The 141,530-nt window shown below is 49.7% G+C and overlaps 4 protein-coding genes across 5 annotated transcripts in view; 3 read left to right on the top strand and 1 right to left on the bottom strand.

The window, feature by feature from the left end:
- C17H13orf46 (chromosome 17 C13orf46 homolog) overlaps positions 1–6,721 on the top strand; it is an 11,396-nt gene extending 4,675 nt beyond the window's left edge. Inside the window, exons 5-9 of one of the 2 annotated variants that reach the window (XR_005093071.1) lie at positions 41–91; positions 1,519–1,586; positions 3,379–3,457; positions 5,425–5,610; positions 6,242–6,721. Coding sequence is in view for 1 of the 2 variants with exons in the window: in XM_037211608.1 (XP_037067503.1) it covers positions 41–91; positions 1,519–1,586; positions 3,379–3,457; positions 5,543–5,610; positions 6,242–6,314 (339 nt within the window). In the remaining variant the exon portion in view is untranslated. The remainder of the gene's footprint in view (positions 1–40; positions 92–1,518; positions 1,587–3,378; positions 3,458–5,424; positions 5,611–6,241) is intronic. The other variant, XM_037211608.1, reaches the window with a different exon arrangement.
- Positions 6,722–73,859: 67,138 nt separating this feature from the next.
- On the top strand, positions 73,860–106,300 carry Gas6 (growth arrest specific 6). The gene is made up of 15 exons (XM_028881250.2): positions 73,860–74,129; positions 74,380–74,546; positions 84,364–84,388; positions 86,221–86,283; positions 91,617–91,739; positions 92,423–92,545; positions 93,696–93,818; positions 94,669–94,790; positions 96,052–96,170; positions 96,378–96,567; positions 99,577–99,741; positions 101,330–101,498; positions 103,344–103,516; positions 104,870–105,098; positions 105,759–106,300. Exons 1-15 carry the CDS (start codon positions 74,051–74,053, stop codon positions 105,911–105,913), a joined length of 2,025 nt encoding a protein of 674 aa, XP_028737083.1. The 5' UTR covers positions 73,860–74,050; the 3' UTR covers positions 105,914–106,300.
- Positions 106,301–110,363: 4,063 nt separating this feature from the next.
- Tmem255b (transmembrane protein 255B) lies at positions 110,364–137,452 on the bottom strand. The gene is made up of 9 exons (XM_028881251.2): positions 137,213–137,452; positions 132,264–132,406; positions 129,491–129,553; positions 121,259–121,348; positions 118,009–118,089; positions 117,117–117,202; positions 115,658–115,817; positions 114,651–114,794; positions 110,364–110,605 (listed from the first exon to the last, which is right to left on the bottom strand). The coding sequence occupies exons 1-9, from the start codon at positions 137,265–137,267 to the stop codon at positions 110,438–110,440; spliced, it is 990 nt and encodes a 329-aa protein (XP_028737084.1). The 5' UTR covers positions 137,268–137,452; the 3' UTR covers positions 110,364–110,437.
- Positions 137,453–137,894: 442 nt separating this feature from the next.
- On the top strand, positions 137,895–139,195 carry LOC114701213 (nucleophosmin-like). The gene has a single exon (XM_037211607.1). The coding sequence runs from the start codon at positions 138,002–138,004 to the stop codon at positions 138,869–138,871; it is 870 nt and encodes a 289-aa protein (XP_037067502.1). The 5' UTR covers positions 137,895–138,001; the 3' UTR covers positions 138,872–139,195.
- Positions 139,196–141,530: the final 2,335 nt, after the last annotated feature.

Raw genomic sequence — 141,530 nt, 5'->3', positions numbered from 1 at the left:
CCTTCCAAGCTCACTCATGAATTATTGCTTCCATCTATAGAAACCATCTGTGTTTGTGGAGATCGACCTGGGAGACCATATTGAAGAGGAGGTACAGCAAACCCTCCAGACCAGAGGTCCAGGCTACCCCCTGGGAGAGCACCCACACTGTGGGGGGTGGGTATAACAGACGCAAGAAGGGTGAGGCAGAGACCCAAGGCCAGAAGTTCCAGAGACTCTCCACGGTGCTAGTGCTGAGGACTGACTGTGGGTGTAGAAGGAAAACACCTGTGTCTCCTCTCCCTCTGCTTTAGCACAAACCTGGGTCCTTGGGTACCCAGAGCTGCTGAGGGAGTCTCAGGAGGAGGCTGAGAGAATGGGAGACCGATGGCTTTCTCAGCAACAGCTCAAAACACTCATGAACCTCTTGTGGTTGAGTTGTCCATCATGGAACCATATACCCACATCTCCAGGTGGTTTCCTGACGCTCTCACAACAGTGGCCTTGGAATTAAGTGTCACCATTATGCCAACACTGCTGTCATCACCATCTCCAACAGTACCCACCACCATCCTCACCACTGGTCACACTGCCATCATTACCGTCAACGTTATCCCTGCCATAACAACCATTGCTGTTATTGTTACCACTGTCTCCATCCTCGATATCATTGTCACCATCACCATCATTGTCGTATCACCACCATCACCACCATCACCACCACCACCACCACCACCATCACCACCACCACCACCACCATCACCACCACCACCACCACCATCACCACCATTACCAATATCACTGCCATCATCATCAATATCACCACCACCACCACCACCATCACCACCACCACCAGTATCACTGCCATCACCACCACCACCATCATCACCATCACCACCACCACCACCACCACCACCACCACCATCACCACTATCACTGCCATCATCATCAATATCACCATCACATAATCACCATCATTGTCATTATCACCATCAACATCATCATTACATCACCAACATCATTATCCATAAAATGATGAGATTTTTATCAGTGGCTCATCAACAGAATTATTTGGAGTCTTCCTCCAATTCTCTGCTGTAATGAGCGGATGTCTTTTTGGATGGTTCCTGAAGTTCTCGGTTGACAAGATTAAGGGGTACCTGAGGGTTGGTTCCTTTCCAGATTACACCTGTTACACCTTCAGCTTCTGAATCACACTATATATGGTTAAAAAAAGACTGGTCACTAAGTCTCTATGAGGCTACTCATGGGGCCCCGAGTTCTAAGGACTCCAGAAAGGTCAGCCAATAGCAGAAGCAGACCGAGAGGCCAGTTCTCTCCATCTGTAGCCCAGGAGCCATGGATACTCACACGGGGAGCCATGGAGGCTCACACAAGGACCCAGAGTCCCTTGTTGGACATTCCCACTCGACAGAGTACTGTCTGGAAGGAGGACATTCAGGGCCACAGTGGGCTGGCTTTCTCTGTCCCTATCTGACCTTGCGTGGATCCCATAGGTTGTTGTACCCCCTCCCACAGGTGGTCACCTGTGCCGTAAGAGAAGAGAAGAGGCTTCCAATGGACACAGGGGACTTGTCAGAGGATGAGTGAGTATTGCTCAGGGGATAACTTGGATGGGGGTGCTTATCAGAGTGACATTCCTACCACAGACTCCTATGGTGGCAGCGCTGTGCCTTCCTGCCTTTCCTCCATCCCCCTGAGCCATGCATAAGCCAAGTGATTATGGGGACCAGTGGGGCCAAGAAACAGGCCACAATATGGTAAACTTTCTCAGAGCTTGGGAGCAAATTTACCAGGAGCCACATCTCACTCCGCCACCAAACCACGTCTCCTCATCCCATCAGCCAGCAAAGTGACAAGAAGCAGAAGGTGTCAGCGTCCCCCATTGGGAAGACCCTGCACACATGGATGCCATCAGGGAGAGAGCCTCTCAGAGCTGGGCTTAGGCCAACGGGGTTTTGCATACTGGTACTAGGACTCATGCCCCTGAGGGGACCAGCAAAATGTTGAGACTTCCTGAAGTTCAGAGGCATCAGCCACAAAGGATGTTGGGATCCAGGCAGATACTTGCCTCTGGCCCACGGATCTGTTTTACTTCATTTCTGACAATACAGAGAAATACAAAGAACACAATAGCAGTTACTCAAATGCCCACCCCCTCAGAATTAGTGTCTTTGTTAGTATTTTGGTTGATTTACTTAGGTTTTCAAGATAAAATTTTTCTATTGGATTTGTAAAACTGGCATGTGGTCTTCAAGGAACGGAATGTGGACCATGTGGAACAGCAGAGAAAAGGGGTAAAGAATCACCCCTAACCCTACCTTATAGACCCAGGACACTGCTAGGCTGCATGATCATTGACGTCATACTCAGACATAAGCTGGGTTTGTGCAGGGGGATGGGTGCCCCTTAGCCCTCTATTCGGTGGGCAGTTGAGAATTATTGTTACGGTGATTTCCATATTTGCTTCAAGCTTCTGTCTTGGGGGAAGGGATTCAGTGATGTTTTGTTCATCCACACTGCGAAGTTTCCCTGACTGACCTCCACATGACCAGGCTGTGACAGGTGACCATATCAAGCTTTACCAAGATATCAGGACACTCTTTTCATACTCCCTGGTCCAGACCTGATGGATGCAAGTCTTCTCCAAGTGATTCCTTTTCTCGCTGGTCCTTGGATGAATTTAACCAGAGGCAAAAGGCTGGTTGGCTTTACACTTTATCTTGAGAGATGGACAGTTAAGTCTGTTGTCTGCGTCTGGGTTCTAATCCCTAAGACCCACTACCCTAGGTAAAGTAGGGTGCCAGAGTAGCCCTGAGAGCTGGCACTTACTTGGTAGGGATGAGGGTCCTACATGTAACCTGATTGGGACAGGTGCCAGGACACCCATCTGTGCCTCTCGCCTTGTTGATTTCCAATTTTATGCCCAGGACCCCTCAGTGAGGTAGGCCAACCATCAGCCAACAGCCCCATTGCTGCCCAGTTGGGCAGCTTTGGTCATGAGCTGGGTGATGGCTTCACAGTAGAGTGGGAAGCACTACCTCCTATGGGAGGAAAATAAATGGAGGTTACCTTTCTCCACCTCCAGTCTTTGCTGCCTGGAGGTTATGACTAGGTTCAGTTGGTCTCTTGTATTTAAAGAGTCCCTCTAGCCAGGGAATACGAGACTTGGGTACCGGAAGGACAAAAATAAGCAGCTAGCTTTGGAAGACTGGTTTGGAAGAGAGATGAGCTGGCTGGGGGAAAGCCCTGCCTCCCTGGGTCTTTGTGGAGTGAGAGCAGTGAGGTTTGAGGGTGTGGTGTGGGGGCTGCCGTCCATGGGGCTGGTGTGTTACAGGGCAGGGAGCACATTTCTATTCCCATGTTCTTGGCGTCCAGGACAAGGACCAGCTGGGTATGCTGCATCCCATATTCCACAAAGAAGAAGGTAAAGGAAGCTACCAGTGCTTTGGAGAAGGTATTCAAAACCTGGAGGGCAGGGAAGGGTGGGACTCTGAATGGCTAGGGGCACAGGGGTGGTGTGCTCACTCCAGTGCCCCTCTGACCAGATCCTGGGGGTTCCATTTCCATCTTGCAAGGCCAGCCATTGCTGGGAGAAAGGACAGTGATGCCGTTATGTAGAGACCCCTAATCCACTGTAGCCTAAGAATGCTCAGGGGGGGCGTGGACCACCCAGGTGTGTACCCTGGCCTCCAGAGACATGATGATATGATGTTTGTAGATCATGTTCTTCCTCCATGGGATGTGGACAGAGGCAGGAAGGTGGCTATGTCCTCCTTAGACACCTGTCAGTAATGGTGGGTGATGCTGATAGTCCTACCGTGAAGATCTTGGAAACATCTAGAAGTAGCTATGGGCCTGAGCTCCTTGGGGAGAATGCTCAGAGCTGATTCACAGGGTCCAGAAGGGAACCAGGACAGCCAGGTGAGAGTAGAAGGCTGATAATGCATGCACACTTTCTACCTTGCTTAGCCAGTTGAATGAGAGATAGACATGCTTGACATTCACATAGGTATGTTCCAATGTACATAGGACACACATGCACACACCCATACACACATGAGTGTGCAGGGCTATGCCCCTCAGCTCCTCATACACATACCACACACACACATGCCCCCTTGTACAGCCACATGTATAATGCACAGTGCACACATTCGCATTTACATTTACATACCTCATACGCATTCCCTTACATAGTACATAGTACATTTGCATTTACATACCTCGTACATACATTCCCTTACATAGATAACTGAAACTTCGACCTCTTGGGGCGAGAGTCTTGAGGAATTTACTTTCCAGGCAGGCCCTTGCCCAGGTAGAGAGGGGAGAGAGGACCACCCATCAGTTTCCACCCAGACCCCTGCCTGCGAGGGCAAGCCTTTCCCATATCATTACTCATGGGACACAAACGGGCCCAGATGGTCCTCTGAGGGGGTCTACATGGTAAAGCGAGGCACCCCCTTGGGCCCACTATGTGGTTTTGAACCAGTCCCATCCTCCAGCTGCCATCAGAAAGGTTCTCTAGAGACACACTTCAGAACAGACAGCTGCTGGCACCTTCGCCAGGGTGGAAGAAGAGGCCTTGGCCATGGCTCCTGGACTCTTGCCACAGAGCAGGCGTCAGTGTGAATCTGTCTACCTGTCCATCCTTTGTCACCATGTCTGGATGGCAGTTTCGTGATGGCCAAGGCCAGGCCTCTGGATACAACCTTAGCTTAAGTCTCGATGATATCGTTCTTTCTGTGTGTCTTTGTCGAGGGTCACAGCATCTGCCAGGTCCAGAGGTAGATATCATATTTAGAAATCATATTATGAAGGGCTCAAGGAATATTTTGAACCTTGGTTCTGAGCATTCCTGCATGCCTGAGACCTGGGTCTCACTGCCCTGCCTATGTGTCCATCTATCTGTGGATTCTGAGCCATATGGCTTCTTAGCATCATTTGCCCCATCAGAGAAGAGAGGTCCTGGCAGGGAGAGAAAAGGGTGACCACCATGTGCTGAAGGCTCAGCGTCAGGGCGGGAGCTCAACTATACTTGGGCAGCAGCTGGCAGCAGCCAGTTTTACTGGGAGGATGAGACAGGCCTGGGGCTTGAGGAACAAGAGGTTTCTGCATTCTGTCCGCATGTCCATGGCTGGTAAAGATACGGAACCACCCATCCGCAGGGTCTTTCTTGCTGCTGCTTCTGGTGGCCAGAGGCTGTTGAAGAACACCTACTGTTTGCATCCAGCACAGCCACTGGCTCCTCAGATCCAAGTGATGCTGGGATTCAGGGAGGATTGACAGCTTAGCTTCTGGGGTCCCAACTCCCACTGCCTGGTGGTCACCAGGAGCCCTTGTGACTCAGACCCCGAGAAGTCCATCCTCCTCGGGCCGCACCTTCCCAACCAGGCACTGACACAGGCTTGGCTTTGTTAGAACCACCAGTGGTCTCAGGACAGGACCTATCTGACTCAGCCACTGGTAGAGCTCTCTGGGGACTAAGGGAAGACAGCCCAGGCCTGGGACAGCTTCATGATCCCCCCTCCATGGGCAGGGTCAGAGTGACAGCAGCCGACGGAGACCCACTGCAGGGACCCTCCTCCAACCCAAGGCCAATCACAGGTAAGGTCGAAAATGACAGTGAACTCCTGACCTTCTGGTAGCTGGTCACTGCAGAGCGAGGGCACATGGACCTCGTCTCAGGTCAAGGGTAGACTGTGTTACAAGTTGGGGTCACATTGCCCCTGAGTTTATAAAACACTGAGTTTTCAGTGTATAACGAGCATGGTCACTGAACTGTTTTCAGGTGCCATTCAGTACCTGAGACAAGGGACTCCCATGGACCAAGTCCATGCCCCCATGGGCCGGCCCTGCCTGTAGCGGGATAGACAATAACTCTTGATACTTCTTATTTTAGCCACGAAGAGTTTCATAAAGATTAGTCTTTGGGTAAATATTAGTCAAGCTACTGAAGACATGAGGGCAGGAGACGTATGGAGGTGGGTGGTAGGTCCAGGGTGTTGGGGGAAGGGCGCCCTGTTAGCTGTGCGGGCTCGTGATCATCAGTCTCTCCCATCACCTCTGCAGAGCCTGCTTCTGCAGCCCGCCGACCTCCCATCAATTCCTGCTCTGTCTTCCCCGCACAAGGCTGCTGCTCCTGCAGGCTTCTTAGTGAAAACACCAGGACTAGGGCTTTAGCCTGTCTGATGGCGCCCCCTGGTGACCCGGCTTCTCCAATCCTCTTCCCTCTCAGTCCTAGGCACCAACTATGCAGGACCAACGGGCATGCCACCCCACCGGTGTCACAGAACGTAAGCTCCAGCTAATTGCTCACTAAAGGAAAACAACACCGTGTGAATGCCTCGCTGGAGTTACGATGTCATACGTAGGCAACCTCCAGGCCGCAGCTGGAGAGGAGAAAGGCCAAAGTCACCTCTGAACTGTCCCCTCCCTGCACCCATATCCTTGCACACACACACATACCCCAAGCCTTGGGCCACAGCCTTCCTTAGTACCTCTACCTGGAAGCCTGGTTCTCTAAGGATGCTTGGGGATGTGAACTCCCCCAATGACTTTCCCATGTGTGACCCCCCCATACACACACACACCAAAAAAAAAACCCCAAAAAACAAAGCAAAACAATTCCTCAAACATGTAACTCTGAAGCCCTGAGTACCTGCACTCATCAAGGACATGGTGAGTTCATGGAAGACAGAGGTTAGCAGAAGCTTGATCCCATACTGGGCTTCTGGTGTTGTCATGGTCACTAGTAGGGATGGAGGCAAAGTGGGAGGGTCCGCCGCCTCCATCCCAGAGCAAGAAGACCCCATTAGACCCATAACTGACAGCAGCCCAGCATATGTGCAGACCACAGAACCCAAGCTGGGATGGGGAGGACAAGAAGTGGTGGTTCAAGGTGATCTGTGGGGGTCTCGTGGAGTTGGGGCTCCTATTTGAAAGGTTTGAAAGAGTCCTCAGGCCACTGATGCGCTGACCATGTCCTTTGCGGGAAGAAGTTGGTTAGAAGCGTTCTTGGTGCGTGTACAGACAGGGATGACAGCATGGGCCAGTGCTCTGGAAGGAGTTCGGGCCCAAATGCCCGACTTCGTCAGGCAGGCATGCCGGAGGCTCTAATAAGCACCCAAGCCCATGAGGCAGAGTGGGGGTGGGTCCCCTCTGACAGGTATCGGGAATGGCAAGGTTCCCTGTAGTCAGGCCCTCTCTTCTTCCCTAGCGAGAGACTGGGGCAGTGGAGAGTGCAACTTTAAGGATGCGGGGAGGTGTGCCTATTATAGTCCATGTGGCCGTCCTGGAGTCTGACAACCTGTGAGCTTCCTTGGGGCAGTAAGGCTGCCACCTGTCATTCTCCTGGGGTCGGGGCACCTGGAGAGTTTGTTAGGGGGTTAGAGATTGACAGGTTCTGAGTGGGGAGCTTGCAAGTGAGCCCCAGCGTGGTCTGAATCCTGCCGATATTCTTGGCATCCTCCCTGTGTGAGCTTAGCTTTGGGGGCACATTTTCAGAGCTCATGCAGTGTGAACACAGCTGAAAAAAAAAGTGACCCGTGGTTTCCAGACCCTCCCAGGGGTGGACAAACGCTCTTCAAGGGGGAGGGGGGCTGGAGGCTGTCTCGGTGGAGGAGCCCCTGGTTTCAGTCATCTTGTTTGGTTCTGACACAGCTCAAGGCATCTTAAAGGATGATCCTTGCTTTACAGAGCAGGGAACTGAGGTGCAGGGAGCAGGCAGGAGGATGGGGCAGAGCCCAGAGACTGAGCAGCAGTGAGGTGGAGCCCACATCCTCATGGGCTACCCCACAAGCTTGCTCCACCCCTTCTCCCAAGCTGATGACCTCTCACTTCAGCTCTGGCCCCTCTCATCACACATCCAGCCCTGTGGAAGGACCTGACCCTACTCTCAGTGCCCATGATGAGGAAGACTTCATTCTCCAAGAGCCTGTTTGCCACATTCAAGGACCCTTGTCTCCCAAAGAGCCCTATCCCACCCAAGTAGTGCCCGCTTCTGATCCAAGACCTCTGTTTCCCAAGGAGTTCCCGTCTACTCCACCATTTCACTTTCTAGGAGTGGCAGTCGTGGCCATCAGATTCTAATCTGTGGCTTCAACTAGACTGGGGCTAAAGAGTTCAGGCTCAGTGTAGCCCCAGGGCTGCATAGGGTGAATAAGAAAGCATAAGCCGCTGGGTGAGTACCAGGTGCTCAGGGCTGATGTCAACTCCCCCATCCCAAGACCGTTTCTTGTCCTTGGTCAGTCCTGTGTACTCGGCCTCCCACTGCCCAGCTTCCCACCCCACCCCTGGCATCTAGGCAGTTGAGGAGCAAAGGCCCTGCAGTCCGGCATCTGCCACTGAGGGAGAGGAGCCGTAGGAATTGGCACCACAGGGAACGTCCCCCGTCAGCTGCTCTGCAGAACCAGGTTGCAGGGCAGGCCCAGGCATGTGGAGACATGCCTGCAGCCTTCCCTAAGCTTCCAAGCCTGCCTCCCACTCAGGTCCTCTGAGGACTGGCTGGCAAGGAACCCAGTGACATCCTCCTGAGTTCGCTGCCAAGTTTCCTGCCTGAGGTGGGGACAGCCGCAGATTCCAGGAACCAGTGGGGGATCTGGCACGCTAGGTAGACCTGGAAAGGACAGGAGTTGAGAAGTCAGAGCCCCAGGATTCACCACTCTGCGGGGCTGAGGGGCATGACCTTTGAGGCTCTCCCGTCAGCCTGACTCAGCATCTGCTTGGCACGGCTCAAGGTTTCCCAAGTAATTGGGAGAAAGTCATTTCCATTCCAGATGTGTAGGGGTGTCTCTCATAGCTGGCTTTGTAAAATGCAACCACCACCTCCCAGACTGCAGCTCAGACACCTCAGGACTTCAGAACCACTCACGCCTCTGACTGGGGAACACCTTGGTTCAGTGTCTTCAGCCAAGGATACCATTAATGTCATAGGCCCAACATTGACATGATGGACACAATGAGCAGGATGATTAGACAGGGATGTCACTCCATGCCCGGCCTCGGGGCTCAGGAGGTACTAAGGTCCTTCCCTGGTCCACTGTCTCCTGCTGGCTGAAGAGCATGCACCAAGCATGCGTGGAGCCCAGCAGCTGTGACTCTAGGTGGCGCTGTCCTCCAGGGCGGAAAGGGGTTCCTTCGGACTCACCACCTGTCACGAGTGTGCCACATCAGGAACACAGTGAATGGTCTCAGTTTGGGGATTCAAGGGGGACACTGGCATAGAATGTTCTGTTGGGCAAGAGATTTACTAGAATTAACACCATGGACATGGACAAGAGGGGCTCAAGGAACGTTCAGGCCCCAATTACTACAGATAGGCAGCATGGCGGGGACTCTGAGGAGAGGCATCGAGGCAGGGGTCCCTTCTAAGTGTTATAGGAAAGGGGGGAAGACTTCTACAAGCCTAAATAAAGCTAGGTTGTCCCTGACTCTTGAGCGGCAGGGGAAAATAGGTGTAGGATGTGTGGGGTTAGAGGCAACTTTCAGGGGTCCTGAGAAGTCTGAAAACTTGTAAGCTTCCTTGGAAAGTAAGGATGGTGCTGACCATCTCTGGAATCTGGACACCTGAGGAGTGTGTGTACAAACCCCTGACAGGCCCTGGGGTGTCGGTCTCTCCTTGTAGCAGTAGGAATCCCAGGATCAACTATGAGACTGGAGAGCGCGTCACAGATGGGCATAACTGAGAAGCATCTGGTCTGGGATTCGAACACACCAATAGACACGTTTGTGTCCACACTGTCAGATTTCATTGACAAGTCACCAACTACTAGTTTTGTTGGTTACAGTTTGGCAAGTAATCCAGTTTTCCTTTAATAGCTAACCATTGGCAAAACAAGTGAGTCTATTCCAACCTGTTTTTTTGTTTTGTTTTGTCTTTTTTGTTTTTCGAGACGGGGTTTCTCTGTGTAGCTTTGCGCCTTTCCTGGAACTCACTTGGTAGCCCAGGCTGGCCTCGAACTCACAGAGATCCGCCTGGCTCTGCCTCCCAAGTGTTGGGATTAAAGGTGTGTGCCACCACCGCCCGGCCCAACCTATTTTTATATGTAAAAATATGTCTGTGTATGGGTTTGTGCATGTGAATGCCCATGCCCTCAAGGTCGGTGTCAGGACCCCACCCCCTCCCCATCCCCCACCCTGCTCTCCCACCCCTCTACCCCCCAACCCTGGGAGTTACCAGCTCTTGACACTCATCCCACATGACTGCTGGCCACGAACTCAGCTCCTCTGCCAGGATCCTCTGTATGTGTTCCTAATGGCTGAGCCATCTTTCCAGCCTTGATTCCAAACATTCTTAAATTACACATTCCACATCACACAGTGACTGTTTATAATGTATACGTGTAGGCCACAGGAAGTCTGCAAAGGGTTAAAGACTTGAAGCAGTTCAAAGAGACCTCACTGAGAGGCAGCGCCCCCAGTGGTTCCCAACCTTCCTAATGCTGCGACCCTTTAACACAGCTCCTCATGTGGTGACCCTCAACCATCAAATTATTTCCTGACGACTTAACTGTAATTTCACCACTGTTATGAATCATAATGTAGGTCTCTGGTATGTGACCCCTGTGACAGGGTTATTGGACCCCGGCAGGGGCCTCAAGTCACAGGTTGAGAACCTGGGCAGCTGCAGATACAGAGTCTCTGCAGGAGTTAGATGCCAAACCCTGTGGAGGTCTGACTGTTGGAGGCACTGCATGGAGACAAGCTTCTGGGCAGATTCAGCTGTCTGACCGGGTGTGGGACTAGACGCTATTGAGACAAAGCATAGAACTGGCTCCAGACACTGAATGAGTAGACAGAAGGCAATTTGGGTACTCCGTATCACCTGTGCACACCAAGGCAATTTGGGTACTCCGTATCACCTGTGCACACCAAGCTGCGATGAAGCTCCTGAGTCCGCCTGGCGTGCTCAGCCTCTCAGTCCTTCTTCAGGAGGCTCAGATGACAAGGAGATGACCATCTCACTGCCCCATTGCTGACTTAGGTATCCGCTATAGGTCCAGGTAAAGACGTTGAATTGATTTTAACACACTCTGTACGCCTACAATGCCAATTTGAGTTTATAGGGTGGCATCTTTACTTAGGAATAAATATCAGACTATGTGTCTCATGGAAGTATGGGACAGATGGTTTTAAATGCCAAACAAGGTACAGGACACCCCAACTCTGCATTTGGACTGAAAATGGAGCTTCAGGGTGTCTGCCTAGTTTTGTATCAACTTGACACAAACGAGAGTCCCTGGAAAGGAGGGAACCTCAATTGAGAAATGCCACCGTAAGATCGGCTGTAAGGCATTTTCTTAATTAGTGATTGATAGGGGAGGGCCCAGTCCATGGTGGATGGTGCCATCCGTAAGCTGGTGGTCCTGGGTTCAATAAGAGAGCAGGCTGAGCAAGCTGTGAGGAGCAAGCCAGTAAGCAGCACCCCTCCATGGCCTCTGCATCAGCTCCTGCCTCCAGGTTCCTGCTGCTTGAGTTTCTGCAGTGGTGGATTACAGTGTGGAAGTGTAAGCCAAATTAACCCTTTCCTCCCCAACTTGTTCTTGGTCATGGTGTTTCATCATAGCAATAGTAACACTAAGACAAGTTGGCACCAGGGAAGTGGGGTATTGCTGTTACAGACCTGACCACGTTGTTTTGGGGAGGATTATGGAATCCTTTGGAACTTTTGACTAGAAACGAGTGTTGAGAGCTCAGTGGCTGTTCTGTAGGAGCTGAAAGCAGTGAAGACAATAGCTTCAGAGGAAGGAGAAACTCTACCAGGACTTTTGAGTTAAGAATCTGAGGTTCTGGTCATCTGGGGCTGAAGAATCAGCTGTGATTAACAAGGACCAGAACCACTGAAGTAAAACCCATGCTTTACTGGGACAGCTGATGCTGGTCAGCTGGAGCTGAGTGATTATTGTGATTAAGAAGAGACCAGCGGCTGGGCGGTGGTGGCGCATGCCTTTAATCCTGGCGCTCGGGAGGCAGAGCCAGGAGGACCTCTGTGAGTTCAAGGCCAGCCTGGGCTACAGAGTGAGTTCCAGGAAAGGTGCAAAGCTACACAGAGAAACCCTGTCTCAAAAAACAAATAACACAACAAAAAAGACCAGCGTCATTGAGGTAAAATCTGGGAAGTGTTTCTTCAGAGTCCACACATAGAAGCCATGTTCCAGAGGCAGCCAAGGTTGTACCTTGTGCTGGCAGCCAAACTTGATAGTTAAAGAGTCTCTCGGGTGGTGCTGGTTTTGAAGGCCTGAGGGGGTCATGAAAAGCAGCTGAGGCTTGACCCTGTGAAAGGATAGGCCATTGGGGAAGGTGCAGCCTCCATAGCAGTTGAAGCCCCAGGACTGAAGGGTCACAGAGAGACCTAGGAGAGGCTATTGGGCTGGGTGGTGCTGGTGCACGCCTTTAATTCCAGCACTCAGAAGGCAGAGGCAGGTGGATCTCTGTGAGTTTCGAGGCCAGCCTGGGCTACCAAGTGAGTTCCAGGACAGGCACCAAAACTACAGAGAAACCTGTCTCGAAAAACCGAGGTGGTGGTGGTTATTGGTGAAAGTTCAGCCCAGTTGCAGCAGAGGAAACCAGCATTTTGGAGAGGCCAGTACCATGGAATGACCACCAAGAACAGAATCCATAGAGTGGAGCCAGTTGGAGCCCATGAGACAAGCTGTGTGTGCTGCAGAGGGCAGAGCCAGAGAAGTGACCAAAGCCCCTTGGAGGGGTCCAGAAGATGGTGAGTGAATCCTTGATAATTGGACATTGACTTTTTACACTTCTGGAGTTTTGTTTGTTTGTGACTGTGCCCTGGTTCTTCTCTCTTGATCTTTTGAATGATGAACTTGCCTCAGAACCTCCTTCATTGTGCCCCCAACGTTTGGGTATGCTGTGTGTTCATTTCCACTCAATTCTAGTAAGTCTTTAATTTCTTGTCTTGAACCATTTTTCATTCAGTAGAGAGTTGTTCATTTTCCATGAGTTTGTAAACTTTCTGTTCCTGTTGTTGCTCTCCAACTTTAATCCGTGGTGGTCTGATAGGATGCAGGGTGTGACTTCAATTTCCCTTTACCTCTTGAGACTTGCTTTGTGTGTGAGTATGTGGTCAGTTTTGGAGAAGGTTCCATGGGGTGCAAGGAGAGGGTATAATCTTCTGTGTTGGGGTGAAATTTTTGAAGATAATTATTAGATCTGTTTGGTTTATAACATCTGCGAGCTCTAGTATTTCTCTTTTGCAGAATATTATTTTAAGGTGTGTTACATTTGTTTATGCTGTGGAACATTTCTTTAATGGTGCAAAGATGTCTTGCATTCTTTTATGTTGCATTTGTTTCACTCTGTGAAGCTGTGTTACTGTGCCTGTCTAAAACACCTGATGATCTAATAAAGAACTGAACGGCCAATAGTGAGGCAGGAGAAAGGATAGGCAGGGCTGGTGGGCAGAGAGAATAAATAGGAGAAATCTGGAAAGAAGAAAGTGCAAGAGAACAAGGAGAGGATGACACTAGGGGTCAGCCACCCAGCCACCCAGCCACCCAGCCACCCAGCCACCCAGCCACCCAGCCACCCAGCCACCCAGCCACCCAGCCACCCAGCCACACAGCCACACAGCCACACAGCCACACAGCCACACAGCCACACAGCCACACAGCCACACAGCCACACAGCCACACAGCCACACAGCCACACAGCCACACAGCCAACCATGGAGTAAGGGTGAAAGTAAGATATACAGCAGTATGAAAAGGGAAAAGCCCAGAGGCAAAAGGTAGACAGGATAATTTAAGGAAAGCTGGGGAGCAACAAGTCAAGCCAAGGCCAGGCATTTATAAGTAATAATGAGCCTCCATGTGTGATTTATTTGGGAGTTGGGTGGCAGACCCCCCCAAAGAATAATAAGAGTAAGAAACATTTCTCTGTTTAGTTTTTGTCTGAATGACTTGTATATTGGTGAGAGTGGAGTATTGAAGTCTCCCACCGTCAGTGTGTGAGGGTCAATACATGATTTAAGCTGCAATAGTGTTTCTTGTGTTTGGGGCATAAATGTTAAGAATTGAAATGTCCTCTTGATGGATTTTTTTTCCCTTTGAGTACATAATGCCCTTCCCTGTAACTCAAATCTTAAAAGGTCTTATAATAAAAACCTGGAACCAAGCCGGGCGTTGGTGGCGCACGCCTTTAATCCCAGCACTCGGGAGGCAGAGGCAGGCGGATCTCTGTGAGTTCGAGGCCAGCCTGGGCTACCAAGTGAGCTCCAGGAAAGGCGCAAAGCTACACAGAGAAACCCTGTCTCGAAAAACAAAAACAAAAACAAACAAACAAAAAAAAAAACCTGGAACCAGATATTGGGGAAAATGCTGAAAGATCAAAGAGACAAAGGAACAAGCCACTGCCACATCTTACCTCTAGGACTCCTCAGCCTGAAAAAAACTTCAGTTCCTGTCTCCTCACGCCTTGTATACCTTTCTCCGCCCAGCCATCACTTCCTTCCCAGTGCTGGGATTAATGGCGTGTGTGCTTCCCAAATACTGGGATTAAAGATGTCACCTGCCTGGCTCTGTTTCTCTCCTAGACTGAGTTGATCTCATGCAGTCCAGGGTGGCTTTGAACTCAGAGAGATCCAGACAGATTTCTGCTTCCTGAGTGCTAGGATTAAAGGTGTGTGCCACCACTGCCTGGCCTCTATGTTTAATAGAGTGGATTGTTCTGTCCTCTGATCCTCAGGCAAATTTTATTAGGCTACACAATATATCACCACACTTACCTATCTCTTCTGATTAGTTTTGGTTTGAGGTCTATTTTGTTGGATATTTATTAAAATGACTATACCAGCTTGTTTCTTGGGTCCATTTGCTTGGAATATCTTTTTCCAACCCTTTCCCCTGAGGTGATGTCTCTCCTTGATATTCAGATGTGTTTCTTGGATGCAGCAGAAAGATAGATCCTGTTTTCCCATACATTGTTAGTCTGTGTCTTTTTATTGGGGAATTGAGACCATTGCTCATAAGAGATGTTAATGACCAAATGATTGTTGCTTACTATTTTGTTTGTTGGTGGTGTTTGGTGGTGGTTGTTGGTGTTGTTGGTGGTGATGGTGTGTGTATTTCCTTCCTTTTGACTTTGCTGGTCTGAGATTATTTATTCCCTGTGTTTTCTTGAGTTTGGTTAACCCCTTTAGGTTGGAATTTTCCTTCTAGCACCTTCTCTAGGGCTGGATTTGTGTATAGTGTTTCAATTTGACTTTCTCATGGAATATCTTGTTTTCTCCATCTGTGGTTATTGAACGTTTTTCTGGGTATAGTCTGTGCTGGCATCTGTGGTCTCCTAGAGTCTGAAGTACATCTGCCCAGGCCCTTCTGGCTTTTAGAGTCTCCATTGAGAAGTCAGGATGTTTGGTATTTTGATTTTCTAGTCCAATCTATTTGGTGTTCTGTATGCTTTTCTACCTTGACAGGCATCTCCTTCTTTAGGTTAGGGAAATTTCCTTATATGATTTTGTTGAAACTATTTTCTAGGCCTTTGATCTAGGTTTCTCTCTCCTTCCTCTATTCCTATAATTCTTAGGTTTGGTCTTTTCAGAGTGTCCCAGATTTCCTGGATGTTTTGTGTCAGGAGTTTTATAGATTTAACATTTTCTTCGACCTACATATCCATTTCTTCTAACATGTCTTTAATACCTGAGGTTCTCTTCCGTCTCCTGTATTCTGTTGGTGAACCTTGTCTCTGTAGTTCCTGTCGGAACTCCTAAAATTTTCATTTCCAGATTTCCCTCAGTTTGAGTGTTCTTTATTGATTCTGTTTCCATCTTTCAGGTTCTGAACAGTTTTGGTCATTCCCCTCCACTGTTTGTGCTGTCGATCATATTTGTCTATCATATCATAATGGCTGTTTGTCTATCATATTTGTCTATCATATCATAATGGCTGTTTGAAGGCCCTTTTCTCATACTTCAGCTAGGAGGGAATACTGAGGGCCTGTTGTGGTCAGGTTGATGGGCTCTAGTGGAGACGTACTGTTCTGGCTGTTACTGGTTGTGGTTTGTTTGTTTTTTGTTTGTTTGTTTGTTTGCTTTGTGGCATCTAGACTCCTGGGCTTGGGAGGATTATACTTCTAGGTAATGGTATTTTGTTCCTTGGTTTCTGTTTCCTCTCTGGCTCTTGGGAGGGTGTGGTGGCTATGTGTTGCCTGGTAGAAATTTTTCTGTGGACCTGAGAGGTATGGTTACTGGGGATTCCAGGTAACCTGTGTTTCTGGGTATTAGGAGCTGACACTCAGGTTATAGGAATAGGCCAGGGATTTGAGGGGGTTCACAGGAGGGAGACAAACGGAGTGTTCCACCACAATCTGCTTATTTTGTCTCTTTGGAATGGGGCAGAGAGTGAGGTGAGGTCCCTCCAGAAGGTCTGCTACAGAGCTGGGGATGAGACTGGGGGATTGGGTCTGCAGGCCCTGAAGGAGAAGTGAAGATATGCAGTGGGCCTACTTGGTTTCCTGGGAGTGACCTGTGGGTTAGCAGGGGGTGCCCGCTGGAATTGGGGCCTGGAACAAAGCAACAAGTCAGGGAGGGGGTTAGGAGGGGAAGATCTGTAGGATCCACAGGAGATGTCGAGGGGCGCCATTAGTTGTTTTTACTCTTTACTCTTTGGGCTTTTGGGAGGGCCACCACCCAGCTCCCAAATAAATCACACAGAGGCTTATTCTTAATTATGAATGCTCGGCTTTAACTTGGCTTGTTTCTTGCCAGCTTTTTTAAACTTTTCTTAATTATCCCATCTACCTTTTGCCTCTGGGCATTTACCTTTTTCTATTTCTTTATATCTTTTCTTTCCTCCTTGTTCTGTGTCTTGCTGTGTTGCTGGGTGGCTGGCCCCTGGTGTCCTCCTCTCCTCCTCCTCTTCTCGCTCCTTGATCCTGCTCTTCCCACATTTCTCCTTCTATATCTTCTCTCTACCTGCCAGCCCCACCTATCCTTTCTCCTGCCTTGCTATTGGCCATTCAGCTCTTTATTAGCCCAATCAGGTGTTTTAGACAGGCACAGTAACACAGCTTCACAGAGTTGCATCATTAAAACGAATGTTCCCCAACATAAACAAATGTAACACATCTTAAAATAATATTCTACAACAGAGTGGAGAGAAGGCTGCAGCAGGTGTTCTGTTGTAGAGATGGGGATGAGAAGGGGCATTGGATTTGGAGGAGGAGGAAGTGGGCGAAGGTCTTCAGTTAGCTTACCTGTTCCCCTGGACTGCTCAGCTGGTGTGTCCCCAGGGAATGCCTGCTGGAGTTGGAGGCTGAGATACTGGCATGGGTTGGGAGAGAAGGTCTTCCTGATCCACTGGAGATGGGGTCAGAGAGCAAAGGGGGCAGCATGTATTCTGCTACAGAGCTGGGCATGAGGCGGGGGCGGGGGCGGGGGGAGATGGGATTCGGAGGAGCAGAAGGAGAGGTGAAGATCTGCAGTCTGCCTACCTGCTTCCCTGGCAGGAGTGGCCTGTGAGTTCCGAGGGAGTGCCCACTGAAGTTGGAGCAAGACTGATTTTTTAAGAGAATTTTTAAAGACTGTGAGACTTTTAAAATTTGGAATGTTTTATATTGTGATGTTCAGGTTAATGTGAGATCTTGGGGATGAATGAGTGAGAAAGGAGGTTTGCGACTTAATAATGATGTTTGTGCATCAAGTTGACAAGGAGTCAGTTGTGCTGGCTAATTTTATGTCAACTTGACACAAGCTAGAGTCACTGGAAAGGAGGGAAACTCAACTGAGAAAATGCCACCATAAGATTTTCGGCATTTTCTCAATTAGTGATTGATGGGGGAGGGCCCATCCCATGGTGGGTGTTACCATCCCTGGCCTGGTGGTCCTGGGTTCTATAAGAAATCAGGCTGAACAAGCCGTGAGGCGCAAGCCAGTAAGCAGCACTCCTCTATGGCCTCTGCATCAGTTCCTGCCTCCAGGTTCCTGCCCTGCTTGAGTTCCTGTCCTGACTTCCTTTGATGAGGAACAGTGATGTGGAAGTGTGAGCTGAATAAACCCTTTCCTCCCCAATTTGCTTTTAGTCATGGGGTTTCATCACAGCAATAGCCACCCTAACTTGCCTAAGACACAGGCAAGGCACAGCCTGAAGAAAAAAAAAAAAATTTTATATGCTATGGATTACCTTGGGGCAGAACACAGTTGATTTCAACACCATCCCTTCATTCTCTTGGGGAAGGGTTGGGTCCTGCAGGTCCCCAGACGGTGGACACGGGATGCTCCTTGCATTACCCTGCTCTGTCCTCAGGCTTTTTAAACTGAGTTCCATAGAACTTGCCAACTATAGGGCTCATCCCTCCGCAAGTCTGTGGTTGGACCAAAAGGCAGACCAAGGAGAGAAAAACTATTTGCTTGTGTGCACTGGACATGGGCGACATGAAGCAGTGAGGAACTATGGGAGTTTGCCATCTCCAGCAAAGAGCTGTGGCTTCCAGAGACGGATGAATGCACTCTACCAGAAATAAATGGATGCGTGTGTGTCTCCACAGTGTCAGAATTTACTGAATGAAAACAAATCCACAAACTCAGAGGATGCACTTTTCCTAGTGGCATGGTTCTTTTCTTGTTGCTGAACTAAGACAATCTGGAGAAAGAGTCTCTTCTGGCTCACATTTCAAGTGTGCATTCCATCATGGTGGGAAGTAAAGACAGCAGGTGCTTGAAGCAGCTGGGCACACATCACACAGAACTGAGTAGCAAAGAGGGATCCACCAGTGCACACGACCACTTCACTCTTTCCTGTAGCATGAATCTGAAAAGTTCTTACTAATAAAATCAAACCTGTGAGCCAGGTATTGGGGTGAAGCTGGAAGACCAGAGATACAGAACAGGCCACAGCTAACCTCACCTGGCCAACTTCTCAGCTGGTCTTGTTTCCTCAGACTGGAAGCTTCTGTGTCCTCTTCCCAATGGCTCTCAGCTGAACTGTGCTGTTAGAAAGCCTGAAAGCTTAACCAGCCAAATGCTTAACCAGCCAAATGCTTCTAGTTCCTGGTCCTCACACCTTATATACCTTTCTGCTTTCTACCATCACTCCCTGGGATTAAAGGCGAGTCACCATGCTTGGCTGTATCCTTGAACAGATGGATTTCTGCCTCTGGAATGCTAGGATTAAAGGCATGTGCCACCACTGCCTATCCTTTATGTTTAATATTGTGGCTGCTCTGTCTCTGGCCCCAGATAAATTTATTAGCATGCACAATATTTTGGGGAACACAGTACCACACTTTCCCCACTTAAACTGTCCAGGATCCCAGCCAAGGAATGGTGTTTCACCTCAGTTACTTAAGATGGTCACCCACAGGTCTGCTCACAGGCCCATCTCCCAGGTGATTCTAGATCTCAAATGGACAGCTGAGTGTCACGTCATATCAAGTAATGCTGATTGCCCTTTGTACCATGGTCGTTGGCAATCAAAGGATCTTTTATTCCAACCTTAATTAGTAATACTCTCACACATGTATCACACAGTAAGACACGCACGCACGTTAGAGTATATTAAAAAGGTTAAATAGGACACAGCTTAAAGAGGCTTGCTGAAGGCAGACACAGAAAATAGATACATTCAAGGGCAGATATGACAAGTTGTTAGATAAGCTGATAGTGAAACCCAGCTGGAGACCTGCTAGACGGCACAGAGATACAAGACTGATCCAGACAGACGGACAGATTTGAATGAGCCATGGCAAAGAGTGGCGACTGTGCTGAGCTGAATCCCAGGGGACAGTCAGGGTTTTTTTCCTATTGGTCCCTTGATGCACACACCAGACTGAGGTAGAAAGAGAAACCAGGGTATATGGGAAGAAAAGAAGCCCCTCGCCCTGGAGCTGAAGCCTCTCACTGACTGAGAGTTGAGATCCCAGCACAATTCATATTTGTTGTGAAGATTGCGGACAGAATGCTTTCTTAAACAGATATATATCAAATAATGTTAAAATACCAACAAACCGTACTCAGGACCTAGGCATATATCCGAGAATGGCCCTTTTCCTTTCTCAGATGTTTTCTGGGAATTTCACAAACGACAATAAACATCTCTTTGCAGTAAAAAGCATCTTAGCTTCCCATGCAACCCTCCTGATTTCGGGCCTCCTGGTCAGCCGTGATTTCACCCATTGTACTATGATCTCATTTAAATTCCTTAGCCACTCTTTGCAATGAATCTTGAGACACTCACGTGCACACTTTGAGTGCGTTATAAGCTTTACCTGAGTGACTCTCTACTAACTACTATGCTTAAGTCTGTTAAACCCTTTCCTTTTAAAAGGGATTTTTATTGCTTTTTTGAGAAGTCCGTACAATATGTTTTGATCATATTTAACCCCACTCCTCTTCCTAACTCCTCCTAGGCCCACCCCACCTTTTTTCCTGCCCCCACAATCTTGTGGGTTTTTAAAAAATTTTTTATCGTTTTTGAGAATTACATGTGTAATTACTATGTTTACTTCATTTCCTCCTCCTCCCTCTAATGTGTCTTAAGCCCCGACTCAATTCATGGTTTCTTTATTATTATTAAACATGTGCATATGCACATGCATGTTTCTTATTCTTTATTATTATTAAACATGTGCACACGCATGCGCATGTGCAAAATGCAGTCACATGCACATGTGTGTGTGTGCCGTGTCTATAAAGCCTGAGTTCATTTAGTGTTGCTTGTAAGTATATGTTTACTTTCTATGCAGTTTTAGCCTGCCTATGAGCAGTCAATCATCTTTCAGACCCTTCAGCGAATCTGGGGGCATGTTGCGGGTCCCCAAGCGTCAGCAACCAGAGCCCTGGAACCCGAGCTTCCTGGAGCATCACTAACATTGAAGCAGAAGTGGCTGACTTGTGACAGAATTCACAGACAAGCTGCTGCCTCATCAGTGCTTGTCCCTGAACAACCAGATGGGCTCCTGGACGCCAAGCATAATGCACGTGCTTGTAATCTCAGCACTTGGGAGGTGGAGATGAGAGGCTTAGGGGTTCAAGGTCAGCCTGGACTACATGAGACTCTGTCTCAAGAAAGAAAGAAAAAGAAAGAAAAAGCCCTCACCTAGGCCCAGCATGAGCTGTACCTTGTTAGCAACTAACCACACCCAGCCTTGTAGTTGTGTGTGTGTGTGTGTGTGTGTGTGTGTGTGTGTGTGTGTGTGTTTTACTCTTTATTCTTTGCTCTTTTGGGGGGCCCACCAACCAGCTCCCAAATAAATCACACACCGAGGCTTATTCTTTCTTATGCCTTAGCTTGGCTAGTTTCTCGCCAGCTTTTCTTAAATTATCCCTGTCTATCTTTTGCCTCTGGGCTTTTACCTTTCTCTTATTTCTGTATATCTTTCATTTCCTTCTTATTCCGAGTCTGGCTATGTAGCTGGGTGTCTGGTCCCTGGAGTCTTCCTCTCCTCTTTCTCTCTCCTAGATATCTCTCTCTCTCTCTCTCTCTCTCTCTCTCTCTCTCCAGATTTCTCCTCCTATTTATCCTCTCTGCCTGCCAGCCCTGCCTATCCTTTCTCCTGCCTTGCTATTGGCCGTTCAGCTCTTTATTAGCCCAATCAGGTGTTTTAGACAGGCACAGTAACACAGCTTCACAGAGTTAAACAAATGCAACATTAAAGAATGCAACACAGCTTTGAATCATCAAATGTTCCACAGCATAAACAAATGTAACACATATTCCATAAAACAGCCTACCGCAGGAGGTTGAGATCCAGACTTCAGACTGTGTAAGCTCTTCCTCACAGCCAAAGGGACTGGTCTCTGGAGGCCATTGTCAACCCCCAAACTGAACTGAGTACCGAGTCATATATTGCCCATCTTTGGCTCCTAAGGTATTATGCCTGTCTTTCTCACTCTGGACACCATGACCAATGCAAATCTTTTTTTTTTTTTTTTTTTTTTTTTTTTTTTTTTTTTTTTTTTTTTTTTTTTTTTGCTTTGACTTTTCGAGACAGAGTTTCTCTGTGTAGCCCTGGCTGTCCTGGAACTCGCTCTGTAGACCAGGCTGGCCTCAAATTCACATAGATCTACCTGTGTCTGCCTCCTGAGTGCTGGAATTAAAGGGCAAATCTTAAAACATTTAGTTGGGGGCTTGCTTAGCAGTTTGAGGTGGTTAGTCTATGATTGTCATGGGGGGAAGCAGCTAGGCATGAGGTGGAGCAGTGACTGAGTGCTTTACATCTTGATCCACAGCTCAATTCTGGATTCTAAGCCAGTGTTTTACTTGCTGGTATCCACATCACATGACACGGGCTTACTTATAGAAGTGTGTGTTGTATGGGGTGTTGGGGCGCGTAGGGTGTGTGGTGAGTCTATGTGGCATGTTTTGAGATGGAGTCTAGGCCTATGCAGCCTAAGCCAGCTCTGAACTGTGGATCCTGTAATTTATCCTTTCCCACTGCACACTAAGATTACAGGTGTGAGGCATTGTGCCCGGTCATAAAAGTTGTTTTTGAGCAGGCGCTTGGTGGCCACTTGGTTCCCATACAAGCTGCAGGACCCCCCTCTGCTCGGCTTGGCTTGGCTGCAGGCTGGTGACCAGGAGCAGGCCGAAGCGAGAGGATGTAAACATGAAAGGGCTTCCAGGAGAAAGCTCTCACCCTGCCAGCTGGAGGGCTTGGACACAGTTTACCCAAACAGTCGTTGCCATGGAGACAAGGAGGCCTGACGTGCTGCTGCCAGCTGCGTCCTGCAGGGCTTTAGTGCAGGCCTGGGGGGTGGGGGTAGAGGAGTCGGGGGTGGGTGGGCTTGGCTTCATGGATCCTTAGAGGGAACAATCTGAAATGCACCAAGAGTGTGGGCCAAGGGGCTGGCAGGCTCTCTCAGCCCAAGCACAGCCAAGCCTCGTGCAGCTGCCCCTCTCTGGATCCCAAGACTAGCCTCTCACAGCAGGGGGTAGAGAGGCCAAGCATTTTTGGTTAGGCTGCCTACAGCCAAGTTGCTCATTTAAAAAAAAAAAAAGAAAGAAAAAGCCAGGGCCAAAGACCTCTCTGCCTGGTGTGCTCAATCCTAAAAATGGCCTTTCAGAGCTGGTTTTCACTTCTCTTAGCTATTAGGTCCTTGGGGGAGTCAAGGTATGGCTAAAGCATGATGCCAGTTGGACACGGATTCCTGTTACATCAAAAACCAAACAGAGGGTCTTCCTGGAGACAGAAGAGGGTGTCGTTTCTTGGAGCTGGTGACAGATCAGAAATCCTGGGTGTCCCCAGCAAGGTTCTATCATCATCAGAGTGGCTAGGGTCACATGCTGGATCCTGGCAGCCCTAACAAGTTAGATGATGCAGCTACCCATCCTCAGCATCGCAACTTAGGAAACAAATGATAGCAAAAGCCATAAAAAGAGGTTTGGTCAAGGTGACTGTACCAGAGAGAGGAACAAAGAGGAGACCCGGCGGCCCCGAGTCCATCTTCCGAGTTCTGACATGAGCTTTCAGACTGGAGTAGAGGGCAGGAAGTATGTGCATAATCGCCCATCACCAACCGCCATTGTCTGGGCTCCCATCTCCTTCAAAGCGGTCTGACAAGTTGTCAGCGCTCTGAGTTCTCCTTTTGGGAGGCGATTTCCCCTCTGGCTGCCACCAGAGAGTTGTCTTTTCTACTGAGATTGGACTGTGCCTTGCCCAAAGTTACTTTATGTTGCATGAAACACTTTTTTTGTTTTTTGTTTTGTTTTCCATACTGTGCCTTGCCTCCAGAGACTCCATTTTACAAGCAGCTCTTTCAGGATGGAAGCAGATGTGACAGAAGAGTAGACAGGTGAATGCTACTACCTACCTGGCCTTACCCACGTAGCATAAACTGGTAAATGACTTTTCCTGGGGGTAGAGAGGGTATACCACCCTCTAAACTCATCAGGGTGAGCTGGGGCTGTGAGAACACATGTGTGTGTCAAAACCATATCAAGAAAGACAGAGAACTCAGCAGACATACTCAGCTGAGGAAAACGCCACCATAAAGAAGACGACACCCAACACTGTGAGGACACAGTGTCCTCCAGCACCCTGCCATCTTGGTCTCTTTAACCCTTTGTATCTATTCTGAAACCCTTCCTATATAAACCAAGGCTGTACTCATGCGGTCACACGAGTCACAGCAGAGATTCCCTCCAAACCCTTGTTCTCATGTCTCAAAGGTTCAACTGAACCCCTATGGTTCTCCAAAACCAACACACTTTAACTTTCCCTATCATGGCAGATAGCCAAATAGTTCAACATAACTAAAAATTTGCTCAAAAAAAAAAAAATCTTCCAAATTGACAAAGCCAGTCACATAAACTGTGGAGTGCCCAAATGGCTCAATACAACCCCAGTGGTTCAGCTCAGCACAAACCAAAAGACAAAATCACCAAGTGACAGTCGTCAGCATGATCCAAAGCGAACAACAGATCAAAAGATCTCTGAGCTAAAAGGAAGACCAAGTTCACTCAGATTGTGTGGTCACAGGGACACTCGACGAGGTCACAGGGTCACTCACTGGGGTCACAGGGTCACTCACTGGGGTCACAGGGTCACTCACTGGGGTCACAGGGTCACTCACCAGGGTCAGACTCTCTTAGGAGTCCAAGACAAAACCCTCCTCATCTCTCTGCTTTACCAGGCCTGCTGGGGCACATCTGCAATCTCAACACCAGTGTACAGATTACCAAATGGTGGCCATTTGGAGCTCATGATATTGTCTGTCACAGGCAGAGCCTCATGTACACATCCTGGTATAAACGGGTGTGTGTTCTTTTGGGGCTATCATGTAGATGTTGAAGTATTGGATTGTAGAGCAGTAATGCTTCAGATGTAGCTAGTTTTCCAAAGCAAGCTGTGCATGAGGCACCTGTTGCCACATCCCAAGCTTGGTATGATGTGTCTTGTGTAATCAGATGGTTCTGTTGGCGGTAATGGCGGCACACATCTTTCTGGGCACATTGACCACCATGTGTCTTCCTATGTGAGCACCTGTACAAATCTGAACAAAACAGAGTTCCTTGCTCACTGTGGATACAATGCCCATGCTGCAGGCTTTGCTCACACCGTGATGAGCCTTGGATTCTTTCGCTCGGCAATTTCTAAAGTGCAGTTTTTAGTTGTAAGAAATCCAACTGACTCTCATGGTTTTGTTCTCTAGAAATCTTCACCCGCCCCAAGTAAAAGGTGTTATCCTGTGTTTCCTTATATGATTTTCATAGCTTTAGAATTTGTATTTTATTAACCATTTTGAGATTTGTGTATGTTGTGTTAGATAAAGGCCAAGGTTTTAGAATTTAATTTTTAGAATTTTTTCTTTTGTAACTTAGAATTTGTACTTTATACATCATTTTGAGTTTTATTTGTGTATGCTGTGTTAGATAAAGGCCAGTGTTTTAAAAGTAAGTCTGAATCTAACTGTTGGAAAGACTTTTTTTTTTCCTAATTGAATTATTATTGCACCCTACTAAAAGTTAATTTACCAAGAAAACAAGCCTGGTGATATGCCTGTAATTCTAGCTACTCAGAAGTCGGGCATGAGAGAATCTTGAGTCAAATGCCAGCCTAGACAACTTAGGGAGAATTTATCAAAAAACAGGCATGGTGCGGGGCGGTGGTGGCGCACACCTTTAATCCCAGCACTCAGGAGGCAGAGCCAGGCGGATCTCTGTGAGTTTGAGGTCAGCCTGGTCTACAGAGTGAGATCCAGGACAGGCACCAAAACTACACAGAGAAACCCTGTTTTGGAAAACTGGAAAAACAAACAAACAGGCATGGAAAGAGGGGCAGAGCAGTAAAAGGGAGGGAGAATAATCTACCAAATGTATGTGACCTATTTGTTTCTAAAGTGTTTTTTTTTTTTTTTTTTTTTTTTTAATTGCAAGATGTTTTCCTCTATTTAGGGCCCCTGCCCTGATGCGTTCTGTCTGACTGGCATTGCACATAAATAAATAGTAACATACTTTATGACCCAGCCCAGGCATTGATCCTCTGGAAATAAGGCTTTACTGACATGCTCCCAGATTTACTTTTACTACTTTGTTTTATAACACCCGGAGTTGGCCACACAGGTGGGCGGTGCATCAACACCAAAGGACACCCCTGATAGTAATAGGACCTAGCCCGTGACTTGGAACCTTCAGAGAATCGTGCTGAGGCAAACCTGGTCACATACTGTATCACCTAATGTTCCTGAAATGATGAGTTATGGCCATGGAGAATAAGGCTTTGGCTCTGAAGGCTGCAGAGGAGCCCAGGAGATATAAGGTCTGTGCAAATGGCAATTAAAATAAGTTTAAGGTAGGCCTACAACCCATTAGAATGGCCACTCTGAGGGCTGATGGTGACATGGAGCAAATAGCTTTCAGAGACTGTTGGCCGGGATAGACAGCAGTAAACCAATGGAGACTGACTTGTTGGTTCCTTAACAAGGTCGAGATGCCATCTCACATTCCTTTTCTCTGTGTGTGTGTGTGCAATGATTGGAATACAGATGTTTGTAACAGCTTATCTTTCTGTGATTGCTCAGTCCAGAAGAAACCCAGATGCCCTTCAAAATGATAGGAGGTGAACACATTCCAAGAGACTCACAAAATAGCATTAACCGTTACTGGGTAAAACTATGTTGCATAAACAAATAATGGGCAATAAAAGTGTTTTCCCATTTCCATCAGATTCCGAAGCCTGCAAGATACAATACTAGGAAGACAAATGTTATCTAGGGAGAGAGGTGGGAAGGAAGAACGTTTTGGGGTGACCAGTGTGTTCACGGTCTTAACGGTGACTGGGCAGCCATGCACAAAACTTAAAAGACCCTTAGGTACATCCTAGATGTAGATGTTCCACTGGGTGCCAAAAATACATGAACAGACATGGAAATGGCTCTAAAATGCATGAAAAATGGCATCCTAGTGAAATGGGCTGAGGCCAGTGAGCAATAGAGAATCATCACCAGAGGCCATGGGTCTCTGAGGAGCTGTGGTACTGCTTAGGTATGTTTAAACTTTAGGACAAGTGAGGACCTTAAAATGTAGTCTGCTGCTGGGTGGTGGTGGTGCACACCTTTAATCTCAGAACTCGGGGGGGGGGCAGAGCCAGGCAGATCTCTGAGTTCAAAGCCAGGACAGGTGCCAAAACTACACAGAGAAACCTGTCTTGAAAAACAAAAACAAAAAAAAGAAAAGAAAAAAGTAGTCTGCTAAGCATGCTAGCTAACATGCTGTTTTGTATCACCTGTGGAAAAGATGGAAGTAAGTGGCCAACTTTAAAGTCTGTAACAGTCACATACACAGTAGCTGGAGGATTCCCGGGTGAGGCAGGCACCCACTACTCGGTTCTTCACCGCATCACCCTCTCCCTGGATTCAAGGCCACATCCCATCTCACTGAGCTACTTCAAGAGTTGACACACTGGGGAAGGGTGTGCTTCCACTGGAAACCTTCCCAGGGACCTCGGAGAAGCTCATGGTCATGGTGTCCAGCAAAGGCGGCAGACAGAGGGTGTGCTGTGGTTTTCTTTATCTCACCATCTAGAACAGGCTTAGGAGTCTGAGTGAGCCAGGAGTTGAGTTTGCCTCTGAGATAGCCCAGAGGAAACCTGGAGCCTGACTACACGTGTGTGTCTATCAGGAGAACCTGTCTATGTGGAGACGTCTTAGAGACACTGGGTAAAGATATGCATGGGCACATGAAAGCGGCTGGGCTGCCCGCTTTTCCCAAGTCGTCCAAATATCTCAGCCAGCTTGAGTCCTCCATTCCCAGGCCAGCCTTGCACCCACTACAGTCCTGGGGTCAGGAATCGGCTCCTCCCAGACCCCAGTGCCCAGGAAACCTCTGCTTCGGCCACTATAACCTGGTCAGCTGGTGTGCTCTCATTGTCTCTCAGGGACGTGGTCATCTTCATGGTTGAGCCTGTTGTCAAAGCCAATGACTGCAGCCACCTTTAACCCCACCCCTTTCAGGTGAGCCTTGGTGGCTTCCACTCTGTAACCAAGCCCAAGTCCTTGACAGGAAACAGCATCTCAAAATCCCAGCAACAGGGCTGGAGAGATGGTTCAGAGGTTAAGAGCACCGACTGCTCTTCCAGGGGTCCTGAGTTCAATTCCCAACACCCACATGGTGGTTCACAACCATCTGTAATGAGATCTAGTGCCCTCTTCTGTATACATAATAAATAAATAAATAAATCTTTAAAAAAAATCCCAGCACCACTGAAATTCACAAGGAATACAAGTTCTCAGACTCTGTTGTCAGACGAGGACCTATGGGGCAGTCAGGGACACTGAGCCCTCACACACGGGCATCTTGACATGGAGGTCAGGATGTTCTAAGGGCTGATTGGACATCATACTGGAAATTCAAAGGAGATGACTTAGAAACTGCTCCCCTTGCTTGTCTGCCTGATCAGAGGGGTGGGTTTTTCATGCCTTACGTAATCTCACAGAGGTCCGGCAGCCACCCGACTCATGGCCAGTGACACCTTTGAGAATGGACCATGGAGCGGAAGCAGGAGCTCAGGCCCTCTGCTCCTGAGCCTGGGCTGGACTCCAGATTCCCCCGGAACTTGCCTGCCCTCGCCCCATGCTTTATCAGGCAAAGAGAAGGCAATGTCACATTGGCAGCCTTGGTGGCTGAAGCTCCACATAGACGGCCAGTGAACGGGTGGACATAAAACCAAAACACCTCCTCCTGAGCCCAGGACTCCACTGTGGCCCAACATTCTGTACCTGTAAGTCCAGCACAGGTACAGACCACAGGGACTAATCACCCTGATTCCCCTCCCCGGGGGGGGGGGGGGGGACGGGACATCCAGGATGGCCCCAGGGCTGTCTCAGGACGAATCACGGTTTTCTATTAGAGAGCCAGCAATCTACTGGGTAAGGAGGAGAGGATGCTGGGACTGCGTGGCACTCAGCTACCCAAAGAGAAAGAATGCTAGAAACTCCAGTGACATCCAGAGATGATGCCTTGGCAGTGTCACCGGGGTGTGAGGGCCATTGGGGTGCGGCCATCATTTAAAGTAGAGTCCTCCTGAGTGGCCGTGCATACCTGCACTTGTGATGCAGCTCACCCCAACCTCTCATACATACATTGAGCTCGCAGTGACCGGCGATGCACAGCGCTGCCTCGGTCTCCACAAGTCCACTCTCTGCCAATAGGTGGAGAAACAAGAGCAGGACACAACCAGGCCGGAGCACCCCTGTAAGCAGTGGTGATCTCGCCATGTCTCCCTTACCGCCCGGCTCAGGAAGCTGCGTGTGAGCCTGTGGCAGGGACCTCCATCTAGAACTAGCCATCCTGGGACAGTGGCGGACCAGGACTCGAATGGTTGGCCATGGTGATTTCCTAGTCATTTGTGGGAGCTGGACATCCCTGGGGGTACAATATACAGACAGGGGAACAGCACATCCCCCAAGCCCCCACAATGCAGACCCCCAAGATCAATTGGCCCTTACTTTTATTACCCTTGGCGTCTGGAGGTGACGGAGGGCAGGACAGAGTGGCTGCAGGGCCTCCAAGTGCAGGACAGGAGCTTCTCAAGTCTGTGGCAGATAGAGTGCCTCTCTTGGCTGTCGGCCTGGTAGTTGGATCCTGTGGATTCTGGCAAGGACAGTCAGGGCTTGGCTCCCCCTGGCCTTGGCTTAAGTCCCAGCCTCCAAAACCTCAACTCCGAGTTTCCGCCTAACCAAGAGCACAGTAAGCCCCACACTGGGCCAGACAGAGGGACACAGTGACAGGAACAAGGCACTTAACGTCAACACGACCAGTGTCAACGAAATTGGGAACAGGTTTTCATGGGCACTGAGGGTGTGAAACCCTTGGAAAGGGGAAGACATTCATCTGCAAGAAGCCGAGGACAGGGGAGAGAAAGGTGCTCCCAGGCCAGGCACACATCTGTGTGTTTGCACGTGGGGTAAACGTACTTTTCATTTCCACAGATGGGGAACCTGAGGGTGACTTCTAGCCTGCTTTCTTCTACCAGCCTTGGTGAAATCGCCTAGGAGTGTGGAGCGCTGGCATTGTAGACACTGGGCCAGCCACTGGCCGAGGCGCTACCACCTCTCAGGTTCAGCCGCCTCCTCTCTGGACTTCTGAGCTACACTTGCTTCCTCTGTCCATCCATGAGCTGACTCACATCCAGGGTCCAGGGAGGCTCCAGCTAGTCTGAGAGCTGAGGAGGCCATGGGTGAAGCTTCTCCCCTGTGCAAGGCCGAAGTCCCAACGCAAGTCAGTCCAGCCCGCTCCTCTGGCAGACCAGGCAGTACCCACAAGAACATTCTTCCTGGCCACAGTGTCTCCACAGAGCCCATAAAAACAACACTCTTGACAGCCTCACACCTCAGGAATGCAGCTGTCTTCCCAGACAACAGAATCTCGGACTCTGCGGTGGTCAGGCCAGAACCCTGTGCCTCACGTGTTCTGGAGCTGACAAGATAAATAACCGCCAATTCCAAGGAAAAACAAAAATTCCACTTTCTTTAAACACCCTGGCTACATTTGGAGTTAATGGCTCTGAATCTGGAAGAACATGGAGTTTCTCTTCCAGGAATCTCCTTGAGCTCTGTGGGCTGCCGCAGCGTCTACACCACATTCCTTCACCAGCAGAAATGGGTCTGAGTTCACATCACTCACATGGACAGACAGCTCTTCTCAGGGCTCTGGGCATGTGTGATTGAAGCTTATTGGAAAGGGTCTGGGGTCTCAGCAGAGCCGTAGAGTGCAGCCAAGACCCACTGAGTCTGCACCAGGAGGAAGACGGTTCCTAAGCTGCTAGTGAGGAGACCTGCACTTGGCCAAGCTGGGAGTTCTGGCAGATTCAGACCTAGTAAACCTGAGTCGTGATTATTAACCATTCAGCTCTTACTGAAGCAAGGACGCCGATGTGCGTGTGTACAGCGCAAGCCGCCCACCCCAGGATGGTAAACACTGGGCAGACTGGGGATAAGCAGGTCTCTGGGGTGAAGGAAGCATCAGCCGTGAAATGAGGGATACGCATCTCCGCAGAAGACCCACAGGCCTTGACGGGCCAGGAGAGGGGGGGGGGGTGATTGAGGTACTTGTGACTGCAGCACTGAGCCTGGAGCCGTGGAACAGCCATGCAGCACACCTATGGCGAGATGTCCAGCCACTGCCCCACGGAGGGCTCAGTAACGAGCACTCCTGCACCGTCCCCAGCCTCAGGACAGGAACCAAGGGGCCCCTCCAGGAATTGCTATGGTCTTGCTGAGTGAGGCCCACTGGGGAGGTACTTTCCTCTACCAGCAAGGGGAGCTGTGTTTCGGGGTGTGTGTGTGTGTGTGTGTGTGTGTGTGTGTGTGTGTGTGTGTGTGTGTGTGTTTTGCAGGCAGCAGGTTGCAAACCCCACACAGTCAGTAGTGACAGACATGAAGGCTGGAGGTTCAGAGAAGATGGTGGCCTCTCTGCAGAGTCCTTGGTATGAATGGGACAGGTGAGATCTTCCACAGCTCTGGACAGTGGTGAGATCACCCCCAGCAGACTGGAGAATAAGAACACACACAGCAGGAGAGGGAGCCCACTGTCTGTCTCAGCGACTTTCATCTGTAACTGCCATTCAGAATCACTCTCTTTTGTTGACACTTATTCTTACTAAGGGGACAGTCACATCACCTAGCAACCTTCAAGGGCATCTCAGTGTTCTACCACATCCTTTCTTGAGTTTCAAAACATTTTGATCACTCCAGACAGGCATCATTGTACCCCTTTAAGTAAGTGCCCTCCGTTCACTTCCCTGGCGACTCACACACTGTCTCTTATTTCTATGGACTTGGCTTCTGTCTTAGTCTGTGCTTTATTGCTGCGAAGAGACACCATGGCAACCCTTATAAAAAGTATTTAACTGGGGCTGGCTTAACAGGTCCAGAAGTTTAGTCCATTATCATCATGGCGGGAAGCATGGCAGCACACAGGTAGACATGATGCTGGAGGGGTAGCTGAGAGTTCTACATCCGGATCCACAAGTAGCAGGAAGAGAGAGTGACCCTGGGCCTGGCTTGGGCCCTTGAAACCTCAAAGCCCACCCCCAGGGACGCACTTCCTCCAACAAGGCCACACCTACTCCAACAAGGCCACGCCTCCTAATCCTTTCCAATAGTACTGCTTCCTGCTGACCAAGCATTCAAACCTATGAACCTGTGGGGGCCGTTCTTATTCAAACCACCGCAGCCGCTCTGGACATCCCACAAGAAAGGAACCCAGCAACGCATGAACTCATATGTCACTTCTCTCCGTGAATACAATGTTCTCACCCCAGTTCTGTTCATCAGGCCTCGAGTCCTTTTCATAGACGAATAACATTCCTTGTACAATATAGCACAGTCTCTATCCGTTCCTCCATGGCTGGACATGTGATATCTCCTCCAGGGGCAGTAGTGCAGCTGTGAACACAGAAGTTTCCTCGGGACATGTTTTCATTTCTCTTGGGTATATGCATAAGGGTCGAATTGCTGGGTTTGATAATTTTATATTTGAGTTTTGAGGGCCCATTAAGCGTTTACACAGCAGAGGTACCATGTTACACTTCTGCTAACACAGTATGAGGCGTCCGTGTCTTTCTACCCTCATCTTTCATGCTTAAAAAAAAAAAACACAGCCATCACCACGACATGAGTCAGTATTTTACCGCGGCTTTGGTTTGCATTTTTTTTTTTTTTTGATTTTTCGAGACAGGGTTTCTCTGTGTAGCTTTGTGCCTTTCCTGGAGCTCACTTGGTAGCCCAGGCTGGCCTCAAACTCACAGAGATCCGCCTGGCTCTGCCTCCCGAGTGCTGAGATTAAAGGCGTGCGCCACCAATGCCCGGCCATTGGTTTGCATTCTTTAAATGGTAAATAATGCCAACTGTCTTTCCATGTTCTGGTTGGACATCTGTAGATCTTCAAAGGAACGTCTGTTTAAACTTTTTATCTATTTTTGAATTGGGTTTTGTCTTTCATGTAAGAATCATGTGTCTATATGTACATATATGTGTAAATGCACATATATAAAACACACACACACACACATATAGTGATAGTTAATATCAATGGTCAACTTGACAGAATCACCTGAGACATGAACCTCTGGGCAGGTCTGTGAGGGATTTGGTTAATTGACATAAGGAGACTCACCGTGAGTGTGGGCAGCACCACTTCATGGTCCGGGATCCTAGACAGAATAAAAGGGAACTGAATCCCGCCTGGTGTTCACGCCTCTCTGCATCCTGACTGGAGTGCTGTGACCAGTCTCCTCCCACGCTGATGATTATGATTCCCTACTGTGATGATGAACTGAGCCCTGCAGCTGTGAGCCGAAGACACCTGCCTTAGGAAGTTTTGTCAAATATTTCAGCACAGCAATGAAAGTGTGTGTGTGTGTGTGTGTGTGTGTGTGTGAGTGATGTGTGTATGTATGTGTGTGTGAAATATGTGATGTGTGTGTGAGCATGTGTGTGTCATGTATGTCGTGTGTGATGTGTGGTGTATGTGTGTGATGTGTGTGTGTGTTGTGTGTATGATGTGTGTGTGGTGTGTGTATGTATGCGTATTGTGTGTATGGTATATGTGTATTACTGAGGACTAAATCCAGAGCCTCACAAATTCTAGATAAGTGTTTTAAAAATTGCTAAGCTATATCCACAGCCTGATTTATACTAAGCCCCTATCAGAAGTTTTACAAGTATTTTCTTGCATCCTGTAGTTCTTTTTTTGTTTGTTTGTTTTCTTAATAATGCCATTGATATGCATTATTAAGCCTTCATTTTGTTGCAGTCCAATGCATGTCTTTTTCGCTGTGTCTGCCTTTTGGGGTCAGATCTAAGAGTCTGTTGACAAACCTAACATGTATATTTATCCTTATTCTCTTTTAAGTTTTAAGGAGTTTTAGCTTCCATATTTGGGTCACTGATCCGTTTTGAGTTGACTTTTATATGTGAAATGAGAGGACTCTAAATCCGTCCCTTTGCACTGGCTGCCCAGTTGTCTCCGAGCTATTGACTCAGTTGCTCTTCTGACTGTATGGCCTTCGTGCCCCCATAACGCTGGTGTTTGTCTCCTCTGGACCCCCAGTTCTGTGGCATCTATCTACATGTCTGTCCTTGGGGGACCCTTCACAGTTGTCATGAAGGGGGATGTGTGAGTCACCTTCTCTGGTCTGAAAGCCTTGTCTTCCTGAATTCGTATACTGAAAGCTAACACTCGTGGTGACGTGGTGGAGGTGGGGCATTGAGAGATGACTGGGTCACGGGGGCTCTGCTTATTCCTGAGGAGCCCTTGGTTCTTCTGCTTGAAGACACACGGCAGGCAGCATTAGGAGGGGAGTTTCTCACCAGACACCAGATCTGTTGATGCCTCCACTGGGTTTTGTGCCTCTAGAACTGTGTGTGGTAAGTTCCCTTGTTTCTAAACTGCCCAGACTAAGGCACATCTGATGAATGAAAGCACTGTTTAATTTTGTTTTTTAAAATATTGCTTGGTGATTCAGGATCCCCTACAGTTCCTCCTGAAGCCCAGCACTGGCTTTGCCATACCTGTGTTTGAAAGGCATCGGAATTTTAGCGAGGTGTTGAATCAGGCGTTGTTACCCTTAGAGTAAAGGGCAGCCCGGGACCATGACCCTCTCTGCTCCCAGCACATCCTCCCGTGCCGTCCGGGCCAACACTGAATGCTTTTTGATTGAGCCGTAGCTTGCTAACCTCAGCACTCAGTCTGAGGTCTCTCCCCTCTGAGCCCAAGCAAGGTCAGCTTTCTCGGGTACTGAGCACAGCACACAGTGTCCGCTGGGCAGGAGAAGGACATTTGCAAGGTGACAGTACTGCCAGCTCCTGGTGATGCCAGCTCCTGGTGATGCCAGCTCCTGGTGATGCCAGCTCCTGGTGATGCCAGCTCCTGGTGACACCTGCTTTTGTAGCACGGCCTCTTCTCTGGAGACAGGGGTGCAGGATGCCTGCTGTGACTCATTTGCTCCCTAGAACTGGGTGAGCAAGTGGGGAGCCGAGACTGGGCATCAGGCCACTTGTTTCGGTGCCCTGGCCCTCAGGACTGCACAGTACACAGAGTGTGGGTGACATGCTCCCTTCCGTAGGGCTAAGCCTCGGGGAGTCAAAGATGACAGGATGGATTTCACTGATGAAGGATTTAGTATGGAAAAGGTCCTAAGAAGGGGACGCCAGCAGCCTGCAGACCAATCTCCTCCTGGCGGGCGGAGCCAGTCATATGCAACCATGAAAGAGCACCTTTGTTTTTCAAAGCTAATAACTGCTTGTAGAGAGTCAGTTACTGATCATCAGAGCAAGTCAGATAACACACACAGGCCTTGCTAGAGAATGAAGGCTGAAATTACATCCCGATCCTGTAAGAGCCTTAAGGAAATCCTGGAGCCCAGCTTAAGAGGTTTTTTCGTGTGTGTGAGTGAGGAAGAGATTTATACTCTCGATCTCTCCACGCAAGGCAGAGCCAGGGGTGACACAGTTTAGGTCATGATGGCAGTCTCTGTATGGCCTGGACGTCACAGGCCATAAACAGCAATAAAGGTTTCGCGAACACAGGGAACTGGGTCTGCTCAATGTGCCACTGCAGTGGTGTGCAGGTCCCGCATGCGGTGCTCACTGAAGCCTGCTGGGTAACAGAATAGTTCACTCTGAGCAAGACTCGTGGTCCGAGTAGTTGTAAGAAGCAGTGGCTAAAAACTGCTCTGGGAACCAACAGTGGGCAAAAGAATAAAAGAGAACGATGTGGGATACTTGCCGCTGTGGCTGAACTTCACCCATCCCCACTCACAGAGGTCCTGACCCTCGTTTTCATTGTACGTAGAGATGGGGGCCTTCCCATGATAATTAGGTAAGGAGGAAGGACATTGTGACACTACCAAGTCCTACAGTGCAAGTGCACACCATGACTCATCACGGGGGGTGGGGGGGGGTGCAGGGGCGCAGCTCGGCGGCGGTGGCATGCTAGAGAAGAGCTGTGCACTCAAGGTCTACAGGCATCTAGGACAGCATGGAGGGATGCCAGAGAAACTCCCGCCCCCCAGCCCCTGAGCCTTGGGAGGCCGTGAGGAGCAGAGCCAGGTGCCTGCAATCGTGTGCAGGGGATTGGAAGCCCAGCAGCTTTGTGGCTCCCTTCACGCTCCCACCGTGTGCAGAGACAGGAGGATGGACATCGCGCAGCAGCCCGCCAGGCTGGCCAGCCACACTGAAGAGTTTTCCTTTGTTGCTCAATACTCTGCCGTTGCCCTTTGGAAAGTCTTTTTTAGAAGATTTAATTATTTGTGTCTGTGAGTTGCATGCGTGCCCATGCGTGTGCGAGTGTGCGCGCGCCCATCTATCCGTGTGTCCAGTGCTGGTGCCTGTGGAAGTCAGCAGCCTTAGATCCCCAGGAGCTGAGTAACAAGCGTTTGTAAGCACCCCGATGTGGGTGCTGGGAACCAAGTGCCTCTGCAAGGCAGTCCAGGCTTTTAACCACTGAGCCATCTCTCCAGTCCCGCCCACGACCCCCCAAATTCTTAATAATCAAGAACAAGCATCCTCACACCACAGGTCCCGCACATCCTGCTGGTGCTGCGTCTGCACCATGCTTCAGCCTTTAGGGCCAAGAAGTGCCACCTCCTGCCCACAGGTGTCTGCCCTCTGCCCTTGCCCCTGGGTGCACACTGCCTTGCTCCACCTTCGTCATAGGGCCAATGTGCTGGCATAGAAACAAAGGTCAGCCTCATAACGTTCAGAGAGTCTTTGAAGTCACATGCATGGACTACCATGGTCCTTGTCATGGTCCCTCATTCCATCAGGGCACTGCTGGTCTCTGAAATGATTCTGCTGAGTGAAGGGAGAGAAGGAGCAGGTTCTGGGTCTCTGATTTGATGTCTCTTCCTGCTGTGTCACGGGCTTCTCTTAGCTCGGCACAGTGGGGTCAAAGTGGCGTCTCTGGTGGAGGGAGGGAAATCCACACAGTCCCATTGCTTCTGCCTGTGACTACTACCCAGACTCCCTCCTGTTCCTCATCCTGGCCCCCTGAGGGCATGCCACCACTGTTAGGGGTGGCTAATGTCCTCATCCTATTTGAGTATGACTGACTCTGTTTGGAAATAAATTCCTTGCAGATAATGGAATTAACAGAGTCCACCCTGGAATAAGGCAAGTCCTGACCTAAGGAGACAAGAAAACCTAGCTGAGAAACCGTGGGACCAAGAACAGATCTACAACATCAGCCCACAGACAGGCGAAAACCTTGACTTTGCTCATCTGGCATCCAGGACTGCAAAATGGGTTTCTGAAGGCTGGGGGCAGGAGGATTGAAAGTTCAAGGCCAGTGTCAGCTACATAATAAGATCCTATCTTTTAAAATATAAAAAGAAATTTCTACACAAAATAATAGCAAGCAGTGTTCAAGTTTCATAGTAGAACCGTCCACAAGACCAATCCACGTTTACCTTAAGTTTGCTAGACCAGGTCAATGTTGGACGACGCCATGATCCATTCACACATCCAAAGGAAAGGGTCAGAGAAGAAAACTGGAAGGTTTATTTTGTTGTCGTTAATACTGAAAATATGTGGATAAAATTTTATGACTTTACCTGAATAACTTTTCTTGTGACTTTATGTAATGGTGAGATTGGTTTTTTTTCTCCTGTAAGCTGGTGGGAAACGATCCTCAATGTGCCGACGTGCCAGCGTTAACCACCTCTCCTGGCAGAACATCCAGAGAAAAGCTGTAAATCCCTGCACGATGACAGCTGTTCTGCCTGGAAATACTCCCCGGCTGGCTTGGCCCAGCGCATTTCAACATTATTTTAAACTTTAAGACAAGTGGGGGCGGGGCACAAGAAGAGAGCATGCGAGGAGGTCTCTGTGAGGCCTTTTCTCTCTCGGGGTGGCCGGCAGGTAGAAGGGCTGAGGCAGAGCCCCCACAGGGGGATCGCTGAGGGAACATAGACCCCCTAGACTTAGTCAGGCAAATCCTGCAAGGCCCTGAGATCCCAGTGCCTGGCCATTCCAAGGGCTCAGACCCCAGGGCCCAGTCTACCTCGGGCACCTTGGCTCTAGTGTGTAGTCCGTCCAAAGCACGTAGACCCCACGCTCAGATTTATCGGTTATTTGGTCACATTATTTTTTAAAAAGTAACTAATATTAATACCAAAAGCGGCAGCAGAAGACTGACAGGTGGTAAGTCTGAGGACAGGAGAAAAACATGTGACTGGATGGAGAGCCATAGCACCGCATGCTCAGGAGTGTGTGTGTGTGTGTGTGTGTGTGTGTGTGTAATATTTAGTTAAATAAGTGAAAAATGGGCTCTGGCGGGGGATTAGCAATGATAACGTAGGAATCTTGATGCTTCATCATAACTTAGTATGTAATATTAAAGTGACTCACCATTCTTGGGTGACCGTTTCTGAATTCTTTGCATGTCTGCCTCTGCTTGGTGAAAGTATAAATTCTGTAGGAATTCTGAACCCAGCACTTGTGACTTCAGGTTTGATTTATCTGTCCTTGCACTGGGGCAGACTCGGACGCTTTCACGGTAACGCAAATGACAGATCCTTTGGAATCTTTGGTTTTCTTCCATTTGGGCTTTTTTTTGGAATACTCTTAGTTTTATTGCATTGGGAGACATTTTGCCAGTATCAGTCCAGCAAGTCGCTCTCACGGAGGCTGAGTTTTGTTGTAGAGAAATGACAGAAGCCTGGGACAGACAGACTGACTCCCACTGAGCCCTCAGCTCAGCCACAGCCCAGGGAAGCTTAGTCTTCACGGCCTTGGGTTGGGTGGAGAGAAAAGCAGAATTAGGCTAACCAGGTCAAACACAGAACCTGGGAGCACCCTGGATAGGGCAGTATGGGGGCCCATTAAGTCACGCAGGGACTGGCTCAGGGGCAGGGTGCTTACTCGGCATTTCCCAGGCCTGGTTTGATCCCCTAGCACCCAAACAACACCCAAATTGGAAAGTTTCAAACTGTTCACCTTGGTTACTGTTGAAGTATTTGTTAGTCTGGCTGGGTGGTGGTGGCGCACACCTTTAATCCCAGCACTCAGGAGGCAGAGCCAGGTGGATGTCTGTGAGTTTGAGGCCAGCCTGGGCTACAGAGCAAGATCCAGGACAGGCACCAAAACTACACGGAGAAACCCTGTCTCAAAAAAACCAAAAAAGAAAGAAGTATTTGTTAGTCTTCCTTTTTTTTTCTGCATAAGTCCAGATTTCTCCCCTCCCTCATCCCATAGACGAGCTTCGTCTGTTTTAGCAAGAATCCAATAACATCTCCCAATCCTGCCTGTCTTCAAATGGAGAATTCCCTAGACAGGCATCAACCTTTCCCCTCTACAGTGGCCAGCAGTGGCCCTCGTTTGTCCTCTCGGTGTGGCCTGTCTTCTGGGGAAGCTGCATGCCTGTAGCCCGTGGGTAAGATGCTTCCGGCGGCACTCAGGTATCCCCTAACATTTCTAACTCCCATTGGTGATCTGTAGGAAAACAGTGGAGCAGGCCCATGCTTCTCCGGTGTCACCAAGTGCAATTAGATGCTGAGACACGAGTCTACTAAGATGAGCTTAATCACAAGGTGAAATACAACAGCTATTCTCAACCTGTGGGTCGCGACCCCATTGAGGGTTAACTGACCCTTTCACGGGGGTTGCCTAAAATCATCAGAAAATGCAGATGTCTACATTACAATTGATAATAGGAGCAAAATCACAGTTATAAAGTAGCAACGAAATAATTTCATGATTGGGGTCACCACAACACGAAGAACTGTATTCAGGGGTCAAAGCATTAGGAAGGTTGAGAACCACTGACCTAGATGGTCTGTCATGTATAACTTCCACAACAGCACACAAGAGGGTGATGTGTGGAAAACACTGAAGGGACAGCCACACTCGGGACGCACTGCAGAGGGCCCATGCACTATCCTGTGACATGAATCTTAAAAGGTCTTATTAATAAAAAAAAAAAACAGAGCCAGATATTGGGGTGAAAGCTGGAAGATCAGAGAAACAGAACAAGCCAGCCACGTTCTTACCTCTACGAAGTCCTCAGCCTCCAGAGAGTGAGTTCCTCAGCCTTATTTACCTTTCTCTGTCCTGCCATCTTACTTCCTGGGATTAAAGGCGTGTGTGCTTCCCAAGCAAAGGCATGGGATTTCAAATGCTGAGATTAAAGGTGTGTGCCACCACTGCCTGGCTGTGTTCCCAGTGTGGCCTTGAACTCACAGAAATCCAGAGGGATCTCTGTCTCCCAGTGATAGGATTAAGGGTGTGTGCCATCACTGTCTGGCCTCTATATCTAATCTGGTGGCTGGCTCTGTCCTCTGATCCCCAGATCAGTTTTATTGGGGTGCACAATATATCACCACACTGTCTTGTCTTCACTGCTCTAAGTTCTGTTCCAATTGCTTAATTAGAAATGCCACTCTGCCTTGACTTACAGAAGATGATAATCTTGGTACCCTTAAATTTTAAAAAAAAATTCATTTCTCCTCTTATCTTAATGTTATTGTGATGGGATGCATTTGAGTTTTTGTTTGGTAGTTTTTTGGGTTTTTTTTGTGTGTGTGGGGGGGGGTGTTATGTGTTTTGTGTGTGTGGTATGCAGTGTGTTTGTTTTGTGTGTGTAGTGTGTGGTGTGTGTGTATGGTATGTATGTGGTGTGTGTGTGCGGTGTTTTGTGTGTATGGGGTATAGTGTTTGTGTGTGTGTGTAGTGTATATGAGAGTGAGTGAGAGAAAAGGGGTATGTGTATGCGTGTGTGTGTTTTAAATGTGAGACTAATCTCTATAAATGCTGTATGTCCTGACCAGCCTGGACATTGTGTAAACGAGGCTAGCCTCAAATTTCAAGCAATCCTCCTGCCTCTGCCTCCTGAATGCTGAGATTACAGGTGTGCGCTGCCATGCCCAGCTTCACACAGACGTGTTACAGACTTGACTAAAGACATCTTTCGTTTCTCCAGTGTTACAGTGTTATTGTTGTTCAGCGTTAGTGAGTCAGGGTACAGACAGTTCCATAGTCCACCCCAATGTCGGGCAGCATCCAAGGGATTCTTTTCAGTAACCTCTACTCAGAGGAGGCTGACACTTTTTTCTTTTGTTTTTAAAGATTTATTCAGCTGGGCATGGTGGTGCACGCCTTTAATTCCGGCACTCAGCAGGCAGAGGCATGCAAATCACTGAGTTTGAGGCCAGTGTGGTTTCAGGTCAGTCAGAGCTACATAGTGAGACCTTGTGTGTGTGTGTGTGTGTGTGTGTGTGTGTGTGTGTGTGTGTGTGTGTGTGTGCGCACATGCACAATGTGTGTGCAGGTCTCTGGGAAGGTCGCCTGGAACTGGGATTACAGGTAGCTGTGATTGTGTCCTCTGGAAGGGCTCTTAACTGATGAGCCATCTCCCTGACCCTAGCGCTTCTTGGACTCTTGACTTCATCTCAGAAAAGAATTTTAGGATGAGCCAACGTCACACGGAGTTTGAGTTCTTATTAAGAAGAGATTTTAAGGCGGGTGGTGGTGGTGGTGGTGGTGCATGCCCTTAATCCCAAGCACTCTGGAGGCAGAACTCTCTGTGAGTTCGAGGCCAGCCTGGTCTAAGAGTGAGTTCCAAGACAGTCTACAAGGCTACACAGAGAAACTCTGTCTTGAAAAAACAAAACAAAAAGAAAAAAAAAAAAAACATTAGCAGGGCACCCTTCAAGGCACCTGGTCTAATCTGAAGTCACTTTGAAGTCTTAAATCAGCTAATAGTGTGAAAGCTGTCTTAGAGCTGGGGAAATACAGCCATTTTCCTGTGTCAGCCTGAGCTGTGATATAAAACAGTTCTCAGGGACTATATAATGCCTGACTCGTGTAATATTTCTTTGTATTCAAAAACTCTGTGCAAGCTAACGTCATTGGTATCAAGTGCACAATACAGCTTAAGGGGAGTCCTCTTCTAGACGGCCCACAGACCTAAGTGCCCATTAGATTGAGATGTGATTATGAGATGGATAACAGGACAGGTAGTGGGAATTCCCACAGCCGCTTTTGCACATGTGAACTCCAGACAGAGGCAAACAATGTTTCGGAGTCTGAAGTCTCACGGTCCATGCCTAATGAGGTCCACCCATCAGGGAATTATTCATCTGGTGGCTTGACAGCTTGGATATTAGTTGCCATCTGCTGTATTATGCCATGGCCCTTGGCAGATCTCTGAGTGTGAAGCCTGAGTTTGAACTCATTCTGGCCTACAGAGTGAGTTTCAGGACAGCCAGAGTTACATAGTGATACCCAGTCTCCAAAAAAAAAAAAAAAGAAAAAAAAAAAAGGATTTTAAAATAGATTTAATCACAAGGTTAATAAAAGGAGCTCAGGGAAAGGACAGTACATACAAGCATGAGTGTGAGCATCCTAAGAGAGTCATGCTTAAAGGTCTCAGCAGTAAGCAGTAGCCATATGACTTGGTGTATGTGTGCATGTATGTTGTGTGTGTGTGTGTGTCTATGTGTGTCTGTGTGTGTCTGTGTGTGTATGTGCTCATGTGGAAGTCACAGCATACCTTTCAGGAATTACTTCTGTCTGTGTGTCTGTCATGACCACTGACCTCTGGCGACCAGGCTGGGTGTGAAGCCTCCTGCTCAATCTCACTGTCCCATAGAGAAGCTTCTGGTCGATCTCCAGCGACATTTCACAGGACTGCCGAGCGACCCTTCTTCTTGCCTTTTGATCATTGAGACAGTAGCGTGGTTCCCGAGGCACCGTGAGGAGCAGAGTGCTGTTGACTAAGACAATGTGATAGATCACGTGGGCTGCAGAAGCAGGCTGAGACAGGACTTTTATGATAAGAGGGTTTCCTGTGAAACTCTAGGAAGTTGTCAGTTCACGGCTGGGGAAGAAGAAAGGCCACATTTGGTCACACATGCTTAGGCCTTAAGAACGGTTGATTGCTGTCTTAACATTCTTATTTGAAATATCTGTATGAAAGCAATATTGTCTCTGTGAAGGCAACTTTTACAGCTAGAATTCTTTTTTATTTTTATTAATATTTATTTTTTATTTTTATTTCAACCAACTTGAAAAAGAGTCAAGGAGTCAGTTCTTTTCTCCCACCGTACAGGTGTGAGGTATCAAACACACATTGCCATGCTTGGAGGCAGACTTTATGCACTGAGTCAACATCTCAGTGGCTGGCTAGAATTCTCTAATGCCCATTGTTTGAGAGACCCCCCAACCAGACTCCGGAGTGAGAGGCTCATTTGCCATTCTGTGTCCCTTAAGTTTTGACACATTTCTATCAATACATATGTGATCTCAGTACCCAGACAGCCGGGTGGGACTCTGCGCCTGAGGAGGCCTGACTAGCAGGCTGGTTGAGCACTCGGCAGCCATATCCACTCTGTGCCCATTGATGCCACTCTCTGCTCTGGTTTGAACTTAGCTGGGGTGATTCGGGGTTATTGGATGCCTAGGAAGCACGGGCTGTCTGAGGGACTCCAGACTCTCCTGGGCAATGAGCCTGGGAGAAAGTCGGATGCAGGGGACCCTTCAGGCATAGTGGGTTCAGGAAGCGGAGAAGAGGAGGAAGCTACTGTCCCGCGGCTCCACAGAGGGGTTGGTGCTGGTTTGAGGAACAACAGCCAAGTCGATTGGCTTGCCTTGAAATACCCACTGGGCTCTGTTACAGATGCATGACAAGCTGTCGCCTATGCCCAAAGAGGCCCATCTCCAGGGAACAAATTCCAAGTTGTTCAGCACCTGTATTAGTTGCCTCTTTGTAGCTGTGGTGGAACACCCAGACGAAAAGCACCTTGGAAGAGAGAGTATGTTAATTTGGGCTTACAGCTCCGAAGGGAAAATAGTCCATCATGGTGGGGATGGCAGGAGCATGAAGCCGACGGCAGTCAGGGATCAAGTGATCACATTTCATCTGCACATGGGAAGGGAGAGAGAGAGAGAGAGAGAGAGAGAGAGAGAGAGAGAGAGAGAGAGAGAGAACGAACAGGAAGTAAGTCCACACTATAAAACCTCGAAGCCCAACCTGGGTGATGCTCTTCCTCCAGCAAGGCTCCATGTTCTAAAGGTTTTGTAATCTTCTCAAATATTACAACCAACTGGGGACTGAGTGTTCAAATAGACGAGCCTATGGGGGACATTTCTTAATCAAATACCACCGCCGCCATTTTCCTGTTTCCATAGCTTTCCACGGGCTGCTTTTTGGTTAGCAGGTACCAAGTAGGTGGGCTCCCTGCAGAGCTGCTCTGGGTGAACTGCCGTCTGCATGTCTGCTGCAAGGATGCCAGGACTCCCTGATGGTCCGGGAACTTTCTGGAAGTCACTGTTGGGTAATGCCTACAGTAAGGTCTTGGAAGTTGGATCTGGATTGTGAACGTGTCCCAGCTTACCAACTGGGCCAACGTATGCTTGGAAATCATGAAAACTTTGCTTGCAACACAGTTGTCTCAGGAGGGAGTGAGACCAGACCAGTGGAGGTGTTTGGGAAGGACTCAGGCTGTTTCCAAGAAGCCCGTCTACAAGCCACAAAGAGGACCAATGTCCTAACACCCTGACTCCACCACGCTGTGCCGTGCGCACATCCTCCCGCTCTGCCCGTTTTCTTAACTGTGTGGCTATGTACAGGTAAGTTGCCCCACTGTTCTGATCAGCCACAGCTCTGCAGCCCAAAGAGGCACTGTGGCGTCCAGGGCTCTAGAGCAACTCATTTGTTCAGGAATGTTCAGGGCAGAGTAGGAGAGCACATGCAGTGAGATGTCAGGAGGGCAGAAACCACACAGGCGAAAGCAGAAAGTAATGTGCTGGTGGAAGCCAAGGCTCTCTGGAATTTTCCATTATAATATACTCAGTGCAGGAGAATTGGGAAGGGACAGTGTGGGGGGTAGATCACCAGATCCCAGCAAAAATCATGAACATTTATGACATACTTTCTTTGAGAGCTTTATATTGTCATTAAAACCATAGTTCTTCTGTGTCATACATAAAATTTGACATTTCTTGGAACAAAACTGCCATGCAGAACCTGTTCCCATACACAGGGATAGATGGGTGAGTGTTCACTGGATGACTAACTTTTGTTACTTATGGGCGTCCACTAAGAATTTTCCCCAGTCCATTTACCTCCTGCAGAACATTGAGATTTTTCACTATGATTAAAGAAACATACTATGCTGGAAGTGGGTTTTGGGGGGCATTGAGTTTTTTCCCACACTTTCATTCCCGGAGTAAAACCCCAAGAAGAAGAACACCCCCAGAGACTGTGGTGTCCTGGACTGTGACCTCACACCAGGCCAGCCTCCTAGTTAATGACATGTATTCGTCACAGAGACGTTTTTACTGTGTTGGTGTTTGAGGATGAAGTTTGTTTTCATGCTTTGAAGAATAATGAAAAAGATGCTCAGACATGGTTAGGAAGAGGATGAACGAGTTCTGTGGTTCTTCCCACTCCTTGGCTGTTGGAGCCCACTAGGTTTCCTGGTGGCTGTATCCAGCAGGACTGCATGAGAGGTTGATTGGATCATAGACCTAGGTACTAGGTGTTTGTAAGGTGTAGATATAACCAACCGTCTTATTAAAATAAAAAACACAGAACCAATGTAAAAGAGAAAGCCGAGAGGTCAGAGCTCAGAGCTAAAATCTTACCCTTCCTCCTGCAGTGCTCCTACCTCCCCGAAAGAGAGCTACTTCCTGTGTGTCTGTCTTTAAATATTCTTTCTGTTCTGCCTTCTCATTGGTTGTAAACCCAAACACATGACTGCATCGTCACTGCTTGTAAGTACAGCCCTCCAGGTCTTAAAGGCGTATGTCTCCAATGCTGGCTGTATCCCTGAACACACAGAGATCTACCTAGCTCTTCTATCAAGTGCTGGGAGCCGCCGCCGCCGCCGCCGCCGCCGCCTCCTCCTGAGTCTATCCTGTGTTTTCTCTCTGCTTCTTAACTCTCTAAGTCTCTTATCCCTCAATCCTTAAGAGTTCCTGGGGTAAGTAAATGTGGGAGCTGGTCCCCCACACTTGGTCACACCACATCCCTTCCTGGAGTCCTGTCCAGAGTGAAGGATGTTCTGAGCGTCGGTCCTGGGGTAGAAGTAGTCATGGGGAGCCCTGATTCCTGCCGGAGAGTTCCATCCTGCAGCAGGACACAGCAGCATGTGCTGGCTGAGCATTTGCGCTCTCCCAGTCCACAGGAATAGGAAACAGGACCTAAAGGGAAGCAGGATCATGAAGCTCAAGTCGCATTTTCAGTAATTTATTGCTTTTGGTAGGGTGGTCAAGCACATTCTGTCTCCTGAAATGACCCCACAGGTTCTATAGGAAGCAATCCATCCATCCAAAGGGGTAGATGATGAGGACAAGGAGGGGCCACCCGGGCTTGCTGGGTGAGTGGCTTCTCTCCTACCAGGTCAGATTCTGATCTGCAGGCTGGCAGCCAAGAGTGCTGGGAAGCCGAGCTGTGTGTCCTTGGCCTGTGGTCCAGATCTTACTTTCATCTTCCTCCAGCAAGTGTCTGGGTGGTTCTGATAAAGCGGTCTTTTGCTGCTTTGCTGAGGCTTGGATCCAATTAACTGTGGCATGTTCTTACTCTGGGGCCTTTAAGGTTTGGACAAGAGTCCAAGCCCTCTCCGATGAGCCACAGCCCTGGCTTTGTTGACACCATCTCAGAGCATCAAAAACCCTGGCTTTGCTGGAGGGAAAACAGAGCCTCGGCACAAATCCAACCATAGGCCATGGAAGACAATGCACAGCCTCCTTCAGCCTACACCCTGCCTGGGTGACCCCTCGGCAATGCCAGCCAGCCCACCCTGCAGACCAGCACCTCCACCGCTGTGGCCTCAGGTCAGGACAGGTGCTCATGTGGTCTGCCCATGCTTCCTAGGGCTACTGCTTAACTGTCACTCATCCTAAAGTAACTCCGTGACACGAACTGCCAAAACTACTCTTGGGAAACCAATTTCTTGAAAATAGTTTCCTTCTACACACTCTCCTCTTGTTTTCCTAGAATGATTAGAAGGCACTCTGACACTACCACATGAAGACAGCCCTGGCAGGTGAGAGACTGTGGTCACTTTTGTACCGTGGTCTCATAAAAGCCAGTTCTGTGGTTGGGCCACACGGCCAAGGAGACCAAAGATCTCTTTGCATTGGGCATCCTCAGGTCAACCCATAACTTGTCTATGTTTCAAGCCCTCAGATGTGAGTCAGGGGTGCTGCAGCCTCTGTGAGTCTGACTTGTGTGGGTAGTTTACAGCAGAGATGGGAGGGGAAGTCTGGGGAATCTGAACCGTGGCATTGGAAGTTGTTAGCGGTGTGACCTGGAACCATGTGTGTGACCTGGAACCATGTGTGTGACCTGGAACCATGTGTTTAACTCGATCTCAGATGTGTCACAGGTGATGGGTGTGTGTGTGTGACACCCACATTCTAGGGTGAGCACTGAGGACTCAAGGCAAAAATGTTTAAATGATAAACTAGTCAGTAATCAGTGTCAGGACAACCAGTGTCCACTTGGTGAGCACAAAACTCTTGTTGCATATTTTCATCTCATGTATTAAAATGTCAAAATAAATGCAGGATTAAAATGTGAAAGGAAAGGAGGAAACAGACAGACAGACACAGACACAGACACACACACAGACACAGACACACAGACACACACACACACACACACAGACACAGACACACACACACACACACACACACACACACGAGAGAGAGAGAGAGAGAGAGAGAGAGAGAGAGAGAGAGAGAGAGAGAGAGAGAGAGAGGTGTCCATTCTGTAATCTTGGAATGAAGGTCACTCTAAGGAAAATCTGCACACCTTTCTGAGACAGTGAGGAAGTGGCTGATACAGCAACCATACCTCACTTGTTAAGAGTAGACCCATGGCCAACACAATATATTAAATTTAAAAAGTTTCCAGACAACACAAGAGTGTGGACAAGTATAGAAGAGAGGATCTGCCTTATCTCACAAGTGTTTTAAGAAACCATGTGATCCACAGGATTGTAGAATAAAGGATCCGTTCACAAGGGAATCGTTATAAAGAGGCATTTTGGCAGCTCCAGAGCTAACGTGATTTCATGAGCTAGTGAGTTAGTGGTGTTGTCTGCAGACGGGGCAAGGTGAGAAACACGTTTGCTGCTTTCCTCCACCCTGTCCCGACATCCAAGCAGGGACACAACAGGAATTAAACAAGGCCTTTAATCCAGGCTAAAGCCTGTTCACCTCAGTCCCCGCCCACACAGAGAAGGGAGTAGGAGAGGATGGCCAGGGCTAGAGGAGAGAAGGGGGAAGCCAGCTGCTCAGTGAATAGGTTCTCTGGCTGCTGGAGCTGACAGCCATCACCCACTATCATCCACTCACTATCCATCCCATCCTTGAAGGGATGACATTGTGTGACCTTGAACCCTGAACTCCCCAAAGCCAGGGCAGATTTTCACTCTCAGGAATTTGTATGGAAACAAAGCACTTCTGAACAGAGGCCAGCAAACCATGTCCACACATTTGTGTGCTGCGCCCTCCACCCACATGAATGTCCAGGTTTTCTCATTCTATGCTTTCTGTGGCTGGTTGGATGAACTTCGTTTTGAAACATGTGGTACACTCACCGCTGAATTCCAGCAAACCGTCCTGGGTGAGCATCAGTGGTGCCTGCGCTTGCACCATAGAGATATGCATCTGCTCCCAGAGTGTCAGCAGGACCACATGGTCCTAATGTCCCCCCAGTCCTGGAACCTGGTTGTCACATTACACCATGAAAGAGTCCTAGCAGCGGTAACCGAGTCAGGAACTGAGGTGCAGTTTGTCCAGAAAATCCAACGGGCCCCAAGTAAGCACAGGCCCTTCTGAGAAAAAGACAGACCACCTTTATGCTTTCCTTAAGGACGGAGGGCTGGCCGTGAGGCAGGTATGCAGTCCCCCTAGGAATGGGAACCACTGCAGACATGCCTCCAGAGCCTCTATCAGGCATGTCCAGCCCTTAGCTCATGGGCTACATGTATCCAAAGATGGCTATGAATGTGGTCCAACACAAACTCTTAAACTTACTTAAAACACTGAGGTGTGTGTGTGTGTGTGTGTGTGTGTGTGTGTGTGTGTGTACATGTGTGAGCATGGATGCTCATGTGTACACCTGTGTGTGGAGGCCTGAGGTTAACATCAGGCAGCTTCCTTAATTGCCCTCTGCCTTAGGTTTTGAGACTCTCTTACCAAACCTGGAGCCTGTGGATTAGGCTAGGCTGGCTAGACAGTGTCCCCTCCATCCCTGCCATCCTCCTGCCTCTCCATCCCCAGTACAGGGATTATAGGCCTACGTAGCCAGACTCTATTTCTATGTGAATAGTAGGGAGCAGATGCAGGTCCTTGTGTGCATTCAAAAAAAAAATCCTTTATTGACTGAGTCGTCTTCCCAGCCCTTTGCTATATTTTTGGAATTTGATTCTGTGTTCTATAGTGTGAACTTGTATATAACAATGTTGTATTGAAGTGTCAAGTGGTGGGAAACCCCTGCACGTCTACAGAGTGAAACCTTTGCTTCAGAACTGTGAGATAATAAATGTGTGCTGGGTTTTTGGTTTTTTAGATTTATTTGTCTATGTAGAGGGCTCTGTATGATTGCTCCTCTGCTCGCCAGCAGAGGGCACTAGATCCCATTATAGATGGCTGTGAACCACCATGTGGGTGCTGGGAATTGAACTCAGGGGTTCTGGAAGAGCAGCTAGTACTTTTAACCGAGTCACCTTTCCAGCCCAAATGTGTGCTGTTTTAAGAAAAAAAAAAAGTAATTCTTTCATTCAATAAACATTCGATAAGTATCTGTTCAATGTTGGCCAGATTCCAGGCTCAGCAGGCACCAGGATGCATCTGAGAAGGAAGTGGCTGTGGTCTGCATCATGAGCACATATCACAGTTGTACACATGCATGTGTACATGTGTGTTCTCAGTCCCTTTCCTCCAGGTAAAGAAAGGCATTTCCTCACTGGAGTGGTTTGAAAGAAAATGGTCCCCAAAGTGAGTGGTGCTGTTAGGAGGTGAGTCCTTGTTGGAGGAAGTGTGTCACTCTAGGGGCGGGCTTTGAGGTCTCTTTTGTTCAAGCTTCCCTCAGTGTGACTGTCAGTCAACTTCCTGTTGCCTGTAAGATGTAGCACTCTCAGCTCCAGGACCACATCTGCCTGCATGCTGCCATGCTGCCCATCATGATGATAATGGACTGAACCTCTGAAACTGTAAGGGAGCCACCCCAATTAAATGTTTTCTTTATAAGAGTTGCTGTGGTCATGGTGTCTCTTCACAGCAATAAAAACTCAAACTAAGACAGAAGCTGGTACCAGAAGAGGGGTGTTGTTGTGATAGACCTGACTGTGTTTTTGGGGAGGATTGTAGAAGGACTTTGGAACTTTGAGCTGGAAGAGCCATTGAGTGTTCAGAGCTCAATGGGATGTTCTTTAGGAGCTTGGAAGATAAGAATGTTTAGAGCAATGCAAAAGACAGAGGCCCAGCTTGTGAAATTTCAGAGGGAAGTTTAAGGTCTCTGTTATTTTGAATTAAGATCCTGTGGTTCTGGTCAGCTGGGGCTGAAGAATCAGCTGTGATTAATAAGACACCAGAACTACTAAAGCAAAATTTTCCTTTGCTGGGAGACTTGATGCTGGTCAGCTGGATCTAAGAAATTAGTGGTGATTAAGAAGAGACCAGCATCACTGAAGTGAACCCTTCTGGGAAGTGTTTCCTGAGGGCACAGAGAAGCTGTGTTCCAGAGGCGGCCAAGGTTGTACCTCATGCCAGCAGCCAGACTTGGTCATGTGTAAGTGTCACCAGTTTTGAAAGCATGAAGGGGTCATGGAGGGCAGCTGAGGCTTGGCCCTGTGAGAGGCCAGGAGAGGCCATTGGTGAAGGGGCAGCCCCAGTGGCAGTTGAAGGCCCAGGACTGGGGGTCATGCAAAGAAGTTGAGGCTTGGCACTGTGAAGAGAGCCTATGAGAGGTGAAAGTAGAGCCCAGTTGCAGCAAGGGACCCCAGTATTTTGGAGATGCCAGTATCGTGGGATGACCACCAAGAACAGCAGCAGCAGTGGAGCTAGCCAGATTCAAGAAGATAAACTGTGTGTGCTGCCGAGGACAGATCTGGAGAAGTGACCCAAGCCCTTTGGAGGAGTCCAGAAGATCATGAGTTAAATCCAGATCATTGAATATTGAGTTACTTACACTGTTGGAGTTTGGTTTTGCTTGGTTCAGATTATGACGGTGCTCTGGTTCTTCCCTCTTGAAGAAAGCATTTAATTTCATTTTGATTTTTAAAGGAGACCACGATGAATGACTTGAACTTGTAAAAGAGATTGGATATTTTAAAGAGACTGAAATTTTAAAAACTGAATTTGTAAAGACTGTGGACTTTTGAAATTATGATTTTAATGTGAAATCTTGGGGATGAATAAGAAGGGTGTGGCTTAATAGGATATGTTTGTGTGTCAAGCTGACAAGGGGTCAGTTGTACTGGCTGTGTTTGTGTGTCAACTTGACACAAGCTAGAGGCATCAGAGGAAGGAGTCTCAGTTGAGGAAATGCCTCCATGAGATCCAGCTGTAAGGCATTTTCTCAATTAGTGATTGATAGGGGAGGGCCCAGCCCGTGGTAGGTGGTTCCATCCCTGGGCTGGTGGTTCTGGGTTCTATAAGAAGGTGGGCTGAGTAAGCAAGTAAGCAGCTCCCCTCCATGACCCCTGCATCAGCTCCTGCCTCCAGGATCCTGCCCTGTTTGAGTTCCTGTCCTGACTTCTTCAGTGATGAACAGCAATGAGGAAGTGTAAGCCAAATAAACCCTTTCCTCCCCAACTTGCTTTTTGGTCATGGTGTTTCATCACAGCAATGGAAACCCTAACTAAGACACTCATCCTATATAGTTCCTGGGCCCACACGGAGAATAACATTCTTGCATGGAGCAGATGATATGTAAGCACTGGGCAGATAGGGTCTGGGTGGTCCAAGAGCAGGGGACATGTCAGACTCACCAAAGGACCTTTCCACAGGTGGCTCAAGCTGCCTCCTTCCTCCGAGAGAAGTCCTTGTTTACAGATTCCACAAGAGGGCTTTGGGATCTTTGTCAGCATTCCTGGGGCTCAGGACCCCTGGGTTTCCTAATAAACACTATACCCTGTGCAAGCCTGGCTGTCTCCTCCTGGGTCCAGCCTCAGAGGATGTTAAAGAACCTCTTAGGCATCCCTAGACTCAGCTGCCCATCCTCAACACACCAATTAAACAGATGTGTTACAGTGAAAGGTAGAGAGAGGAGATGTGGTCAGTGTGGCCACACTGGGAAGAGGAACACAGACAGAGACCCAGTGACCCCCTCTATCCCCTAAGTCCGTCTTCAGGGTTCTGACATGAGGCTTAGGTTAAAAGAGAACAAAAAGCACATGTAAGTCAGCAGTTTAGTCAAGGTGTGGTCTTGCCCGTCACTGGCCCATCATTGCCTCAGCTCCATTCTCTCTTGGGTGGTCTGACGTGTGGTCAGGAGTGTGTGAAGCCTTTCCTGAGAGACAAGCTCTGCTTCTCGCTGGCCTCAGACTTCATTCTCTCCCTTCTCCCAGCAGGAGATTCCTGGGGAAATTCCAGCTTCCCGGAAGCCACTGTTTCAGCTGTCTGGTAGTAAAAGGGCAAAAATATCTGCCTTCAAGGAGTCTCTGTTCTGGCAGGAAAAATTTCCCATTCTTCATTTTTACACCTCAGTCTTTCAAAAAATGTTAACATTCATCAATCTATATATTTATTTAGAGTGTGCGTGCACATGCATGTGTGTGTGCCGAGGTGTGTGTATCGGTCAGAGGACATTGTGTAGGAGTCATCGGTTGGCTCTCTCCTACCATGTGGGTTCTGGGGACTGAACTCAAGTGCCAGCCTTGGTGACAAGTGTCCTTACCTGCGGAACCGTCTCAATCTTGAGGGATTCGCTGTGAAATTTCCTGAAATATGCCTGCGTCTGGAAGATCACAAACAATACAAGCAGGAAACAGCGTTCCAGAAGGGGCTCAGTTGCTGTTGGGTGACCGTGTGTAAGAACCATTTCTCCGTGACCTCTCGGATTCAGCTACATTTGGAAGGGCTCGCACAAGGGACAGTTTTTGTTTTTGTTTCATTTTTGAGACAGGGTTTCTCTGTGTAGCTTTGCGCCTTTCCTGGAACTCACTCTGTAGCCCAGGCTGGCCTCGAACTCACAGAGATCCGCCTGGCTCTGCCTCCCAAGTGCTGGGATCAAAGGCGTGCACCACCACCGCCCGGCATGGGGACAGTTTTTGTGGTTGGCTTGGAGATAGAGTGTTGTTGTGAAGCACAGGCTGGCTTCAAGCTTCCCATCCTCCCAGCTCAGCCTCCCAGCTGCTAGAGTCGGGAGCAGGTGTCAGCACGTCCAGTGTGGCTTTGATTCAGAAATTTTCCTGCTGTAGCCCTGAACAGTTTTCTCTGATGACGTTGCTGATCATCTGCCTTGTGGTTTTATATCTGCCTCTTGTCACCAGGATGAGATCAGTTCTGGTTAGTCTGATTTTGTCCTATGGGTGTGTGTGTGTGTGTGTGTGTGTGTGTGTGTGTGTGTGTGTGTGTGTGTGTGTTGAGGGGGGTGACAAAATGTCAAGGAGTTAGTACCAATAAAATTTTTCTGTTTGCCTTTAGTCTCAGTACTGGGGAGTCAGAGGCAGGTGGATCTCTGAGTTTGAGGCCAGCCAGGTCTACAGAGTGAGTTTCAATATAGCCAGGGCAACCCTGTCTCAAAAAACAAAACAAAAAAAAAAACCTTCTGTCCAATATTAAGCAACTAAGAATTATAGATGGGGAGGCTCTTGATTAAAGCCTACCTGGAGTCCATTCTTGTACTTTAATATATTAAACTTTTATTACAGTAAATATAATAATAAGTTAATATATTTTAAAATAATGATTATTATTTTATAGCAATATTATAAAATATTATAAAATAATGATATTATTTAAAATATTAGCCTGGCAATGGTGTTACAGACCTTTAATCCCAGTACTCAGGAGGCAGAGGCTGGTGGATCTTTGTGAGTTCAAGGTCAGCCTGGTCTATGGAGCAAGTTCTAGGACATCCAGAGCTACACAGAGAAACCCTGTCTCAAAAAACAAACAAAAAATATTATATTAATGTATTATAATATATTAGCACTACAAACTTTTGCATGATGCACAAAGTTCAAACACAAATGTCTACACATTTTTAGTCACAGATTCATAGGATTAAATGTAATACAGTCACCTGAAAAGAGTTGTTTATAAAGTGGTCATTTAAAAGCTTTACTATAAACAGATACTTAAAGGAAACTTGACTGTTTAGACACTTTTTATATATATATACATAAATGTATTTATTCATTTTACAGCCCAGCCATAGTTTCCCCTCCCTCCTCTCCTCCCAGTCCCTCCTCCCCCCCACTCAGTTCCCACCCCACAGTCCACTCCCTGTCAGTTTCTGTTCAGGAAAGGGCAGATCTCCCATGAGTGTCAACAAAACATGGCATATAAGTTGCAGTAAGACTAAGCACTTCCTCATGTGTTAAGGCTGGACAAGGTGACCCAGCGTGAGAAGTAGAGTCCCAAAAGCCTGTAAGGGAGTCAGAGACAGCCCTGCTCCCACTGTTAGGAGTCCCACAAGAGGACCAAGCTACACAACTGTCACATATTTGCAGAGTGCCTAGGTCAGTCCCACGAAGGCTCCTTGTAAGACACAATTCTTTAGAAGTTAAAAGCCCAACATAATCAGTGGGAAAAAAATGATTGTCTTAGTAAAACATAAAATCCTGGTAATAAAACTAGGTAATGAAACAGCTAATCTCACAGCATTATTTACAACGAAGTATGCTATCTGTCTGCAGTGAATTAATATTGAATGATAACTATTATCCCAATAGCAAAATTAACCTTTCTCAATATTGACAAAATATATGTATATGTCATATGGGGCAAAGCCTAGGGACCATAAAAGTATTTCTACAAATAAGCCATTCATAAAACTAATCTTTTAAATTAAGTTTGCCTTTGAAAGGCAATTTTAGAAATTTCCTGAGCTTTAACAAAAGCATGATTTAACAATCTAGTTGCTCTTTAAATTTAAGATATAAGTTGCTTATATTGTAATCCTATAACAAAATTTTTCTCAGCCACAGTTTCCAGAATTCATATTGAAAGTACCAGACACAAACCATTCCACCAGTAGCCTCAAAATTAACATTTCAATTAGGGCACATTATGTATACATAAAGTTATATATATAAAGAGATACAATTATAATATAATTACATATATTTATAAGCATAATTGTATAATTAGTTTTTCTTCAGTCCTAAATTCTATAGCTAATTCTTAAATTCCTGTATTTTAATTAACCTCTTTTTTATTTTTTTGGTTTTTCGAGACAGGGTTTCTCTGTGTAGCTTTGCACCTTTTCCTGGAACTCACTTGGTAGCCCAGGCTGGCCTCGAACTCACAGAGATCTGCCTGCCTCTGCCTCCCGAGTGCTGAGATTAAAGGCATGCGCCACCACCGTCTGGCCTAATTAACCTCTTTTTCAGTAGAGAAAACATTAGCAATAACTCCTATATATTAATGTTGTCACAACAACAAAAAGTTGTCCCCCAAACACTCACATTCATACATAAATACACATTTTAAATTATACATGCCACGGATAGTGCTTTCGCCTTGTCATAAGTTAAAAATGTAAATGTGCAGTCAGAGGTTTATTATTTAGTTAACTAGGTGCAGATTGAGTTTTTTCCTCATGCTCTGTCAGATACAAAATGACACAAAAAATAATTACGTTAAGTCATCATACATTTATAAAAGACTAGGCAGCTGGAATTCTCCCTAGGTAGCACCAAGACAGTACAGACCTCACGTTCTCCATGGTTACATGGTCACAACAGAGATTCCTCTTAACTTTATTTCCTGCCTCAAAGATTCAACAAAATCCATGTGGCCAGTCGAACCCCAAAAGACCAACACAATTTAACTTCAGGATGATCAAAAAGTTCAACATAACTCCAGATTCGCTCAAGAAGCTCCCAAATTGACAAAGCCAGTCACATCAATAGTGGAATGCCCAAATGGTTCAAGGGAACCCCAGGAGCTCAGAATAAACCAAAAGACAATCACCAAATGACGGTTGTCAAAGTGATTCAAAGCAAACAATGGCTCCAAAGAGCCTCGCATCAAAAGGAAGGGAAAAGTCAGAGGGCACCAATCCCAGAGAAACTTACCAAATGGAGATGTAAAGCATCTGGAGCTGGCTGGAGTCGGGGATCATAAAGGCGACTCCAGCAGCTGGGGAACTTTTCAGTCTTTCTACTCCGGGTCAGCTGGCTACAACTGACTGATACCCGAAATGTGTCTCCGCTCCTGGCTGGCTCACCGAAAGCTTTCTTGGCATTGTTAGCCTCAGAGACTGGACCCTGAAACCCTAACAAGCTAGACTTGGCCACGCATTCTCAATATACTGATTACACAGACAAGTAACAGTGACACAGAGAAAGGAGAGTAATTCAATGTGGCCACATTAGGAAGAGGAGCAGATAAAGAGTTCAGTGTCCCCCGGCCACCAGAGCCCACTCCCAAGCCCATCTTCAATGTTCTAACATGAGGTTTAGGTGGAAATAAAGGGCAAGAGGAATACACGCCTAAGCAGCCCAGGACGGGAGTGTTCCAGCCCATCCTTGATGCATCGTTGTCTCGGCTCTAGATGCTCCTGCAAGGTGTTCTGAGAACTTGTTAGAATTGTTTGAAATCTGAGAGACAAACGCCTCCTCTAGCTAAACACAAGCTTCCTTCTCCCAGCCTGAGATTTCTGGAGAAATTTTAATTGCATAGGGACCATTGTTTCAATAATCTGATAGACCAACTATTTGTTCATAGCCTTCAAAGGGAGGGGCACATGTGTCTATATTAAGAATATCTGCCAGCCGGCTGTAGAATACACCTTTAATCCCAGCACTCACGAGGCAGAGCCAGGCAGATCTCTGTGAGTTCGAGGCCAGCCTGGGCTACAGATCAAGATCCAGCACAGGCACCAAAACTACACAGAGAAACCCTGTCTCTAAACAAACAAACAAAAAACAAGACTATCTTTGCTCCTGTCCAAACAGGTACAAGGAAAAATGGCAGGGACATCTCTCCCCAGGGCTGTATAAGGCAGACCCCAGCCTGGGGTCCAGTATGTCACCTGGAATGTGCACAGACACAGCCTAGAAGTCCAGGCAGTGATGTGGTAGTGAGAAGATGGTCACAGAGCAAGCATCTGGGTTCTAGACCCGGGAAGTTTTTGAAAAGTAGAAGGACCAGCCTTCACTACCACTGGTTCCAGCTCTGTGCTCAAACTCCAGCCGTGAAAGTTACTAAGCATCAAGAATCACCCATTACACGTTATGTGGGACATATGCCAAGGGACACTGAACACTCTCATTGGCCAAAATATGTGATGATCCTTGACAGGGGACCTCGGATCCATCAGTAAGGGAACCGTGTGAGTATCTGCAGGGAAATGCTCCCAGCTCTGCAGGCTTCATGGGCTCACAATACTGAAGACAGCAGCAAGTCACCGTTGGAGATGGAGACTTACCTTTAGGGAAGCTGGTAAACAGGGCAAGGACGAACGTTTGAAAGAAGCGTTGCAGCGGGTGAGACGGAAGAGGAAGGACGGAAACCAGCGTTGCTTTGAACTGTGCGACGGAACGGTAGCGTGCAAAGGGTGTCCTAGCCCTCTGCCCCACAGGAGCAGCGGAGGACGTGCTGGCACAGGACTTCTGCCCAGTGGGCCACACTACAGGCAAGACACGGGACCCACGCCGGGCCCAGAGACAGGACGAGAACTGAGGGGTGCCCCGTACAGCTAGCCAACTCTAGGCCCGGAGGGTCAGAGATAAGAGTCGAAAGGACAAGTCCTGCACCCCCCAAGCAAGAGCAGTGAGGAGAAGCAGCGGACCACCAGGAGCCCAGCCCCATTAGCTGGCCTTCTGAGGCCTCCCTCGTTTCGGGTGCAGATGCAGAATCCAGGTGGTGAAGGATTCCCAGGCTTGTCTTTACGATTCTTTTCTGAGAAGTTCCCGAACACAATGTGATTATGTCATGTTGTGATGTCTGGGACTGGTTTGAAATAACCCTGAGGAAGGGGTGTGTGCGTGCGTGTGTGCGTGCATGCAGAGAGTGCTAGCATGGCAGTGGAAGTGAGGTACATGGGCCATTGTGGGGCATTTGTTTTCTTTTTATGTCTGAGAACTTCAAGAATAAATACTCCGTGTCTGAGCAGGTTGCTCTGGTTATAGACTAGCAAGCCGCTGAAGCTGGGAGTCCAGCCTCTGGTTCCCAGGCTCCATGTACAAGGTGTCCTTGGGCCATGAGGCCAGTGTGTGGCCCCACTGTGAGGGAGCAGAAGTGGGGTTCACCTGCAGGGACTTCTTCCGTGCATTGACCCATATCTCGGGCACATACACTCCGTCTGTCTCCCAGGCCTGTCATCATTGTCCTCTTCTCTGAAATGGATGTCATCAGCTCTTCAACCCTGACTTGCAGTTTAAGGAGGAGCTCAGGAGTATGGAGCACACGATATATTTCAAACCGCTGTCTTGGAGAGCTTGGCTACACCTGCTGTGGGATGTTCTGTATGGCAAATGTGTTTGTTCTGATTGGTCAATAAATAAAACACTGATTGGCCCGTGGCCAGGCAGGAAGTATAGGCAGGACTAACAGAGAGGAGAAAAGAAAGAACAGGAAGGCAGAAGGAGACACTGCCAGCCACCACCCTGACAAACAGCATGTGAAGATGCCCAAAAGCCATGAGCCACGTGGCAAGGTATAGATTTATGGAAATGGATTAATTTAAGCTATAAGAACAGTTAGCAAGAAGCCTGCCACGGCCATACAGTTTATAAGCTATATAAGTCTCTGTGTTTACTTGGTTGGGTCTGAGCGGCTGTGGGACTGGCGGGTGACAAAGATTTGTCCTGACTGTGGGCAAGGCAGGAAAACTCTAGCTACATACACCTGCCTTCTGCTCACCTGTCTCTCTTCAGGGCTTCAACTACCCAGACCCACACCGAGTGTCCCATGTCTAGTCATGACAAGACAGGACAAAGCTGTCCTGAGGCAGGGGGCCACAGACCAGACATCTCACACACACATACACACACACACACACACACACACACACACACACACACACACACACACCACGGCCATGTTCTCAGAGGAGGTACCTTCTTAGAACCCCACAGTGCATGCAGGGAAAAGCAGAGAAAAACTGGGCAAGAACACCTGTCAACATTTCAGTTCTGCTATGGCCAGGTACCCATTCTCCACTGGGGAAGCAAGAGAAAGCATTCAGCAGCCATGTTGCCTTGCAGGGTTCTACAGCAGTACAGTGACTTCCACATTCTTCAGCACAAATACACCTGAGCCCAGAGACCAGTCCCTCTTGAGATATAAAGGCCAAGTCCACAGTGTCAAACAGATGAAAATCTTTATTTACTATCATCTCCCTCCTTTGGCCATACCACGTTGAATGCCACACATTCAATGGCCCTTGAATTTACGGTCCCTCTGTCACTTTATCTCCCAAGTCTCAGAGACAGAAACAAGAAGCCAAATCTCAGACCTCAGTCACGATTCAGCTCTAGAGTTTTGCAGCCCGGACAGACAAATATAACCTCATATACACACACTCTCTGCAGCATGGCCTAATGCCAGTCCTGCTGAGTCAGGACCGCATGTGGTAGGGCTGGCGCATGGCCAAGGGCAGGCTGAGGTGCCCTCCTGAATCAGCCAGCAAGTGAGGCAGCAATGTGTGAGTGGGAGTCCTGGGGAAGCCAAGGTCACCATGATCCATCCTGCAGCATCTCTGGTATGCGCCTGGTATCAAAGCTGTTATGACTTACACCCCAGCCCTGCCACTGAACTGACCAGGGTTACATCTAAACCTGGGTTGGTAACGAAGAAGAGCCAAACACAATGACTTCTGGAAATACGGAATTCGTTCCTCAGCATCTTTTCAAGGTTGTCAATCCCTCATGGTCACCCTAACCCAGTCCCTTGGTCTTATTGCTCTCCCATTTTTTCGAGGACATTTCTCAGTAGTGCTGGAGGCTATGAGCTTCTCGGAGGAGTTGGGCCAGCCCATGGCTCAGCCTTAAACCATAGCTCCTGTCCCTGCCACTGTGTGAGGACTTAGGTACTGGCCATACCAAGGAGAAGGGACAGGTGCCAGGTCTGGATCAAATGACTGCTATATCCAAGTTCCCTGCCACTCTCCCTGGTGACAAATGCTGGTTGTTTAAGGACCCAAAAGATTGATGAGCAGTTTTCATTATCGGTCAGATCTGCTCCTGCTGAGTCCCAGGACATCATACCTGTGTCCTTCATTTTATAAGTTGCAGGGATCAGGAGTGACAGGGACATTCTGCCTCCAAAGGACGCAAAGATGCTGTTGTATGAGGCCACCTTTCTCTTAGAGAAACATCTCTCAAGAACAAATTCTCCAAAGGGAACGAGAGCTAGGTAACACGCTCCATCCATCCAGGCTGGAGGAGAAGCAGGGCTTAGGAGAGATCTGTGGACGCCTTTCCTCTACCCCTGCCTGGGAATGAGCATTCCACTGTATACTGCAGATGTGACGGCAGGGTGAGTCGGCTGGTATACCCTAAGAACGTCATTGTCATGTGGTGATGTCCAGTTAACTTAGGTTAGATTTTGGATGCAGCCTTTTTCATGCCTGTCCTTAGCTTCCAATAGCAATTTTAACAGGAATCCCCGATTCTCTATAAAGAGCCAACGCAAAACAGGGGCCATTTGGGGGATGTGAGTGGTCGCCAAGGGTCTTCCTCCGTGCCCTTGTATTGAACTTACCAGGTAAATCAGCACATTTTGACATCTGTGTATCGAGAATTTGTGGTTGGGGTTGGAGAGATGGTTGAGTAGTTAACAACCCTGGCTGCTCTCCCAGGGGACTCTGTTGGGATTCTCAGCACCCACGTGGTGGCTTACATCCAGTTCCTGGGGTTCCGCTGCCCTCTCCTGGCCTCTGTGGGCACCGGACACATGCATGGTGCACAGCCACACATGCAGGCAAAACACCCATGCACATCAAATACATTTTAAAAATGGAATTTGTAGTTAAGGAGTTTATCCTGAAATGGTCTCTTCTTGTCTGGAAGGGACAGTTCTGTCACAGAGGACACAGAGAACGTCCAACGTTGTGAAGAGTTCCCCAGAATACTGTGGGGCAGGGACTGTGGCCTCTAAGGCAGAGTGCCACTCGTGTCTGTCTGGAAAATACTGGGAAAGCAGGTCAGGGAGCACGAGGCACAGCCCTGTGCCCAGCCTCACCAGGATGTTTGGCATCCGGCAGGTACCCCTGTTCACCTTGCTACTTGCTGTGAACACTTGCTGACTCTAAGTTACACATTAATCCACAGGTCTTTTCCAGTAAAGAGGCACCCAGTATTTGCTCACAGGAGTCAGTAAGCTTACAGGCCGTGTCTCTATATATCCAATGTCATCGAAGGACGGAGACTCCTTTCCTGCCTGACCCAGTGATCTGGCTCTCGTGTTCCTTTCTGAATCTGGAGAAAATTCCTTCTTTTTTTTTTTTGTTTTCCGAGACAGGGTTTCCCTGTGTAGCTTTGCGCCTTTCCTGGAACTCACTTGGTAGCCCAGGCTGGCCTCGAACTCACAGAGATCCGCCTGCCTCTGCCTCCCGAGTGCTGGGATTAAAGGCGTGCGCCACCACCGCCCGGCTGAAAATTCCTTCTTAAATCACCTCTGGAACCTGTTTTATCCACTTTCCTGCCTCCTTTATTAACTACCAAGTTGGCGATTCTTCCCCACCTGTTCATGCTGTGTGCATGAGAGCCAAGTTTAAGGATCATAAAGTTGCACTTTTGTCCCTGAGAAGGAAAGGCAGACCCGGGCATGGCAGCTCCAGGGCAAAGGTACCCAGAGGACCATCCAGATCCATCCCAGCCATTATAGATCCCATCTTAGAGGCCAGTGGTGAAGGCCAGCACCCATGAGTCTGTCCTAGGTCGCCAGTCCATTACTAACCCTCAGCGTTTCAGGCTGACACCTCCCGACAGGGTGCTTGCAGATATAATTAGTTAAAGGGAACTCACACTCGGGTAAAATGGGCACTGATCCAATAGGACTGTTTCTTTAGGAAAAGGAGAGATGGGCGCAGACATAGAACTCACACAAGAAGAGGCAGAGACCAAGTGTGCATCTAGGGACACAGACACGTGATTGGATAAAGCTGGAGAGACAGAAAGGACCTCCTGGGAGAGGTGGGCTTTCTTGACTTTAGGCTTCAGGGTACAGGACTGACAGAATAAATTTCTATTGTTTTAAGACCTCCAATAAGTGGATCACTCGGCTGCCCCAGGGCATTGGCATACACAGAGCCTATGCCCTCAAGGGTATATAGGTCTAGCTAGCAGAGATGGGCTACCCTTGAGCAGCCTAGAGCTGACTGGTCATTCTAGAAGGTTAAAAAAAAGAAAAAGAAAAAGAAAAAAAAAACACTGTTACACTAAAGTAGCTGTGTCAGTTCCAAAGATGTGTGCAATTGCTGTAAATGCCTTGGATACTCTCCAAAATAATATCTGTAAGCCTCTTCCGGCTCTGCGGGGAGCCAGGTTCCTTTTTCTAAATCAATGAGTGCAAAGCTCATCAGTTTGTTTAACACGAGACATCAGCAAACCACAGCCTGTGACAGGAGATGTCCACTACAGCCTGCCTGCTTTCCTTTGGGATGTTCTGCATACACTTTCCTCAGTGTTCGTAACCCAGGGCCCGATCCCTGTGGGCACTCGCTTTACTAAGCAGTGTGGCTGAATCACCATAGGCTCAGTTCAAGCCATGGCCTCCAGCCGGCCATGAAGGGCATTTCAGGTTCAGCACAGCTCCACATGATGCCTGTGCTGGTGGCCCTGAGTCCTTCCCCAGAGGACAGACACATGGTGTGACAAATACATGGACATGGACAGAGAAGAGCAAGACCTCACAGCCTGCGGACATCCCTTTCTTCCAGATCACAAGGGCAGAGCTGAGCACAGCTGCCCGTCTTCCCTTCCCGGTCAGAGGGAGGTGTCCAGGCTGGGACTGTGTGTGTTCTTTGTAATTCTGTCCTATATTCCTATTCTGTAAACTGTAAGTAAAAAGCTGGCCTTTTGCCCATCAGGCTATGCAAGGACACCTTCATCTGCATTCCCGTCCCAGAGACCCACAAGTGACTCCATCACCATGTGGGAACCCAGGATTCCTGTTCTTTAATGCTTTTGCCAGAAAAGCCAAAACAGCATCCAAATCTCCCCATGGGGACTACACAGGACACCTTGGTCTTCTCCAGGGATGATTTCCTTTCCTACGTGGTGAGTCTTCAAAGACCTCTGAGGGCCAACCCAGCAGGAGAGCAAGCAGTCACTCACTCTCCATCATCACTAGGCTTTTTCAGCCCAAGACCCCAGTCACAGCAGCCACGGGAGCGCTAGAGAGCCGCGGGCATCTCCTTTGAGTCTCTGTAGGCTGCTGGGGGCTTGGGTTCTCTGCTTCCATTGAGACTAACAGGCCCCAGTTGCTATAAAAAGTCTCTGCAGGAGACAAAACTCACTCTCAGAGCTGCCCAGGTCTTTTTAAATCATGCTGGTTAGAATGAAATACATGGTCATTAGAAAAAAATTCAGATGAAGGCATATGAAAATGCCGTAAAAGGCGAGTTTCCTCTCCCTGGTAATGTAGATGTAGAAGGTCTTATTAGGCCTGCGACATAAAATCTGGTGGTCATAGCTTGGCTCCCCAAAAGGTCAGCTGGGACAGCTTGCTTCTGTCCCTTGCCCTCAGGGCCACACACAAAGCTCCATACCCTTAGGTGCTACTTTTCCTGTCCTGGGTCCCTGCCTGGAGAACAGCAGTTACTAGTCCTGACTCCCCCTTGTTCTCAGAAAGCCGTAATCAATGTCTCTGTGTTGGAGGCCCAGCCCTGGGTGAGTCCCTCAGGCAGCTCTGGGCACGACACACCTGACTTTGGGGAACCTCAACGGGGTGGACCACACATCCTGAGCTATCCAATGTGTCCTGCACACCTCTTGGACTGAGCTCCTACCTGAAGCTGTCTGCCCCCTCCACCTTTTGCTAAGGGCTCTGTCTGCTGCTCTGACTTGGCCCCAACCAGTCTGTTTAAATTATATTCCTCTGTGGAGGCCATCTGAGGCACAACCATTTTCTTGAATCCCCTCCCCAGATCACTCCTGGCCTCTATTTGCAATATATTGATGAAATGGCTAATGCATGTAGATGCTGTTCAATACTCCACTTCCTTTGACCACACACTTTCAGACTCTGTAGACCAGGAGAACTTGGCATTTGTTCTTCATGGTCCTGTTTCTTCATCCTGTGCCCAGTCTCCAGACCTGCTAGCCCTTGCAGCCAGCGGGGCTCATCGTCTGCTCTCCTCCAACCGGCCTGTGCTGGCCCTTCCTGAGGTTTCTACTGTCTCAGTATGGACCACTGATGCAAATGACCACAGATCGTGTGGCTCAAATGTCACCCTCACAGTGCTTAGGGCTGGACGTCTGTGGTCAAGAGGTCAGGAGATCAGGTGTGGGGGCTTCCTGGAACCGCAGGTCTGAGTGTAGAGGCAGGTGCTTCTGGGCAGGTCCTCTTGTGATGGAGAAGAAGGATGCCCCAGGTCTCCTGCTTCTTCTTATATGACATTGATCCCATCAGGGACTCCACCCTCATGACCTATACTTACCCCAACCCAGCTCTGGTGGCCCCACCCATGGCACCATCAATTTGAGTAAGAATTGAATATAAGCCATTGAAGGACATACATATTCATTGCATAGCACCATTTTTTTGTGCGAGACTGGAGTATGGGCAATTTCCTGGGCGGATCAGTACCTAGTATCATAGACCCTATGACAGAAGGTCACCGGAGAGCTGCTGGTCATCTTCTAGTCTGGAGGCAGTCTGGAGTTGGGACACCACTGTGTTGATGTGAAGGGGCTTCGCTGGCGGCATCAGGATGGGAGTGAGTGGGCACAATGTCTCCCATTTCTGCACGCCAAGGAGCCCGTACTCTAATGATCACACTGCACCCTACACCAGGGCACGTCTTACACCTTCCTTCGCCTAAGGGGATTTGGGTGGGAAAAGGGAAAATGGCTTTCAAAGTCTAAGCAGGCAACAGCGGAAGAGCTGGACAGCTCCCGCTTGCTGTGGATATCGCTCTATATAAATAAAACACTGATGGCCAGTGACCAGGCAGGAAGTATAGGCGGGACAAGGAGAGAGGAGAATTGGGGAAACAGGAAGAAGGAAGGGGGGAGAGACACTGCAGCCACCGCTGGGACAAGCAGCATGTAAAGATACCGGTAAGCCACCAGCCACGTGGCAAGGTATAGATTTATAGAAATGGGTTAATTTAAGATATAAGAACAGTTAGCAAGAAGCCTGCCATGGCCATACAGTTTATAAGTATTATAAGCGTCTGAGTGATTATTTTATACGTGTATTGTGGGACTGCGGGGCTTGGTGGAACCTGGAGAGAAGCCCTCCAGCAACACCCGCTAGTCAGACGCCTAGCCTCTGCCTCATCCTTTGTGTTCTCAGACACGCACAACCCAGGGTCCAGGGTCCGGCACCAGGCTGAGACTGTGCGTGGTCATCCACCATCAGCCAGGCAACAGCAAGCAGGTTTGCCTGGGAGATAAATATTGTTTCCTGTTGGAAAATCAGTGCAACACTCCGTAAAGATACTTCTATATGGACATTTGGCTGTAAAATGCCATTGTTAAAGGTCAGGCTGTAAAAGGAGGCTCCAAGAGGATAGAGTGAATGGAAGACATCTTGGTTCTGGGTCCAGAATTCTGGGTTCTAATGCTGAGAGCATCCTGAAAAAGCAGAATACCATGGCACCTAGAGCCGCTGGAACATTCTTCGCAAGGACTTTCCCTTTAGAGTGACGAGACCACTTTCACTCACAAAGGTTAACATCCTATTATAGCCGAGTCATTGCATGCACACAAGCACGTATAGTGGAAATGGGAGATTCTGACCCACTGAAGATAGGCCCCGAGGCTCTCTATTCTGTACCTTTAAAAGTCTAGTGGTTAGGGGGCTACAGATATGGCTCCGCAGTTAAGAGCACTGTCTGCTCTTACAGAGGACTAGGGTTCAATTCCCAACACCCACATGCTGATTCACAACCATCTGTAACTCCAGTTCCAAGAGATCTGATGCCCTCTTCTGTCTTCTCTGGGCACCAGGCATGCATGTGATACAGAGATACACATGCAGGCAAAAACACCCACACACATAAAAATAAAATGAAACTATTTTTTAAATCTATTGGTTAGTAAAACACTAAATTCATTTCTATAGTAGGTAGCAAAGCATGGCTGGAAAATATTCATTAAAATGTGACTGGGGATTTTTGCCTCTGGACAGGATCTAGACCTACCCTGAAATAATTAGCAATAGACCATCCTAGGAAAGGTAAGATTTGGAGGAATTGGGCACTGGGTGGCAGAGAAGAGTGTGCCCTGAGAAAAACTGACCAGGTGAAGGTAAGACTCCCCACCAAAGCCTGGAGAGAGAGCAGCTCTTTTCCTGTTACAGAAGCCAAATGTACCTGTGAAGCCATCTCCACAACGACAGTCCAAGTTCTTCATGGCATCACTGGTGACGGACGGCGGTCACTTAACTAAACAGCACCATTCTTCGTGAAACACAAGAAATAAACACTGATTGTATGAGGCCAGAATTCATCAGTCACCCTACCAGATAAACATAAAAAATGAGCCGGGCGGTGGTGGCGCATGCCTTTTATCCCAGCACTTGGGAGGCAGAGCCAGGAGGATCTCTGTGAGTTCAAGGCCAGCCTGGTCTACAGAGCGAGATTCAGGACAGGCATCAAAACTACACAGAGAAACCCTGTCTGGAAAAAAAGGGAAAAAAAAAAAAAAAGAAAGAAAGGAACCAACAGAGCGATCCCTTCACAATAAGGATTCTCATCAACAAAGCAACCATAATAGAATAATTCATCAGAATCAAGTGGGGCCAACCCAGCAACACAGGGTTCACTCAACATTTGATCAATCGAGGCCACTCACATTTTAAAGAAGGGGAAAAGAACCGAAGTGGTCACCTTGACAGATATAGAAGAAGCATTTCATTCATTTCAATATCCATCCCTGTATTTTGGTTGTGAGCCTAATAACCTTTAATGGCTGAGCCCTCTCTTCAGCCCCATCCCTGATTTAGAAAGGAGGATTCACAGAAAACCCAGAATAAACAGGGACATTCTCATCTTGATGAAGGACAGCCAGTGTGGAGGACGAAGGACTGGGATATGGCCTGGTGGGATCAGGAACAGGAGGGACATCCTCATCATGTCTGCATTGCAACAGAGGTCACTAGGTGGTATGATGAGCCAAGAAAAGAAGTAAAAATGTGTCGCAAAGGAGCAAATTGAAGGTTTTAGCTATACAGACAGTGTGATTGATCACCTCTGCAAAACTTCCTACTGAGCCTAAAGGAAAATAGCACCAAAACTATTAATAGAGTTAAAAATCATAGGACACAAGATAAACATACAAAATTCAGTGTTTAAGCAATCAGATTGAAATTGAAAACAAACAAACACACACAAATCCTTGTTGAGACGGAGAGATGTCTGAGAGGTTAAGAGCACTTGCTGCTCCTTCAGGGGACCAGGGTTCAATTCCCAGCATCCACATGGCAGCTCACAAGCATTTTTGGCTCTAGTTCAGGGATCTGACTCCCTCTTCTGGCCTCTGTGGGCACCAAGCACACAAGGAGTATACATACACACATTCAGGGAAACACTTATATACATAGACAAGGAGTATACACACACATGCAGACACTATATACATAGAAAAGGAGTGTACACAAACACATGTGCAGACACTCATATACATAGACAAGGAGTGTACACACACACATGCAGACACTCATATACATAGACAAGGAGTGTACACACACATGCAGGCAAACACTCATATACAGAGAAATTGATTTTAAAAAAAATCCACACTAGGCACGGTAGCACACACCTGTAACGCCAGAACTGGGGGAATAAAGGAAGGAGGACCAAGAGTTTGAGTTTAGATCTGGAGAAACAGCTCAGCTGGACAAGTGTTTGGCTGTGCAAGCATGAAGGTCTCAGTTTGATCCCCAGAACCTATTAAAAAGTGGGTTCTTTTTGTTTGGTTGGGGTTTTTTTGTTTGTTTTGCTTTTCTTTTCTTGTTTTTTAATCCAGGCATGGTGTCAAATGCTTTTAATTCCAGCTCTAGGGAGGTGGAGATGGGAAGATCTCTGGGGCTTGCAGGCCAGCCAGTTATAGCCCAATAAAAGACCCACTCTCCACAAGTTGGAGGTCTCCTGCGGAGGTTGACTTCTGGCTTACACACACACACACACACACATATAATCGAAACAGGGTGGTGGGTGTTTGAGGTCAGCCTGAACTACATAATAAAACCCTGCTTCAAGACTAAAACCCATTGAACTAGGATGAAATGCTGAGAAACAAGTCTTGGTGTACATACACCACTCCTGACAGTGAATACTGTGAAATATTGCTGAGATAACCCAAGGCCTGTGTAATAATTAAAAGATTATGACCATATCCACAGATCAGGAGACAGGAGACTGTGAAAATGTTTACTCTCCAAACTGATTTATAGATTCAATGTAAGCCCAATTAAAATTCAGCACATTTTTTCAGGAGGGCTGTCCTAAAATTCATATGCAAACGAAGAAACAGAATAAACTAACAATTTTGAAGAAAAAGAAGGGAACATTTGAATATTCATGCTTCCTGACTTCAATTATTATAAATCTACCATCATAAAGAAGTATGGTCCCAGCTCTCAGGAGGCAGAGGCCAGCCTGATCTACAGAGTGAGTTCTAGGACAGCCAGGGCTACACAGAGAAACCCTGTCAGAAGAAAAAAAAAGTGTGGCATTAACTTTAAAGAGAAATAAATTGAACAGAACAGAGTCAATAAACAGACCTACACATGTACAATCAATTGATTGCTGACACAAAGACAAGAGACCAGAGGTCGAGTGGTCTTCGGTAACCAGTGCTAGGACAGCTGGATACCGTTACCACATATATACACACATGCAGAGATCTGTTCCTACACATGCAGAGATCTGTTCCTCAACCATTTATTCAGAATGCTAATAGGTCAATACTATTGATGACCAAATGATTATTCACCTGAATAAAGCATCCCTAATTTAAAATGAATCATGTTCCTAAACATAACACTTAACTTTGCAGTCATTTCTAGAATAAAGTCTTTATGATATCTGATTGGACAAATATAACATCAAAAGCATTAAAAAAAAAAAAAAGAAAAGAGGGACATTATCTCAAACTTAAGAAGCCTGCTCTTTGAAAGACAATTATAATAATAGAATGAAAGCACAAGCCACAGGCTGGAAATAAATATTTACAAACCACACATCTGATAAGGGACTTTTATCTGGACTATTTAAAGAATTCTTGAAACAATTGGAAAAACAAACATCTTCAACAGGAAGGAAAGAGGGATGGAGGGAGGAAGGAAATTTAAACACACACTTCAGCAGAGGAGTCCTTTGGCTGACAAAAAGCACACTAAGCTATTTAAAATCAGGAGCTGGTAGGGAAATTCAAGTTTAAACAACGGGATATCCCTGTGTATCCACTAAAATGCCTGACATTTAAAGCCTGAGGCAAATATTGCTGGAGTTGGAACTAGAACCTTTATATACTGCAGGTGGGTGTGAAAGGATACAGTCACTTTGGGGAAGTACTTTCTGTGTTCTCTAAAAGCTAATGAATATCTGCCATTATTATTTTCATTTATTTTACATACCACCCACAGCTCTCAGGTGTTTTCCAAGGAGAAATGAAAGCGTGGGTTGTTGAGACGGCTTAGGTGTAAAGGCATTTGCAGCCAAACCTGAAGATCTGAGTTCAGTCCCTGGGATTCACATAGTTGAAGGAGAGAGAGACTCCTACAGGTTGTTAATGTGTGACACACACACTGAATGAATGGATGGATGGATGGATGGATGGATGGATGGATGGATGAATGAATGAAACAAAAAGAAATTCAAGCTACCTCCTTAATCTGCCACCCTGGTGCCCGGCTGTGTGCTCCTTCAGAGGGACCTGGTGCCTCTTTTGTGAAGGGGTAGCTGAGGAGGCTCTGGCACTCACCACAGCCAAGGAGAAACCCAAGGAAGGAGTCGAGACCGAGAACACTGGTCATATTAATTTGAAGGTGCCGGGCAGATGGTTCTGCGGCGCAGATGAAAATTAGGAGGCAGACACCATTTCCTGAACTAAAGGAGCCTATTGTGAAGGACAAGGTTTGTCAATGGGTCAGATTCCATTTGATGGGCGACAATCAACGGCACAGACACACCTGCACAGTTGGAAAAGGTGGGTGAAGAAATGATTGATGTATTCCAGCAGCAGACAGGTGTCTACTAAAAAGGGAACCTGCTGCTTTCCTCCAGAATTGTGTTATAGCCCAAGAATACATTCTCAATTAGCTGCAATGTGGGTCCACCACAGCCTGACTACTACAGTATGGTTTTCTCAATTCTTTCATTTCCCTGTCCCCATTTCATTATTGTAGATAAAATAACAGTGTATGTGCACAAGCACATTGCAATTTTTTTCTTTTTCTTTTTTAAACTAAATGGCCAATGTTGTGTTTTGGTTGACTTCAGATGGGGATGGTCTGGGGAAAGTACTGGTTCTGTGAAAATATCTCCCTTTCTCCATTAGTGGCATGCTCGTTCATCTCTTATCTTCACATTCCAGTAAGTTATTTTGTTCTCATTGTTTTAACAGGAGAACCCATCAACATAAAATCCTTGCACATTGCCTTAGTGAGGGTTTCTCTTGCTGTGAAAAGACACCATGACCACGGCAACTCTTATAAAGGAAAACATTGAATTGAGGTGGTGGCTTACAGTTCGGAGGGTCAGTCCATTATCATCATGGTGGAGAGCATGGCAGTGTGCAGGCAGACATGGCGCTGGAAAAATAGCTGAAAAGTCTACGTCTTACAGGCAGCAGGGAGTGGTCTCAGACACTGGGAGTAGCCTGAGCAGAGGAGAACTCAAAGCTGGACCCCACAGTGACACACTTCCTCCAACAAAACCACACCTCCTAATAGTGCCACTCTCCGTGAGCTTATGGGGGCCAATGACATTCAAACCGCCACACATACCTTGTTCAATTGGAGAATTTTAACGTTTTTCATTGATCATTGTAAAACCAAGGACAATTTTAAAACTCTTTTGTACATAGCCTGTTACATGCAGGACAATCTGTAACTTACTCTTGAACAAAATGACCCTAAATAGTTTTTTCTTCAAGTCATCTTGCTGTTTAAATAAACTTCTTGCTTAAAATGGAAAAATAGAAATGAAAGCATATCTGCATATGGTAATTTGTACATGGTCCATAAGTGTTCACGGGCTATTTTCCAATGTAAAAAACAAAACAAAACAAAAAAACCAAGTCTGATGTTTATCAATAGGTAGTATATATCCTTAAAATGGAATATACTGAGCAAAGGTCAAAAAGGCCAAGCAGAAAACATGTATAATATAGATTTGCTTTTAGATGCAATGCTAGAAACTGCAGGCGAGTGTGTAGTGGCAGAAGCTGTTTTCTAGAGGAGAGAGACACGGAGAAGGAAGGGTTAACAGGGGCCCAGGGCACTGTTGGGATGTGTGGTGTCATCTGACTACGGTGGCATCACAGGAATCCACACAGGTCTCAGGAAGGTCAAAATCTAGCTTAGAGGTGCAGCTTGTCCATGTATTGATGAGGCTATCAAAACCACAAGCAAACAGAAACCAAACGTAATGTCGGTTGTTCCACACCCAGGACAACTCGTTTTAAACAAAAACAAGAGGTTCGCAGCTAATGTGTTCTGAACAGAGACGTGGCACTGGAGACAGTGTAGAACTGGTTCTGTCCAGATGCCTTGCCTCCACCCCACCTCCACAAGTCACCCCGGTTTGTTCCTGATGAGAGAAGCCAGCAGCTTTCCTTCTTACAACACCCCAGACAGTTCTGAGCCCCTACTCTATGGGGCTGAGCTATCCGCCTCACCTTTCCCAGTTCAGGGCACATCAAACATGGAATATTTCCCAGGTTTTTTTTTTTACTCATTTCTGCCCTAGGAAATTTTTTTTTGGGGTACCAGTAGCTTGTTTGAAGGTTTTTAAGTGACCTCCAGTCATCAATCTTCCACTGCCCTCCACATTTGCTTCTTCCTTGCTCCATTTTCTAAATCAAAACCAGGAAGTGAATACACTTTAGTAAGCCAAATGTCTATATGATGGGAGACATCTTCACCGACATCTTCACCGGTACACTGTAACGGGAGACATCTCCACTGGCACACTGTAACGGGAGACATCTTTACTGGTACACTGTAACGGGAGGCATCTTCACCGGTACACTGTAACGGGAGGCGTCTTCACCGGTACACTCAGAAGAGAGACCGCACTGAGAGTAGGGTGAGGGGGAGACTGAGGTCTGGGCTTCAGGGAGCCAGAGGACCTGGATGACTTTCCACCTAGTTGAGGCAGTACTGGCTTTTGGTCATCTGAGCCATGGCCACCCCCTAGAAGCCAGAGAAGCCTCCTCTCATGGGTGTGTGTGTGTGTGTGTGTGTGTGTGTGTGTGTGTGTGTGCAGGGGAGGGGAGGGGGAGGGAACTGCATCGCTCTTCCAGAATTCCACAGGTGCACAGGCAGCAGCTGCAGATGACCTGCAGGAACTTGCAAACCACTTGACCTTCAACCATGGCCCCAACTTAGGACCCTGGAAAATGGTGGACAGAAATGCCATCCTCGCCGTGAGAGTCATGAATATCCACCCACATTTTTGGAAATAGTGTGTCTTCTTAAAAAAGAGCAGATAATTAATAAGGCAAATATTCCTCCCAAGTGCATGATCTAGTGTTTATAGGGCTGAAGCAGCCTTGGGAATTTGGGGTGCTCTCTGGCTTTTGAAGCATTTGGCTTTGTTTCATGGGAGTGCCGTGATTCCAGTTTGGAAGCAAGCACAGATGGCTTATCTATTCAATTTTTAATTCCCTTTCAAGATTATTCCCATGACATTCATTTCTCTGAAGTTAACATATTTGTTTAACTCCACCTTCAAATGAATGACCTTAAAGAATTCCACCAGTAATGACCTTGTGTGCTTCCAAGAATCTGGGTTGCACTCACCCAGGGAAAGGGAGTAACTCCCTAATCCTTCTCCATCAGCATGTTGAGGTAAGGGTGTCTCAGGAGCAGATCCTCTCTTGGGGTCTGGCTGGCTGCTGTATAGCTGCGTCCTACGGTTGGTCTGTAAGGAGTGTGTGTGTGTGTGTGTGTGTGTGTGTGTGTGTGTGTGTTTGCCTATAACTTTGCAAAGTGTTCTGAGACAAGAGATCAGGGAGCTTTGGTCCTGGAGAACACACAACGCCGCTTTCAGCCAGTGGTGTGGAAGTCAGATTACAAAGGGAATAACATCATTTTTTGCACTGTGGACCTCCATGACATATGGGTATGACCTTTGTGGATTTTAAATCTTTAAAAAAAAAAAAATGTGCCCAAGAATGTAGAGTCCAAAAACGATGTCTGCCTCGGAGGGGTAGAAAACAGCCAAATTGCACCTGACCAGGGTGCCAGATCTTGTTCTCCTTTATTTTACCGCATTCTAGGTCATGATGGCAGAGAAATTTCTTTGAGGATACTGGAGTCAAACTAGTCAGCCAGCGCCTTGGCTCACCCAGCTCGGCCCCGCCCCCCAAAGGCCCCGCCCCACCCGACCTAGGCCCCACCCCACCCGTCCCAAGCCCCGCCCCCATCCGCAGCCTCCTTCTGGGCCCAGAACCGCAGCGAGCGCCGGGTGCGGCGCTGCGCCGCCGCCGGGATGTGACCTTCACCGCCGCCTGGCCAGGATGACCGGAGCCCCTGTCTCGCGGCGTCCGCGGCTCGCTTCAGCCTCCCGGGTGCTTTGACTGCACGTTCCCGGCTGCCCGGCTCCCCGGCCCGGGCCTCGCCATGCCGCCACCGCCCGGGCCCGCCGCCGCCCTGGGCACTGCGCTTCTGCTGCTCCTGCTGGCCTCCGAGTCTTCCCACAGTGAGTACCGCGCGGGGCCCCAAACCCCACCACCCCCTGCAGTGGGGCGCCAGGCCTGCACCCGGCCGCAGCATCCTGGTGCGGAGTGCCCCCAGACATCCAGGCATCCTGGCCCCGGGACCTCTGGGCTCAAGGCATCACGGTCCCGGAGCATCCCAGATACACGGGCATCATGGTCCCCGGAAACTCCGACCCAAGACATTCCACCCCCGAGTGGGTGCAGGTTGACTGCACACCCTTCTTTCTGCAGCTGTGCTGCTGCGGGCACGAGAAGCGGCGCAGTTCCTGCGGCCCAGGCAGCGCCGCGCCTACCAAGTCTTTGAGGAAGCCAAGCAGGGCCACCTGGAACGGGAGTGCGTGGAGGAGGTGTGCACCAAGGAGGAGGCCAGAGAGGTGTTCGAGAATGACCCCGAGACGGTGAGTGGGCGCCGAGGTCTCAGGGTGGGGCCTGCGCGTCCCAGAACCCGTACTTCTGGATGCCACGAGTCCTGACTCCCACCCAGCGCAGGTCTGGGGGGGGATCGGGGTGGGGGGAACTGTGGAATCCCAGACACCCTTTCTGGAAGCTTGAGGATCCTTGTGGGGATCGTGCCGCTGTGGGGATCGTGCCGCTGCGCGCACCGCGGAACTCTTGGACACCGAGCTTTGTGCCCACCCCTTGCACTTCACCACTCTTGAGCCCCAGCTCCTCTGGGGACCCCGAGTCCTCTCCTTTTCAGGAGCAGGAGGAGGCGTGTCCGTGAGTGAGGTCCGCTGAGGCCCATGCAGGAGCCTCTGAGGGAAGCCCTTTTGAAGACATGCTCAAACTAAACTTTCTCCTATCCCCAAAGGAAAGGCGCCCATGGGAAAGAAACTGTGGTTTGAAACTCCAAGGCTTCCTCAGGTTGCCCTGGCCCTAAATTGGCTTGGAGGTGAGGGGCGGAGCTCTTCTTTGGTCTTCCTCCAAAGGGACCCAGGGTTTTCCTGAAAGAGGAATTGAAAGATCTCAAGGCTGGAATTGCTTGCTACAGCAGGTCCAAAAATACGATGGCTGGAATTGTGCAAAGAACATGCATATGGAGGGCGGGGAGGAGCATAGGGAAGGACCAGCACCTGCCTCTGTGAGGGCCGTGCTGGCCCAGGACAAACTTCTATTAATAATGTCCTTGGGGAACGGAGCAGGCATACAGCCAATTGCAGCCAGCAGCCCATGTGTGCACAGGAGTCCCCATAAAGGTGAATGTGAGGGCTGAGTGGGTTCACGAGGGAACACACCCCAGATTAGTGCATGCCCGAGGTTAAGATCTGGATTCTAATCACCCAGGCCAGGGCCTCCAGTCACCTGCCAGATTGGTATTGGTTTCACAATTTTGGGTTCCGCTGGCATTTTCCTTTCAAAGAATTCTTCTGGGATGAAATAAGGACCACGTGATAAAAAGGATGGGTCTGTGTGAGCCGCTAGGGCCTTTGCCTTGACTCGCGTCTAATCGGCTGACTGGACAATCCCTGTCAAAGCCGCTTTTCGGATACCGGTGCTACAGCTGTTGTCGAGGACGACGTAGCTGCTTTGGCACTGCTCTCCAGCCTGGAAGCCAAGATCAGGTGACAAGCTGTGTGTCCTCCCCCTCCCCCCAGGGTACTGCCCGAGGCATCAACAGCCGTAGAAGGACAGATTGCTAATCTCTTTATACCCTTGCCGTTTGCCTGACTTTGATGATGATTGCTCTCCACCCAAGGAGTCCAGCTACCAAGTCTAGGGCAGGGCTCCGGGGTCCTCGGTCGCCTGGGCTGGGGACGCAGATGGCTGGCTGTGTGAGCTACAACTCCACCTTCCCGTGGAGCTCTCTGCCACTCAGAGTGTGGACAGGGCTTGTGATGGCAAGAGTTGAAAGCGAGAAGGCCACCGCCCAGCCCTGGAGTCCCGCCCCTCTGCAGCCTGCTTGCCTGCCAGGGCAGACAGGCCCAAGCTGGCCCCTTCTGGCTGCCTGGACATGGAGCTGTTCCTCTTGAGTCAGGTCCCTCTGGTTTCCATTGCTTTTATGTTTTAATTATAATTCGATTTGCAAAGGTGTGAAATGAAGACATGAAAAAGAGCAGTGTATTTAGGACCCCCCCCAACTCCCTCCCCCCCCCCACCCCGTCTCTTTCAAACTTCTCTTCAGTCCATGGGAAGCTTTTCCCTTCCTTTCTGTATTTGGATGAAACTCCACGCTATCATGCTGCAAAAGGCAGTCCCTCTGGTCCTGTCACAGCCTGTCTCCATCAGGACTTGGCAGACACCTGTTCCCATCAGCGTCATCTAGAATGGTCCGCAGTTCTCTCCCATTCTGCACCCCCTATACCCTGACACATGCATTTTCCTCTCATGAGTCAGCGTGGGTGCCTGACCTATACCTCTTGCCTGTGGTGTGGGAATTACTAACCTTGGTGCCCAGCCTGCCCCCTGGCCTCTGTGCACAGAGTTCCAAATCAAAGCTCTTGCTTGGCTGCTACCCACCTTGATCTGGCTGGTAGTCACCTTTCTCTTGTTGCCGTGACCATATGAGGCAAGCTGTAGGAAGGGGTCGGGCAAAGCTGTGCTCCGGAGACATGGTGTCTGCCCGCAGGGATCTTTGACTGGAGTCTCCCCTACTCCATATCCTTGGGGAGACCTAAGACCAGGGCTAATTGTCCTGCAAGCACCACTCATCTTCATGGCCTCGGAAGAACGGGAAAGGACTTCTCTTCCTAAGAAAATGCTAGCTCAGTTTTCCTGGCCTTGAAATGTAGCTCATTTCGTGTGTTGAAGGAAGCCCCGAGACAGTCTAGACAAGCAGCATGGCCTGGGCTTACCTGGAATGTTTTGTGTGACAATGAGAAGCTGTGGTCTACAGAACACCTGATGGACCAGTTTCCCCAGGGGTCCTAGGAAATCCTGACTGCTGGGCCAGGCAGGACCGCACATAGGGGCTGATCTTGTAAGTGAAATTTTAGGGCAGAAGGGCCAGGTTTGGGAGTCCCAAAGACTTAGGCTTAGCCACCTGTACCACTGTATCCACGGAGACCAGAAATGGTGAGAAGCGGAGAGTGGAGATTTAATCAATGCACGCTGAGAAAAGGACCGGATCAAGGGGTCGGTGACTTCAGGCTGTCTTTGGGATACTGACATGAGCTTTAAGTTTTAATAGAAGGCTTGAGGCATGGGGGCATGAGGTATGCTGAGGTACCCAGTGCTTGACAAGTGTGTTCTGGTTGGTGCTGCCTCAGTTCTGGTTCTGAGACGTGGTCGGAAGAAGTCCTTACTCCTTGCAGGGACAAGGTGGTCCCAGGAGCGCAGCTTCCTTCATAATAATTGTTCTCCGTGATCTCTCTGAGACCTTGTTGTTCCTTGAGACATTTAGCTTCCCTTGGGGGTGTGGTGGGACAAGACACAAAATGTTGACAGATCCTTCAAAGTGTGCTCTTATCTTTGTGCGGCCAGCCTTGCAGCGGGTGAGATAGCTGTTTGTCTCCCATGTAGACAATGCTTGAGAGATTAGCATGCCGACATGCAAAGCTGAGCATGTGACCTAACATAAAGGAGACAGATACAAATGAAGGAAGAGGTACCAGTCCTCTTGGGGGCCTGAATGAGGAGTCAATGTTTTCTTGGTAAAAGCGCTCAGCGCTTGCTGGACTCTTATTCCGTGCCCGTGCCCTGTTGTATGCTCCCTGCCCTCATGGGTTTACAGGGCTGGGGTAGACGGGCCACTTGTTGCTCTGAGTGGCGCCCTGGACAATTGTAGCTACCACAATTGTGCACACCTGTGGCTCTTTACCCTTGCTATTCATTCTCAGGGCCCTGGGAAGGGAATGAAAGCGTGGTCCTGCCCTCCATACCGGGTAGGCCTAGGCATCCGGAATCAAGTGGCTAACTCCCCCCCCCACACACACACACACACGAGAGGAGCTCAGTTAGGATTTCTTCTGACCCTGGGAGGCAAAGTGTTCAGCCCTCAGCCCTCCTCCAGTGAGCAGAGCAGACTTCACAGACACACTGGGAGCTTCTGGTTAACTTTCTCCCGGGAGGGAGTGCAGGTTCCCCCTCCACGCATTTCCTGTGCGCCTCCACCCACATTCCTCAGCGGCTGCTCCCCTGTGGTAATCACTCTCACCCTGTCCCTTCTCTCCCCCACAGCTTCTCTGTTATCTGCTTTTTTTCCCATTTTATTGTTACCATCCCTTCCGGGCACTTCATTCTCATTGGCTGGGTTCCCTGTCCCAGTTGTTAATTTCACAGAGGCCCCGGGGTTATTGCCCTGCAGGCAGGTGAGGTCCTGCAGACTCTCTTCAGTAATTTCCCTAATCCTTTAAATCTGTGTCTCCAGTTTAGGATGTTTGCCTCGTGAGGTTCCTAATCAAGAAAAACTCAAGCCTGGGGGTACCTGATTGGTACCTTGTTTTATTTAAGATACAAAGTGTAGTATTGCAAGATTCATCCTGGGGCTGACTGGCTGTGAGGATTAGCACCCCGGGAGCTGAAGGAGAGCTCCCTCCTACCCTGACCACCCCTTACCTCTGAGTAGCTCTGGTTCACTCTCTCTGCCTAGCCAGCAGGGCCATGGCCCTTCTCTAATGCTGAACTCAGACCTAGGTGACCGCGTTTAAACCATGGTCTACCCACCAAGGACATTTTTCCTAGATGGTGGGCTCTCGGAGGACAGCTGGGGGAAGGCCAGCTCCAGGGCAGGTGGGACACCCCCCCCAGCCCCACCCCCATTTCCTCTTACAACACTACACCACAGGGACAGACCCAGTCTAGGAAGTTTAAGGAAGGGGATATCCTAGCAGGAAACTGGACTCTCTGAGACTTGGCAGAGAAGGGACATCAGGGGAAATACTCTGCCTAGACACATGCCCCCAACGCATGTGTACATAGTCATATGCCTGCATAGACACTCATGTACCTACACTGAGATATGCATGCATACACACAGAAGCGCACATTCACATTCTCTCGGCTCCTCTCTGAGTCCCCCTCTCCAAGCCTCCTGTCCTCTTCCCTCATCCATTTCTTCATGGCGTTTGCTGCTACAGACCTTGAGGGTAGGGTTTTGCAGTCCTAGGCCACCAAGCCATAGCCAACTGTCTGTCACTTTTCAGAGCTGGCCTGCCATAGACTTGAGTCTGGCAAATGGGTCAGGAGACAGGACTAGCATTCTAGGGTCCTGGAGGTGAGTTTGGGAAGGAGACAAGCCCTTCTGGTTCTGTGGGCCCTGGGTGCTATGGATGATAGTGAGGGGTCTACCAGGGCGAGGGTGTTTGGAAAATATCCTTCAGGAAACAAGCAAAGTGAAGGGCTCCACAGTCCGAGCTGGGAGATCAGCAAGCCAGACCCTCTGAGGTTACTCACCCAATGCTCCCAGGCAAGATCCGTACTTCCTTCATTCACGGAGGCTACAAGACATGTTCAGGGGAACGCTGCAGTGGCTCCCGCCATGCAGAGCCCCCGTCTGAGGCTTAGGGATGCTGTCAGAGCCTTTCTCTGCCGACAGTCACGGTGCCAGCACCTTCTGCACATGCTTTGGGTTTGACCTTGACAGATTATAAAGTGTTTTTATATTTTCAAGGGTTTGGGGGTTTTTGTTTGTTTGTTTTTAAAATAGGAGCTGGTAGGGAAAGAAGCTGAAAACATCAGTTGTTTTCTTCTGAGCTGCATGGACATGCAGTACATGAGAAAAGCAATGGGTACTAGACCACCCGGAGTCTGCTTTAGTGTTCATGCCCATGATAATGACATGCACATTACCACACGGATCCCTCAAACCTAGCTTTGGGAGGATCTCTCAGAGCATACTTCTGGGCCCAGGCTCTACACTCACAGGCTCTGTCCTCAGAGAGGGATTAGGGATTAGCCAGCAGCTCCTACCTCAGTGGGCCCAGAGCCCCTCCTTGGACCCTTTGCTCATCATGGATGGTCACAGACAGACGGAACCACTTACAGGTCCAACACGGTAGAATTGCTTCGTTGATCTACCTTTAGAAGCTCAGGGGGTTTCCCCCAGAATTCAAAAGCTCTCCCCTGCAACTGGGCGTTCACGTCTCTGCTCTGATAGAGACTACCTTGGGAGCCATAGGTGGTATTGTGTGTGTGCGTACATAGAATGTTCCCCAAACTCGGATGAGCAATACCGTTTACACCTCACGCTTTCACACTCTGTGTACAGGCTGGTGAGGCAGAACATGGGTTCGTTCCACATGGAGCATCTAGTGCCCATAGTTCACCAGGAACGAGCTCTCCACAAAGTCTTTGAAAAGCAGCACTCCTGAGGCCTACGGATGGTCTGGGTGTGAGCATTCCTGGGGCCTATGTATGGTGTGAGCATCACGGGTATAGGGCCCGATGCTGCCAGTGGAAGCAAATTATTTGGGGGGGGGGCCTTTCTATGTGAGGCCTGTGTATGATGGAGATGCTGTGTGACATGACTTGGCCCCCCCACCTTACCATGAGGAAGTCAAGAGTCGGATTGAAAGCTCAGATTTTAGTCCACTGCCTCATTTCTGCTAGGCAGAGATGTCTTGGCCTCTAAGAGGACTTACAGATCCAGGTGAGAAGGATGTTCCACAGGTAGCGGCTGTAAACTGGAACCTTCCCTGTTGTGTGGCATTGGGGTTGGCAGTTGGGGTGTCCTTCTTGTAATTATAAAAGTGATGTCAGTTCACCCCACTCTGGGCGCAGATGTTTTTCCATCTTGATAATGCATGCAGCTGACCTTGTCCTCTTATGGGTTTTGTCTGTCTTTGGAGCATGGACTGACTTAGTCTGATCAGGCAGCCACTGAAGCTACCCAGCTGCAGTTTGGCTTGGTGAGGCCCTCCAAGGAGGCCAGGAAGAATGACAGCTAGAAGCCGTGGATCCCACCTGGTCCCTGTGCAGGGGAACGGGGAGTTCCGTTCTGAGCCATGTCACTCTCGGGAAGCTTCACCGGTCACTGGGTCCTTCTGAGCTGGATGTCAGAATGGCTGCATCCTTCCAGGAGAAAAGCTGGCCTCGGGCTGGCCTCAAGCAGGACCCTAAAGCAGTGCCATGGGGGAGAATAGGCAGTGCTCTGTTACCTTTGGCCTTTCCATGCAAATGGCTGGGAAGGCTCTTCCTGTCCACGTAAACAACAAACTTCTCCCTATGCTTGCTGGCTGCAGCCCCACACTTGGCTCAGTGACAGGAAGGGCATTTTGTTATCTATGTGCTTTCCTGATATTGTTTCTAAACCTGCAAAAAATCACCTGAGCAGCCTCTCACCCCCCAGTCATAGGAACCTTACTCTGGCTTATTCCATCCCTGTTACCACTGTTCTCATCCACATAGCCCCTGACCTGTTGCAAGGTGTGTGTGTGTGTGTGTGTGTGTGTGTGTGTGTGTGTGTGTCTGTGGCTTTGGGCCTGTCTGGCTGCCTGTTGCTTACAACATTCCTGAACAGGCTTCTAGCCATCCTGTGACTGTCCCTGGATGGCCAGAGCACTCTTATACACTTGTGTACAGTATGGGGATACAGACACAGAAAAGGTCCCTCGTGTACAGCCTTATGCTTAGCCAGAGAACTTGTGTAGATGTAACCAACCGTCTTATTAAAATAAGAAACACAGAACCAATGTAAAAGAGAAAGCCAAGAGGTCAGAGCTCAGAGCTAAAATCTTACCTCCTGCAGTGCTCCTAGCTTCCCCGAAAGAGAGCTACTTCCTGTGTGTATGTCTTTAAATAGTCTTTCTGTTCTGCCTTCTCATTGGTTGTAAACCCAAACACATGACTGCCTCGTCACTGCCTGTAAGTACCGCCCTCCAGGTCTTAAAGGTGTATGCCTCCAATGCTGGCTGTATCCCTGAACACACAGAGATCTACCTAGCTCTTCTACCAAGTGCTGGGATTAAAGGCGTGTGCCGCCGCTGCCGCCGCTGCCACAGCTGCCACTGCAGCCACCACCACCACCACCATGCTCTTGCTATGGCTCTAATAGCCCTGACCCCCAGGCAACTTCATTTATTAACATACAATGAAAATCACATTTCAGTACAAATAAAATACCACCATAAACTTGTTTTACCAAGACAATGTACACAAACCAATGACAGGGAACACCTGAGGCTGAAGAGAATCATACTGGGTGGTTCTATGTCAACTTGACACAAACTGGAGTCATCTGCAAGCAGGGAATCTCAGTTACAAAAATGCCCCCATAAGATCGGGCTGTAGACAAGCCTGTAGGGCATTTTCTTAATTAGTGACTGATTGGGGGCGGGGCAGCCCTTTGTGGGTGGAGCCATCCCTGGGCTGATGGTCCTGGGTCCTATAAGAAAGCAGGCTGAGCAAGCCAGGGGAACAAGTCAGTAAGCAGCACCCCTCCATGGCCTCTGCATCAGTTCCTGCCCTGACTTCCTTCAGTGATGGACTACAGTGTGGAAGTGTCAGCCAGATAAAGCCTTTCCTCCCCAGCTTGCTTTTGGTCATGGTGTTCATTGCAGCTATGGAATCCTGACTAAGACAGAAGTTGGTACCAGGAGAGTAGGTTACTGCTGTGAGAGACCTGACCATGGGTTGTGGGGAGGATTGTGGAAAGAGTTTGGAACTTTCGACTAGAAAAGCCACGAGTGTTGAGATCTCAGTGAGCTGTTCTGTAGGACCTTGGAAGACAAGGATGTTGAGGGCAATGCAGACAGTGGGGGCCTGGCTTGTGAAGTTTCAGAGGGAAGTTTAAAGACACTTTGGGGCCATTGGTTATTTTGAATTAACATTCTGTGGTTCTGGTCAGCTGGGGCTAAAGAATCAGCTGTGGTTAACAAGACACCAGAACTACTAAAGTGAAGCCTTTGCTTTGCTGAGATACTGGATGCTGGCCAGCTGAGGAATTAGCGGTAGAGCAGCATCACTGAGGTACAGTGTTTCCTGCCAGTCAGCATACAAAGAAGCCGGGTTCCAGACATGGCCCAAGTTATACCTTGTGCTGGCAGCCGAACTTGGTAGTGTAAGAGTCACCCAGATGGCGCTGGCTTTGAAGGCATGAGGGTCATGCAGAGCAGCTGAAGTTAGCACTGTGTGGCAGGATTGGTGTCCCAGAAGAGCCCAGGAGAGGCTATTGGTGAAAGCGTAGCTCAGTTGCAGTGGAAGACCCCAGCATTTTGGAGATTCCAGTACCGTGGATGACCACCGAGAACAGCAGCAGCGGTGGAGTGGGGACGACCAGAGCCCGGAAGCTGTGTGTGCTGCAGAGGACAGAGCCCAGGAAGTGACCCAAGCCCTGTGGAGAAGCCCACAGTTGAGAGATTTCAAACTTTAAACGGAGGTTCTGGATCTTTAAGAGTCTGGATATTTTTAAGGAACTGAGCTTTTACTGTGTTTGAATTTGTAAAGACTGTGGGACTATGTTACCCATGTTTTTAATGTGAGATCTTGGGGATGAGTGTGAGAGGAAAGGTGACTGAATGTCAGTGTGTTTGCGTGTCAAGTTGACCAGGGATCAGTTGGACTGAATAGTTTTACATCCGAGTGACTCAGCTGGAGTCAGCTGAGAGGAGGGAACATGGATTAAGAAAATGCCTCCATACGCTTGGGTTGTAGGACATTTTCTTAATTATTGATTAATGAAAGAGCACCCAGCCCTTTCCCTCAGCTGGTGTCCTGTGTTCTATAAGAAAGCAGGCTGAGCAAGCCATGGGGAGCAAGCCAGTGAGCAGCACCCCTTCATGGCCTCTGCTTCAACTCCTGCCTCCAGGTTCTGCCCTGCGTGAGTTCCTGTCCTGATTTCTTTCAATGATGGACTACAATGTGGAAGTGTCAGCCAGATAAACCCTTTCCTCCCCAACTTGATTTTGGTCATGGCGTTTCATTCAAGCAATAGAATCCCTAAGACAAATCCCTAAGTCTGTGTCCTTGGACTGACACTGGGCTACCTGGAATGTTCCTCTCCTTCCACATGCGTTTTCTCAGGAAATGTGGGAGGCACCCTCTGACTAGCTATGGGTGACGCTGACCTGCTTCCTCCTGAAGGTGGCCGCACAGTCATGCTCTGCAGTCAGGCTCCGCAGTGATCCTGCAGAAGCTGAGTCAGCAGAGGCTTCCCGCCCCCATGCCTCTCTCAGGGTCATCCTTTCTGACAGGGCTTCCAAGGAGCTCTACTGTTGAGGGAGCCGCAGTGCAAGAATCTTGCTTCTGTGTTCCTGTGGCCAGGCTTGAGTAAACAATTGCACCCTTTTTAAGAGGCCTCGTGCGGTGTCGGTTAACTGTCGCCTTCTTCTCTTTCCACAGGACTATTTCTATCCAAGATACCAAGGTGAGTTAAAGTTGCCACGGTTGGCTTCATTGTCATACAGGCCTAGGGTCTGTTTCATGTCGGGGAAGTCCCATTACCATCTTATTCCTGGGAGGAGGAAGCTGTGAGGTTAGAGCCGTTGAGAGCACATGGATCAAAACATGAGTGTGGTTTTTGTGTGTATACACACACACACACACACACACACACACACACACACACACACACGCACACCATTTTAATTCCAAGTTGCCTGTGCCTCAGACTAACACTGACGTTTACAGATGTCTTCTTTGATTCCAGGCCCTGCCCACATCTGGAAGTATGGCTAATTGCATGCCCTCAAACTTTCTGGTCTCAGGACTCTCTACTTCTGAGATTATTGAGGACCAACTCACACACACACACAAAAAAAAAAAAAAAAATTTGCTCCTGTGTGATGTGTTTATCAATATTTGCTTTATTATTGGTTAAAACTTAGAACCTTGCAGAAGGTTTTTACATAGTTTGAACAGAAACGCACACATACTCTCAGCTCAGCCCATAGTGGCATAAGAAATACCAATATGCTCTTACAGGAGAAACAGAAAAAAAAAAAATAGGGTTTTAGTCTAGAGGGCAGTTACTTTGCTCCCTCAAGAAGTCCTAAATTCTCTGGATGCTGTTTGGTCAATACCCAAAGTACTTTGGATGTATATTGCTTGTAAGAAGAGTCTGTTCTTAGTCTTTGGACTTATCAACACACTTTTGGGTAAGAGGCTGGCCTTCTATCCAGGAGGCACCTGACTGTAATCTGTATCAAGCTATAGCACAGAGGACCAGTGACTTGCCTGCTGTGACTCTCCAGGCTTGGGTACCAGAATCTTGGCCAGCGGAGACAAGGGACTAGAGAAGGGACAGACAGTTATAGTCAAGCTGGGATCCGTTGGAGTTTGCAATAACTGCCACCCAGAACCTCGGTGGGTTTAGTAGATATGCCACAGAGGGAGGGCTTGGCTAGTCTCATTGCCTCTGTAGGTGAGCAGTATCAGCCTGTCAACATCTGGGAAGGGGTGGAGTCTCTGCACACACTAATGGATTGATTGCTCATAAACACACCTTTTCAAGGAAAGCTTTGCAATTCCTCTTGATCCTGGCACATATGGGTAATGGCTTTGCCAGCTTCCCATGGATCAATTGGCCTTGGAGTCCTTGGCAAGCTTTGCCCATATCCAAATACACATTCACTCAGGACTTCACTCATTCAGGCCTATCTCTGACCCCTACACTAGCCCAACAAGCCTTGGGCCATCTCTAGTGCCTACGCAGGGAGATAATCCGTCCATGCATCCTAACTGTACTTTCCGCTGTCCACACTGTCTTCTCAAATGTGGACGGTCAACAGTGACCCAAGAAAGGCCAGGCAGAGTGGCTGAACACCATCATAGGCAGCCATCGTGTATTGTCTGTTCCAGTGCTGTGCTCCTGGCTCCCTTGTGGCACACACATCTGCCAGGTCTAGTGCCCTGCAGACTTGAGAGGGCACCTCAAGGGCACTTCCACTTTCAGACGAAGGACAACGTTTCCTGCCCAGACCACTGAGATCTTGAAGTTCAGTTCTTTGGCCATAGACAGACTGTGCTAAAGTTCATGGTGTTCTGTGTGATGGGAGACTCCAGCACTCACCCGTTCTGGAGTCGATTTTCTGTCACTGGGGATACTTACCACCAAGTGCTTTATATTGACAGCTGGACCACACACTCACTGAAGATCCGTGGGTCCAGGTGAAAAGAAGCCGTCACTTGGCACTAATTTGCATACCTGCGCCACCCCAGGGGTGACAACTGACTGTGTTGTCTGTGTCTCTCTTTCAGAATGCTTGAGGAAATATGGCAAGCCTGAGGATAAAAACCCAAATTTTGCCCCTTGCGTTCAGAGTAAGTGCCCCCTCCTGTCTCACTGGAAGCGCATACTGGGTAGCTGTGGCTCCACTGTGGTTGGGATAAAGCTGTGGAATATCCCAGCAGCATGAGAAGCTGTCGGGCCCTCCAGGAGTCTGCTCCTTGTACACTGAACTTCCTCTTAAAGAAAGTACATCTTGCTGGGTGGTGGTGGCGCAAGCCTTAAATCCCAGCACTCGAGAGGCAGAGGCAGGAGGATCTCTGATCTCTGTGAGTTCAAGGCTAGCCTGATCTACCAAGCAAGTTCCAGGAAAGGCGCAAAGCTACACAGAGAAACCCTGTCCCGAAAAACCAAAAAAAAAGTACATCTTGTTTTTGTTTTCAAATGCACAATAAATGCACTTGTTACAGGGGTTTAAATATTTCATAGGGTGTGAAGTGGATCCCTACGCCATGCAGGCAAGGCCATCTTTCAGCTCTCTGTTTGTACCTAGAAGTACAGAAATGGCCTTTGCACACTTGTGTCACCCCCCATCCCTAGTCACTGCCTTGTTTGGAGTCCCTTCCGGGGCAAGGGCACCCCATCTCCCACCAGATGTCAGCTGCCTTGGCTCGGCGTAGCCCAAGTGGGTTGACCAGCTTTGGGGCTATTTTGTCTCTATCATACAGAAGCAGAATGATGCCTGACGCATCTGTTCACAGTTCTGGTTCCTAAGAAAGGGTCAGAGACAAACCTGCATCCACATTTCCCTTTGAGAGCAGCTTCTGTAACTCAAGTGTCCCTTTCCCATTGTTTCTGTCACGGTGTTGTTACTTGGTTTTGTCTTTAGCTTAGTTTTGCCTTCTCTCCGAGTTTAGTTCTTGACCCTTGCTCTGTCAAGTATGGTAATTTCTTTCCTTATACTTTCTAATTTGTTGGTATGTGATGGTACATTGATCCTGGACATCAACCTTTGCCCCCAGTGCTCTGTGGAGTTATTCTGTTGCTTTGGTTTGTGGCCAGTCCTGTGGCTTCAGAGCCTCGTAGGGTATTTGGAATTGCATTGACATCCTCTGGGTGGGACTTGAGATTCTGTATCCACCCCCACCCTCACCCTGCCGTGGTGGTAGGTGGCCTGAAGAGGGGGATGAGATTGTACCCACCCCCAGAGCCTGTCCCTCAGCTGATTAGATGATAAATCTCCTGTGTCTTCTGGTGCCAAATATATTGAATTCTATTGCCAGATGCCTTGCCCGCTCAGGGCAGAGGCTTCGCCAAAGTCCCTGACACAAGGCTACCTCCTGCCTGGCTCTGCTCATCACAGGTCCCAGGAGCATGCGCCTGAGTTGTCATTGTCTGGGCCCCTCATGGTGGCTGTACAAAAATGTCCTGATGACCCAGAGATCTTTCTACTGAGCCACGGAAAGACAGGGCCACAGAGCAGGGCCACAGGGCAGGGCCACAGAGGGACAGGGCCACAGGGCAGGGCCACGGAAAGGCAGGGCCATGGAAGGGCAGGGCCACGGAAAGGCAGGGCCACGGAAAGGCAGGGCCACGGAAAGACAGGGCCACGGAAAGACAGGGCCACCAGCTATGCAGGCTGTTGCCCTTTGTGCCTGGTCCTTTACCTCGATGCCCGTGGCATGTCACCGAGTGCCCTGAGTACTCATTTTTGTTAAAATTTAAAACAAAAGTCTTGCAGGCCCCATTCTGGCATTTTCTAGAGAGCTTAGACCTAGCCCTAGACAAGCGTTTGCCCTAACAGGCCTTCTGGAGCCCAACACCTCATTGCATGGGCGTTGATCACCATGCCAACAGTAACTAAAGTGACAAGGGAGAAGTCGCAGACTACGCATGGGCTCTGCTCTCTCGATGCCGGGAAAGGCTTTGGGTTCCATTCCGTTCCTTTCTTATAAACCGTTCCAGGTCCCCTGCCATGTCCATGTTCCTCTGACACACGTCACCAGGAAGCTTGTTCCCACACACTAGATCAGGCCCTGGTTGATGAATCTGATCATCAGGATTTCCCAGGGATCAGGGCTCTCTTCTGGGCCCAGAACAAAGGGTCTAGACTGGACAGGACTGCTGCCCAGGTCCTGACTTTCCACCTGGAGAGCCAGCTCACACTTCACTCCTCACCTGTAGCCACACGAGCAAACCAGGATAGACTGTTAAGAATAACAGCAGATCTCTATGAGTTCAAGGCCAGCGTGGTCTACAGAGTGAGTTCCAGGACAGCCATGGCCACACACAGAGAAACTTGTCCAAAAAAAAAAAAATTAAAGAAGGACAGCAACCTGCCCGAGGAATCGCTCCCTAGGCCCCACAGTGCCTACAAAACTGTCCATTCTTTCACCTTTTGGGAATGTGTCGGTCTCGCTGCAGAGATCTCCAGGCACCTGCCAAGGGTCAAACACTGGACTTGGTAAATTTCCAACAGGAAAAGAAATGACGTAGAGTGGGTGGTATTCCTCTAGGGACAGAGGGACAAGGGTTGTGGTGTTGGCTCTGTGTTGGGACTCTTAAAAAATAACATTACCCCATTGGAAGTTGGCTCTGCACCATCTCCCGGCCTAAGGACAGATTTTGCAAGGGGTGGATGTGGCATTCTTGGCCAAGTTAACCAGTCCCTGTGCCAAATTTGCTAGTGTATACTTTAGAGATAAATTTAACCCTCCAGCCGGACACTTTAAGCGTACTGGACACTGTATCCTGGCTTCAGGTGGGCTCCCATGAGGCCACAGAAGTTGTGGAATGATGAGGACCTCCCATCCTGACCCCTTATTTACAGGCCACTCTGACTTCACCCAGCCCCTACATGCTTCAGGAAAAAAAAATGGCATTTTCTCATGATCTGCCAGAAACTCCTCTGCAAGAATCGCAGAAACACTTGAAGACTCACAGGCGTGCTGCTGACTGTCATTTGTGCAAACCCAGCAGACTTTGGATGTAAACGTGGAGAAACCACAGAGGGGGAAAGGCAAACAAAGGGGATCGCAGAGCTCCCTGAGAAGCCTAGACTTGCTTCCCAGGCCCACTGTGGGCTCGGCGCCCAGCCCAGCCTGGCCCGGTCCAAGTAGAAGCTGCCAGCCATGGGGCTGACCTGAAAATCCTGGATGAGCAAAGGAATGCATCTGGGAAATCCAGAGGTTGGCTCCTGCCCTCATCTTCTGCCAGCTTCCCCCACCCCACCCCTGACCCCATCCCTGCCGGGCAGCAAGAACCCTCTTTGTCTAGAGGTCAGGTATGGGAACCAGAGGCCTGTGGGAAGGGCCCCCAAGAATGGAGCAAGCACTGGTGTGAGTAACCTGGAAGACTTTGACATCCTGCCAGGATGGCCTCTAGGAGACATTGGCCGATGCTCTTCTGGCTTGGCCTGCAACTGTTCCTGTAAATCAAAGAGAAACAAATGCTGGCTTCCTTCAGCCAGTAGAATAGGGGTGCCCAGGAAACAAAGCCAGAGATGTGGGTTGTCATGAGACTCAAAATGGCTGTCACCAACTGAAAGCAGAGAGAGAGAGAGAGAGGAGAGAATGAATGAATGCATATCTCATCGCTGCTTCCTCAAAGAGGGACAGCTCAGCCTTCCTCCTGGTCCTCAGCTCTTGGGTCTCAGCTTTTCATGTGCTGCAAAGGACCCACCTAACCCAGAACTTCCCGTTTGGATGCCAGGTGGAGTGCAGATCACCTGCCAGTGTGAGGCATGGGCTGGCCGGTGTCGAGGGATACGAGTGTGACGATGCTCTCGGTGTGCTGGACCACAGCCGACCCCCGCCTTCTGGTGCAGATGTGGGATTCAAGTGGCCAGATGACAGTGACCACACTGGAGGACAGGAGGGAAACGGGGTTGGTCACCCTCATCCAGTCAGAGCTCTGGGTGTGCTGTCTGAAGTCAGCCCCGTCTCTTGACCTTCTAACAGTGACAGTCTGGAGCCGGTCTTCCGTCAGACCCTGCACAGAGCAGAGTTGAAGGCAGGAAGCAGGGGACCATCCAGATGTTTAACAGAGGTGGTAAACATGCCCCGGGCAATAGGATGCCAGTCCAAGTAGGACACCAGTTGGCATGTTGTCTAACCTGGCAGAGACTGACCAGGGCTGGGAAGTGGCACCCCATGTGTCTCTAAAACCTCTAGAGGAGCAGTTCTCAACGTGTGGGTCGCAACCCCTTTAGGGATTGAATGAACCTTCCACAGGGGTCACCTAAGACCATCAAGAAACATATTTACAGCCGGGCGGTAGTGGCGCACGCCTTTAATCCCAGCACTCGGGAGGCAGAGGCAGGCGGATCTCTGTGAGTTCGAGGCCAGCCTGGGCTACCAAGTGAGTTCCAGGAAAGGCGCAAAGCTACACACAGAAACCCTGTCTCGAAAAAACCAAAAAAAAAAAAAAAAAAAAAAAGAAACATATTTACGTTACAATTCGTAACAGTAGCAAAATTATAGTTACGAAGTAGCAACAATAACAGTCTTAAGGTTGGGGGGTTACCACAGCATGAGGAACTATATTAAAGGGTCACAGCATTAGGAAGGTTGAGAACCACTGCTCTAAAACTATCTAGCTGTTGGTAGATAGGAGCCACCCCACGCCCTGCCCCATCCAGACAGAATATAGATCCTTTAGATGGGGCAGAACTTGGAGCCCTGGGCTCCTATGCTCTGGGTTATGCGCACATCTGTTCAACCTCTGAAAGGATTCTTTGAGAACGGGATATAATAATGGTTCTTTCTGTGACTTCCCTAACCTTGGGGTTGAAGCACATGCCGAGCTTTCCCACCCCCACCCAAGGCATAGTCGAGGCTGTGTCTGGAGGTCTCAGCTGTGTCCCTAAGGTACTCCATGGAGGTCAGTGACATTGGAAGATCTTTTAATTGCAGACTATAAACCAAAGACTGAAGCTATGTGGCTCAGACACCCCATGTCTTGTTCAGCTGGCCACTGCACACTTAACTTGACACCTTAGTGCTGAGATCGTGTGTGTGTGTGCGCGTGTGTCTGTGCGCGTGCGCACTCGTCTGAAAAGAGCGAGCCCTCCTGCCTATGCAGTAGGCTCCACCAATTTTGTGTCCTGTGTTCTGTGTCCTTCTGGGGAACTAGAAGACCCATTCCCTGGGAGACCTAGGCCAGCAGTCCCTCTTTGCCTGGCCCAGTGACAGTCACCTCCTCCCAGTAGACCTGGGTACTATTGCTGCAACTGGTCCCAGGGCCTTAAAAGTTCCTCACATTTGTTCCTGTCCAAGGTGGGGACCTCCATCACAGCTTAGCCCACACTGGAACCCTTAGGAGCTCCCCTGAGGCCTCACCAGTGGCTCTGACCATGCCCAACTATGTGAGGTAGGACTTTCAGAGATATCTAATGTGACTTTCTTTTTTTTTGTATCCTCCAACTCAGACTTGCCTGACCAGTGCACCCCAAACCCTTGTGATAAGAAGGGTACTCAGCTCTGCCAAGACCTCATGGGTAACTTCTTCTGCCTATGCAAAGCTGGCTGGGAAGGCCGGCTCTGTAACAAAGGTGAGAGTCCACAGCCCCACCCCCTCTGTCCCACCCCCTCTCTGTCCCACACTCTCTGATCACACCCTGCTCCACCTGCTCCTTACTCACTACCCATGACTGGGAGCTCAGCCATACTTCTAGTCTGTCCTGGGACAAGGCCCTGATGGACAACCTCAGCATCCCTCTCGGGAACCCTTTGCCCGTCCAGGGTGGCATGCAGCAGCCCCGAGGCTCACTGAAGCTACAGACTCCTAGAGAGTTGAGGCAGCCAGAGAGCTGTTTTAGGACTAGGATTGAAAAGGAGGAAATGCCACATGGGTCTTAGCACCCCAGCTAAGGGGCCCCACCTTGGTTTACTCAGGTGAGGGTGAGGCATCAGGTAAAGCTACAAACGAGATAGCAGACCCTGCCCAGCCCTTCACTCTGGGCAGCCTTGCTGCATCCACAGGTCATCTGGATAGTTCTGTTCAGGGTTCCAGACAAGGGTGCTGTGTGTAGGTCTCGTGGCTGCTGAGCTCCGATTGATTGATGGGTCCGTTTTGTCCTTTACCCCGTCCCTTGCGCACCTGGAGACCTTCAGAACTGAGTCTGTGGCTCTCCCCACCTGCAGCAGTTCATCTCTCTCTGGTCCTCACGCTGTCCACCTGAGGCCAGCAGGGGAGTGTCCAGGTAGAAGCCCCTCACTCTTTCTCCATGTCCAGATGTCAACGAGTGTGGCCAGAAGAACGGGGGCTGCAGCCAGGTCTGCCAAAACAAGCCAGGAAGCTTCCAATGTGCCTGCCATAGCGGCTTCTCGCTTGCCCCGGACGGCAGGAACTGCCAAGGTAAGTCCCTGGCTGAGCAACTGCGCCCCACCTACCTCCCTGTCCCGAGAAGGGAGTGAGCATCCTTTGGAAATGGTCCAGCCCAGCATCGTGGACACGAGTCCCCAGCTCGGAGAGCAAGGGCAAGGACTGCCCGTCCACACTGGGGTTTCTAGATAACTTCAGCCCACAGAGCCTGCAAGACCTCCTGTGTGGTCACAAGGCGTAGATCTCCGCAGCTGACTGCAGGGGGAACTTGGCAAGGGGGCAGGCCGCGGTACCTCTGTGCACCTGCCGCACCTTCCAGACCCTCCCGGCCCAGCGCAGACTCCCCCTTCCCTGCCCCCCACGAACACAGGAGCAGATGGGGCCTCCCCACTCTGTGGTCCCATTTCCCCTCGGCCCGGAGCGGGGAGCTTGAGAACGCCCAAACAATCATCTCAAAGTGCATGCTCCAGCTGTTCCCCCTGAGCCGATTTAGGGTACAGAGGGATGGCGCTCAACCTCTGCTCCAACGCAGATGGACCAGAGTGTCCCTGAGGAACCGAGGCTCACAGGACTGGGCGACAACAGCCTATGTGGATGGTCCAGATGGCTGCAGGGTGTGGGGCCAACCCAGGATCTGAGTGCCAATCTGATGAGACAAACGACTATTTCCTCCACCCGTTTTGGAGGAGAAAAATTTATTCTCATCTACCTCAGAGTTCACCTCTGACAGTCACAAGGAATATTCTTAGAAGGTGTGATTGTATGGGGACAGTCAGTCACTGTGTCCTCGTACCTATGTGAAATGTGTGGGAAATGCATATGGGAATGTATAGGCCTCCCCTCCTGTGTCCTTATTCCAGGAACAGAGGCCCTCTCCTTGTGGCTTTTGTCCCTGGCCTTGACCAAGGGACACAGCCCCCACACTTTAGTAGCAGGTTGAGGAGGCCTGCCTTGCTTTGTGGATCCTGAGCAATGAAGCCTACAGTGTACCCAGTGTGGGGTGAGCAGCATGTGGCCCCTGGGCCCCCCCATCACTTGACACCCACGGCGAAGGCATCGTGCCTTCCTCCTCCCGTTCTCCACCCTCCCGTGCCGGGGCTGTTCTCGCCCTCTGTCCCCAGTGGCCGCTGCAGCTGTCCCAGACCGGCCTGTACAGCCTTGGCCTGGCTGGCTTTGCTTGCAGATGTAGACGAGTGCGCGGACGCGGCTACCTGTGGGGATGCACGCTGCAAGAACCTGCCGGGCTCCTACTCCTGCCTCTGTGATAAGGGATACATGTACAGCTCCCAGGAGAAGACCTGCCAAGGTACCCATGCCGCGGCCACCCAGCTTGCTTCCTCCTTTGACCCTTAGCCTAGGACACATGTTGGTCTCTGCCTCCACATGGGCTGCATTGCCCTATGGCTGGCATCCATTGGTCCAACCTCCCAGGAAGTCATTGTATACCCACGAAGGTTGGAAAAATGTCAGGACCTCCTGGGGGTCTCTGTGCACCTTCATTGAAGATGACCCCTAAAGTCAGTCCTCTGTCTCATCCCTTTCTCCTGAACCCATTGTGTCCATACATGTATGCTCACACAGAGTGCTCTCGTACAAGTGCACGTGTTCCAGTGTGTGCCCAAATGAGGACACACCTGTGTTTACCCTTCCCCCGCCTTCAGGAGAGTCCGTGAAGATCCTGAATTCCTTGCTAGACTTTGGCTTCCTCCCAGCCCTCTGTGCCTGCAGTAGATGACGGGGAATGGTGTGCTTATTCCCTCCCTGTGGAGGTTTACCATGTCCTGAGAGCAGAGACATACAAGATTATGCAAGAGGCTCCGAGAGATAACTGGGGGAGCCCTGGAGAAGAACTGAGCCCCCCAGGGAAGGGAACACGGAGCTAAGGGTTCAGAGGGTCCTGCCCTGCACCGTTCTCCACAACCCACACAGACATGCTCGGTCCCTCCATCCCTGGGCCGGTCCGCCGGTCGGTCCGAGCACAGACCTCAGATACCTTTAGCTCTTCACTTCTGTCTGGGAAGCAGGGACCTAAGAGACAGGCCTCTGAGGCGGCAGGCTGAGCGATGATGTCTACAGCGTGTCTCTGGGAAGAGTAAGTGGGGTTGCTCGGTGTTTGGGGCGTTCCCCACGCCTACCCCGAGTCCCTTTGCCGGCAGATGTGGACGAGTGTCAGCAGGGACGCTGCGAACAAACCTGTGTCAACTCCCCGGGCAGCTACACCTGCCACTGTGATGGGCGCGGGGGCCTAAAGCTGTCCCCAGACATGGATACCTGTGAGGTAGGTGACCCTGGTGTCCACTGGGTGGCCCTGCGGAGCCCCGTGCTGTGCTTTGTGTGGGACCCTCTGCTACTGACTGGTTATGACGGAAAACTCCCACTAGCTCTCAGGACCACGCGGCCAGCCAAACCTCTGTTTGGTTGTGTTGATGAAATCTCCATAGCGACTCTCCACTCTCAGCTACGTAGCCTGCTGGTGCAAGCCCAAGGTGTGATGTGTTCACACCAGGATGTACAGTGCACGTGCGCGTGCGCACGCACACACACACATGCACGCACACATACACACACGCACACCACGCACTCAGGGCACACACACACACACACACACACACACCCCATGCACTCAGGGCTCTCTAACAAGCTAAACAAACTTTAAGGAAGTTGTGCATTGATGGCATTTTCTGAAAAACAGCAGCAAGTGACCACGTGCCATGATGACTTTGCAAGTCACAGACCTAGGAAGCAGGATAAGCATTTTCCAGTTATGAGTCTGAAGCTCAAGTCATCTAGGTCCTTTGTGAGGCTCCCCATTGCGTGAGATGGTATCCTCCTGAAGGGCCAGGGGACCAGCACTTGTGTGCTCAGGCTCCCTGCTGGCCAGTGTAGCAGTGCAGAATCCTCTGTCTCTCATCCCCTCTGGAAGCCAGCTTAACCTGCTTTAATTCTACCCTCTCTCTGGTCAGTGGGAAAGCCTACAGCATAAATCAGTTTCTTGAACCATAGTCTTCAAGGCCTTTGTGTTCTGCTCATTTTGTTAATAGTATACTAATTTTTACACGTCTCTGTGCTCCTCTGTGAGTTGGAAGAATTTCATAATTTAAACACCACTAGCGAATAAGAACAGGTGAGAAAGAAGCAGGTGATAGAAGACACCAGAACCGCCGGGCGGTGGTGGCGCACGCCTTTAATCCCAGCACTCGGGAGGCAGAGGCAGGCTGGATCTCTGTGAGTTCGAGGCCAGCCTGGGCTACCAAGTGAGCTCCAGGAAAGGCGCAAAGCTTCACAGAGAAACCCTGTCTCGAAAAACCAAAACCAAAAAAAAAAAAAAAAAAAGAAGAAGACACCAGAACCCTGGGCCTCTGCCTGGGGGCACCAACGTGGGATGGGTCATATAGACTCTGGGATTTCCAGGGGTGGGCTAGCCTTGGGATCCTGGAAGATCAGAGGATCTCCCCCAGTGTGACCAGGACCTCAAAGTTGTTTAAAAGGCAGCCACAGGGCATCCCCCGCCCCAACACCTTCCGATTATCTCATGGCAGGACATCTTACCGTGTGTGCCCTTCACCATGGCCAAGAGTGTGAAGTCCTTGTACCTGGGCCGCATGTTCAGCGGCACCCCTGTGATCAGACTACGCTTTAAGAGGCTTCAACCCACCAGGTGAGAGCCAGGCACACAGGACGGCAGAACCCAGGTGAGAAGGCTGAGCCAGGGCTCCTAGTTTCCAGGAGCCCAAAGCCACTCAAGATCTCTGAGGGAACCAGCTCCCCACGTCCTGGAAGGTGTCCCAGGGGTCTTGGCCCTGGGACTAGGCGGCCCGGTACCCCCTGCCCTCTGCCCCACTTTGTTTCTCGGGTCTGTTGACAGGCTGCTGGCTGAGTTTGACTTCCGAACCTTTGACCCCGAGGGAGTCCTCTTCTTCGCCGGCGGCCGTTCAGATAGCACATGGATCGTCCTGGGGCTGCGGGCCGGGCGGCTGGAGTTGCAGCTGCAGTACAACGGTGTTGGCCGGATCACCAGCAGCGGGCCCATTATCAACCATGGCATGTGGCAGACGGTGAGCGGAAGGCTAAGGCTACCCCTAGCAGTCGGCGCTGGATGTGGCCCGTGGGTGGGACCCCTGCTCTAGTTAACCAGAGCTGCTGCTTCCTTGGCTGAGTGTGGCTTACTCAGAAAGGGCTTCCTGGGACAGCCGTGTGGGCATCGGCCCAGAAGGTACTAGAATAATTGCATGAGGAATGCTCAAACATTGAAGGCCAACAGAGGAGATAGATAACTAGCTCAGAACACCCAGGAACCTGAGCACTGAGACGGGGATCTTCTGTTCATGTGATCAACAGTCTTCTGCCCTCGGCTCCGGCTGCTTCCCCCACAGGAGTTTGGGTGACAGACAGTGACGCCCTACTCAGGAATCACTTCCTATACCCCAGGCAATAAAACAGGCTTGGGAATTAATGTTTGGAAGAAAAACAGAAAGACATGGTTTTTCCCTTTGCAGTGAAGACAAAATGAAAAATCCATGTTCTGCTTTGCAGACAGACATGGACCCCTGCCATCTCTCCAGCTACCGACTGCTGTCTGTCCTCCTTCCCGGCTTTGAGGGATCAGAGTGTCTGTAGCAGAACAGGGAGGATCCAAGGAAAGAGGAATCCTGGGGAGAGGGTGCCCTCTACACAGCCGTGGGGACAAGCCTGGACTAGGACCAGGCAGGACCCAGGCTGGGAGCAGTGACCATAACTTGATTCTGTCTAGGTGGCAGCTCACATAGCCTGAACCCATGGCTCAGTAAGAGAGCATCACAAGTTCTGGCCCTCAGTGTTCCCTGCCCAGTCATTCACAACTCTGCTCTTCTGACAGATGCAGGAAAACACTAAGTGTGCCTCCACCTCAGCTAAAAAGGATACCGATGTTCTGGAAGATGGGGACCATACCATATCTAATGTACATTCATTCCTCCTACACAGCTTCAAGGCGTTCCTATGTGCAAAGTTTCTGAGGCATTTGCTTGATCATTCAACCTCGCTCCACCCTAGACAGTAAATTAACTGTTAGGGGTTTAGAAGAATTTCGGAACATGTATGTTCTTCCAACGGCAGCGCCAGCATAGGGGGAACCATGATAGAGCCAGCTCAGCGGCTGATGGGATACTTCAGGGCTGAGGATGAGCGAAGGAAGCGGGCATTAGGACCTGGAGCCTCTTGTGAGTAGCAGAGAGATTGTATAGGTTGAAGAGGCAAGCGTTTGCATGGGCCACAGAGGTGGGGTGGTTGTGGGGGTCTTTTTTTTTTTAGGCTGCAGGGACAGGAAGTTGAGTAGACACACCAATGCGAGACCTAGAGTGAACTGATGTTCGGGCCTGGGCTGCCCTGAGGAAATATCGGGGTTTCTTCTGTAGAAACCTGGAAGCCAGTGAAGGCATGTGAAGGAAGCAATGACTTCTTCTCCCATCCCCTTGCACCATTATGGGCACCTAGCCACAGTTAGCCGTGCTGGCCAGCTGGGCTGCCAGGCCCCCCGGACAGGCTGGGCTCAGTCCTGGATGTCAGACCACCCGACGCTTCAGTAGTGAACGAGTTCTTCGCCCACTCAGTCCCTTCTCACATAGAGGAGATTACGCCTTTAGTAAATGCATTTTTGTACGCCCAGCCCAGCGTCTGCCACTGTGGTCACCTTGGGCATAGCCGAGAGTGTGTCGCCCACTTCGGGGATGAAAGCCCTCCAGAGTGGGGTTCTCCTGCGAGAGGTCATTTCATGGATCCCAGAGTCAGCTGTGGTACTGCTGCTGGGCAGAACCTCATCGTCCGCATAACACTGGCTAAGGGGCATCCAGGAGCTGCATTTTCTGCTCCTGGTCCTCTAGAGCCTAGACAGCAGAAGATCCATTGCTATGTCAGATGAGATCAGCCCGGGGCCGCAGCACTGATGTAGGGCATACAAGCCTATGTCCAGCCCACGCTGATAACCCTCCCGCCCACAGTCATCATACTTGCTGGGGTCAGAACTGAGAGACTGAACTTGTTCAACTGAGGAACTTCGGCTTGTTAACAAATCTATGCAGAAGCCAAGGTCATGGCACCCTTCACAGTACAGTCTGTGGTACAGGACCTGGGGCCTGGAGTGCAGCTGTCGGCTCTACAGAGCTCCCCTGGGCTGTTATGGGACACTGGGTTTGTGTCACATGTGAGAAGAGTCCAAACATGGAGCTCGTGTTAGGCTTCAGTTTGGCTCTGAGCCAGCAGTTGGCTGGCTTCGGATGCCACTCTGTAGCCTGGAAGTTCCTCACACAGACACGCGAGCCACTGAGGGCAGCACTCCATACCAGTCCAGTGCCCAGCGTCTCAGGCCTGAAGGACGTCTGAGGATGAGCGAACAGCTATCATCTCACTTGACCCAAGACAACATGCTGTGCTTGTCCTGGAGCAGGCACCATGGACGGCCAGGCTGCAGTTTCTCAAGAGGCCCGAGCCACATCAGACATGGCTCTCTAGTTCTTTTAAACTGGAATAAGCATCAGTAGGGCCTTTCTGTGACTGTCTTCTAAAATACACCGGGTAGTGGTCTGCTTTAATTTCAATCCCAAATGTATGGGAGAGGCTAGCCCTCTTCACATGAACCCTGACCTGTGAGCTCACAAGGGGAGCCACAGAAGTGACTCTAAGCAAGGAAGGGTGTGGGGAGAACCCACAGAGGTGAGAGTGAGCATGGGCTCTAGCAAGGTTAGTGCCTCCTGGACACAGGTGATATGGGTGTGGTCTTGTGAGGCCAGACTCTTCCTGGACCGGATAAACTTGGGTGGTGTTTCCCCTGAGGTCTGGTGTCCTTGGCCCAGGTGACGTGAGCATGGTCTCATGGGTCAGGCTCCTAAACACATGGTATGGCATACCCCCCACTGAGGTCGGGTGTCTCTGGCCCAGGTGGCATGGGTATAGTCTCGTAGGTTGGGCCGTTAGACGCAAGTAACATGCCATGTCTACCCTGAGGTACGGTGCACTTGACCCAGGTGATGCGCCATGGGGGCCTTCCAGAAATGACCATCTACCTGCCCTCCCCGCCTGACCCCCTTCAGATCTCTGTGGAGGAGCTGGAACGCAACCTTGTAATCAAGGTCAACAAAGATGCTGTGATGAAGATTGCCGTCGCTGGTGAGCTGTTCCAGCTGGAGAGAGGCCTGTATCACCTGAATCTCACTGTCGGGGGCATTCCCTTCAAGGAGCATGACCTCGTCCAGCCCGTAAGTCCAGCCCTGACCATGAAGGAGAATGCAGCAGGCTCAGGCTTGGCTCTGCCTCGAGGGGATTTGCCCTCTACTGAGCCCATCTCACAATTTGAGGGGCCCCAGCTGGCAGCCAGTCGCTGTACATAATAACTAGCCACTTCCACTCATGATTCTCATTTAAGTGTTCCTCTGACTTAAGGACAAAAAAAGTCTATTTTGCAGTAAAGATAAAACACCTCATTTTAAAAAGAAAAAGAAAGAAAGAACGAAAGAACTTTTTGGATATGTCCCAAGAACATTTTGGGTTGTTAGCCATACCTATATTTCCTGTGGGGGAAGCTCTAAATGGGAGGCTTTGGATCACTTTTCAAAGTTCTATTTTTTTCTGTCCTATGCCACACATGGCCTTTGTACCTCATCTGTCTCTAGCCCAGTGGTCAGAACCCTTGTTTTGGGGATGGCAACATCCACCACAGATGGAAAACCTGTTTGGTAGGTGATTGACCCAGTCACCACAATTCAGGAGAGTCCCAAGGGGATGATAACATCCAACATACCATTGCAGATCTTCAACACATAAGATGAGGTGACCTGACTGGATTATATAACAGCCTTGCACACAGTGTATGGTCATGAGGGTGACCTGATTGGATTATATAACAGCCTTGCACACAGTGAGTGTGTGGCCATGAGGGTGACCTGATTTGATTATATAACAGCCTTGCACACAGTGAGTGTGTGGTCATGAGGGTGACCTGATTGGATTATACAACAGCCTTGCACACAGTGAGTGTGTGGCCATGAGGGTGACCTGATTTGATTATATAACAGCCTTGCACACAGTGAGTGTGTGGCCATGAGGGTGACCTGATTGGATTATATAACAGCCTTGCACACAGTGAGTGTGTGGCCATGAGGGTGACCTGATTGGATTATATAACAGCCTTGCACACAGAGTATGGTCATGAGGTGACCTGATTTGATTATATAACAGCCTTGCACACAGTGTGTGGCCATGAGGGTGACCCGAATGGATTATATAACAGCCTTGCACACAGTGCATGTGTGGCCAGGAGGTGACCTGATTTGATTATATAACAGCTTTGCACATAGTAAGGTGACCCGATTTGATTATATAACAGTCCGCACATGGTGTATGGACAAGCTGGGACTAGCATCCCTGGCCTGGTTTTTCAGCTTTGCTTTGTAGGCTCGAGGCAGAGGAAAGCACAACACAGTAAAACGTCCTGACCTGTGCAGTCGGGTCAGGCACCTGTCCCTCCACCCACAATGAGGATGTCCACCCAGCAGACGGAGCAGGTGGCTGCCTCACTGATGCATGTGCCCTCATCCTGCATGGATATAGGTGTCCTGAAATGTTTTGAAAAGTGAAGAGCTCTTTTGTGAAGGAAAAAAAAACAACTCCCTATATTGTTTTTACACTATAGATTTACACACACACAAGCCAGAGGGCCCTGCCAGCAGGTTCAATGGCGCCAGACTCGTGGTGACCTCTCCTGCTCGGGTCTGCCTGCCGTTATGGTTTCCTGGCTCAGGAAAAACACAAAGAAAACACATAACCAGGAGTTATGTGTCTTTCCAGATTAACCCTCGCCTGGACGGGTGCATGAGGAGCTGGAACTGGCTGAATGGGGAAGATAGTGCCATCCAGGAAACGGTAAAGGCAAACACCAAAATGCAGTGCTTCTCTGTGACCGAGAGGGGCTCCTTCTTCCCTGGGGGTGCATTCGCCTTCTACAGCCTCAACTACAGTAAGTGGGTGTCACCCTACCTGGGGTAGGACCATGTGGCGGGACTTCCAGGCAGCGATACGCTAGAGTGTGGGCATCCATCCATCTAAATGGTTCCTACCTCAGTGACGAGCTGGCTCCCCACAAGCTGGGGCAGGGCTCAGCTCCCAGGACAACTCACTGGACGTCACATAGAGTTAGCCATGGAGGAGGAAGTGATGGAGACGTGGTCCAATGGCCAGAAAGTGGTAGAATGGGCAGGCCTGTGTAGGGAGGGGACTACCTGGAAGAAAATCTGGAAGGTTAATATTGGACATGTCCGAACGTCTGTGACAATTCTCAGAAGCATGCCAGGCCTTCACTGGCCAGTGACTTCATGAGGCTTAGCAATCAGAGGCGATGGAGAGGTGGAAAGAATATGAAGTCAGGAAGGCCAGTCTGTGTCACCCTTGGAAGGGGCCCTGCAGCAGGATGGAGCCTGGCAAAAGTGTGTTCTGCTGTGCTTCTCAAAAAACAGGATCGGGGAGGGAGGATGCATGAGATCTGCATCTCTTGGATGCGTGGACAGGCCAGTGCTGGAACCGAGAGCCACCAGTCCCCTGGGGATGACCCAGGGGGCAGAAGGGTGGACACTCAGGTCTTTGGCTCCTTTAAAGCAGAACCCATAATTTTTTAAACTATAACAGTCATTGGGGGCCATTTTGGGGCCCTTCAACCTCAAGTTCTGGGAAAGAGTAAGGATATCTGAGAGTCACCATGCTGAGGAAACTTAGCACACAGGCAAGGTCTGGTGTCTTTGCTGAGCACCTGCCAACTAAGGTACATTGACCTCTTCCGTCACGACGAAGTGTTTTTATTATCTTTTGCAATCTATGTTCATATACTCCATGAACTATTGAGAATTCACCCCTATAGATGTCATCTAGGAGAGGGCAGAGGACTTGATTTGACCGATGGTGGGTGGGGCGGGGAGAACAGGCCAGCTCCGGAGCCTCCCACACACCATAGAGAGCAGGGAGGCTGACCAAGTGTGTGCCAACCTTGATTCACTCACAGCAGCTCTCTCTGGTCCATGGCGTTCTTCATGAGGGACGGACTTAAATATCAAGACTGAGGGATTCTTCTGGCCTCCCAGTCAGTGAAGGACTCCCCCAGGGTGAGGGGTACAAGCTGTTTGCCCTGGAAGAAACAGAATCTACCTGTCCACTTCAGGGTGTAACCTTAGATACAGATGACATGAAGTGTCACCTCGCTGTGTCTTAGACACGAGGCCCCCATGTGCATTGTGTGGGGATGAGTTCATGACCTAAGGCTCTGGAATGCCAAGCCATGGCACCCAGAGCACAGACACACATAGGGCTTTCTGGAGCGATGTGTCTCACATCTGTTCATGGGCGTGGCCTTGTAAGTTCCTGCCAGCATGCATGCTTCGGTGTCTCCTGGAGCTGGCAGAAGGGAAGTCGAACATTACCCAGAGCAGGTGCTTCGTGAAATCTGCAGGGGGAGATGGGAAAGCAGGGCAGGGGATGGCCCTTGGCGCTGGCCTTGTGGCTCCCCGGATAGGTCTTTGTTCCCCGGAGGGCACTTGGAAGAGGGGAGCGGCCATCCCCGTGCCCAAGTGTCGATGGTCTACACTCAGGGGTGGAGGTCTTCTCACTCTCTTCCTGCGCGCTCGCTGTTGGGACACTAGCAGGTCTTGGAGGTCCGGCCATGGTGCATACTTCCTCCCCCGCTGGCCTTTTCACCGGGAGGGTCCCTCCCGGGGTGCGCAGAGCTGTCCCTTGGGGCACTCCAGTCTGAGTCGCTGTTCTCACCGCCGCCTCTCCGCCCCTTGTATGGCCTGGTGATGTGCGGCTTTCATTGCAGCCCGGACATCGCTGGATGTCGGCACGGAGACCACCTGGGAAGTAGAAATTGTGGCCCGGATTCGCCCTGCCACTGACACGGGGGTGCTGCTAGCCCTGGTGGGTGACAACCACGTCGTCCCCCTCTCTGTGGCCCTGGTCGACTACCACTCTACAAAGAAGCTCAAGAAGCAGGTAGAACTGAATGGCGCCCAGAAGCAGCTAGAATCCCGGGCCGGCTTGGACTAGGCTACCCCGACCTCCGAGCAACCCCCCCCCATCGACCCCACCCTTCCCCTTCAAGGAGAAGTCCCGAGGCTCTGCCCACTCTCTGGGCTATTGACTTGTTGAACCTTTCCCTGCCCTGGAGACTCCTTCCTAGTCCCAGGTCTGAGTACACAGAGCGAGGTGGCGCTCTCCGTCTTCGGGGCCAAGGCTGCAGTACCCATCACACAGGCAGGATGGGGAAGCCACGCTACTGCTGGCCCAGGGGGCGGGTGGTGCAGCCAGGGTGTGAATCCTTCATCTGAGCTGCTGCCGCCGGGCCATGGTGCAGGATGTCCCACACTAGAGCAGCGCTTCATGTGACTCAGGAAGTGGCACTGGAACAGGGACACTTCCCGTTTCTTTCAGAGTCAGACCCGCTGACCTCACCGTCAACTCTGATAACTTATCAGATGCTCATGGTGGGTGGGTGGGGGCCCTGGAGTCAGCTGTCCTTCAGGCAGGGCCCTCCCTCACTGAAGACTCTGCTGGTCTCTTATAGAGCATGAGGCTATTGAGAGGATGTTTGTCTTCCTCTCACGTGTCCCAAAGAGAAACGTGGGGCAGACAGGAGGATTTCTATCTCCCACCTGCCCAGGCCACAGAGCCAGGCTGGCTCCTTATACTAATTAGTCATAATGAGCATCATAGCCATGCTGCATACCACCACGGGGACCAGACTTCATGCTGCTGGGCATCTTGACCCAGCCCTCGCATGCATGATGAACCACTGCCAGCACCAACTATTCACCCCGGAGAGGCCAGGCAGTGTGTGCGCTTCCCCATGCTGGAACCACAGCTCCAGATGACAGATGTGTCCTTTCACACCCTTTTGAGAAGTCAGCTCAGGCTGGGTGACCCAAGTCCTCACAGTTTCCCAGGGGCTTTCAAAGGTTGTATGTGTATGCATACTATGTGCCTGTGGAGACCAGGAGAGAGCCGCAGATCTCCTAGAACTGGAGTTAGAGATGGTTGTGAGCCGTATGGATGCTGGGGAGAAAATCCAAGGAAGTACTCTTACCCACTGAGGCATCCCCCTCTTAAAACCTCTCAGCTGCTCCCTGCTTTACATTGCAGAGAAACCGAACCCCCGATAGGAAAGTACCAGGGTTCCTAGACACCCTCGTACCCAGGGTTGCAGGGCTACCATACACCCCCAGGGGCTAGTGTTGAGGTGGCCAGCCTATGAGGACCCGAGACTAGGAAGGCAGAACGGGGGTGCACTGACCCCACATAGCTCCTTTGCTTCCTTATCCCCTGAGCACTGTCCTGGTGTCCCTGCAGCTGGTGGTCCTGGCAGTGGAGGACGTTGCCCTGGCACTGATGGAAATCAAAGTGTGCGACAGCCAGGAACACGTAGTCACCGTCTCCCTTCGGGACGGTGAGGCCACCCTGGAAGTGGACGGTACCAAGGGCCAGAGTGAAGTGAGTGCCGCCCAGCTGCAGGAGAGACTGGACACACTAGGGGAACATCTGCAAGGCACTGTGCTCACCTTTGTTGGAGGCCTGCCAGGTAGGAGCACTCTGGCCCTAATGCCCATGGCGGGCATCACCTGAACCAGTATGGCTGACTTGCTTCACACATGGGCGGTGATAATGATGGAGACGGGGTTCTGGTTATGGGAAATACAAATGCAGACTGGCTTCTGTGCTGGGGTTGCCGGGGGTGGGGGGGGTGCTCTTAGTAGTACAGTCCTTTCTCTGGGCCACCCATTGGGAAGTGTTGTCTGGGAGCCCACAGAGGGGAGGATTAGCAGGTGATACAAGAGTCAGGTACCTGACTGTGACTGCCAGGGGTAGACAACTTACACAGGCCCAGGGGTGGAACACGGGAAGGAGCTCTAGAGAGGCCCAAGTCCTTTTGCTAGGTCAGGTCTTTACTTTAGCAACCAACAGACTTTATTTTAACCAATAAGGCTTCAAAGGAGATAAGGGCCCGTAGTCTCTGAAGCATGGGAACTCATGAGGCAGAGAGATCATACGCATGCCTGGGAGGTTGAGGTGTAAAGATGCATTATGCCTGTGCAGATCTGTATCCCCATGGGATGGTACCCTGCAGAGGAAACGCCCTGCAGAGAGAAGGCAGGCAGGGCTGGCTATGTGCATCATAGAGGGCGGTAGGTGGTACTCCCTGGGTGTAGCTCTGCTCAAAGTGTGGTCTCCTGCTGCTCAGAGGTTCCAGTCACTTCTGCACCTGTCACGGCATTCTACCGTGGATGCATGACCCTGGAGGTAAACGAGAAGACCCTGGACCTGGATGAGGCCTCCTACAAGCACAGTGACATCACCTCACACTCCTGCCCGCCTGTGGAACATGCCACACTCTAGATCAAGCTGCTCATAGTACCCATGCACAAGAGGCCTTTGCACCTTCCTACAGCCAAAGGGGAGCAGAGGAAAAGACACACAGCACTGGCTCCTCTTGAGCAAGTCCCCCGACACTGGAGTGGGTGGGCTCCTGCCCTCGTGCCTGGGTTTTCTTGAGAGATTTCTTTGCCTTGTAACATATCTGTACATAATGGGACTGGTTTCAGGTCAGCGGCTGCTCAGAGAGCCCCTTGGCCTGGTGGGAGCTGGCTGGCGAGGGTTGGGCTGGAGGGCCAGCAAGTTGCAGCTGAGTGGTTTTGAAGAAAATAATTCTGTTATTTTTATTACCACATGCTTCTTTCTGATTCTGAAATATGGAAAATAAAATATTTACAGAAACCTTTTTAACCCTGGGTTGGTCTCTGTCTCTCTGTCCTAGAGGTCTCTCAGAACTGGGCTGCCTTCAGGGTAAAAGGGATTTGAGCGCATCATGACACAGGCTCACAGCTGGATGGGCTTTTTCTGGGACCCCTGTGTCCCAGGCCAGGCAGCTGTGGCCTACCCCAGGAGTGTCTCTTCACAAGAATGATGGCAAGGGCTGGAGCCAGGGTTTGCCAGCAAGCCTCAGAACCTCAGTTTCTTCTGCAAATGCAGACAGTCCTACATGGCTCTGCCATCAGCCCCACACATAGAACCCTTCTTAAAACTCCGCTGGCACCTAGTATGTAGTGTATCAACCTGTACATACTCTCTCATTTCTTCCTCTACTGGCCATTTGCCTCTCTTGGCTGCCTCTGTTCCATTTAAAAGAAAAGGTCTGGTTTTCTGTTTCAAAGCTGTGAGCAGAGCTGAGGGAGCTGCACCCTCCCTGGGCAGCAGGAGGCACAAGAAACAGCAGCTTGCTCAGTGTCTCCAGGCTGCCCTTTGTTAATAAGGGAAGAAGTGGGGAGCCACTGATTTTAACCCCAGCATCCTGGAAACTCTGGGGAAGACAGGACAGGAACAACACTGTCGAACACAGCTCCGACGAGGTATGGAGTACAGTCCTGCCCAGGATTCCTCGCTGCCTCTGTCCTCAGGCAGCCTCAGGAGCCCATAGCCTCCCAGAGGCCAGATGTGTCTTCCACTGGTCAGGCAGCATCCCTAGACCCTCAGTGGTTTTTCCTTGTGTTGGAGGCAACTCTGGAATGTTTTCATGGAATGTTCTCATGAGTGCCCTCCAACCAGCCCCACTTCTCCCCAGAAGGTCATGAGGCCAAGAACAGAGTGGGACAAATGCTGGTTTGGAGCTCAACCGCACAGACGAGAGGGGGGGGGAGCCACATATTTGGCATTCCTTATCTGCCTTGGGGAGGCAACAGCACTGTGTGGGAAGAACACAGACACCTCTCTTCCCTGAGGTTGCATCCTCAGCCTTGGCTGGCACTAAGCCTTATACCATCTCCTGCCAAACAAAACAATAATGCATCTGCCAGCTGCCTACCCTGGGCTCCTTGCTCCCCTGGGTCCAGGTGGCCAAACTACAGAGCACCAAGGGGAGCACCAGGAGACTTTTGAGGGATGGTGCGGACTGTTTGGAGGAAGAGGGTGGGATGGATTGTATGGTCTTTATCATCTGAGTTGATTGCAAAATTCCTTTTCTAGGGAAGGACTTTCACCATTTTTGCATTGCTCTTGTATCCTTGAGGCTGTTTCTTGAGCCTGGGTCCCTCCCACGCATTCAGGATTGTCAGCACCCCGCCCTCCTCAGGTTCTATCACACTGCTCTTGCATTCACATACTCTGGTAAAGAAATGTGTCTCCAGATTTTTCCAGATGTACCTAGGGCAAAGTCGCCTTTTAGAAACCACTGTTTCAGGGCAGGAGACCACTTCACTGTATTTCTTATCACAAAGCCCGCAGATTGATGATGCATTTAAACATAAAAGAATGCTATGTGCTCTAACTGAAGGCAGTGGCGACACTCAGGATCGCAGGATCCCTGTCCAGAACAGACAATGACTTCCTACAAATCTGAAAGAGTGACCACCAGAGAGAGAAGCAAGGAGGAGACCCAGGCAGGCCCGACAGAGCATCCTCTGCTGATCAACAAGGATGTGCACACAGAGGCGTGTCTGTGGATCCATGCCATCCTTTACCAGGCTATGGACACTAGGTCTTGAGAAGCAGAGCTCTAAGGGCTCTGTGACCCACAGAGGAGAGGGTGCAAGTGGAACCCTGACTCAGGCAGGCTGATCTGGTGAAGCAGAAGAGCTTAGCTCAGTGTCTCTCACCAGTGGGGCATGGCCCACCACATACATGACCACACACACTCATGCGAGTCGTCAGCTGGTACCATACTGCAGACTCAGGACAACCCCATCTCCCATCAGTCCAAAAGCAGATGCAAGAGATAGATTCAATGACAAAACGGGTGACCATGAACAAAACTCACTAACCAGAGCAGAAACCAAACACAGAGCAGACCCTCAGGTGGCATTAAAAGAGACAAAGTCTTCAAGGGATGGCTGGGCCAGAAGCCACTGAGCATGCAGGCTCCAGCTGGCTTCCCAGCCTGGTCCACACAAAGGCAAGGACACTGGAGAGTATCTGCCCGCGCTGCAGGTTAGTGTGGCTTGTGAGGGCAGTTCTGGAGACTAGGGTACAGAACCTTACCATTCTCCAAGACAAGGGAGGAAGACATTTTTGTGGCAATGAACAAAACTATTGACCTTGGCATGCAACGTTTCTCAATAGTTCTTGCCTCCAGTGGGCATAGGCTCTATACCCAGACATGCAGTTCTGTTGTTCTTCAGAGACCTGGGGGCCAGCTTCAGGAAGTTCAGAAGTCGAGCCCATTGGGCCCAGGACCCAGGACGACTGAATACAAAACTGGGGTGCTGTAATATCAAAGTAAATAGGGAAGTGTGGGGGTCCTGCACCAGGGAGGCTCCGGTGCCTTGGAAACCCTCCTCCCATCAGCCTCCAGACCTTGGCTCTTCTCTGTGCGGTCATTACATGGATGACACGTTCTTTGACCCAGTCCTGTAAAAAAGCAGCCTACTATGTGGCTCCTTGCATCTCTGTGCCTCTGGTCATTCTCGTCATCCTGAACCTCACCCCCACAAGTGACAGGAATCTTGCCGTCACTGTGTAGGATACTTCTTCCACAGCTAGCACGGTGGCATGTCCAAGCCCCTTGGTAGAGCTGCTTGACTGTGCATACTGGGTAGATGTAAGGCAGGGACCAGAGCCAACTCGCCCCTGGCCCCATCAAGGAGCAGTGCCCAAGGCCCCCTCCAAATATAAAGAGGATTTTGTCCTGTTGCCTCCAGGTTCAGTTCTAAGGAGCTGTTCACAAATGCCTCTGAAACTGGAGTCCTAAGAGGTGTTAAATATAACATTGGTGTAAATATAAGTCAGAAGAACATTGTTTGATATTGGTCCAGGGTTATAGAGAGGCTGAGGCCAAGCTCCTGGATGTTGTAGGGAAGCAAGACTGTGCTAGATCCAAGGTCCGTCAGCATCAAATAGAAACCAAGATACTTTCTCAATAAAATGAAGAGTGCACAGTGACCAGTCCTCAGAAACTGGTGGCTGTCTCAGCCCTTCAGGGATCGGTGAGCAGCTGCAGCACATCTTCTCCACAGACAGACCTGTCACCTTCCTACATGGACCTGTGTTGTGGGCCTTTGTGGGAAACCCTGTTTAGAAAACCTTTCTAGCCTGCCCTGGTGAGATCTGCTGGACCGAGTGGCCTTGACCAGCAGGGGGCGCAGGAGCTGCATCTTCACAGACTGGTCCTCCATCCCCACCTGCTAGTTCTGGACCTCATCAAGAGGGGGAAGAAAGGCCCCAGTGTCCACGCAACAGCTAATTAATGAATAAACCAGTGGCCACAAGTCAGCAGAGCACCACGGGGAAAAATGAGGGTGAGATTTGGAGTCCACCAAAAGGTGGATCTTACACAGAGGCAGAACTCAAAGGCCTCTAGAAGTAGCTTTAGGTATCTACTCCAAGCTTGTTTTCCTTCAAATCAGAAAAGTAGAGTTCAGGGGTTTGGTCTGCTCCTTCTTGGGGACATGCTCACAGAAGTGGTTTTGTCTGTTCCTTCTCAGGGACGTGCTCACAGAAGTAGTCAACCTGTAACGCATTTCCTGAAGGAACAATCTTCACCCAAAGAGATGCCTGGCTCCCTTCCCTTTGCAGGGTAATAGCAACTGATAACCAAGGAGACTAGAGATGGCGCAGCTGTGAGTGACGGCAGGTGCAGAGAAGCCCTTCTGGATGATGGGACTAGGGTCTAGTATGGTTTGCTGCTGTCTTCGTGTAGGGGAGGGGTACAGCAGAGGTGCCATTGGGCCAGCCGGCCGGCTCTGCTTCCACCTCTGGTCCTGGCCTGTGCTGGCGGAGGGTGTGTCCAAGAGAAGTGCACAGCTTCGAGATACTTTCCGAATCCTCTACGAGGCTGGCTGCGGAAGCAGGCTTCCTACGGATGGCTTTATAATTTTTGTTTTATTTCTGGCAACCCCCAAACCAAGCTCTTTTTAATCTACTGCCTCCATGTCAGGGTGCATACGGGGGAGGCTTCTCCCCCGGGAGGAAGTAGGTTGGTGTGCAGAGTGAAGGAGCATTAGGAGAATGCCCATGGCTGGAGTTGCACTGGGAGGGAGACTCTGTGTCCTCAGGCCGAGAGAGGTCAGCAGAGGACGAGGCCGGCAGGGCGCTGGAGGGCTGCAATTAAACAGAGAGGCGTCCTTGATCAGCAGGTGGGGGACTCGGCTACACCATCCAGAATATATGCCAGTCTCGCCTCGGCCCAGCACCCTACCAGACCAGGACCCCCAGGAAGCCTCCCAGGCCTAGGAACAGCTGAGAGAGGTCAAGCATCAGCCTGTCTGTGCCTGAGCGACACAAACGACTTCTAAAGCTGCCCGGGACCCCTGGGGAAGCTCTCCCAAGCTCCAGACTTCCTGGCCTGCTCAGCCCTGTCAACTTTTACCAGCACTGACTAGAAGAGCCGGGGACAGCCTAGAGCCAGATCCTTGGTACTCATTGAAGAGAGCAAGATCATTAACATTCCCAACACAGCATGGTGGTTAATAGGTCAGTGACCAAATGTGGTCAGCCATAGTCTAGAAGTCTAAGGAAGGCATTTTTCAGAGGCAGTTAACATTTAAACAGCTCCCCACTGTTGGAGAGTCTGGTCCAATCACTTGCAGACCTTAACAACAAAAAAAAAAAAAAGGCAGTGACCTTCAAGGAGAATGGAATCCTGCCCAAGTGTGACCATGGGTTACAGTTCCAACAGTATTTCCCTGGTCCTGGGGATAGTGGACCAGCCTCAACTACACTCATGAAAGCCAGTCACTAAACAAGTCTCTCTCATGTATATACACCTTTTGGTATTGTGTCTCTGAGGAACCTCAACAGACACCCCGAAAATCAAGGATGAGTTAATGTGAGAGGAGAAATTTGGGGAACAGCACAGATCTGAAGCAAATCTTTTCTAAGTCTTTTTATTTTTCTTTTCCCCCTCTTAAGTACTAGAAATTTGAAACTTAAAATTGGTATTTAAAAATATATATAAAGCAAATTTTGAAGTGAGTTTTTAAAAGTGACTCCTGTTGTGATTCATCTGCTAGCTCCGGAATTTTCTCCTGTTTCTCCCTCCAATCTGTGTGCGCATCCTTCTGACCACAGGGGCCAGTGCATGTCTAAAGATCATCCTTTTAGGTGTACTAGAATGGGCTTCTCACCCTATCCATTCTGCTCTTTTCTGAAAAAGAAAAAAAAAAAGCAGATACATAAGCCATGAAGCAAGCCCTTAGGATCCAGAGAGCAAGCTCCTAGGAACCACAGGATAAACAAACCACCAGAAACCATAGGATAAACCACCAAGAGCCACAGGATAAAGCACCAGGAACCACAGAATAAGCCACCAAGAATTGTAGATCAAGCCACCAGGAGCCACAGAGCCAACCACTAGGAAACTTGGATGAAACTGCCTCCCTAACCAAGGCCTCGTGAAGGCAGGCCCTGCCCACGTGGAGAGGACCACCCCAGCAATACCATTCAGGCCGAACTCAAGTGTTGCACTGGGCAAACTGCTGGGTGTTGGAAGAGGCCCCTTTAAAGGTTTACACCCCCCACAGCCATCTCATTCCCTCCTATTATTCTGGGATGTTTGCTGGCTGCTAATGACTTCAACAGGACACTTAAAGTATCTCCTTCCGTCGGTTGACCAGGGGAGACGGCATCCATTCTGTTGTTCTTAGGAAACACACGGGCTCATCCGATATGCCTGTTCCACAGAAATCGGATTACTAAGCATATGGGGCAATTATGCTCCCACACACGCTGCTGTGAAAGCTGCCCAGCCCCGGGCACAGGGCCCCCAGGCCTCCTCTGGGAGGAAGGGAGGCATCCATCCACTCTCTGCAACAGAGGGCCCAGAAGGTAGGAGAAGAAAAGCGCACCCATGGGACTTGGCAGGTCATCTTCGAGGTTCCCAAAATGTGTCCCATGGTGAAAGACCGCCCCCTTGTACACCACCACAAGGGGCATATGTCCTTTGGACACATGTGGAACAGGGATGAGCACTTCATGGGGAGCCTCACACTCTTCAAGAGCAGGCTGGTAGGCCCTCCACAGCAGTCCCTTCTTCCTCAGGCCAGGCCTTCAAGACAGAGGGGTAGGCAGGCTCCAGGGCTGGCCCAAACACTCTAGACATCAGGCAGGAGGAAATGGAACCCCACATCATCATCATCATCATCATCATCATCCCCTGTGGAGCATCACGTGTTCTGAAAGAAGACAGCCTGCACTGTCTGTGCTCTGGAGTCGTTCTTGGCATCTACGTGACTTAGGGGCTGTGTGTGTCCAAAGGCAGCCAGGCCAGCTAAGGGAGCCCCATTGGGTATATCCAGAGACAGTCCTAAGTGTCTCACATGTGGATCTGACAAAAGACCAGGAGAGCCGAGCGGGTCCCAGGATGAGCTGTGGCCTGAGATGATCGTGTCCTTCCTTGTGTGGAGACCAGGGAGATCCTTCTTGAGGCCAACGCAGGAAGTTCCATGGAAAGCCAGAGGCTGCAGCTGCTCCTGCTGATGGCCTTGTATCATCTTACTTCCTGACCCTAGACATAACTGCTTCCAATGTTCCAGAGAGCAGAGATGGTCCCGAGGCAGGCTTTACCCACGGGGTCTCACGTGCCTTGATTTGAGGTCTCTGTGATTCTTGTGGATGAGAACCCAGTTCCCTTTGGGAAGTCCCACTAGCACAGCCTGGGGGTGCCACACTGAGAGTCCAGACCCACTCCCCAACACTGCAATGGACCATGGCAGCATCCTTCCTCCAGACCCCAAAGGACCCAAGAAATCCAGCGATTACAGCCCCAGCCAGCAACTTTTGCAGAGAAGCAGAGGACGTTGAAGTACAGAGAAAAGGGACCTTGGAGTGGGTAGAGCAGCGGTACAGTGACCTCACCTTTCTGAGTCCAGGGCACCAGTGAGCCCCGGAAAACGGAAGGAAGCTGTGCTTCCTAGGGTGCCCATGACTTCTTCCAGATGTACCTGCTATCAGCCTCCCACACTTCACAAATGCGGAGCCCAGATGATCAAAAGACTCCCAAGTATTGCTCACACCTGGTCACTGTGCTGGGTCAGTCCTGGGGCCCTGACAGCTTCCTCTATCAAAGACGGTCAGAGCTCGACACTCAAGCCCCCCCCCCCAAACAGTCCTTTGGCTTGGCAAGGCCTCACTTGACTTTTGTGTGGCTCACTAGGTGCAGGTCTCCTGGGGAATACCTGAGGACATGTGACTTCAAAACAAATGACTTCACTCCATTCACCAGGGCCCACAGGTCAAAGAAGCTCATTTCAGCGGAGTGTGATGACACAGAGATACACTCAACACAGCTCTGGGAGTCTCACAACTGCTTCTGTTAGCACCATAAGACAAGCCACCGAGCAGCCAGGCTGCGTGAGCAGGCATCACCCCATCTAGAAAGGTTTGTCTAGGCCTGTTCTCAATCTTCCTGCAGAAGACACTGAGCAATGTCTACATGGTTTGGTTGCCATGACTGGGGGTTTCTGCATAGGTAGGTAGAGGACAGGGCCTGCCTGGCACCTCACAGTGCTAAGAAGCAAGGCAGGAGGATCACAAGTCCACAGTGCAAAGTCCAAGTCAATACCACTGGACAGCCAGGACCCTTTCATTCATGGCCACCAGAGCTTCAGAGGACGTGAACACGTCAAAGCCAAGCGTGGAATAGAGGCAAAGCCCTGTTCAAACAAGATCGTATTCCAGACCTCCTCCTCTGGTGACCTCGGCATCCACAGCACAGGGCACATGAGCCTTACAGGGTTGGTAGCTTTGCAGATAAATTTCAGTGGATGTTGGCATGCACCTGGCTCCACTTAGAACACTCAGTGTCATTACAAGAATTCGGAAGCCAGGCAGCCAGTGGCGTCCTCAGTTCCCCCGGCCAGTATCAGGCCAGTTCATGCTAAGATAGACAGTGTATAAAGCAGCTAAAAACAGTATATAAAATAAATGGTTCTTCTAGTAGGAAGAACACTCTCATGGTTTACTAGGGCTGTGAGCAGCAACGTACCTCGAAAATGATATGGCCCACCCCATAATGATCCCAGTCCCCATCATCTAGATCAGAGCACACCCTTCTCTATGCACAGCCATACCCGGTCTACTAAGGAGCCCACAGAAACAACCACTGACTCCGTAGCATGCCCAACCCCAGCAGGGAACACTTGCCTACCTGAAGTGGCAGAGGGTAGGAGGAACAGGTTGGCACAGTCATAGATGGAGGGCACAAGCCAGTGTAGGCTAGGATCTGCTGGGCAGGGTTGTAGAGGATCTGAGGAGGTGGAGATGGGCCATAGGCCAGCTGAGACAGAGGGACCTGTGGAGAAAGAGGAGGTGACTATCCAACCCGAGGCACCCTCAAACCCATTCAAGGCGGTACTACAGCGTGGTCCTCTGGGGAGCCCTAAGCCAAGCCACGAAGAGTAGGGCAACCCTCTCTTCATGACCTCACAGAAAGTTCCACATCCTTTACATATGGTCTCTGGGTTGGAGTCACCACCTGGCGCTGCCGCTGGAAGAGGCAGCCTGGTAGAGCCCAAGAACTAGACTGTGGGAATTCAGGTCCTGAGGAGACATCCCTAAATCTCCCTGGCAACAAGAAACCTCAGGACAAAGAGCTAAGCAGCAACTCTAGGCTGCAACCAAAGGCCAAAGCCCCAGGACAACTGGCTGAGCGCAAGAAGAATGGCCCAGAATGTGTTCTGTAGCCCTGTGGATCTGGAAGAACCCCTAAAGGGTTTGCTATGGACCCTGAAAGGACACAAGGACAATTCTACCCAGTAATGAAAGGGTAGCAAGCCTCAAGGGCAGGTTCAGTAGGGCTGGCTCAGCAAGAAGTAGGTGTGGGTGAATTTCAGTTCACTCATCCAGCCTGTTCAAATGGGGTCCAAGCCCTGCCCAGAACCGTGACCAACCCAGGCAATCATGGACCTCACAGTGACAGGGTAGCTTTGCAGGTGAGTTCCATTCTTAGATGGTGACAAGTTCTGCTCACCTAAGAGGATGGGAGAGGGTTCAACCAGCAGGTGATCAGGTACTGCTTCCAGGGCAAGTGATCGGTAATCCTAGTTAACCATCTGACGTGCAGATCACTCGGGAGTTTAGGTCTTTTGTCAAGGGAGCCACTGAGCTCTGGGCTATGACCGCCTGGCTGGAAACACGTAGGCTGGTACTGCTCACCATGTCCTTGAAGGCTCCTAGGACTGCCGCTGTGATAATGCCCAGGCACAGGCCCAGGACATTCAGCACTGTGGACACCCAGAGCAGCCGGTACAGGTGGATCACATCCTGGCAACTCCGTACACCCACAAATTCATAGTAGGCAGGCGAGGACTCCGTGCTACGAGAGGGAGAACAAGGTTACTGCCCTCGTTGCTAGAATGTGGCCAGGTGACCCCTAAGTATTAGATCTGTGGTTAGATGACCACCATTGAGTGCCGTGGCGATCCACGGCCCGTAGACCGACCTATGCATAGGAACTATTGTCAGGCAACAGCCCAGGACATCATGCCACGATCAGGGGACCACTCTGTGAGTTAAAGCTGTGTCTGTCCAATGAGCCCTCAGAGCGTAGAGCCACAGTCATGAACACTACCCCTGGGGCAGTACGGGCTGGTGGGTAGTTAGTCAAGGAGCCATGGACGCTCTCAACTTCCAAACCAGAGAAACCCAGGAGACTTGGGGCCACTCTGACTCCTGAAGAGAGAGAATAGAGCGGGGCTTTACTAGAAAGCCAGTTAAAGGGGACCATTTAAATGGTGACACTTCTTTCTAATCACCAAGACATCACTCCGACAGGGACACCCTACAAGAATCACACTAGAGTGGTCCTGGCCACCACTGAAGAGCAGCAGATGGTAATCAGGCCTGGCATAAAGCACCGAGGTCCCTCCAGAGACCTCGGGGATGGTCTCAGTGGGAAGGGTATTTGTGTGAGGTGTGGCAAAGGCCTGGGGCCCCATAGACAGACCCTGAGAAGCAGCTACACCACCAACCCTGGGGCTCCTGGGGCCTGGGGCCTCTGGCTCCTCTATTGCTGACTTCTTATCTCCTCCCACCCAGGTGAAAACTTCTCTGGGGATTCATTTGGTGGGGCTAGCCAGGGAGGCTCCACCAGGCTCACAGTGGGGTGGAAAGTGGAGACAGGATGTCCCAACTCACTACGCCCTGGGCCCTTAATGACCAGAGCAAGCATGGTGGCTGAGCTGCCTTCCATGCCAGAATAAGCAAGCATTTTGTGTTCTCATTTCCATGTATATCGTAACAGAAAGCTGCAGGTGGATCTCAGCCCCGAGAGGGAGCAGAGCAGAACTGAGGTGTGTTGGTGGCTAACTGGTGGCCAGCTGCCTCAAGGTATGCGACAAACAGGGTCCAGGCCACGTTTAAGTACTTCCACACTCTGTGTGTGCTCTTGGGTGGAGACCTGATCACTCTGATAATCCACTTTTTCACTGCTGAAACTAGATCCAGAGGAAGAAACAGAAAATCAAGTAGATATAGGAAGGGGAAAATGGGGGCCTCTCTCATGGACAGATGTCTGTGCAAGGTTTCACTTCTGTGTGTGTGAGTGTGTATGTGTGTGTGTTTACATGCTGAATATGTTTACATGTGTGTGTACAGACTCCTGATGTAGCCTTACCTCCCACAAGCATACAGGTCACAGCAGTAACATGTGTTGCTCCTCACTTTCAGCTGGCACCTTCCACTCAGAGAGTAGCAGGTGACCTGGGGTAGAGACAGGCAGGTTCATACTTTATCCTACATAGACAGCAGGCAGCCTAGGTCTAAAAGCAGGGCTGCAATACCAGGACCCTCCCTGATTCATGGCAGGCTGGGGTGGGGGCGGGGTTGGGCAGGGCAGGACACAGGACAGGATTAGATAGGGCAGGACAAGATGAGGCTGGACAGGACAGCACTAGGTAGATCAGAGCACGACTAGGTGAGGTAAGGCTGTCAGAATCCCCGCCCACATCCCCCAACCATCTATCATTGACATCTTTTTTCTGGAATTTCCAGTGCACGCATTTTCAACCTTCTGCAGGTCTGAAATCCCCACAGCACTGGTGTAGACAACCCAACTGAGCCACATGCCAGTGCCCACCTGGGCTGGTCTTACGGGTTAGCTGCTGTGCGCGCTTGTTCTTCCTGGCATCTCACTCAGCTTAAGAGTGAGGTCACACTACAGCTGTCCCCAGCCCAGGGAGAGCCAGAGAATCCCTTGAACGCTGCACATGTGTGATCCCAGTGTTTCATGGCAGTGATTAAGTCAGTGAAAATGCTAATTGGAATGCTAATTGGCCACACAGAACTGGACAGATGAATCCTAACACTGTATTGAAGAGGAAAGGGTGCAGCTGTGATTCCAAAGAGAGTGCCACCGTGCATTGAACTGTCACGGATAGATAGCTCCTAACTTTCTGTGCCTTGAGACCCACACAGCAGGAAGATCGGTAAGAATTAAAAGACAGCCATTTTAACCAGACCCAGAAGACTTGGGGGATATGGAAACCACGTGGGCCAAAGGGGCTCACCTCTGTCTGATAGACATCATACAAGTACCCGGTCCCACTGGAGTAAAACTGGCACCTTCCTGCGCTGAGAGGTCTTGGTTCCTAGAGAAATAAATGTAGATGGGATGGTCATCCCCAACCAGGAGTGGCCATTTCAGGCTTGCCTTCCATGGACTGGAGCAGGACCAAGGCCACACACATTATTGCCTGCATGGCAATTGTGTGTGTCGTCCAGAAGGCTGTAGAGGAGAGAATTCCAGACACCCTCCATCTACCTGCTGGGCACACACATCAGCACAGAGACAAGGGGAATGCTGCTGAGCAGGCCAAGGGGTGGTCTACATCTCGCCAGGGACACTCGGCTTCTCTCTTCCTAAAAGAAAAATGAGTTTCTTCTACTAGGAAGGGAATAAAAGATTTGGGGCTGATTCACTCGTCCATCCAAACCACCCATCTATTCACTTAGACGTCCATCATCCATCCATCCTTCCTTCCATATGTCAGGCCCCACCACTGGACACAAGCTCATCCATTCCGAGCTCACCACGTCCCACTCCTGTGTCTCCAACATTCATGGATCCAACATAGCATTGAACCACGAGGAAGCCAAGGTGAGCTAGAGCTGTAGGTGAGTGAAGCAGGGCGGAGCAACAAGTAGGTAGTTTCTACAACTGCTAAGGCAGAAGACAGCTGGGGCCTGGGACTTAAAGTGCCATAGGGCCATGTCATCTGTAAATGCTTCTTCTTCGAGTTCGGGACTATGTATCAATGCCATGTCTGAAAGCACCTACTCCTGACCTAAGCGGGGTCTAGAAACCACAAGTAGTTCTGGCGGCAGACAAAGAGTCATTGACGAGTCGTAGGCAGTAGCTATGGGGCATAGCAGCTGTGTGCCAGGCTGGGCGTGGACGGATTCAGATGGGAGGCAGCCCTATTGGCCCCGGGTGATGCATGAGGGGAGCAGACGTGACAGGTACAGGGGAGGCAGTGAAGACAGGTGGCTGTGGTTGGGACTGGAGAGCTGGCTCCAGGGCTCTCAGGATGACACGGCCTTCATCACAATATGGCAAGACTCAGATCCCTTCCCCAGTGGACTTTCTGGGGGGGGGGGGAGATAGACGATGGTGTGAAGTGGGATGGAGTCTTCACACCGTCTTCCCACGTGGTGGCCGCTCAGTGTGTATTCACATGTGATACCAGCGGCCTCAGAAGCGGACCCCAGTGAGTCGCCAACAGTCTGGCCACCCACCCCCACAGAGCTGTAACCGACCACAGGACACCAGGGGTCTAGGCTTTAGGGTGACTAGATGATACTGTGTGTCAGGGCCCAGCCGGGGCTGCTCATGGGGACCTTCTGCTGGACTCTCAACCACACTGGTCACTCCTCAGAGGTCCTGTCCTATCTGCACACAAAGGCAGGCACACGGGGATGGGTACAAACAGATGGGCATGAATAGATGGGCATGCTCAGGTGGGTGCATGTGGCAGGTACACAGATACGCAGACAGACAGACTACCTTCTAGACTCTTCTCATCAGTGAAGCCAGGAAGGGTGAGCAGAGTCCTTTCACACCTATGGCTACAGGCAGGAGAGTTTACTTACCTGGAGACAGAAGTCTTTGGAAGGTGACTTCTCCCAGACAGGCACTGAAGAGCTGAGAGGGCATGGGACTGAGGAAACCTTACCCTACACAGGGACAGAATCTCCAGGCAAGACTGGCACACTCTTTTGGGAGCACTGTAGTCTATACGCCTGTCCAGGGAAGGCAAATGGCCAGATGCCTGGACACCAAGCTGCAGGTACTGGGGGAGCTACACACACCTGTACATACATACATACATACATACATACATACATACATACATACAGAGGTGTACATCCGTGCAAATGCACATGCACAGAATTCCTACCTTCTTGGTACATATCAAGCCGTCATCATCATCATCCTCATCCTCCTCATCATCCTCTTCATCATCATCATGTCACTCACATCTCATATCATACCATATGATGCTGCTCATCATCTCCTGTGTCGCAGCACATTGTACCACACCACATTGTGCCATAGTACATATCATTCAGATCACAGCCTACCACGTTGCCACTCCACATCACAGCATGTTTATATCACATGACATCATGCTCTGTCACCTCCTCCTACATCACGGTCTATTTATTCTCTCACACCATAGTCTAGACCACATCACGCTGCCCACACCATGTTCTACTGTGCCTTTTATATTGTGCCATATCATTCATGCTACAGCACACAGCACAGCACAGCATGTCACATGACAAACTCCATGTACTTATTCCTTAATTTGATCTGCTGCATTAGGCAGGAAGTCTGGCGGCTCATCATTTGCCTATGGCACCTGGGAACCTGCCTGACCCCATAGCTGCTAAGCAGGTGAATAAGCACGCCTGTTCCCTGTGGGGGCAAAGTTCAAATTAGCTACAGGTCAAACAGATGCAGGCAGTGTTCCCTTCCGTGGTCCAAAACTGTGCCACTCATGGGACTCTACATCCTCTTAAAGTCCGTTTCTTATAGACAAGAAGATTTTTCATCCATGTAGCCCCACATTAGCAACAATCTTCGAAGAGAGAACATGGAACTGTAAGCACATGCAAGAGCCAAGTCTGAGATTTCACAGTGCACTTGGCTTTAAGTGCGGTGAGTATGCTGTGGACAGTCTCCTGGACACAGAACTCCAGAACTGAGGGGGTGGGGACAAGAGTTCCCTAGTGGTTCGGGAGGATTGGGTGGGGGCGGAGGGTAACTGAAGTACTGAGGGATGTTTGTGTCTGATGTGTGATGTGTATGTTTGTATCTGTTGTGTGTTTGTGTCTACACACACACACACACACACACACACACACACACACGCCTACTGGGTGTGGTTGTTTATGCTTACTGTACATGGTTGTGTGTATTTGTGTCTGCTGTATATGGTATGTGTTTGTGCCTTCCGTGTGTGGTAGTGTTTATGTCTGCTGTGTGTGGCATGTGTATTTGTGCCTGCTGTGCGGTGGATATTTGTATTGGCTGTATGTGGTATGTGTTTGTGCTTGCTGTGTCCTGTGTGTGACCTGTGGGAGGCAGAGGATTCGAGTTGCTGGAACCAGACTCGGCAAGAAAAGGAAGGACAGCCGTGGCAGCTCAGCTGAAGCTGGTGTGAAGATGTCGGAGTCGGGCTCTGGAACTGAAATTTTGTTTCCCCTGTGAGCACTGAGCCCCAGAGATGGACTGTGCACCAAAGTAGTACTCACGATATGCCGTGCTGCGAACACGCCATCGACTATGGCACAGCAGAATGCCGCCACAACACCAAAACTGATGAACACGATGGCCGCCACCAGCTAGGAGGAGAAGATAGAGGAGTGTGGGGTCTCGACCTGAAAACAGCCTTGGACACAATCAGAGTTCTAGTGGATGTTTGTGGCGCCCTGGCCAGACCACCACCACTTTACTTCCACCCACCAGTGACTCAGCCACATACTCGCCCACTGGTCCACGCTGTGGGTTCCGTATCACGAGACACAAGGGCAACCACTGCATGAGGTACACTCTCTGCCCTCGCCTCTGCACGCCCAGCTGCACTGTGCCCCATTTTCAGACACATGAGTACTTGCCCTGGGCCTCCAACATAACTAGATTCATTCTGCACCATCCCAGCCTGCAGGGGCTCAGAGTCACATCTGGCCACGGGTGACCGAGTGCCTGCCCATAGTATTTAAACTGTCTGCCATAGATTCCAATATATATACAATATATAAAGATGTATGGGTTCAGTTTCTGCAGGATAAATTCCTTGAACATACGTTAACACGGGACTTTGACATGCAGCATATTTAGGTTTTTTGCACTTTAAAATTTTAACAAGGAATGCTACACTGTTCTATAAACACACTTAGCCATTGACAATAGAATATCCACTTCCTTGCATACAGAACAAGAAATTGGTGCTAAAAAAGATATTTGCCTCAATTTATATTTCTGACTAATATTTCAATTTACATTTCTCTGACTATGAGGCAAAAAACCTCCTTATAGATGTTGACCACATTTATCTTCAGTTTTTCTTATGACACAGTTCCAGATTAACCAAACAAACAGGAAAACAAACTCAAAGGATTCCTGGACCCGAGTGTGGTAGTGCACTCATAACCCCAGTGCTCAGGAGGATGAGGCAGAAGAATTGTGAGTTCAAGGCCTCCGTTACCCAGTGAGATCCTATCTCAAATCAACCTGCATTTCATTCCTGGGAGTCTCCCCCCCAGGTATTTATAATTTATATTTGTTTGTTTGTTTTTCAAGACAGGGTTTCTTTGTGTAGCTTTGTAGACCAGGCTGGCCTCAAACTCACAAAGATCTGCCTGCCTCTGCCTCCCCAGTGCTGGGACTAAAGGCGTGCGCCACCACCACCCCGCTTATTTATAACTTCTAAAACATGAGTGAGCCCTGCACTTCACTCCCCAGCAGGAGAAATCTGTTCAATGTGTGGGTTTATTGCTCGGTCCTGGGAGTTGCATAAAGTCTTTGTGATTAACCAGCCACAGGGAAGAGAGAGGGACAACCACCAAGAAACAGCAAGCAAAGGCCAGTCGTGGTGGTATATACCTATGATCCCCGCACTTGGGAGGCAGATGGTGGTGGATGCCATGTGAGTTCAAGGTCAGCCTGGTCTATATAGTGAGTTTGAGGCTAGACTGACTTAAACAGTAAGGCTCTGTTTCAAAGGGAAAACAAGGAAAAGAAAGGAGGAAAGAAATATACAAGTATAGTAAGCCACAGGCAACTCTCTTTTTAGCCTCAGGGCAGCGTCAGAACTCTTAGGCATGGGGTTGGTCCATGCACTGGTAATGTAGTTGAACCCTGATGTCCTCTGCCTCTCTCCCTTCACTCATCTCAGCTTTTGTTTCGACATGAACTCTGAACTCTGCTGTAAGGAAGGTAAGATCGGAGGCCTCCTCCATGTTTGCCACCCAAGTCCTCCTATGTGTGTGACCTGAATCCTGATGTAGTCACCCAGCTTCACAACCAACGGACCTGCAGCAGCATCTGGAGTGCTGTTCACGTCCTCTTCTCAGCCTCCAGAGCAGCAGATCAATCAACAAGCAGTCACCAGGAGGCCAAGAGCCTTGGAAACAGATCTCAGCCCAACACCAGAATGCACAGCATGGTGGAGACCCATGCCAATTGCCTAGGGAAACTAGTCTCCTCTCATAGGGAACTAGCAAGATGTGCCACATGCATGCCTGGGGCATGACCAACACAACTTCACACAGCCAGCCTGTCACTTCCACATCCTCCATCCATGTGAATTACACACTCATGAGCTCCCTCTCCATCCTCCACACTGCCACCCACCCAGTCACAGCCATCAGTCACATGGTTTCACGGCCAACCCTGCCATCTGGGGACAACAAAACACACCTCACAGGGACAACTTGGAGCCTATCCCATTGGGAACATCTCATCCTGAAGCCTCTGGGGCTACCATGCCACCCTTGACCAATGCCGCTGCTCCCCATAGTTCCTGCCAGCCAACCAGGTGGGACTATCGCGACCAGCACTCTGTCCTCTTCTTCCTCCAGGTCTCTAGTCATCCCAGAACCTGAGGGCTGTGTCATGATAGCGGGAGGAAGCGACAGCGTCAAGAGACTAAGCTCGAGTACTAGACAAGAGAGGCAAGCGGGCAGCGCACCACAGAGACTGAGGGCAGGTGGGTTACCCACACGCCTGGGATGGAAGCACCACCCTCTGATGAACAAGGACCATCAGACAGTCAGCAGGTGTTGGGTCTCTGACCCCATCAGTCCCCACCACAGGCTCTGTCACCCCACAGCACTGGGGCCGTGGTGGGAGCTGTTCCAGGTGCTGAAAAAAGTGACTGCACAAAGCCTGCCTGCTTTCTGAAGCAAGGTCTGGGGAAGCCAGCCCTTCCAAAAACCGAGCCACGGCTGGGCACCCCTGTGTCCCATGTACAGGAAGCCAGCATTTCTGCTCTGGCCATTGTGATGCCTGGCCATCCCCCAGCCATCCGAGACAGAGTGACCACACAGCGGGGGATGACTGAGCTGGGTCCAAGTCAAAGTGCACTAGAGAAAAAGACAGCCAGAGTTCCTATTCCCATTCCCCGGAGCCCATGGGTGTGAGTGAAGAAACAGAAAGTAAAGAAACCCTCCAGTGTGCCAGTTCAAAAGAGAGAGAGAGATAGAAACAGAAACAGAGGGAAAGAAAGAAAGAGAGAGGAAGAGAGGGAGAGAGAAATAAACATACAGAGAGAAAGGAAGGAAGAGGAACAGAAACAGAGAAAGAGAGACAGAAAGACAAGGGGAGAGGGGAAGAGAGGGGGAGGGAGGGAGGGAAGGAGAGAGGGAGGGAGGGAGGGAGAGAGGGAGGGAGGGAGGGAGGGAGGGAGAGAGGGAGGGAGGGAGAGAGAGACTGGCTGAAGACCATCTTGACAACGTGCGGCTCCTTCCTCAGCCCCTGTGAGGAAGGAGGAAGAGCCTGTGACCCACAGCTCCAGTGTAGCAGTAAAAGGTTCAGGAGGGACACATGGGCCACACCTGCCTCAAGAGGGGGAACAGAGGTGCCACCGGCAGGGGAGAGACCCAGTGGCTGCACTTCCTGTGACAAACTGCCACGAGAATTTCCTGTTTCAGAGTGACAGTGCTGTACCTTCCAGTCACAGAAGTGTCATCTTGAGTCGGTCAGATGCTGAGAACTACTGACTGAAGGGAAGGAAGGAAGGGAGGGGATGATGCTTCACAAGGCTTGGGGGGCCCAGAAGCCCTCTCCAGGGAATGCCGCTCGTCCTCCTCACGGTAGGAGAACCCTCCCTCTGAGTCTTTCTTTGGTTTCCACTGGAGATTGCCATGATATTAGGCAGAGATAATGGTGAAATCATTTCTAATTAGATTCCACCTTCAGAGTGGACAGATTGGAGCAAGGACAAACGGAGTGTCTGGGACTTGCCTCAGCCTCCCACAGGAAGTACAGAAGGAACCAGAGATGAGCTCCGAACTGGCTGAGAGGTGATGGGTGTACATGGGGCCACTGAGCTAGTCTACTTTTACATGTGCTTAAATTTCTTTCTACAGTACAATTTTAAAATAAATAGAAACCAAAAGAAAAGCATTTTGCAGAGCTAAACATAGCTATCCTCTCCTTGGCTGAAGCTGCCCGCCTGATGCCATTCCCTGGAACAACCTAAATGCCCCCCCCAAGATACAAAATAGTGGCCCCCATTTCTGAATGCTCACTGCAGATACTGCGAGTACCAGCCCTGCCCCAGACAGCACTGAAGTCCAGAGTGGCTCAGTTCCCTAGTACTACAGCACTTATGGTGGGCTCAGGTGTAAGGTACCAAATACCATGTTTTAATTTCCTTAGTAGGCTTCCTCCAGGCCCACAGCCTATTCAGTCTCAGGTTCTCGGCCAGTTGATCAGTGTCAGGTATAGATTCCATCTTAGGGAATGGACCTTAAAAATTTTTTTTTAATGGTTGGTTACTCCCATGACACATGTGCCACTATTATACCAGTAGATCTCACAGGCAGATCACTGTTGTACATCACAGTGTTGATAGCTGGGTGATATCAATGATTACGTTTCCTCCTTCAGGACCATGCAGAGGACCTTCTAGCATCATGAAGGCCAGTCAGCTGGGGTGAAGCTTCCAGCTGTACACAAGTAAGGTGCCCAATCATAAATGTGTGTTACATTGAAGTGTGTGCTTGTCCTACAAGGGCAAAGGCAAGAGTATGCAGGAGCCATACACAGCCTATCAGGAGAATCTAAGGATGCGGGGGACCAACTCCACTTGTCCACTGGGGGACCAACCTGCTGCCCTTGACACTACATCGTCTCTGAATCTTTATGCTCAAACTGCCAGGCACAGAGGAGCCATGGTCAGCGTTTCTGGACTCCACCAGGAAAGGTAAAGCTGCTCTCTGCAAGATGACACAATCTTACAGACACAATCCCAAGGAATCCACTGAAAAGCTATCAGAAACAACAAATGAGCTCTATGCCCTGCAGGCTGGGAATGAACTTAGCAAAGGTCACACGGTACCCTTTAATGAATAAAACTAGGAATAACATTAACAAAGTTAACAACAAGAACAAAACTCATACTCAGAAAACCAAAAACATTTGTGAAAGAAGTTTTTAAAAAAACATGCCAGACAAATGGGGAACGGTTGTATTCCTGGGATTGAGCCCTCTGCCTTCTGCCTTAGCACCGCACATTTAGCATGGTCCCTACCAGAGATCTTGCTGTGGAGGTTCAACCCATGATAATTACAAGGGATCTTGCTTAAGCCAAACACTGGAAATGCAGAACAAAGCCAGAAGACTCATATCCTGATTGCAGAGAATATGAAAAAGTTGAAAAAAAAAATGGTGTGGCTCATAGGCAGACTCATAGACCAGCGGGGCAGAACCGAGAGCCCAGAAACCAGCCACATACTTATGGTCAGATGACTGGCATAGGCACCGAGCCCATTCGATGGAGAAAGAACAGATTCCAATCTCTCGGGCACCACATCCAAGCTGTCAGCCCTGCTCGGTCCTACGCATCTTGCACAAGAACCAAGCCAGGTAACTAGCTCTCAGCCCTCAAAGAAACTTGTCTTTGCAACAGATGGACAACCGGTCAAAATGCAGAGAACACGAGGTCATGAGGTTACCAGCCCTGATTGACACTTCCACAGCACAACTCCCATACCTAAAGCTTCCATCATGGAAGAGGGAGCAGAAAGACTGCAAGAGCCAGAGGGCCAGGAGATCTACTGTGAGACTGTGTCTCCTAGAAACGACAGCGGAGCTTTACCCATGGTACCTCAACAACATGGCTGCTTAGACAAGACCTAAAAAAGTACACCAACTTAGTTTTACAACAATAATTCACAACAGTTCACCAACAAATAAGAGTCTATAGTCCCCTGTACTACTCATGGCTATTAATACTCTACGAACTTGGACAAACATCATCTAAATGTCTACTATTGGGGTGGTCTGAATAAGAATGCCCCCCCATACGCTCATATATTTGAATGCTCAGTCTGCAGTTGGTGAAACTACTTGGGAAGGATTAGAGGTGTGACCTTGTTGGAGGAGGTATCCCTCTGAAAGTGAACTTTCAGGTTTCAAAATCCCACACCATCCCATCAGCTCTCTCTCTCCCTACCACCACCACCAGGCGTTTGAAGATAGGATGTCAGCTCTCAGCTACTTCTCCAGCACCATGTCTTCCTGTGTCTGCTGCCACGCACCCCGCCATGATGATGATGGACTCAACTCTGAAACTGTAAGCCAGCCAGCCACCAGTCAGCAGTGGCCATGTCAGAGAAGCTGCGGTCAGCCGTGGAGCTCATGGAGTAAAGTTCACCGGAGAGTACGGCCACCGTGGGTGCAGCCTGGAGAGGCAAAGCCCTGGGGAATGGTCTCCAGAACGCCCCCCTGCTTCTGCTGTGCCTTCTCCTGCCTGCTGCTGTCCTGATTCTACTGTATCTGGCCAGATGTGATTGCTCTGTGAGAGAATCCCACTGTATCGAGTATAGTGTGATTAGTTCATGGGAAAGTCCCACTCTTCACTGGGCAATCTCCTTGCAGATCATAATGAACATGATTTTTTTTTATAGAGCAATGATGCTTAGTTAGATCAATGATTTAAAGATACAGGTGGTTAAGACAGTTAGTGAAGACGATTAGGGAAATGGTCTAGGTTATTCTGCCAATTGCTCCAATGAGAGACACAAAAAAAATAAAAATAAGGCTAGGAGTCACCTTCCTTTCTTCCTAGATGTAAGACTTGCTGAGGATGAAAAATAAGAACAAGGAAGTTTCATGCATTATAGACCCACGAATTCTGCCTGTGGAAAAACAGGCTGATGATCAAAGAAAGCAATGACGTCCCTACACCCAAAGTTAGGTCTGAGTTCCTTGATCATACAGCTTACAGAATTAATCACAGGCTTCGGTATACACTTTGAAAAAACAAAGTTGTGAAAGAAAATTAGATGACCCCATTGTGTGTAAAGAAAAAAATAAATGGTTAGACCACTTGAGTAAAGTTTTGTAGAGTGGAAATAGGACAGGAATCTGCTACAACGAAACCACAGACAGCTGCCTGCCAGTGCAAAGGAACTGGCCGAGATACACTCAGCTTGCCTAAAACTTTGTTAATCAATAATAAAAGGATCATTGCTTTGGGGTGAAGATGTTATGGTGGGAGAAATAATACAAAGGAAAATTATTAACCACTTGTGGGCTTCTAAGAAAAACATGTCATGTCATCATAATATGATTTCTTCCTTGTAAAGAGTTTCATTTGTTTATGGAAAATATGGAATGTGTGGTTGTCAGGTAATTTCTTCTTGCATGGAAGTTTTTGTCTTAAGTGATATAAAAGGGATAAGAGAAAAATGAATAGACAGGAGAAGAAAGAGAAAAATAAAATAAAGAATTAAGCTTTACCCTCCTCAGGTAAGTCTGTGTGTTCATTAGCACCTGCTCCACCATCTCAGGTTAGTCTGTGTTCATTAGCACCGGCTCCACCATCTCAGGTTAGTCTGTGTGCTTAATAGTACTGGCTCCACCATCTCAGGTTAGTCTGTGTGTTTAATAGCACCGGCTCCACCATCTCAGGTAAGTCTATGTGTTTAATAGCACCTGCTCCACCATCTCAGGTTAGTCTGTGTGTTCATTAGCACCGGCTCCACCATCTCAGGTTAGTCTGTGTGCTTAATAGTACCGGCTCCACCATCTCAGGTTAGTCTGTGTGTTTAATAGTACCGGCTCCACCATCTCAGGTTAGTCTGTGTGCTTAATAGTACTGGCTCCACCATCTCAGGTTAGTCTGTGTGTTTAATAGCACCGGCTCCACCATCTCAGGTAAGTCTGTGTGTTTAATAGCACCGGCTCCACCATCTCAGGTTAGTCTGTGTGTTTAATAGCACCGGCTCCACCATCTCAGGTTAGTCTGTGTGTTTAATAGCACCGGCTCCACCATCTCAGGTTAGTCTGTGTGTTTAATAGCACCTGCTCCACCATCTCAGGTAAGTCTGTGTGTTTAATAGTACCCACTCCACCATCTCAGATAAGTCTGTTTAATAGCACCGGCTCCACCATCTCCTCTCCAGGTTCTTCCACCTGCTGAAGCTTGACTTCGGCAACCCAGTAAATGTTTTTGTCTGTAAGTTGCCTTAGTTACGGTGTAACACAGCCATAGAACAGTAACTTTGTTTCTAAGGTCTGACCCCAGCATCCCCTGCTCTGGTTTTATCTCTGCTTCTCTGTTTCCCCAGTGGGGTACGCTCATTTAGAGCAAGCTGTGGAGTGGCACCAACCAGGCCCTGAGTCTTGGGTTGTATAGTATATGGAGTCCAGGGGTTTCAGATGAATGTGGAGAGGAACCCCCAGCTGTGACTGCAGCATCCGGTATTGAAGGACCAACACTCCCACAACCCCATATGGAAAGAGATGTTTCTTACCATTTGTCTTCTATTCTCCACCAGGTGGATGCCAATGATTCCCAAGAAGGACCCAAAGCCCAGCTGAGATGAAAAGAACAAGAGAGAGACGTTTGGTTAGCATCACCCTGACCCATCGCAGTTAACAATGCCCCTGTGCAGGCAAGATGGCTCAGCATGTGAAGGCACTTGCTTGCAAGCCTGATGACCTGAGTTCAATCCCCAAGACCCACAGGACAGAAGGCAAAGAACCAACCCCCTGACCTCTACACGTGTACCATGGCATACATAAATATGATTTTTAAATATTTACTAATTCCCCTTAATTTACTAATAACCCCTTTAAAATGTTTTTTGTCCACTTGGGTATATTAACTCATATCCTATAATCCCAGCACTTGGAAAGCTGAGGCAGGAGAATGGCCAACTTGAGGTAACAAATGACAATGTCTTTAAAAAAACAACTAAAAATAAAATTAAATACTTTGTCGGGAGAAGAGTGTGGCCACTCCCACCACACGGCATGGAGTTGCTTTCCCTAGAGAGGGACAGCACACCCACCAAAGCCTGCTGGTGGGACAGACAAAAGCTGATGCTTCCATAAGATCAGTCCAACTTTTGGTCACAGGACTCCATCTTGGTGCACCTTTGCAGGGACCTCACACTGAGCTTCTGACACGCCCTCTCCAGCCAGCCCAGGAAGGTGGAGAGGAATTTGGCAGCTGGGACACCTATGGTGTTTCTGTTTCAGCAGAGGAGCTGTTAAGAACAAGACCCCATCCACACTAGAGTCTTCAGATTGGGCATGGAGAAAGGCAGGGTGGAGGTTCGGGGTCCAGGAGCTCTCCTAGATGGAGGCACAGTTGGGTGTTAGGGTCATATGCTTACACCTGTCCCCATCTTAAAGCTGGGGCATCAGGACCAGGTTCCAGCCATGCTCTGCACACACTGCTCTGAGCCTGTGCTGGTCTGAGGGGTCAATTGCTGGCCCAGGAGGCCCTGCCCATCTAGTCTCTGAAGAATGGTATCTCTCCCAGCATTGAGCTTCTGAAGGCCACACTCCTTGCCCACAGTTCACAAATGTCAGACTTAGACTAAATTTAATATTTTTTTGGATGTGATTTTTTTTTTTTTTTGCCAAAAATGATTCTCTTTTTCATTTCCAGGCTGCTGTCCCTGAGATGGCCAGGACTCCTCAGCTTTGTTGTATAGAGTGTCTCTCTGACTTGACTTTTACTCAGATTTCTCTAATTTCACTATCATCTCCATGACAACACAAAGTCTGAGACAAAGCTAATTCTGGTTAATATGGTGTTAGTTCATCCCCCAGGAAAACATCTCCTTGTGTATTACCCTCAGAAATACTGTTATGTTGGAATGTAATCGTGTGGTGATTAGCTTTATCAGCTCGTCACAACCTAAAGAGACCTGGGGAAAGAGTCTCAGTGAAGGACTGTCTACATTGGGTGGATGTGGTCGTTGTCTTTAGGAGACTGACTTAAGATAACTGATGCAGGAAGACTCAGCCCACTGCGGGCAGCACCATTCCCTAGGAAGGAGGTCCTGAACTATGAGAATGGAGGCATCAAGCTGAAGATAAACAAGCAATCATCACGTGCTTATTTCTCTCTGCTCTTGACCATGAATGTGATGCGACCAGCTGCTTCACGCGCCTGTTACCGTGACCTCCCAGTGACAATGGACGATAACCTGAAATTGTGAACTAAAAATAAACCCTTTCTCCCCTAAGTTGTATTTTGCCAGGGTGTTTTCTCGAAGCAACAAAGAATGAAAACTAGGACTTCCTGAGGTGAGAATCTCAAACAAATATAGCTGGGTAAAAGCAACCAACTACCACTCAAGGGCGATCTTCGTATTTTTCAGAGAATTCGAGATGCTGTGCCTTCACACCCTCTAGCTCCTGGATTTCAGGATTCCCTCTTTGCCCAGGGAGTGTGGCAGAAGCAGCTTGTGTAAGGCTAGCGTCTCTGGAATGCGCTTCATGCAATGTTACAGGAACACTTTTCCTGCGTGGACACTTTACACAGAGTCATCTGTGGATTACACCCAGGCAGATAACACGATTCACAAGGTGTGTAGATACAGAGCAATCTAAAGATAAAATGGACAGTAAAGCAGGTTTAGACCCTGAGGCCCGAGAGACCTGCCTTGCTGACGTCACGGATGCTGTCACTGAAGTCATTTGCCCTATTGTGGGAAGTGAGTGAGAAGCCAGCACAACTGTGCACTTCTCCTTGTCCTCATGGTGGCATCGTGAACAACAGCTTCAATCCGTGACCTCCATCACGGGGCTCTCACAACCACAAGCCCATCTTCCAGGAATGAGGTTGGGTTGGTGCATGTGTTAATGTCCAGGGGCAGCGGGGCTGGACCTCCAGGGATCTGACAGTGTGTTGGCATCTCTTCAGAATTCCACAGGCTCTGGCCGTCCTCAGCCTCAGACCCCTTCCCACTTCACCATGGAAACTTATGTGGCCCTGAATCCACCCTACCCTCACCAAGTCACACTCTCCTCCTGCCCCCTCTACTTCCAGGGCCCCATGACAACACTGGCCCGCCAGCATGGTGCAAGACAATGGGGCCTAGCTTAGGGCCCTCTGACCAGCAGCCCTCGGGCCTCCCTCTTTGCTAAACGCTCTCAGACACTAAGCATTAGGCTGGGGTCATTTTTCCCAGGACTCTGGCCCCCTCCTACCATGGACCAGCGGAGAATGTGTCTCTCCACGTGGAACACTGACCATCCTGACCAGCCCCCCATAGGCCCTTGACTCACGATGATCCCTGGGTAGTAGCCGCCCACGGTCACATTCTCTGTCCTGGTGGTGGCAGCAAGACCGATGGTCAGGATGAGCGTGGACACCAGCAGCAGAGAGCCCACAAACCACAGAGAGATCTTCTTCCTCCTTCCAAAGCCCTCTGTGAGGAGGAAAAGGGGGGGCGGGTAGTGAGCCAGGTGCTGATTACCCACTCTGTTCCAGGCCCAGTCATTAGGAATCACGTGAGCTCCACACTTGTCCTCTATCAACAATGGGGAAACCTGGTCCCAGCTGTGCCAGGCAGGCGAGCAGCCTGTCTCCTCCTCCCTCCTCCCTCTTCCCTCCTCCCTCCTCGATGGTGCTGAGCATAGTCAGGGGTCATGGCCTGAGGCTACAGAGTGGCTCATCTTCATCCATCTCAAGTCCAATGAGAGAATGACTTCATGGGGAATGGAGGAGGTGCCATGAGTGTCAGAGGCAGCCGTGACCCAGATGCAGCCGCGGGGGCTCCTGGGTGTGGACCTACCCACCTGGCCAGAAGGTTGCATCTGCAGCCGCAGGCCGTGAGACTGAGCTCTGCCCATGCTACAGCTACAGCAGAGGTTGTTGGACCCAAGGAGCATTTCAAAGGCACTGCTGCTTGCTTGGCCTTTGTCCTGCCTCCTGCCTGAGATACAAACACAATGACCAGGCCCTGCAGTCACTTTGGACTAGGACTTTGGAATGAAGTCACAGGCAGAGAACATCAGAGAGGACATACCACTGAGTATCCATCATCAGACAAGCCTGAGCACTGTAAAGTGCTCCTCTGGATGGCCTGCTCTGTGCCGCTGAACTCCAAGAGCTGTATAGCTCTCAGGAAAGGGCTCGGCCTCCACTGTACCTCTCGGAACCTGACTCTTCCTTAACAGCTTCTCCGCTGACTGCCAGACACACCTGCCTCCCCTAATCGCTTCATAGCCACACACCTGAACCACAGGCTACGGCTAAAACCAAGTGAGAAAACCACGTTCCTCTCTGATCCAGCCAGGCATTGGACCAAGTCACTGCGCTGAGAAGTGTGGTAGAAGAAAAGTCTGATGGGCTTCGTGACTCCAGAGTCCTATCTAGTCAACATTTTCAATGTGGATACACCTGCGACTATGTGTACTCATGTGTGCCTATACGTGCGTACACACAGCACAGTGCCAGCTTCATCAGGAAGTGGCTTGCCTACCCAATCACATCCCCCTTTCAAATGACCACTGCCTCTGAACAGGCAACTCTTCACACTCCGAGAAGTTCTCATTTGAGGATTTCACACATCTTTGATCCGACCAGTGAAGCTTAACACAAGTCAAGGTTATGACCCCCCAGGAAAGGGATTGTTACAAATTCGAGACATAAATTCTCAAAGAACTTCAGATGACTTCTCACACTCCCTATGACTCAGCTGACCCGAGAAAGACATTTTTATCTGGCTGACCCAGCAAGGGCACATCTCCAGGAGTAAGACCCCATTCCAGGGGCTCTGTTCATTCCTGTTTAGCCTTCTCGCCCTTCTCCAGACCAGAATGTGGCAGGTGTCTTCTCAGAATCTTATCCTAAACCGCCCTTCAGCCCCAGACCTACCATTCCCCAACACAGTCATCACTGGCTCCTGGGAGCTGGCAACCGTTGTCCTCCACCTCAGGTCTCACTGCCTGCAGACACTCAGCCTCAGGAGCAAGCCGCCTGAGGTAGTTTGGGTCTAGCTACCACCTGGTCATACCTGGTGCTCGGTCCTACCTCACAAGCAAGTGCTAATGAGATAACGTGTGTAGCGAACCACGTAGGAGCTTTCTCACCTAAAAAGCTTTACTTTCCCCTTTTTTTTCCCTAAGTACATCACACACCAATTGTATTCCAAACAACTAAGAATGACCCAGAATGGTTGAGATCTGGGCGGACCCTTCTGCAGAAACATCTTTCACCTGAGGTGGCACCAGCCCACAGCACCCTGGGTCACGTCCTCCTCTGTGCTGGGGCATTAGCATGACATCCTAGGCTGGTGGCACTTAGCATTGTTGAGATAACGGTTTCCGACCTGAACAAAGCCCCTTGGCCAAAGGTCAGGCTCTTCAGATCATACTCTCGCCTGTTCATATCCTTGAATCAATTTGCCTTCTTCCTCAGTCCCTTCCTGAGTCTGTCTTACTTCCCCCCCCAGAGCAGTGGTTCTCAACCTTCCTAAAGCTGCAACCCTTTAATACAGTTCCTCATGTTGTGATGACCCCCAACCATGAAATTATTTTTGTTGCTACTCCATGACTGTAATTTTGCTGTTATGAATCATAATGTAAATATCTGATATGCTGGATATCTGAGATGCAAGCCCTGTGAAGGGGTCACTCGATATCCCCAAAGGGGTTGCAATCTACAGGTTGAAAACCACTCTTCTAGAGTATTCCATAATAAAAAACCCAGAGACATGAGCTAGGCCTGTCTGCCAGCATTTCCGTCCACAGTTCCCAGGTATAACAAGGTCTGGAAAGTTGCATGGTGCTGGACCGGGCAGTTGAGCATCACTTTCCAACGACTTGGCCGGGAATTAATGGATTCCCCACCAGACAGACGGGGAATCGATTGTCCTGCTCAAAGTGCCTTTTATAAATACATCTGAATACACAGTATGGCATAAACAGAAGTATAAAAAAAAAAAAAAAAAAAGCCCAAGACCAGAAGGTGAAGGGATCTCTGAAATCCCCAGAAGCAAGCATTTCTACATCAGGTTTTGGAGACAAAAGGCTTTTCACGCATGACAGATATCCAGACAGGTACTGCACCATCTCCCTCTGTCCTTATCCCATCAACAAAGTGCTGTTGTCCTGTGCCTACACAGTGCTAATTAAACCACTGCTACCTAGTTACTGTGGGTGATGACTGAACTCAAGCCCACGAAGAGAAGGCAGCCAAGCAGGGCCATGCCTCTCACTCTCGGGATGCCAGTGTCCAGCTCAGGGTGGGAGAAGGAGGTGTCACCCGGTGTGAATTAGTGAAAGACTTCTTTCTTGTCTTGGGTGGAGACAGAAATGGTAACAACCCGGTAGACTGAGTCTATGAGAAGATCCCCAGAACCCATCTGTGAAAGCTGTCCTACTCATTTTAAAAGCACGGGATGTTCTGTGGGTGCCACTGAGCCGGTGGGTAGGTACTTTCTCAACTGTTTAGAGCTTCTGTCTGCAGGTATGCCCTACACACACACACAGCATGCCATCTAGCCATTTTCTACCCACCCATTTCTAACGCATCCCCACCTCACCCCTCATTTCCAAATGCTGTCCTCTTCCAGGCTTCTACCTGTCTTGACTGAACTGCCGACCCAGGCACTCATAGTTCCACTTGGTCTGCCCAGAAGGTTCAGGCACTGACAGACAGCAGGCTGTACTCTGTACTGGACCATGTTCCCCACTTAACTGAGACAGGAGGAGATACCCCAGCCCGGAGGATAAGACTCAGCAGGGCTCTTCATCATGACCTTGATGCCTATAGGACCTGAACCCCCAGAATGAGGTTAATCCTCTGGGGTCTCATGTGATGGCCTGTGTCTAGGGTCTCAGGTGCTGGGGATGCTGAAGTAAAAGGATCATTTGAGCCTGGGGGTTTGAGACCAGCCTAGAAGATCCCACAAGGCCATATCCTGTAGCAGAGGCAAAGTGACCCCCAAGTAGCACAGATCTGGGCACTGCTCAGTCACCAGGTTCTGATTTTATATCTAACACTGCTCCAAGCTGTAAGCAAAGCAGCATCAAGATATAACAGTCACAGCCTGGAGCCACCAGGCCATTAGTTGCTGTTAAGACTGTCTCAGTAAAAGACTCCCACAGACCACTTTAAAGTCTGGAGCTCCTTATCAGAAGAAAAGGGTAAAGCCAGAAGCTGCTGCTGCTAATCACCAAGTCACCCTAACATGACAATGGGGGCAGCTGGTAACACTAGCTAGCTAGTAGCCGACTGGAGAATGAATGACCACAGAGCGTCTGGCCTTAAAAGAGGAGGTGCACAGAAGTCTCTTCAAAGCCAGATTCCTTCATTATTATTTAACAGCACTACCAATCTAGTTTCTGAAGACTCCCCTAAAGTGTCTCAGTGAAGGGCGGAGGCTATCACCTGGGTTCTTAATGATGGGTCCGCTCTGAAAGCATCCTTCAGAGTCTCCCATCCCCCACCAATCCTTTAATCCCGCGGCAGAGGGGGTCACACAGGGTTAGAAAGTCCTTTAAGTCTCTCCCACCCCCTGCCCTCCTGGAACAATGCCTGGCACCCCTCCAAGGCCTGACTATGTCCCAGAGGAGCACCTAAGCCCAAGTGGCGGGAGCCAGAGCCTGCAACAGGTTTCCTGGTTTCCCAGAAGGACCTGGCTTCAGGCTTGATGTGGGAAATCAAACAATTAGAGATGGAGCGGCTGGGGAGTGAGGTGGATGAAAGCCCTCGCTCACTCGCTGCCACCAACAATACCAAAATGCCCTGAGCACCATTCTCCCTCTCAGGCAGGACGCGCTCCCTGGTTCTTTCAAACAAACATTTCCCAGGAAAGTTTACAAAGTGAAATAAATACAGTGGGACTGGAAAGGTGGCGGTCCGGGACGGCACCACTGAGAAGTACCCGGGTCCGTTAATAAAAAGACCGAGTAGCGGACAGAAACAGAATGGTGTGCAGCATAGACTGATGTGCGGCAGAAAGATGACGTACCTGTGTACCTGTGGCTCGGTGGCCCGCTACATGAACTTCAAGAACCCAGCCCTGAATCTCCAGCCGCAACCTCAAGTGAGTCCGGCACCCAGAGCCCTGAGCTACGCCAGTAGTTCCCCTATTAGAGGAGCTAGAAACGTCTAACCCAGCTCCTGGGCCAGTAGTTCCCCTATTAGAGGAGCTAGAAACGTCTAACCCAGCTCCTGGGCCCCCCAGTCTCGTCGGTGGTGAGATAGGATGCCGCCGTCAGCTAACCTGTGGTATCCAGCAGAGCCAGAGGGCCAGGCACAGGCGGCGGGAGCGGCTGCATTCCCGAGGTGCCCTCCGCGGGGAGGGCAGCGCTCTGAGGCCGCCACTGCTCCTTCTGTCTGGTTAGGTTTCAGGAGGCCCAGGAGCAGCCCCAAGAAGCGCAGCCCTGGATCCGCTGTCCTCTACTCCACGGGCACTCTTTCCTACCTCTCCGTTTGTCTTCCCCCCTCCTTTGGTCATCTCCCCTCTCCCTCCACCGCCACCCCTCTGCCCCCTCCATCTCCTACACCTCCCTCCCTCCCTCTTTGGTCCTGGTGCCTGTGGCTCCTCCTCCGTTTTCTCTCCTCCTCCCTTCCCTTCCCTCTCCCCCTCCCCTTCCTCCTCCCTCTCTTCTCTTTCCCTTCCAGTCTCCAGCCCTTGGAAATCAGAGTCTAGGAAAGGACCCTGAGCTTCCTCTGCCAGAGATGGAAGACAGACCCACTGAGGAGGAATGTTCCTAGAGAAATACTGTGGGCTGCTGGCCTGAGCCCAGAGCCTCCATCAGAGGTGGCCACGGACCAAGAACTGGATGGCCCAGATGGAAAGAAACACAGCAGGTACAGACCAGGGATTCTACACAGGTGCTGGAGAGGCCTCAGCGCCTGGCTTCTTCAGACCCCGGTGAGCTGAGCCCTCCCACATCAATCATTAAGAAAATGCTCCTGGAGTGATTCCATCCTGCGTGTCTGTTCTGCGGAGCAGTGGGCAGTTCCCTCCGTCCGACTTCTCTCACACCGAAGTGCGCGCCTCCACCTCATGGAAGACTCGATGGACATGGACATGAGCCCTCTCGGGCCTCAGAACTACCTTTTCGGCTGTGAACTAAAAGCTGACAAGGATTATCACTTTAAGGTGGATAATGATGAGAATGAGCACCAGTTATCACTAAGAACGGTTAGTTTAGGGGCAGGGCCAAAAGACGAATTGCACATCGTAGAGGCAGAAGCAATGAACTATGAAGGCAGTCCAATTAAAGTAACACTGGCAACTTTGAAAATGTCTGTACAACCAACAGTTTCTCTTGGGGGCTTTGAAATTACACCACCTGTGGTCTTAAGGTTGAAGTGTGGGTCAGGGCCTGTGCACATCAGTGGACAGCACCTGGTAGCTGTAGAGGAAGATGCAGAGTCAGAAGATGAAGATGAGGAGGATGTAAAACTTTTAAGTGTGTCTGGAAAACGATCTGCTCCTGGAGGTGGTAACAAGGTTCCACAGAAAAAAGTAAAACTTGACGAGGATGATGAGGATGACGACGAAGATGATGAGGATGATGAAGATGATGATTTTGATGAGGAGGAAGCTGAAGAAAAAGTTCCAGTGAAGAAATCTGTACGAGATACCCCAGCCAAAAATGCACAAAAATCAAACCAAAATGGAAAAGACTTAAAACCATCAACACCAAGATCAAAGGGTCAAGAGTCTTTTAAAAAACAGGAAAAGACTCCTAAAACACCAAAAGGACCTAGTTCTGTAGAAGACATTAAGGCAAAAATGCAAGCAAGTATAGAAAAAGGTGGTTCTCTTCCCAAAGTGGAAGCCACGTTCATTAATTATGTGAAGAATTGCTTCCGGATGACTGACCAGGAGGCTATTCAAGATCTCTGGCAGTGGAGGAAGTCTCTTTAAGAAAATGGTTTAAATAATTTGAAATAATTCCGTCTTACTTAATTTCTGTAACAGTTGATATATCTGGCTGTCCTTTTTATAATGCAAAGTGAGAACTTTCCCTACTGTGCTTGATAAATGTTGTCCAGGTTCCATTGCCAAGAATGTGTTGTCTAAAATGCCTGTTTAGTTTTCAAGGATGGAACTCCACCCTTTACTTGGTTTTAAGTGTGCATGGAATGTTATGATAGGACATAGTAATAGTGGTGGTCAGATGTGGAAATGGTAGGGAGACAAATATACATGTGAAATAAACTCAGTATTTTAATAAAGTAAAAAAAAAAATGCTCTGCAGATGGGCCCATGAGGGATAGGATGGAGGCGTTTTCTCAGCGGAGGTTTTTTTCCAGGTTACTGTAGCTCTGTAGCTTGTGTCAAGTTGAAAAAAATAATAAAAATAATAAAATAAACAAGACTGGGTGCCATGCATAGCAGCAGTAGGAGAAAGTAAGTCTTTTAGAGAATATGAAGGTAGTGTCAAAAATATTTTGAGAATCAGGAGTATAGCACTCCATGACAGGGAGTTCACATGCTCCATGATAGAGAGGGCTTACGTGGCACGAATGGTATGCAGAAGGCCTCAGGCTTGACCCCCTAACTGCTAAAAAACCGAGACAAGGGAAGGAAGGCAGGAGGGTGCTTGAGAGGGTGATGGAAATCAACCCCTCCTCCCCGAGGAAGGCACTTGAATGCTGTGTCCTTAGTGAGACACAGTTGAGGACCATTAGGTCATTTGGGGCAGGCTGAGGGAAGGCTGCTGTGGGAAGGAGGGGCAGGGATGTAAGAAACGAGAGTGGACAGGGCATAGCCCAGGTAGGTTTCTAGTAGACGGTGGACATAGCCCAGGTAGGTTTCTAGTAGACGGTGGACGTAGCCCAGGTAGGTCTCTATCGCCTCACTAAAGAGGCCATGACCAAACGCGGCTCGGCGAGGAAAGAGCTTCTTGGGCTGCTGTGTCCGATCACAGCCCATCATTGGAAGAGGCCGAGGCAGGAACTGAAGCAGATACCATGGAGGAACTCTGCTTGCTAGCCTGCTAACAGTGGAGAGAACTTAGTGCATCCACAGTGAGGGGGCAGGATGCCTGTACAACCACTCAGCGAGGGATATTCAGGTGTGCTGATGATAATCCCACAAACCAGCAGGCTTTAAGAGCAGCCCAGGAACAGACCCTTAGCAAGTCCTTAGGAGGAACTGGGGTTCTACACTTCTGGTGATGCCAGAATCATCCAGTCTTTTTAAATTACTCTTGGGTTGAGGCCGAGCACCCCCGGGGAGTGCAGCCTCTGCTGGGAACCCCCGCTGTCCTCATAGATACCCACTGAGACACAGAAAAACGGGTGCCCACACATGCTTTTCTCAGGCTGTGACAGTCCCACAGATGGTCCCAAACAGGAATGTCCATCACCAGGGAAGAAAGGAGCCGAGCCAGCCAGGGAAATCCCGGGGCACCCAAAGCGCAGGCGTGGTACAGCTCAATCTGAATAGATGTCAGAGAGAGACCCGGGGAGAGTGAAATCTCCTACAACCACAGTGACTGCCGAGCAGTGTCCGACCTCTCAGTACTCTCCTGAGCCTCCATCTTGCTCTAAACATTCTCCCCGTGCCGGGAGGCATAGCCGTGAACAAAGCAGATGAAGATGCTGGTGTACGGTGATAAGGTGCGTCTCCAAGGGCTCGGACGTTGGCAGCTTGGAGAAGGTCCGCGTGCCAGAGAGTGCAGAACTAGCATGTGAGAAACTAAAAGGTCTGGGACTCTTTTCTAAGGAATGTGGGGGGCTCTGGGGTTTGTTTAGGCCACTGAGAGGCCGCTGTAGGAGCCAAGACCTGTGTTAGGAGGTCAGGATCCAGTGCACCTTGACAGTGGCCTGACCAAGATAGACATGCACAGAGGAGGAGACATGGCTAGGTCAGAGACACTGCGCAGGTGCGGGAGTCTTCAAAGGATGCTGTAACCAGCACGTGACTTACAGGGACATCGAAGCCAGTACATAACCACCAGGGATGCTGCGGCTGATAAAGGACCACCTGTGCACTGAGGCTGGTTTGTGACTACCAGAAACACTGAGGCCAGTACATAACCAGTAACAGGGACTCTTCGATCAGTCTTCTAGCACCTTAGGTGCTGGAACCAGTACATAAATGCCATTGAGTGTGCCTATTGATACGAATGTCATGAATTAAGCTGAGAACGATGTCTCAAACCTGCAATCCCAGTACTCTGAAGGCTGAGGAAAGAATAGGTCCATGAGTTTGAGGCTTGCCTGAGCTGCAGGGAGAAACCTTGCCTAGTATTTGTGTCAGGGTACAGAGAAGTCTGTGGTACCTATGCATCAACACACTCATGCTATTTGGAAGGTTTCTGTGAGGTGTTTTTAATTAGTTTTTTTTTTTTTTTTTTTTTTTTTTTTTTTTTTTTTTTTTTTTTGAGGCAAAGCACAGAGCAGAGCAATTTCCAGTCCCTAAAAACAATTAAAAATAAGAACAGTTCGGGAACTCCTACAGAGCCTCTTCCCAGATCACCAATTGTTGACAGGATGAGGAGGGAGGAGGCTTATTTTGTCCTGGGGAGCTGGGCCCTGGGTGCTGTCCCCTCCCAACGCCAGACCCATAGCAGCTA

Source organism: Peromyscus leucopus, chromosome 17 (assembly GCF_004664715.2).
Source record: "Peromyscus leucopus breed LL Stock chromosome 17, UCI_PerLeu_2.1, whole genome shotgun sequence".
Classification (NCBI taxonomy): Eukaryota; Metazoa; Chordata; class Mammalia; order Rodentia; family Cricetidae; genus Peromyscus; species Peromyscus leucopus.
Note: the sequence above shows the minus strand (reverse complement) of the source record. Positions and strands in the feature narration are given on the sequence as shown.

Bases quoted from the DNA above. Each gene is read 5' to 3' on its own strand.
- Gas6 (XM_028881250.2), top strand. From the start codon at position 74,051: ATGCCGCCACCGCCCGGGCCCGCCGCCGCCCTGGGCACTGCGCTTCTG. The intron at 96,171-96,377 runs GTGAGAGCCAGG...GTCTGTTGACAG, and splicing joins AAGAGGCTTCAACCCACCAG to GCTGCTGGCTGAGTTTGACT. The intron at 103,517-104,869 runs GTAGAACTGAAT...GTGTCCCTGCAG, and splicing joins CAAAGAAGCTCAAGAAGCAG to CTGGTGGTCCTGGCAGTGGA.
- LOC114701213 (XM_037211607.1), top strand. From the start codon at position 138,002: ATGGAAGACTCGATGGACATGGACATGAGCCCTCTCGGGCCTCAGAAC.
- Tmem255b (XM_028881251.2), bottom strand. From the start codon at position 137,267: ATGCAGCCGCTCCCGCCGCCTGTGCCTGGCCCTCTGGCTCTGCTGGAT. The intron at 121,349-129,490 runs GTAAGAAACATC...TTCTCCTCCTAG, and splicing joins TGGAGAATAGAAGACAAATG to CTGGTGGCGGCCATCGTGTT. The intron at 117,203-118,008 runs GTGAGCCCCTTT...TCTCTACCCCAG, and splicing joins ATGATGTCTATCAGACAGAG to GTCACCTGCTACTCTCTGAG.